The 144,179-nt window shown below is 35.3% G+C and overlaps 1 pseudogene; it reads right to left on the minus strand.

The window, feature by feature from the left end:
- Window positions 1–53,610: 53,610 nt before the first annotated feature.
- On the minus strand, window positions 53,611–116,971 carry LOC122747711 (annotated as a pseudogene).
- Window positions 116,972–144,179: the final 27,208 nt, after the last annotated feature.

A 144,179-nucleotide genomic window follows, 5' to 3' on the forward strand; every position in this document is an offset into this window, starting at 1 on the left:
ATCTAAAGTGTTAATGGTTGATCATGACTTAGCCCATTAACCATTCTAGGGAATACATTTTCATTTTAACAGGGCCTTGCCAATGATTTAATCAAAAGGAGAGACTCGTGATAAGAATTTCAGTGACTGATGGGCCAAAGTAAGTCTTTCAACACAACTCAATGAACCATATCAACAGATACCTATACTGTTTTTGTATTAGAGTGGCCCTCTCAGACAGTCTTATTTAATATATTTCTACAGATTACTTATGCAACACAGACCACTATGGAAACACCATAGGGAGTGGTTCTCTGTACCCAAATCCCAGTAAACCACTGAAAATCAAATTCATTTTTGCAAAGAAATACTTACTTCAAAAGGTATAATTACAAATATTCAAACTTACTTCCCAACATGTAGGGCACATAAACCTTCTCCCTAGTGCCACGTTGGCTTCTGGAGAGAAGGTGGATTATGTTCATAGTTTAGCTTGGTTTCCATAGAGCAAAATCTCAGTTCCAAGTCCCAAACCCCACTCTATCTTGAGAACCTAGAATCTTGTCTTCTCAGTTTCCATATTAGGCTAGGTGAGGGTACCACCCTGCAAACCTCCATTATCATGGCTTGAGGTCCCAGGTCCTCTAGGTACAGCACGTAAAATTGAGAAAGACAAACAACACAATAGGTCCATTTCCTCAAAGTGGGGTAAAAGAGGGTGAAGGGGAAAGGAAGTTATTTTCTTCTCATTGGTTCTGTTCATGGTACCTACACTGAGTGAATATGGCAAAAATGTGAAAGAAAAGAGAAATATCTGCTCAGGTTTTCCAATTTAATGGCATAAGAAGCTAATTAAAGAAAGCTCCTCCATCTTTGTGGTAGGGGACATAGAGGCCTCCAGCACTCAGCACAGTATCTTTCACATAGTAGGCACTTAAATGCTTATTTATTATTGATTGATTCATGTTAGACAATCTGGTTATTCTCCAAAGACCTCTCATAGCTGGCTTCATGTTAAATGAATTGGCCATGCCCAGATAAACTTAATACATACATTCCCCAGTGTTTATAATTTGCTATCCCCAGCAAATAGTCAGAGAAGCTTCTTTTTTTAATCCACTCCTCATCCCAAATTCACAACAGTTCCTTAGGGTCTCTGAGGAGGTATAAGCAATGTCATTTCACTTGGTTCCCCATTCCCATACAGTAAAGTGTCAAAACAGACAATGTTACATTATCATATGCAACACTACACGTACAGGTGAAAATCACATTTATCTCCAAATAAAGTTTCCAGATTCACAGAACAAGGTACATTTCTCAAAATTCCCTAAATAAGCCAACAAAATAAGAAGCATGTTACAAATTTTATCCAATATCTCTCCTTGCTTAGCTTTGTAGGGCATTTCTCAATCTACAAGCAAAAGAAAGAGCAAATACAAAACTAGTTTGCATCTTGAATGGAAACCTGGTCTACACTGGGCTGTCCAAGATACACGAAGTTCTACTTACAGGGATTTAGGACCTGGGGTCAATGTGATGTTGCAGTTTTCTCACATGAGAAAACTTCCCTGATTACACTCTTCCAATGTTCCCCTTAGTGAATTAAGGCCATATAGATGGGGTCTGTACAAAGCGTCCTTTTCTACATAGGCCAGAGAAAATTTTCTAGGGGTCTCTCTGACATAATTGATCCCATAAAAGTTCAGACAATTTCTTCTGGGTCCCTTATCCTAGAGGACATCCAAAATTCTCTCAAGGAGCAGCAAAAACTAAATGGAATTGCAAACTCACCCATTAGGACAAGATTCAATTAGAGAAGTAGCAAAGAATTCCAGCTACCTGTGGATTTCAGGTATAGGCATCTCATCCTATGAAGTTGTAGAATGACTAGAAAAGAAACAATCAAGAGATTGCAGATTTCTTTTTTTTTTTTTAATTTTTTTTGTTTTTGTTTTTGTTTTGTGGGGCAATGGGGGCTAAGTGACTTGCTCAGGGTCACACAGCCAGCAAGTGTCAAGTGTCCGAGGCCGGATCCGAACTCAGGCACTCCTGACTCCAGGGCCCGTGCTCTATCCACTGCGCCACCTAGCTGCCCCAGAGATTGCAGATTTCTTAAACTTAATATCAGTAGTTAGTGCTATAGAATGCATCATATATCAATAATTATAGGCAGAATCCAATAATATAAAAAGTATCAGCACTTAAATAGTCAAACAATCAACAGATGAAAAGTTTGGGAAATTATACCAACAGAAATGACTTTTGAGGGAACACACCAGATTAAAAAAAAAAAAATCACTGTCTACTTATATCCTGAAAGGAAAAGAAAAAACAAACAAACAAAACTGTATAATTTCTCTAGCATCTCACAGTCCAGGGTATAATAATAATAATAATAATAATAATAATAATAATAATAATAATAATAATAATAATAATAATAATAATAATAATAATGTAGTCATTTAAATGCAATTCATGACCCCTTGGGGTTTTCTCGGCAAAGATACTGCCCGAAGTAGTTCTCCATTTCCTTCTCCAGCCCATTTTACAGATGAGGAACTGAGGCAAACAGGGTTGAGTGATTTGCCCAGGGTCACACAGCTAAGTGTCTGAGAACCAGTTTGAACTCACAAAGATGAGTCTTCCTGATTCCTAACCCAGTTCTCTATCTACTGCACCAAATAGCTGCCCATGTATCTCCCCAGAAAAGAAGAGCTCAATTTTATCCCCACATGTAACAGACTACCATGGACCCCCAATGTCTGAAGGGAAGATGTGTTAGAATTTACCATTTTACCCCCAGCTCCAGGATATTCTAGTACTATTAAGGGGATGGAGGAGTGTCCATGCTTTTTGTAAATGGCTCTAGCATCCACCAATGTATTTCCCCCAAGGGTAGGGGGTAGTCTTCTGCACTCTAGTTCCATTTAGCTATTAATAGTAAGATTGGCTTTTACATAGAAATATTTATTTCTGAAGGTATAATCACAAATGTACAAATTAAACAATTAAAGTTATAACAATTAAGAAGAAGTAGAATACAGTAGATCTTCACACCCCATTTTGAAAGGGACCTTTGTGACAAAGAATGGAAAATGACAAATGTTTGAAGAGATATGGAAAAATAGGGATGCTAAGGCATTGTTGGTGGAACTATAAACTGATTAATCATTCTGGAGAGCAATTTAGAGCAATGCCAAAAGGACCATAAAACTTTGCATACCCTGTGATTTAGCAATAGTGGGTTTACTTACTAAAGAGGTCAAAGGAAAGGAAAAAGGACTCACATAAACAAAAATACCTGTAGTGGCTCTTTTTATGGTGTCAAAAAGAATTGGAAATTGAGAAGATGCCCAGAAATTGGTGAATGGCCAAACAACTTGTGGAATATTATTCTGATGGAATACTATTGTGGTATAAGAAATGCTTATCAGGATGCTTTTGGAAAAATCTGGGGAGACTTAGATGATAATACAAAGTGAAATGAGAACAGGAGAACATGTTACACTGTAATAATAATATTGTATGATAAAGTCTGAATGTGTATTGAAGGATACAATTTTCACCTTATTATTCTAGGGGTTTTTGTTTATTTTTGCTTTTGTTTGTTTTTGGTCTGTATTTTCTTTTGCAATATGGCTAATATTGAAATGTTTTGCATGACTACATATGCATACTCTATAAAATTGATGGCCTTCTCAAGGAGGGAGAGAATTTAGAGCTCAAGTTTTTTATGAACGAATGTTAAAAAATGTGCTCACATATAATTGAGAAAAATAAAAACATAATACCAAAAAAATTTTAAAGGGTTGCCTGAATCAATAAAACAATATATGCAGTGACTATAATAATGTAAATGGAAAGAACAACTACACACTAAAAAATCCAAAGTGTATCAAAATTATAAAGATCAAGCAAGACTTGAATAAGAGATGAGATAACACCACTTTGTGGATGTGCGTTAGGGGATCCACATGTGGTATACATTGCACATGTTTTCAGATTTTTCAATATATTGGTCAGTAGTATTGACTTCTTTTTCTCTCTAAAAATATTATTTGTCATTTGGCATGTTTCCCTGGAAGGGAGAAATATTTGGAATAACTTTGGCAATATAAAATATAGATAATAATTTTTAAAAACATTAAAAATTAAAAGCTTTTATAAAACAAAAGACGGGGGAGGGACCTTTGAACTTGTTTAATAGTTCTCTCCCTTATCACACACCCCAGCAAGAAAAAAAACAAAAACACACACAAGAAAACTGAGCTCCAAAAATGTTTAAATCACTTGGCCAAGATGAAATACATTAACATTGAAGGTGGGATTCAAATTCAGGTGTGATTCCAAATTCAATCCAACATTCTTCCCATTATACCATATCAGAATGGGATATTATTCCCAACTAAGAAAGCATCAAAGGACATAAAAGGAAGTAGAGACTAGGGAAGAAGGGATTACATTGAACATTATTCATTCCTCTTTGAAAAAAATCAACATCTTCTAATGATTTTAATGGAAACATTATTTTTAAATATATGCATATGCATACATACATACTATGCTATATAAAACGTGAAGTAAATTTAGATTTTTGTAGCTCCTTTTAATGTTTTTATTGATTTATTGTAAGCTTAATATAAAACATCAATAAATTAAAACAGCTTTTCAACTATTTACATTTAAACAAATTAATATCCTCGTTTAAAATATGGTAACTTTTCCATTACTACCTCTAAGTCTGCATTAGGATTCTTTTTTCACCTCTTCCCATTCATTTTCCCTTCTTTATGGTCAGAGTTAATATGTACCTTTGTCTCTGGTTCTACTTTTTTTTTTCACCTTGCATTATTTTATAAATATCTTTCTACATTTCTTTATTTTGTTCACATTTGCTAATCTTAATTTTTGGCACTCTTTTTTAATCATAAAGGTATTTTATTATTGTCTAGTTACATACAGAGATAGTTTTCAACATCTCCTTCCAAATTTTTCTCCCTCTCTCCCCTCCCTCTCCCACCACCAAGACAGCAAGAAATCCAATATTGGTTATATATGTACAATCACATTAAACATATTTCTTCACTAGTTGTGCCATGAAAGAGGAATCAGAACAAAAGGGAAAACCTCAAAAAAGAAAAACAAAAAAAAGTAGAAATAGTATGGTTCAATCTGCATCTAGATTCCACAGTTCTTTTTTCTGGATTGGAGAGCATTTTCCATCATGAGTCCTTTGGAACTATATTGGATCATTGTATTGCTGAGAAGAGTCAAGTCTGTCACAGTTGATCAACACACAATATTGTTGATACTGTGTACAATGTTCTCCTGGTTCTGCTTATCTCACTCAGCATCAGTTCATTTAAGTCTTTCCAGGTTTCTCTGAAATCTGCCTGCTCATCATTTCTCCGATTGTTAGAGATTAGTTTTATGGTTGTTTTCCTTTTTTAATCAAATAATACTGATTTTATGAAAATCTTTTAACATAGAACTGTTTTTTTTTTAAATAAAACTTTAAGGTTATATTCCTAATAATGGAATTGTGGCTCAGGTTATTTTTGGAAACTTTTACTACATACTCCCAAATTTCAAAGTAAAACACAGATTCTATAAATTTGCAATTATACTAGCAATGCATGAGTATATCATTGCTACCAGTGACAAATATTCTGCTTGTGTGTGTGTGCATGTGTAATACACATACACATACAAATATCTATCTATATAGGTATGTGTATATGTATCTGTATATATGCATGTGTATGTGTATGCCATGGCAGATACACATAAGCACACACAACCACATAAATGTGTGAGTGGTACCAAAAATGTTTTATTTGTTATCTTATTTTTCATGAGTTTGAGCCTATTTTAAAATTATTCTTCATGATTTGTTTTACTTTAAAAATGTTCATGTCTTTTGATCATTTATTGTGGAAGGTTAAAAAAATTCCTCATATTGGAAATAGTAAGTTTTCTTATGTTACATTTACTGTATTTTCCTAGTCTTTTCCTATTTTATTATTTTTGTTGTAAAATTTTATATATTCAAAACCATTCATCTTTATGAATAATTACTATTTGTTTAATAGATTTTTAAAAATCTAGGCACAGTCATAGTAAGTACATCATTCCATTTTATCCCTTATTTTTTTCTGTTTCATATTCTCCCATATTTTAAACATGTCTTCCAAAGTTTTAAATCCACCATCCAGCTGGAAAGGACTGATATGTGTGATGTAAGATAAAGACCTAAATGTATGTTGTACTATATTGATAAACAATTTTTCCAGGAAGGTTTGTTAAATACTATATTCATTCTTGAATTTTTATCTCCTATAAGGTTATTATATACTATTCTTTTATATGTGTTTTGATGGATGTCTGGTATTCATTCCATTATATGAGTGTGTATTTATGTATGTACTCATGTATATTATATATGGGCATATGTATGTATATATATATATGTATATATATATATATGTATGTATATATATATAATACCAAATTATTTTCATGTTAACTACTATCAAAGTTTTAAAGTTTAGAAAAACAAGAACTATTTTAACTATTTTTTCTTTCCTTTATTTTCTAGTTTGTCCCCCTAATATTCATGCATGTTCTTATAGTAGGACCTTTTGAGCAATCGCAGATCATCTAACATAGAGGCACCCCATGGGGGTTTCTCTAGGCTTTCCAAGATTTCTTAACATGGGGGTACTCTGCTTTCTCTACCATGTGGATAGGGGTAACTTCCTTTGATTGGCTGGGTAGCCTGAATAGGCAAATTTTCTGCCTGTGACTGAGATAATCAATCTTTTTCTAGCTCATACTCTTTTCTAAATGCCTTCCCCCCCCCCATAGCAAGGGGGCCAAGAACTGAATGAGAGAAGGACTTCTTTTTCCTAAACTCTCTCTATTTTATTCCAACTCTGGGAAATGGGGGACTGGAAGTATTTATTTCTAAACAGTTTCATTTGTCCTCCATTTTAGGTGGCAGTGGTGGTCTGTATTTTGGGGAGTTAAGCCACAGTAGCTTTGGAGTCAGTATTCCAGGAGAATGTTGTAGTTAACTAGTCTGGCAAGAAAGCCCAGAGAAGCCATGGTGCCTGGGACTCAGGAAAAAGTGTGTTTTGGACTTGGAACTAGGAACTTGGAACTATGTGCTGAATTGGAATGAGCTAAGCTGGGAACCTTACCTCTCTTCTCTTCCCAGAAACTAAAGCAGTGTGAGGGGGAGGAAAACAAAGCCCCATGTGTTAGGATATATGTATACTTATGATTATACTTTTTGAAGTAAATATTCCTCTGTAAAAGCTACTCAATTGATGATGAAAGAGATGAAGTATAGAGGATTTGTCCTCTACACTTGGGGAACACTATCAGTGGGAGCTGGATCTTTTAGCATAAAGCATAGACATTTCACCCCAAACCTCCTTAAGGGTACCAGAGAACCCTAGAGAAAGGGTGAAATATCATATATCTGGCCCCCGAGCAGTGGTAATCAGCATACTATATACTTTCCTATATAAATTTTACTGACTTTTTCAATTTCCCTGGAAAATCTTGCTATTATAACTGGTGTTGTAGTACATATGTATATTAATCTGGTGGCATAATCTTTTTTACTATATTAATCCTACCCATCTTTGAGCATGAAATATCTCTTTAATTATTTAAATCTTCCTTTTTCAGTGCTTAGAATAACACAGGTGTCATTATATAGGTCATGTGTATTTCTAGATAGATGAATTTTTGTTGTTATTTCATTTCCATGATATTTTCTTGATATTTATTGCTAGTAAATAAGAATACAAATGACTTTTATGGACTAACTTTGTATCCTGCCACTTTGCTGATCTCAATGTTTCCATTAATGTTTTAATTGAGACATGATATCATATCATTGAGATATGTTATCATATCATTTGCAAATAATAGTTTATCCTCTTCATATCCAATGCCAATCACCCCACTGCCCTTTCCCTGTCTTATTATAATTGCTAGACTTTTACCACTATTCCAAATAAAAGTGATGAAAGCAGGCATAAAATATCAAATTTTTCTGTGGTTTCGGTTTAAATGGATTTTTCATGTCACGTTTTTAGTCATTTATATCCTTAGCTATGTAGTGTATTTAGATTTAAAATGTTAATATGGGAATATGTCAATTGCCAAACACAAACTAATTCCTTTCACAAAGTTTTCTTAAGTAGCACCTGGGAGAGTATGAGTCTGCATAATGGGGCTGAATGTTTGGCAGGAGAATTCGTTATAGAGATGGTATAAATTCACTGTGCTTTTGATCAAATGTCAGTCAATCAAAAAGCATTTATTAAGAATGTACTATATGTCAGGTACTGTGCTAAATTCTGAGCATAGAAACAAAGCAAAGGCTCATTCATTCCTTGAAAAAAAGACATTCGAATAAAGGAAACAATATGTAGAGTATATGGAAGGTTCTTCCCCATTAAATCATTCAAATAAGCATTTTAAATCACTGACTATGTTCCAGAGATTGTGCCAAGTACTTACAACACAGAGACAAACATTAAAGAATCTCTGCCCTCTAGAAACTTCCATTTTAAGGGAAAGACAACTTGTACAGAAAAGTAGATAGAGAATATACTGTTTATGACTATAAGGTACTTTGAGGAGGAACATCCCTAACAGCTATGGGAGAAGGAAAAGCTTTATGCAGAAGGTTTTTTGCAGGGCAATGGGGGTTAAGTTTCTTGCCCAGGGTCACACAGCTAGTAAGTGTCAAGTGTCTGAGGCCAGATTTGAACTCAGGTCCTCCTGAAACCAGGGTTCTTTCTTTATCCACTGTACCACCTAGCTGCCCTAAAGTGCATTTCTGTGGCTATTCTGCTCTTTCAATTTACACTGTGATTGCCTACAAACACATATGTAGATATTGATTTGTGTATGATTGGGAGTTTATATTGTTTAATTCACTTTCCTTCAGTTCCTATAAGTCATTTAAGTCAGTGTGCTAAGAAAAGCAATGATGAAAAAGGACAAATATTTCTACCTGAATTGAGACTACCAGTCTGAAGGGCCAAGGTTCCTCATGGGATGTAGTTTTCATAGTGAGGTCCTGGAAAACCAAAAATTAAATCAATGTGATAGAATACCAAAGCAATAAACTCAAAATAGAAAGGATAGCTGGCTTTTCCATAGTGTGTCAAGATCGGTATACTACATAGGATGCCATTTACTTTGATTCTACAGCAAAAAAAAAAAAAAAATGCATTGTACTGGGGTAGAGGATACTTGGGCCAAGCAATTACTAGCTCTTCAACTGTGAGCAAGTATTCTCTCTCTCTCTCTCTCTCTCTCTCTCTTGGCAATGAGAGTTAAGTGACTAACCCAAGGTCACACAACTAGGAAGTGTCAAGTGTCTGAAGCCTGATTTTAACTCGGGTCCTCCTAAATCCAGGGCCCATGCTTTACCTACTATGCCACCTAGCTGCCCCCGAAGTGGTCTCTTTTTATTGGGCTTTTGTTTCCTCACCTAACAAGTGAAACAGTTGAATTATATATATATATATATATATATATATATATATATATTTTTTTTTTTTTTTTTTTTGCGGGGCACTGAGGGTTAAGTGACTTGCCCTGGGTCACACAGATAGTAAGTGTCAAGTGTCTGAGTCTGGATTTGAACTCAGGTCCTCCTGAATCCGGAGCCAAAGCTTATCCACTGTGCCACCTAACTGCCCCTGAATTACATTTTAAAAAAAGATCCCTTCCAGCTCTAGCAGTCAGTCAGCCAGTCAACTGTCAATCAACAAGCATTATTAAGTGCCTACTGTATGTCAGGAACTGTGTTAAATACTAGGTCTAGGGAGAGGGGCCGCTAGGTGGCACAGTGGTTAAAGCACTGGCCCTAGATTCAGTAAGACCTGAATTCAAATCTGGCCTCAGACACTTGACACTTACTAGCTGTGTGACCCTGGGCAAGTCACTTAACCCTCATTACCCCTACCAAAAAACAAAAACAGAAACAAAACAAAAACCTGGAAAAAAAATAGAGTCTATGGAGACAAATAAATGAACTTTGGGTGTAACAAAATAATAAAATTTTCCTTCTTGCTTTTATTTCTCCTGGAAAATCACCATTTGCCCTAATTTTAGGGTTTTTTTTCTTATGAAATGAAGACATAGCAAAGAATTGGTTTAGTTTCTATACTATTATTACTCATTGGATCTTTTCTTCTCTTAAACTTGAATAGATCAGATTCTTATAACACACTTAAAATAAACTGTGTGGTTAAAAACATTTATTAATTGCATCTGGAATCCCAGTTTTAGAATTGTTTTCATAACTAAAGCCTTACTGGAATTTCTACATGTGTAGAAAGCATAATAAAACAGCTTGGAATTTACTGATGATTTTACTTTATTTGGTTTGCAAAATGCAACCTTAAGTGAGCCTGGAGCCTCATTTAATGTGGTATCCTGTTCTAAGTGGATGGAAAATGCAAGGGAAAAATTAAATAAAAGAACAATATAATCAGCTGAAACCAAAATAGAAGGAAATTAGGATTGGGATTGGGAGGAGGAAGAAGAGCAAAAATTGAGGGCAAAGAATTCCCATGCATTGCCCAGCCATTCTGCCCCTGTAAGATCATTGTTAATAATGGTACTAAAATAAATCAAGTTAGTTAGCTTTTTCTTTTCCCCCAAATCTGCCTGAAAGTGATCAGTTTAATAAATAATGGGTACTTGTAATTAGTACAAAGCAATACAATGGAACAAGCGTAGGTATTTAGAGCTGGATGGAATCTTACCTAAATCCCTCATTTTACAGGTAATAAGACCACAGAATTGTAGAGCTCTGTCCAAAAGGCTGAACCAGGAGCAATGAATAGTAGTTACAGAAAGGCAAATTTAGATTTGACGTCAGGAAAAACATTTTTAACAATTAAAGCTGCCCAGATATGGAACAGGTGGCCTGGGAGATTGTATGAAGGCAAGGGCGGGGGAGGGGGGGTGGAGTCATGATTGTTTTAGATAGGAAGCACTAAAGGATCTCTTGCTGCAATACATTGTTAGGAATATGATTAGAAGTGGCCATTCACCCTGCCTATCACCTTCTTTCATGCATTCCCCCACTTCATCTCTTGCTTGGGGAACTGTAATTAAATTAGTATCAGGATTGCTTACATAAAGGCTATGGCAATTGATTTCCCTATGATTCCACTCACCAATCCCTCTGACTTTCCAGGCCAAAACATCCTTCTTTTGTCAACACTTCCTTTTATATGTTGTCTCTCCATATTAGAATGTATGCTGCACAAAGTCAGGAATTGGCTTTTTATTAATTAATTAATTAATTATTTGGGGGGGCAGGGCAGTGAGGGTTAAGCGACTTGCCCAGGGTCACACAGCTAGTAAGTGTCAAGTGTCTGAGGCCATATTTGAACTCAGGTCCTCCTGAATCCAGGGCTGGTACTTTATCCACTGCACCACCTAGATGCCCCCAATTAATTTCTTTTTTAAAATTAATAGCACTTTCTTTTTTCCCAAATTGCATGGAAAAATAGTTCTCAACATTCTTTTTTGTAAGATTTTGGGTTCAAATTTTCCTTCCTCCCTCCCTCTGTTTCCCCCCCCCTACTCCACAAGGCAGCAAGAAATCTGATATAGCATATGCAGTACAATCATATTAATCATGTTGGCAAGAATTGGCTTTTGCAATGTGTAGAATATTGGTCTTGGAGTTTAGAAGATCTGAGTTCAAATCCTGTGACAGGCACTGGCTATGTGACCCTGAGCGAATCACTTAAATTCTTGCCTTGGTTTTTTCACCTGTAAAATAAGGATAACAATAATCCTTATATTACAGGATCATAGTTACAATCAAGTGAGAGGACATATATAAAATGCTTTGCAAATCTGAAAGTGCTATATAAATGCTAGCTAGGATAATTTTCTTTTCATTCATTCCCTTTCATTGGTAATATTTGAGCAAAGCCTGGAATATCACTTGTCAGTTATATTATAGTGAACATTCCTTTTAAGCAGAGGTTGATCTTTTTTTAATAATGAAAGGTGGTTTTTTTATTTTCTAGTTACATGTAGAGATAGTTTTCAACATTTTTTTCAACATATGTTTTTATAAGATTTCCAGTTTCAAATTTTTCTCCCCTCTCCCTTCCCTCCCCATCCCCAAGACAGAAAGCAATCTTAAGTAGGATGTGTGTGTGTGTGTGTGTGTGTGTATATATATATATATATATATATATATGTGTGTGTGTGTGTGTGTGTATATATATACACAATCATTTTGAACATATTTCTTAATTAGTCATGCTGTGAAAGAAGAAACAGAACAAAAAGGAAAAACCTCAAAAAAGAAAAACAAAACAAAAACAAAAAAAGAGAAACAGCATGGTTCAACCTGCATCCAGATTCCACAGTTCTTTTTTTCTGGATGTGGAGAGCATTTTTCATTATGAGTCCTTTGGAATTATCTTGGATCATTGTATTGATGAGAAGAGTTAAGTCTATCACAATTGCTCATCACACAATGTTATTGATACTGTATACAATGTTTTCCTGGTTCTGCTCATTTCACTCAATTCATCAATTCATGTAAGTCTTTCCAGGTTCTTCTGACATCTGTGAAGCAGAAGTTGATCTGAATGGTTGTTGAGGCTACTTTCAACTCTATAATTCTATGATTTGGATTAGAAAGCCTCTTTAGGTGAAATGTCCCTTCTCCAGTTCCCTACTGTCCCCAAGCTACCTATAATGGTCCAGTAGAAAGAATTGTCAGGGTTAGTGCCCTTCTTCTTTAACTTCCTTTTGACCTTTTCCATACCAGGGCTGAGAAGACTGACATGGTTAGTCATGCCACTTGAACGAGCTAGGGTGATGGAGGACCAGCAGTCCTTAACAGTCCCTTTCTACCTTAGGACTTCTGGGTTTTGCCATCTGCTTTACTGCTGCATCATACATGCATACACACACATACACACATACTTGCATACATACATACTACACATATATACATGTGCATGTATGCATATGAATACACATATATAGAGATAGCGAGAAATAGACATAGACAAACATAGACATAAACATAGACAAAGACCTAGACCTAGACCTAGACCTAGAACTAGACCTAGACCTAGACCTAGACCTAGACCTAGACCTAGACATAGACCTAGACATAGACATAGACCTAGACCTAGACCTAGACATAGACCTAGACCTAGACCTAGACCTAGACCTAGACATAGACATAGACATAGACATAGACATAGACATAGACATAGACATAGACATAGACATAGACATAGACATAGACATAGACATAGACATAGACATAGACATATATTTTGGTTCCTTAGATAGGAATGTGAGCTCCTTTAGAAGAGGAACCCACATTTTTATTCTATTTATATTTCCAGACCTTAGCAGAGTGCTTGGCATATAACATACAATTAATGTATGCCCTTTCATCCTTTTGTTCTTTCATTTATTCCTCATTTGGAAAATTATGGAGTTGATTTAATTGAGGCTTCATGGTGTAGCAAAATGAATGCTCACCATAGTCATGGACCTGGGTTCAAATTATGACTGACTCTTATATTTGTTACCTGTCCCTCTTTGGGCAAGTCACTTAAATTACCTGGACTTCAGTTTCCTATTCTGTAAAATGGAGGGGTTGAACTGCATGACTCTTCATTCCTTTCAGCTCTGGATCTATGTTCCTATCTGTGAGGGAAAACAATCCTCTTCTCAATAATTTTCAGGAACTCAGCAGTGATGTGACATAGGCTCTTTAATTCCTTCTCGTGAGGAGGCACCATAGTGTACAGCTAGTGGGAGCAAAGAATGGGGGCTTGCAGCCTCTGTTTTCAACCCTAGTCCCTAATGCTAATGGACCATCCTCTTTTTCATCATTGGTCCAATTACTAAAGGGTTACACTCCATGTGCAAAAACTAGCTAATTGGAATGAAGTATTCATATCCCTAATCAGTTCTTCCTTACATGGGCATAACTCAGGAGCAGACCTTATTCTTCCTTATATGGACACAACTCAGGAGTGGACCTTATTGAGACCAGGGCTCCTTGAACCAAATGATTTTGTTAGCCAGAGGGGGAGAAGGGGATGTGAGACCTTTGTCCTAAAAACAGGTCAGGAGGAGTATGATTGACTGTTATATCCTCATTGAGAGGAAACAATTATCCATTTTCTCACACTATCCTTAAGGCTTCTTCCAGCCTTGATAGTCTATAATTCTATGTCCTTCTTACCTAACAACACTCTGGAACTGTTAGATCCTTTCTCTTTTTCTAGAGACATAATCCAGTTTATAGCCATGGGATTATAGACCAATGATAGTTAAGGCCATAATTTATTGCCTATCATTAATTTGGTTCAATTATACTTAAAACTGTTAAGCACCTACTATATTCAAGAAAATCCTAAATGGGTTCATGAAGAATAGGACATGACTAATCAATGAAAAAGCAACATTTCAGGCACTGTGCTTTGCCGTAATCTTGTCACTAAGCTTATTATTCTTCCTGCAAACTATTAAACTTAAAACACTTAAAACACACTTCCTTCCTTATTCCCCCATAGCTTCCTCACTTCCATTTCTGTAACTTTCCTTCTATTGTGTTTTTGCCTAGAATATTCTTTCCTCCTTCATTCTTCATTGGTATTATTCAGTTAAGTATGACTCTTTGTGAAACCATGGATTTGTCCATGGAGTTTTCTTGGCAAAGTTACTGAAGCAGTTTGTCATTACCTTCTCCATTGTGTCTCCATTTTACAGATAAGAACACTGAGACAAACAAGGTTAAGGACTTGCCAAGGGTAGCATATTTAGTGTCTGAAGCCAGATGAATTTTCCTGGATCTAGGCCTGGAATTCTATCCATTGCACTACCTAACTGCTTAAATTTATCCCAACTTAAAAAGCAAACTTTAAAACAAGAAACCTTTCTTTCATCACACTAGTAATGTTAGATTCATTCATAACAACAAAAACAAGATAAAAATAGCCCTCAACTATATGCTTTATAATTTACAAAGCTCTTTGCTTATAGTCAACTAAGTGATAGAGCTGAGATTCTGTTGATGTCTGAATTCTTCTCCTGCATTCCTAATCCATTTGTAACTGAACAAAAAAGTCTTAGGAAGTTGCCTGAGCCTCAAAGTAATTATATGACCTGCCCATGGCCCTAAGTTGATTAATATCCAAGCCAGTATTTGAACCTAACATGTTATCTATTATGCCACATCAACTTTGACTAAGATTCCCTACAAATTATTATCATCCTTGTTTTATTCTTGAAGCACCTGAGAGTCAAAGATGTATGTGATTTGTCACATGGTCAAACAGACAGCTAGTGAATGGGACTTGAACCCATATTTTCTGACAAGAAGAAAAGTGTACTTCCTGATATATCGGAATGTCTTTTACTCATAATAAAAAAAAATCATCCATTTACACAGTCTGATCCAACTAAACATTCTTATTCTTTCTGAGTCCTAAAGACTCCACTGCTTTTGTGTACCTTAGGATCATCTCCTAAAAATGCCATAAATGACATAAAGCTTTAGCTTTCATTATGGACTACTTAAATGATCTAATAATAAAGAGACCATGAAAGGAAAGTTATAATTCTTCAAGGAAGTTCATTTTACTTCTACAGACATGGTTCAGTTTATTTAAATTTACTTCAATTCAGCAAACATTTATTAAAAATCAAATATTGCCAGATACCTTTCATGGAACTAGTGATACAAGAATAACAACAAAAAATAATCCTCCCAAAAGCTCACTCTTTACTCAGGGGTGGGGATCATGTCCAAAGATAAGTAAATGCAAACTAAATACAAAGTAGTTTGTATAGGTTGATGAAACCCTAACAGTTGGGGAATCAGGAAAGGCTTCTTGTAGGAGGTAGGTAGCATTTGGCCTGACATCAATTTTGTAAGAAAATAGAAAATGTATCAGAGAGTTACATAATAGGCATACTGCTCTTTTGAAGATTAAACCCAGAAGACAGTCAAATTCCCTTTTACATTTGTTAACTGACCTCCAAATGGAGGTCTGAGGTAAAGTAGCATATTTCCTTAAAGAAAATGCCACTCTTCTATAATTTTCTTTCTTTACTTTTCACAGATTTAGGAAAAAGTGACATGAGGGTACTTCTTAGCAATAATTAGATTGGATTCATTACATGGAGAAATATTCTATCTCATCTTTTTCTTAATCCTGAATTTAATGGTGTACAGTTTCCATCTTATGAGCAAGGAAGGCTTCATGTGAAAGCACATCTAGAATTATAATAAGAAGACCAAGAATCCTTTCAGTGGGACCAACCTTCTATCCTCTTCAGACCTTTATTGAAACTAGAATGTCTGAGTCACATTTGAACTAATCTCTGCAAAATAACGGCAACAATCTATTATTTAAAAAAATAATTAACAAAATAAATAAAAACAATAAAAATAAATTCAGCCTCCTATAAAAAATCCTGGTTTGCCATCTTAGTGGATGATTTTTGTGCCATTCTATTTTTAGTAAATTCTTTCCCTCTTTCTTGGACCTAATCATGCATTTATTTTCATTGCTCCACAAACACTGGTCAGTAATAGCTCTGCAAAATTAGCCCCTGTGCATTGTATAAATGAAGGTATGGTTAAGATACTTATTTTAGTGAAAAGGAAGTTCTAATAATATCAGTACCATGCCCTCCACTGTCTTTCTAGCTCCTCAGCAACCAAGATCCATAAATCAATTCTTCACAGCAAGGCCATGATGAAGTAGAAAATGGAAGTGCATTCTTAAAAAGCCAAAGGTATAAAAGAATATCATTCCCTCATGTTCATATTATGGTTAGCTAAAAACAGATCCAAATTTATTGCTAAATTGTGTTGCTAAATCTTTTTTTTTAAGTGTGTATTCAGAGTTATTTATGATTCGTCCAATGTCTCAAGGCGATCTTACATAATAAATCTAACTGTCTCCTCAGAAGCTTAATAGAAGTAAGCATGCTGGTTGACCGCTCAGCTTCCCTTAAACCATCGCTGAATCACAGATCCCAGCAGGGATGACTCAACCCTTCACTTTTCAAGTGTTTAGTAGGGAAATTGACTCCAATATGGTTGCTTCTCTGACAGACTTTTGGATGAAACTTTAAAGCTCCACTGAGTTAAGGGAGAAATTCCATCCATTCACCCCCTGAGTGATTTTTATTAAAACATTTATTTAATTCAGAGGAATCTGACAAGTTAACCTTTTCCAGTGAGAGGGTAAGGAGTTGTATGTGGTGACAAAATAGCCATGAAACAGAACCTAATTCATTACTAAAAACTTAAGTTAAGGCATTAATGCAGTATCTTTCCTAATCTCAGATAGCTAGAAAGTATATCAGTTCTTTCATGATAATAGTATTGTCCTAAATGATGTCCAATAGGTTAAGAAACGACATGCCTTCTAGACTGGCACTTATTTAGGCCACTGGGAAAATTAAACTTCTACCTATTCTGTTTTTTTGAACAGGACACATACATGTTAATATTAGAATGGATTTGTATGATCTTATTGATATGGACATTTCCTTCAATGACATAGTTTTCAGCCCATCCATGGACTATTTTATGGGATTCATTCATATACGCTGGTCAGTACTCAATGCATTGGACTTTATCTGTATTCTATAAGTATTGAATAAGTACCACTAAGCATTGCTAATTGGTTATCCCTAAGCCTTGCTCAATGATCGCTCTAATTTTTATCCTGATCATAGGTTTTTCCAGGGAGGAAAAATATCATAGACAATAGAAAATCAGCCTCACATTCAGGTATAGTTGGGTTCACTGTGACACAAGTCGAATCACTTAAAGTCTCAATGCCCAAATCAACCCTTTAAGATTATAAATTGCTGACAGTTCTGCACCAGGAGTTACTTATAAAAATGACATCACAGGTCCAGACCCTAGCCCACCTCCCTACCCCTGAAGGAAAAAAAGCAAAGAGATTTTCTCAATATCATCCTTTTCATGTTTTCTCTTCTGCAATTTCTTCTTCACAGTATGTGATATCCCTACTCAAAGTGTGTGTCTCTTCATTGACCTTTAGATGATCATCAATATATTCCTTAGTGTATAGCACATTGTCTGTTAAACAGGAGGCATTTAATTAATGTTTGTGGAGTGATTATAGTGGTTAGTGATGTCCACACATATAATATAAACAGAATAATATTAATGTTAAACAGACGTCTCTTTTCAGCTAGTAGTTGGATTGTTCAGTCCATTTTATACCACAAATATAATTTCTTCTTGTGTGGATATTAATAAAAAACTCTTCTGAATGATTAGAAATCTGTAATGTTTCCATTTTTTTTCCTTTTTGCAGGGCAATGAGGGTTAAGTGACTTGCTCAGGGTCACACAGCATTTTTTCCATTTTAAAAAACATTTTTCTTTAAAGTTTTGAGTTCCCAATTCTATCACCCTCTTCCCCCTTCCCTGAGAAAGTAAGCAATCACCTATAGGTTATACATATGCAATTATTTAAAACACTTCTATATTAGTCATTATGTACAAAAATATTTAAATGAAAGAAAAAAATGAAATAAAGTGAAAATTAGCATCTCTCAGTCTGTGTTCAATCAATATCAGTTCTTTCTCTGGAGTTGAAGAGTATGTTTCATCATTTGCCCTTTGGGATTATCTTGGATCACAGTATTTCAAAGAATAGCTAAGACATTCACTGTTCTTTATCAAACAATATTATTACTGTATAGAATGTTCTGGTTTTATTCACTTCACTATGCATCAGTTCAAGTAAGTCTTTCCAGGTTTTTCTGAAATCATACTTATGTCATTTCTTATAGCACAATAATATTCCATGTAATGTTTCTTGATGCAGTTGGCACAATATTATCTATCAATAGAAGCATTTGAAGGACCTCATCTACTACAGTGAATCCCTTTTCAATTTGGACTCTGAATTGGCATCAGTTATGACATTAGCAAACTCATTTGGCAAGCATACATATTTCTGTCCTATACCCTGCTAGATATAAATGGTAGATCAGCAGGTCATTGTCAATCAAAGTTATCTTTACCATTAACATATGATTTTCCACATATGATTTTTCTATTTATGGCAATTAATAAAGTTTGTAGCATTTAAGGCAGGAATAAGTGATCTTACTGGCATTTATTAATTCCAGTGCTTAGCACAGTACCCACCACATAGTAGGCATAATAGTCAAAATGCTTTTGACTGATTTAATAAATATTTATTTCATTGAATATGCCACAATTCTGCCTAATTGTTCCTAGTGACATGTGAAAAAGGTCACTGGACATTTGTTACAAACATAATTTTACCTTTATTTCTCTAGAAGTCAGAAAAGGTAGTTTCTAGTTTCATTTCTGCTACTAATGAGCTGTACCATTATAGCCAACTCACTTCCCATATCTAGGTTTCATTTTTTCTTGATTGTAAACTGAAGAGTTGGAATTGAAGGAATTCACATTAAATAATGCCTTATGGTTTTAAATATTTTATAAATGACCTCATTAGATACTTTCTGGCTGGAACTTTTCACAATTTTAAGTTGTTATAACTCTAGGAGGCCGACATGTTGGAATAATGATGCTGAAATTGTGTCTTTATCGGATCATTTGTTTAACAAATACTCAGTGGAGAATGTGACTATGTATCATAACAACAAACAATAACAAAAACAAATAGCTAACATTTATAATGTGCTTACCATGTGCCAGGCTCTGTCCTAAACATATTATGATCATTATTTCAATTCATCCTTTCAACAGCCATGAGTAATGGTTGCTATTATTATGCTCATTTTACACATATGGAAACTAAGGAAAACAGAGTTGAAGTGACTTACTCAGGGTCACATAGCTAATAATTTTCTAAGGCCACATTTGACCTTAAGTCTTTCTGAATCCAAGCCTGGTACTTCATTCACTGAACCACCTAGTTGTCCCTATTAAGAACGATATATCTGTAAACTATAAGTAAAAATTGTCAAGATAGATATATGTGGGTTTTCTATGACTTTTGAAATTTACACCTTTCCAATTTCTTTTATCTATAAATTAGGGCCCTTTTGTGTAGCTATTTGCTAGATTCTTTCAGATTTCATTTCAGAAAACAATGTATCTAATATGTATCATAAAAAGATTTTTTATATTAAATACAGGTGTATTTATTTTTTAAGATGTATCTTTTTTCCCACTTAATATTACACCCTAGAAAGCTTCCTAACACTCACCCCTTCCCTGGCTCTGAGTGTCTAACACAAGGAATTATAGAAGGTTTAAGCTGATGACTGATTCTAATCAATAATAGTTGTGGCTGGTCTTTCAAATTTTATTTTTGTTTTAGCCCTTCAGGGTAAGGAAGCACTAGCACTTAACACTATGTTTCATCACAGATTATCAATAAATATTTTTTGTAATTGAATATATCAGCCCTTTAATACACAATAGTATCTTCTCATAAAACTTTGGATGATGTGAATGTACATAAAGGGTTATAGATTTTTAGGACAATATGATTACAGATTATAGAATGATAAATCTAGTATTTAAACCACCCTCAAAAGTCATTTAAGGTGGTATTTCTCCTTCATTTTACAGATGAGAAAACAGGTCCAGGGATGTTAAGAGAGTTACCAAGTTTGCCCAAGATGAAACAGGTTGTATATTTTAGAGATAGTATTTAAATATTCATCCTCTAATACTGGAGCCCCTGTTCCTTCCAGAGATTTAAAATTGTGCTATTGCTTTCCAGTAGATAAATTAAAGATAATAAATTTATCTTTCCAAAGAACTGAAGTTTCAATACCTCTGCAAAATAATTTAGAGTGGGTTGGGAATGAAAATGGTATTTACAACTAATCCCCAATTTTGTTAGTTCCGAAATACTATGAATTCCCTAGTGAAGCTTCCATCCAATCACATGCTATATTGCAAAGTTTTGAAGATATTTCTTTAATATTACAAGGACTTAAAAATCTTTGGGGCAACATTCTGATATATTTTGGCCACATGATGATTTACCTTGCCCAAACTTCTCTTAGAAATGATGTTAATCACTAATGCATTGTTGGTGGCACCATTCTGGAGAGCAGTTTGGAACTATGCCCAAAGGACTATGGGACTGTTCATACCCTTTGACCCAGTAGTACCTTTGCTAGGTCTATGTCCCAAAGAGATCTTAGAAGAGGGAAAAGGACCAACATGTACAAAAATATTTATAGCAGCTCTTTTTGTCATAGAAAAGAATTGGAAATTGAGGGAATGCCCATCAATTGGGGAATGGCTAAACAAATTGTGGTATATGAATGTAATGGAATGCTATTGTGCTGTAAGAAACAATGAACAGGAGAACATTGTACTCAGTAACAGCAACATTGTGTGATGAACAACTATGATAGACCTGGCTCTTTTCAGCAGTGCAATGATCCATAACAATGTCAAAGAACTTATGATAGAAAATGTTCTCAGTGACCTCAAGGGGGCACAGTGGATAAAGCACCGGCCCTGGATTCAGGAAGACCTGAGTTCAAATGCAGCCTCAGACACTTGACACTTACTAGCTGTTTGACCCTGGGCAAGTCACTTAACCCTCATTGTCCTGAAAAAAAAAAAAAAAAAAAAAAAGAAAAGAATAGAAAATGTTCTCAACATCCAGAAAAAAGAACTGTGGATTATGAATGCAAATTGAACCATACTGTCTCTACTTTTGGACTGTTTTTCCCCTTCTTTTTTGATGTTTTTCCCTTGTGCTCTGATTCTTCTTTCACAATATGAGTAATGCAGAAACATGTTTATGTGATTGTACGTATATAACCTATATCAGAATGCTTTTCATTGTGGGAAGGAGGGAGGGAAGGGGGGGGGGTTGGAGAAAAATTTGTAACTAGAAATCCTATGAAAACAAAGTTGAAAACTATCCTTGCATGCAACTGGAAAATAATAAAATACTTTTAGTAATAACTAACTACATAAATAAATATGAAGAATGAAAGAAAGAAAGAAAGAAAGAAAGAAAGAAAGAAAGAAAGAAAGAAAGAAAGAAAGAAAGGGTGTTAATCAGTGTCAATGTCTTACCTTTATCCCATAATTAAGAGGAAATTTCTTAAAATGGTTGGGCTAGAAGCAGCTATAATTTAATAGTCTCCTCATCTTTATCCTAATACCTTGATGCTAATTTTGAACTTTGATTAACCAGCTGCTGATTTGACTACACACAAACACCTGTCTGAAACTCTTGCTTTATCAGGTACCATTTTCACTTTTACTAAAATAATCAAAGATTTTTTTGTTATAATGTTTATTGTTTTCACTGACTATACCTCCAAACCAAAATAGAAATGGATTCTCTGTAGATGTAAGTTTCTTTAGAAGTTCCCTGTTGTGGATGACATTGTGCAAAGTCAGTTGAGTCCTGAAAAAGTACTGAACCTCTTCAGATTTATTGTTCTCCAAAAGAGTTCAGCCTAGTTATTTCAATCAAGTACATGAAAATGGTGTGACATTTAAAATCTGAGGTGTGTGTTTGCCTTTTTCTGCCCCCAGTGTGGGGAGGAAAGTAGCTAGAATTTACTTATGTTAGATGCTTCAGCAACTGTTTAGGCATTAAGCATTTAGTAAAGTATATTAGGGGTTAGTAAAGAGTGAAAAAATGGAGTTCAGAAAGATAGTAAAGTCTATCAACTCTAGGGTTCAGAATGGACTCCTTCTTCTTCTTCCCTCAACTCGAGGTTCCTAAATGAAAGAGGCCAGAGCCAGGGAGCCAGCCTCACTTCCTATTCCCTGTATCCCTCCCTTGGAAGGGGAGGTCCTTCCAGTTGATTGGTTGAGGGTGGTCTAGTGTTAATATCATAGTCCACAGCCTCTGAAAACACTACCTCTTGGGAGTCAGGTTGGTGTGGTTTTTTTGTTTGTTTGTGTGGTTTTTTTTGTTTTGTAGTGCAAGGAGGGTTAAGTGACTTGTCCAGGGCCACACAGCTAGGCAGGATTTGAACTCAGGACCTCTTGAATCCAAGGCCTGTACTTTATCCACTGTGCCACCTAGCTACCCCCAGGTATGGTTTTAATTTAATTAACTTTAAATAGGCTAATTAGCAAAGTCAATTGCTCTCAGTCAGTCTCATTTGATTCAATCAGTCTAGATTAATCTCCTCTGGTTGGGGCCTTTGGGTGTTGACAAAAAGCCCATTATATCTTACTTTGGAAAACACTGATTTATTTCATTACTGCTTTTATGTTGGAAGCTCATTGCAAATATAGGATTAGTTGGGTTTCTGCATTGATTATGAGAAGGTTGATGGGTTATATTCTCTTTAAGCAACTAGGAACTATGTCCAATTATCATAAGTTGTTCCTTTTCAAAATAACCTATTTTAGAATTCCAGTGCCAAAATGGCAGTTTGAAAAAATAACCCTCTGATGTCATTCCAAACTTCCCTCCAAACAATTACTAAACCACCTCAGAATTGATCCAGGAACAGGGAATCAGCTTACCAGTTAGCATGAAAGGACTGTCTCACTGGAGTGGGAGGAGATCAAAGTCCAAAAGCAGCAGCAGCAGCAGGGAACCTGCAGAAATGGTCCAAGACTGAAGCAATCCAACAGTGATGCCCTGGCTTCCTGTAAACCAGCAGCCCCTAGGCAAGTGAGCAATCTTAGACCTAAGACCCTACCCCCATAGCACAAATCACCAGCAAGTGCTTGAACACAGTGATGACCAGGAGTGGAGCCCCAGTCTGCCCAATAGCATGTTCCTGCTCCTGGGGCCAACCAGCAAAGAAGCCCTGTTTCTGTAGCAACTCAGAAGGAGGACCCCACCCTTGGGGCAGGTCAGCAAAAAGGTCTCTCCTCTAGGTCCAGCCAAAAGAAAGACTCTGTAACTAAAGCAACCCAAAAGCAAGGCCCCACACCAGGAGTAGGCCAGAAGCTAAACCCCACAACCAAGGGAAGACAAAAAGGAGATTCCAACCTGCAGCAATAAATAGGAGGGAAGCCTAATCATCAGAGAAAGCAAGCAGTTAAGCCCTGAAATCCAGTGAAAGGCAGCAGTAAGGGCCAGAGCCCCAAAACAAAAAGCCTGGGACAATGTAGGACCAGAGCTCAACTTACATAAAAATATCATACCACAAAAAATGAAGAAAAATGAGAAAAAACAATAAAAAAGAAGAGCTTGACTATACAAAATTACTATGGTGATAGGATCAAAGCATAATCTTAGAAGAAAACAAGTGTCAAAATGACTATATGCAAAGCTTCAAAGCAAAATATAATTTAGTGTCAAGCCAAAAAAGAATGCCAGAGACAGCTTTAAAAGTATTTTAAAAGCAAATTAGAGGGGCAGCTAGGTGGCACGATGGATAAAACACTGGCACTGAATTCAGGCAGAGTTGAGTTCAAATCCGGCCTTAGACACTTAACACTTACTAGCTGTGTGACCCTGGGCAAGTCACTTATCCCTCATTGCCCTGCAAAAAAAGCCAAAAAACAACAACAAAAAGCAAATTAGAGAAGTAGAAGAAAAATTGGGAAAAGAAATGAGGGTAATTCAAGGGAATCATGAAAAAGGAGTCAATAGCATGGGAAATTATATACAAAATTTTGAGAAGGAAAATAACTTCCTAAAAAACTGAATTGGCCAAATAGGAAAAGAAGTACAAAGGTCATTGATGAAAATATTCCTTAAAAATTAGAATTGAAAAAATGGAAACTAGTAGCTCTCTGAGACATGAAGAAATGATAAAACAAAATCAAATAAGTAAAAAAGAAAAATAGATATGAAATTTCTTATTGGAAAAACAATTGACTAGAAAATAAATCCAGAAGAGATAATATAATTATTGGACTAACTCAAAGCCAAGGTTAAAAAAAAAGAAGCCTAGAAAACATCTTTCAATAAATTATCAAAGAAAACTGCCCCAGTCTATTAGTAGAAGAGGGCAAAATAGAAATTAAAAGAATTCCCCAATCACTGTCTGAAAGAGATCCCAAATGAAAACTCCCAGGAACATCATAGCCAAATTCAAAATCTCACAGATCAAAGGGAAAGTATTACAAGTAGTCAAAAAGAAACAGTTCAAATAATGTGGAGCTACAGCCACGAATATACAGGATTTGGCAGCTTCCACATTAAATAACTGGAGGGCTTCAAATATGATATAACAAAAGGCAAGGGAGTTAGGATTGCAACCAAAAATCAGCTACTTAGCGAAAATGAATATAATCTTTTAGGGAAAAGTGGACATTTAACAAAATAGAGAACTTTCAAGCATTTCTAATAACAAAACCAGAGCTGAACACAAAATGTGACCTCCAAATCCAATACAAAGGGGAAACATAAGAAAGAAATAAGAAATAAAACATAAGAAATTCAATAAGGATAAACTGTTTATATTTCTACATAGCAGGATAATATTAGTAATTCTTTTTTTTTGTTTGTTTTTGTTTTTTTTTTTTAGTGAGGCAATTGGGGCTAAGTGACTTGCCCAGGGTCACACAGCTAGTAAGTGTTAAGTGTCTGAGGCCGGATTTGAACGCTCTATCCACTGCGCCACCTAGCTGCCCCAAATATTAGTAATTCTTAACAACTTTATTACTATTAGAGCAACTGAAAGGTATATATGTAGACAAAGAGTGCAGATATAAGCTGACTATGATGGAATTATGCCCCTCAAAAAACAAAATAAGAGCATGACAAAGAAAATTGCCCTGAAATAAGGAGGAAGGAGAGTGAATGGAATACAGAAGGGAAGAGGGGGGTGGTTCATGTGCAAAGCTTAAACCTTACTCTCATCAAAATTGGCTCAAAGAGGAGGGAATAATACATACTCAGTTGGATATAGAAATGTCTTACCCTGTAAGTAAGAAAAAGGAATGGGGATAATAAAGAGGAAAGGGGGACTGATAAAAGGGAATGTATATTGGGGAAGATGGTGATCAGCAGTAGAACAGTTGTATTTATTTATTTTTATTTTATTTTATAGTTCAGTATTTTATTATTGTCCAGTTACATATAAGGATAGTTTTCAACATTTGTTTTCATAGGATTTTTAATTCCAAATTTGTCTCCTACCCTCCCTTCCCTCCTTCCTCCCCACAACAGAAAGAAATTCAATAAAGGTTATGTATGTGCAATCACATTAAACATATTTCTGCATTAGTCATATCATGAAACAAGAGTCGGAGCACCAGGGAAAAACCTCCAAAAATAATGAAAAAAACCCCAGCCCCAAAGTAGAAACAATATGGTTCAATCTGCATTCATAAACCAAAGTTCTTTTTTCTGGATGTTGAGTACATTTCCTGTCATGAAGTTCTTTGAAATTGTTTTGGATGTTTGCGTTGCTAAAAAGGATTTTAAAGTCTACCACCATTGTTCATCACAGAATGGTGCTGTTACTGTGTACAATGTTCTCCTGGTTCTGCTCCTCTCAGTCAGCATCTGTTCATGTAAGTCCTTCCAGGTTTCTTTGAACTCCTACTGCTCCTCATTACTTTTCACATTGATTTTTTTAAAACCTTGTGTTCTAAATTTCCTTCCTCTCTGCCTCCTCATCCCTCCCTATGAAATCCATCAATTAAATATGTCATATATGTGCAGTTATGGAAAACATCTTCTCATTTGTCAGGTAGTGAAATAAAATAGACAACAAACCTTTAGAAAGAGGAGCTAACAAATAAATTTATACTTCAATCTGTATTGATACCTTCAGTTCTTTGTCTGTTGATGGTTTGCAATTTTCATACATCCTTCTGATATCATCCTGCTCATCATTTATTTCACAGTTACTATTGCTAACTGTATGACCCTCCATCTTATTCCCTTCCCATGATATTTACTCTATTTTCTATCTTCCTTTACCCTATCCCTCCTCAAAAGTCTTTTGCTTTTTACTGCCCCCTCCACCAATATGCCCTTCCTTCCTTTGCCTATCCCCCCTCTTTTTCCTTCCCCATTTCCCTCAGGGTACAATATATTACTATACCCACTTGAGTGTATATGTCATTCCCTTTTTGTGCCAATTTTGATAAGAGTAAGGTTCACTCACTCCCCTACTCCTTCCCCATCTTCTGCTCCACTCCATAAGCTTTTTCTTGTTTCCTTTATGTGAGCTACTTTTCCCCAGTCCATCTCTCCCTTTCCCTTTCTTCCAGTGCATTCCTCTGACCCATAAACTTTATTTTGAAAATATCATCATGGGTTAGCTAGGTGACACAGTGTATAAAGCACCAGTCCTTGATCCAGGAGGCCCCAAGCCCAAATTTGGCTCCAGACATAAGCCACACCATGCTGCCTGCCCCACAAAAACCAAGGATAAACAAAAAATAAATGCTTTACAGGTATCATCCCTATATATTCAATTTGCACCTGTGCCTCTGTCTAAGTATATTCTTTTCAACTGCCCTAATACTGAGAAAGATCTTATGAGTTAGAAGCATTATCATCCCATGTAGGAATGTAAATAGTTTAATATTTTAAGATCCCTCATGATTTCTTTTTTCCTGTTTACAATTTTATGCTTCTCCATGGTCTTGTATTTGAAAGTCAAATTTTCTATTCAGTTCAGGACTTTTCATCACAAATGCCTGGAAGTCCTCTTTTTCATCAAAGTTCCAATTTTCCCCCTGAAAGACTATACTCAGTTTTGCTGGGTAGGTGATTTTTGGCTGTAGTCTCAGTTCCTTTGCCCTCTGGAATATCATATTCCATGCCAACCAGTCCTTTAATGTAGATGCTGCTAGAACTTGTTTTATCCTTAATGTAGCTCCACAGTATTTGAATTCTTTTTTTCTAGCGGTTTGCAATGTTTTCTCCTTGACCTTGGATCTCTGGAATTTGGCTATAATATTTCTGGAAGTTTTCCTTTTGGGATCTCTTTCAGGAGATGGTCAGTGATTCTTTCAATTTCTATTTTACCTTCTGCTTCAAGAATATCAGGGCAATTTTTCCTGATAATGCCTTGGAACGTGATGTCTAGGCTGTTTTTTTTTTACCATGGCTTTCAGGTAGTCCAATGATTTTCAAATTGTCTCCCTGGATCTATTTTCCAGGTCAGTTGTTTTTCCCAGCATATATTTCATATTGCCCTCTACTTTTAAATTGTATTATTTTTTTGCAGGGCAATGGGGGTTAAGTGACTTGCCCAGGGTCACACAGATAGTAAGTGTCAAGTGTCTGAGGCTGGATTTGAACTCAGGTACTCCTGAATCCAGGGCCGGTGCTTTATCCATTCTGCCACCTAGCTGCCCCACCCTCTATTTTTTTTTTATTCATTTGGATTTTATTTACTGTGTCTTGGTTTCTCATGAAGTCACTAGCTTCCAGTTGTTTAATCCTAATTCTTAGGCAATTATTTTCTTCAGAGAGCTTTTGTATCTCCCTTACCATTTGGCTTTTCAAGCTGTTGACTTTTTTCTCATGACTCTCCTATATCACTCTCTTTTCTCTTTCCTTTCTTTCTTTCACATCTCTAAATCTTCCTTCTATGCCTTCTACTTTCTCTTCAATGTCCCGTTGAACATTTCCATGGCCTTAGACCAATTCATATTTTTCTTGGAAGCTTTGGATGTTGGAGCTTTGACTTTGTTATTGTCTTCCTCTGAGGGTGTATTGTGGTCTACTTCACCTCCCCAAAAACTTTCTATACTCTGTTGCTTCCTTTGCCTACTCATCTCAGTCTAGAAGCAGATGTCTGATTGAAATCTGATTCTCTATGGTCAGAAACTTGGTGTGCCTGTGCCCCTCCTCTACTGGGCTGCCACCACTCAATGCATCCCAATGGTTCAGAACCAGGATACTTTGCCTGAACTCCAGCAGAAACTATAGTCACTTCACCCTGGCCACCCCCCCCCCCCCGCCCCCAGCCATCCACGAGCTGAGTATCAGAAGATGCTTCTGGGTCCAAAGACTCACTCTGAGGCTTTGGAAGCATGGTTTTTTCTTGGCTGGTTTGTGCTGAGCTCCTCTCTCAGCCTGATGATCAGGTGATACCAGTTGCCATCTTTGGTTGGAAAATAGTCTCACTCTGTTCTTATCTGAGTTAGAATGCTCTCTCTTTTTTTATGGCATTATTTTGGAGTGAATAGATGAGTTTATTGAGAGCTTGTGGGAGTCACAGCCTCTCCTGCACCATCTTGGATCTACCCCCTCAAAGTAAAACACTTGTGAGAAGGTAAAGGATGGCTATAAGGGTTTTTTTTTATATAAATAGGTCCTTTTCCCTTTTGTTGGATGTCTTTAGGATATAGAGCTAGCAGAGGTATTGCTAGATCAAAGGGTATGGAAAGTTTTATAGCCCTTTGAGCATAATTCCAAATTGCTCTCCAGAATAATTGGATGAATTCAAAACTCTACCAATAGTGCATTAATGTCCCAATTTTTCCATATCCTCTCCAAATCCAACATATTCCTTTTTCATCATGTAAGCCCATCTGATAAGTGTGAGGTTGCACCTCAGAGGTGTTTTAATCTGCATTATTCTAATCAATAGTGATTTAGAGTATTCTTTACATGACTATGGATAACTTTGTTTTCTTTGTCTGAAAACTGGTCATTTATCAATTGAGGAATGACTTGTATTTTTAAAAATTTGATTTGATTCTCTAAATATTTGAGATTTGAAGCTTCTATAAGAGATACTTATTGAAAAAATTTTCACCAGTTTTCTGCTTTCCTATTAATTTTGTTTGCATTGGTTTTGTATGTGTAAAACTTTTTCATTTTATTTAATTCAAATGATATATTATTTTATTTTGTAATGCAGTTTGCATCTTCTTTGGTCCTAAATTCTTCTCCTGCCCATAAATCTGACAGATAAAATATGCTATGCTCTCTTAATTCACTTTATGTGTAAATCATATATTCATTTTGAATTTATTTTGGTATACAGTGTGAAATGTTGGTCTATACATAGTTTATGCCATACTATTTTCCAGTTTTCCCTAAAGTTTTTGTTAAATACTGAGTTTTTTGTCCCAAAAAGTTTAGATCTTTGAGTTTACCAAACACTAGATTGCTATGGTCATCCACTATAGTGTAATTCATACATATTCACCTACCACTTTATTTCTTAGCAAATATAAGAATGTTTTGATACTGCATTATAATGCAATTTGAGATCTGGTGTGTCTAAACCACCTTCTTTTGCATTTCTTTTCATTGATCACCTTGATATGCTTCATCCATCCTTCTTTCAGATGAATTATGTTATTTTTAATATAGCTATTAAATATTTTTGTTGGTTTAATTAGTTTGGCACTGAATAAATAGATTAATTTAGGTGAGGTTGTAATTTTTATTATATTGGCTTAGCCTCTCCCTGAGCGATTTTTTTTTTCAAATTGTTTAGGTCTCAATTTATTTGTGTGAATATTTAAAAGTTGTTTTCTTATAATTCCTGGGTTTGTCTGGGTAGAGAGATTCCCAACTATTTTATATTGTCTTTAGTTATTTTTAATGGAATTTTTCTTACTATCTCTTTGTTGAAAATATATAGAAATGCTGATGATCTACTTTATATCATGCGACTTTGCTGAAGTTGTTAATAATGTGAAGTACTTTTTAGTTGATTTTCTAGAACTTTATAAGTATAACCATATCATCTGCAAAGAGTGATAGGTTTGTTTCCTCAATGTTTAGTATAATTAATTTATAATTCTTCTCTTATTGCTATAGGTAACATTTCTAGCACAATATTTAAGAATATGGGTGATAATGGACATTTTTGCTTCACCCCTGATTGCATTGGGTACGTTTCTTGATTATCTTCATTACAGGTAGTGCTTACTGATGGTTTTAAATAAATATTACTTATCATTTTAAGGTAAGCTCCAATTATTCCTATTCTCTCTAGTGTTTTTTTTTAACTAGAATGGGTCCTGTATTTTGACAAAGTATTTTTCTGAATCTATTGAGATAATCATATAATTTTTTTGGTTTTATTATTGATATTGTCAATTATGCTGATAGCTTTCCTAATGTTGAACCAACCCTTCATTTCTGGCATAAATCCTACCTGGTCATAATGTAGGATCCTTGTGATATATTGCTATAATCTCTTTACTAGTATTTTATTCAAAATATTTCAATAAATATCATTAGAAAAATTGGTCTATAATTTTCTTTCTCTGTGTAGGCTCTTCCTGGTTTGAGTATAAGCACCATATTTATATTATAAAAGTAATATGGGAGGACTCTATAACCTCTTTTCCCAAATGCTTTATATAATATTGGGAGTCATAGTTCTTTAAATGGTTGGTAGAATTCACGTGTTAACCCATCAGGTTCTTTTTCTTAGGAAGTTCATTGATGATTTGTTCAATTTCATTTTCTAATATTGGGTTATTTAATTATTTTATTTCTTCTTCTGTTAATCTGGCTGATTTATATTTTTGTAAATATTAATGGATTTCATTTAGATAGTTAAATTTATTGGCATATTGTTGGGCAAAATAGCTCTGAATTATTACTTTAATTTCCTCTTCATTGGTGGTGAGTTCACCCTTTAATTTTTAATACTATTAATTCAAATTTCTTCTTTCATTTTTAAAAAAATTCAGATTAAGCAATAGTTTTTCTATTTTATTATGTTTTTGCATAAAGCAAGCTTCTAGTTTTAATTATTCAATGTTTTTTTTTTTTACTTTCAATTTTATTAATCTCACCTTTGATTTTTAGGATTGACATGTGTTTTTTTTGTTTGTTTGTTTTTGGTTTTTTTGTTTGTTTGTTTTTGAGGGGCAATGGGGGTTAAGTGACTTGCCCAGGGTCACACAGCTAGTAAGTATAAAGTGTCTGAGGCCGGATTTGAACTCAGGTACTCCTGAATCCAGGGCCGGTGCTTTATCCACTGCGCCACGTAGCCGCTCCTTACAATGTGGTTTTTAATTGGGGATTTAACATTTGTTCTTTTCAGTTGTATGCCCAATTCATTGTTCTGCTTTTTCTTTATTTTATTGATATAAGCAAGTAGAGATGAACATTTTTAAATCCCACCTTGCCTGTATCCTATACATTTTGATATGTTGTCACATTGTTGTCACTTTCTTTAATAAAATTGTTAATTTTTTCTATGATTTTTATGTGACCCACTTTTTTTCTTAGGATAAGATTATTTAATTTCCAATTATTTTTAATCTCCTTCCATTTTGCATTATTGAATGTAATTTTTATTTCATTATGATCTGAAAAGCATGTTTATGATTTTTTTCTTTTCAGCATTTGGTTGTGAAGTTTTTATGTATGAATACTAATTTTTGAATAGGTGCCATGTACCACTGAAAAATATATTCCTTTTTATTCCCATTCCATTTTCTCCATAGAGCTATAATACCTAACTTTTCCAGAATGTTATTCACCTCTTGAACATCTTTCTTGTATATTTCTTATTAGATTTATCCAGTCCTGAGAGGGGAAATTTGAGGCCCCCCACTTATATACCTTTATGTTCTATTTCCTGCTGTAACTCATTCAACTTCTTCAAAAACTTTATGCTATACTATTTGGTGTATATGAGTGAAGTATTGTTACAGCTTCATTGCCTATGTTACCAAATTCAGATGCACTTTATTACCTTCTTCCATTTTAGGAAAAAGTTTACCCCATTAGTTTCATTGATATGATTTAAAGTTTGCCTTCAAGGTCATAAAATAGAAAGAGAAGAAACAGCAAATTAAATAAGTCATCAAATCTGCTATTTGTGTTGTTTAGATCAAGGTGATCTTGGTCTTTTCCCTTCCTTTCTTTTTCTTTTATTTTTCACCTTCCTTTCTTTCTGGAATCCAGAACCAAATCATTTGATGTGCTTTTTTTCTTTACATCCTACACTTCTTTACTTTCATTATTGTCCCTCTAGATCCAGACTTTATTTTGCTTGAGGTTATGCCTTGAATGATTCTACTCTACCTCTTGAAAATCCCTCCTTTTATTACCTGAGCTAGTTCAGTCCCTTGTTTAATTCACTGTATTTCTATTTGTTTGTTTTAATGCTTTCTTTCCCTAATCCAAAAAAAGAGTGATGTTCATCAGTTTTCCCACTTGCCCAACTCTCTCCCCCATCTATGCCTCATTTCCTTAAAAAAATAAATGTTTTTATTCAAAGTTCCAAGTTCCAAATTCTATGCCTCCTTCTCTCCTTTCCTCTCCTCTCCATGAAGTAATAAGCAACCAGATGTAGGTTATACATGTGCAATTATATAAAACATTACCCCATCAGTCATTTTGTATAAGAAAACTTGAGTAAAATTATTTAAATGTAAGTAAAAAATAGGATTTTTCATTCTGTGTCCAATCAATATTGTTTCTTTCTTTGGAGGTGTATAGTATGCTTCAGCATTAGTCCTTTGTGGGTGTCTTGAATCATTGTATTGCTGAGAATAGTTAAGTTATTCACAGTTCTTCATCAAACAATATTGCTGTTGCTGTGCACAATGTTCCCTTGGTTCTGCTCACTTCTATACATCAGTTCATATAAGTCTTGCCAAACTTTTCTGAAATCATTCTGTTTGTCATTTCTTATAGCACAATAATATTTCATAGCTATCATATGCCAAAGTTTCTTTAGCCATTCCCCAATTGATGGGCATTCCTTTGATTTCCAATTTTTAGCGACTAAAAAAGGAGCTGTTGTGAATATTTTTGTACAAATAGGTCTTTTTCTCTTTTGGAGGGATGTCTTTGGGATATAATCCTAGGAGGAGTATTGCTGGATCAAAGGGCATGCAGAGTTTGATAGCACTTTGGGAATAGCTCCAAATTGTGCTCCGGAATGGTTGGACATTTTTATAGCTCTGTCAACAATGGATTACATGACTCATTTCTATGTTCAAATAATCTTATATACTAATGCCTTAATTTTGTGAAGTAAAATTCTTCCCTATTCTTTACCTCTTTTTCTATAAAGTACTTCTATATTTATTTTGTTTTATGAGCAATTAAGCCTGAATCTTGTGTTTTCTAGTTTACAGTTATTCAGAAATAGTAGGACTTAGCTTGCCCCATGATATTTCCCTCCATAATATGTAAGTATTATGGGGCAGCTAGGTGGTGCAGTGGATAAAGCACGGGCCCTGGATTCAGGAGGACCTGAGTTCAAATCTGGCCTCAGAAATGTGACACTTACTAGCTGTGTGACCCTGGGCAAGTCACTTAACCCCCATTGCCCTGCAAAAAACCCAAAAACCAACCAAACAAACAAAAATATGTAACTATTCAATTATCACTTAGCCCCTTTGTATTTAATCTGTTTTATTTTTCTTAAGATTATTTTATATACTATTTGTCAATTGAAGCTCCTACTCATCTCCTCAACAAATGAATCCTTAGAAATAATCAATTCTGTTAAAGTTCATTACCTCCTTCCTCCCCCCCACACCCTGCCCCCAACAAGATGATGCTCACCTGTTCAGGATGTTGTTCTCTGGGATGCCTTTGTTCTTTGACTTTTCCTGTCACATCTTCAAATGTTTTCTTTCCTTAAGTTTATATATAATATGGCATGATTGTGACATGGTTATTTTTAATTTAATATGTTGTTTACTAACTGTTTATAATTTTAAAAATTATTTGAATAGGGAACTCTGCATCCTTGGCAAGAACATTTATGGATATATTTTCTTTCAACTATGTTGTGATGATCTGAGAATTCCATCAATTTAGCTTTTACTCTCTGCTTCTTATACTTCTAGAAAATTTTCTTTGATGATAGTTTGAAATCAATTATTCAGCTTGGTTTTTTTCTGTACTTTTAAGGTATCTTATTACATTCCTTAGTCCTACATTCAGGTGTTTTTTTTTTGGGGGGGGTGGGCCAACCTCTCTAAGAATCCTGAAAGAAATTTAGTTCTGCCACCACCTTTTGGAATTTTAATCATGTTATCACATGATGTTTCACTTTTGCAGTTTTATGTTAAAATGTTCTTATCCTTGAGTTTTTCTTCACTATATAAGGGCATTTAATTGATTTCTAATTATTTCATTCCTTTTGCTAATCTCCTTCTCCTATCCTTAACTCTAGATATTTCCCCTGTTGAAAAGTTGAACACTAATTTGTTGTGAAGAAGGACTCAGCTATAGGAGGGCAATGTGATGAAGACTGTTGATGATTGTTGTCTAGCCTATAGTTATAGTTAACTACTTCCTTTGACTTAATAGCATCTAGAGCCATACCAAGAAAAACTTACAACTCAGGCTTTTGCTTTTGGCTAGTGGTGGGGCAGAGCACTTAGCTTATACCATGGCCTTTTGCGATTTCTTCCAATTTTCTGTGAAAATTGTTCGTTGGATGTTTCTTTTCTTTCTTCTGTTTTGCTTGTTGTTATCTCAATTAACTTGCTGCATTTCATATTGCTTCTGAGATGGTCAAGGAGAGAGCAATATTTCATGGGAATGTCCACTCTCTTATTTTGCCAGAAATAGGTAATAACTTGTTCCAAGTGAAGCACATTGCATGTATTTAAAGATAATTTATACATGTATGAGTGTATGTGTAGATATTATGTACACATACATAATACATGTATTTGTCTATATTGTGAATGTGTACTCCATTCAAGAAAGGAAAAAGGCCATTTTTGTGTAGAAGATGAGGTTTGGAACTTAGTGATTATGGTTATCTATTACTTTTTTTTAAAAAATGGATGTATTTAAACAACTTGACATAGGGAAAAACAGCCAACAGTTTTAACATAGAATCTTTTTTTTTTCAGGGCAATGAGGGTTAAGTGACTTCCCCAGGGTGACACAGCTAGTAAGTGTCAAGCTTCTGAGGCCAGATTTGAACTCAGGTCCTCCTGAATCCAGGGCCAGTGCTTTATCCACTGTGCCACCTAGCTGCCCCTTCAACATTGAATCTTAAAGGACTAAACCATAAAATAGTAAAGTTCCAAAGCATTTATAGAAGACAGAATTCAGTCATTATTGCTTTTTAAAAGGTTGTTAATTGGTTAAAGCAGTTTTTTTAGTTGATTCTTTAGAATTCTCTAAGTATACTACCATATCATCTGCAAAGAGTGATAGTTTTGTTTCCTCCTTGCCTATCCAAATTCCTTCAATTTATTTTTCTTCTCTTATTGCTAAGTATAACATTTCTTTTTTTTTTCAGGGCAATGAGGGTTAAGGGACTTGCCAAGGGTCACACAGCTAATAAGTGTCAAGTGTCTGAGGCTGATTTGAACTCAGGTCCTACTGAATCCAGGGCTGTTGCTTTATCCACTGTGCCACCTAGCTGCCCCTAATGCTAACATTTCTAGCACAATACTGAATAATAGTGATGATAATGGGCATCCTTGTTTCACACTTGATCGCATTGGGAACACTTTTAATATCCCCATTACATATAAACCTTGCTGATGGTTTTAGATAGATTCTGATTCTGATCTTAAGGAAAGGCCCATTTAATGCTACATTTTCTAGTGTTTTTAATAGGAATGGGTGCTGTATTTTGTCAAAATCATTTTCTGCATTTATTGGGATAATCATATGATTTGGGGTAATTTTGCTATTGAGGTGGTCAATTATGTTGATAGTTTTGCTAATATTGAACCCACCCTGCATTACTGGCATAAATCCCACCTTGTCATAGTGTATTCTCCTGGTCATAAATTGCTGTAATCTCTTTGCTAATACTTTATTAAAAATTTTTACATTAATATTCGTTAGGGAAATTGCTCTATAATTTTCTTTCTGTTTTTGTTCTTACTACCTTAGGTTTCAGCACAATATTTTGCTCATAAAAGGAAATTGGAAGCATTCCTTCATCACCCATTTTTCCAAATAGTTTGTACAGTATTGGAAATAATTGTTCCTTAAACATTTGGTAGAATTCACTTTCAAAACCATCTAGCTTTGGAAATTTTTTTCTTAGAGAGGTGATTATGGAAAAAGGAAAAGTTGCAGGATATAAAATAAACCCATATACATCATTAGCAATTCTATTTATGACCAACAAAACACAGTAGCAAGAGAACACAATTACAAAACACTTTTCACACAAGTAAAATCAGATTAAACAAATGGAAAAATATCAGTTGCTCACAGGTCAGCTGAGCTAATATAATAGAAATGACAATTCTATCTTAATTAATTTACTTATTCAGTGCCATAACAATAAAACTACCAAAAATAGTTCATAGAGATAGATAAAATAATAAAAAAAATTCAATTCAAGAAAAAACATCAAGAATGTCAAGGGAATTAATGAAAAAAATGCAAAGGAAGGTGGCCCAGCTATACCAGATCTAAAACTATATTTTAAAGAAGAAACAATTGAAACTATTTGGCACTGGCTAAGAAATAGTGTGGTGGATCAGTGGAATAAGTTACACACAAAACACAGTAAAATGAACATAGCAATCTCCTGTTTGATGAACCGAAGGACTCTAGCCTCCAGGATAAGAACTTATTGTTTGACAAAAACTGCTTGGAAAACTAGAAAATAATTATGGCAGAAACTAGGCGGAGACCAATGTCTTACACTGTATACCAAAGATCTGGACATAAAGTGTGATACCATAGGCAAATTAGAAAAGGAATGAATAGTATACTTGTCAGAACTTTGGAGAGGGGAAGAATGTATGATCAAAGATGAGATAGACAACATTATGAAATGCAAAGTGAATAATTTTGATTAAATTTTAAAAGTTTTTGCAAAACAAAACCAATGCAAATAAGATTAGAAAGAAAGTAGAATACTGGGAAATAATTTTTACAGCCCGTGTTTCTGATAAAAGCCTTATTTCTAAAACATATAGAGAACTAAAGCAAATATATATAAATAGACATTGTTCTCCAATTTAAAAATGGTCAAAAGCTATGAACAGCCAATTTTCAGATGAAATTAAAGCTATCTACAACCATATTAAAAAAAAGTTCTCAATAACTACTGATTAGAAAAATGCAAATTATTACTATTCTGAAGTACTACCTATCCAATTGGCTAATATGAACAAAAAAAAAAGGGAAATGATAAATGTTGGAGAAGATGTGGGAAAATTGGAACACTAGTGTATTGTTGGTGGAGTTGTGAACTGAGCCAAGCATTCTAGAAAGCCTTTAGGACATGCTATAAAACTGTGCAAACTCTGATCCAACAATACCCCTACTAGGTCTATATCCCAAAGAAATCATCAAAAAGGGAAAAGGAGCTACCTACAAAAATATTTATAGCTTTTTTTTGTGGTGGCAAAGATTTAGAAATTGAGGGGAGACTCCTAAGTTTGGGAATGGCTAAACAAGTTGTGGTATATTAATGTTATGGAATACTATTTTGCTTTAAGAAATAATGAGAAGGCAGATTTCAGAAAACCCTAGAAAGATGTACACGAATTGATCCTGAGTGAAATGAGCAGAACCAAGAGAACATTGTACACAATCTCAACAAAGTTGTATGATGATCAACTGTGATAGACAACTTTTCTCATCAATGCAATGATCCCAGAAAATGCCAAAATATTCATAATGGAAAATGTTCTCCACATCCAGAAAAAAAAAAAACAACTATGGAGCCTGAAGACAGATAGAAGTATACTATTTTCACTTTTGTTTTTGTTTTGTTGTTGTTTCTTCTTCCTTGTGTCTTTTTACCTTTTGGTCTGATTCTTTTCTTCTGTTTAATATGATTATAATGTATAACATCAGATTGCTTGTTGCTTCAGGAGGGGGAGGGAAGGGAGAATGTGTGGTAGAAAAATTTGGAACTCAAAATCTTACAAAAATGAATGTTGAAAACTATCTTTACATGTAATTGGAAAAAATAAAATACTATTAAAATAAATTTTGTAAATGCCCTTACTAATATTCTAAAACTCTTTTTGCTTCTTGACTTTATACCTGCTTCCATTTTGGGCAAGTTCTGTTATGTACTCTTGATGCATATGCTCCTTGGATACTGACTGATGCTGAGAAATGTCATAAAACTTTCATTTTGGGGTACATTCCTATATAAAGGCTATATAAATTCAACAGAGTCCTTACTACTGATAAGTTTTGCATTTTTCTTTTGTTTTCCTTAGGCATTCAACTCTATTCTACTCCAGTCACTTTCAACTTCCAATTGATCATGCTGGAATAGATTCAATCTGTTGCTGTTTAGCCATTTCAGTGATGTCTGACTTTTTGTGATCCTATTTGGAATTTTCTTGACAAAGATACTGTAGTGGTTTGCCATTTCTTTCTCCAGCACATTTTACAGATGACAAAACTGAGGCAAACAGGGTAAAATATTTGCCTTGGGGCACACAGCTTGTAAATGTCTGAGGCCAGATTTGAAGTCATGAATTTGAATTTTCCTAGTTTCAAGGCTGGTGCTCTCTCCCCTGTGCCACCTACCTACCCTGATTGAATATAATTACCCTCAAATTCTCTCATAACTTCTGAGTCATCTTTGTTTCTCATTTCCAATATCCATTTAGTTTTCATCTTGTTAATTCTTTCCACTCACACAGTTACCATAGCTCACCAAGGCTACTTACTTAATCTTCTAATTGCACTCCCTGATTCTAGCCTCTCCCTTTTCTAAACTGTTCTCTACACAACTTCCAAATTTGGTATTGCTAAGACCCCTCTTATCATATCAGCTCCCTTCTTGAATACCTTTAAAGACCAATAGTATAAAATACAAACTCTATATGATGAAAGTGAAGATCTTCCACAATAAGACTCCCATCTATATTTCCAGGGATTTTTAATTCATAGTACCACCCTTCAGTATCTCCAGATTTTACTCAGACTGGTTTATTAGCTGTTGACTAAAATTGACTTTCTATTTCTTGTCCCCATGAATCCAAACAGACCATGTCATGTCTTCAAAATATTCTATATTCTTCTTAGTCTCTCAGAATCTTCCTCATACTCTGTGACTGATCTCAGGTAGCACCATTTCCTTGAAGTCTTCTTTGATCTTCCTGGTTGTTGGTGCTTTTGCATCAGTTTACCTGGCATTTTTTTTATTTGTGAACATATTATATCTTCTCTTGTGTGGAAATTTATTTTGATTTGGGGACCCTACCTTTGGGTTGAGATTAAAAAGCCTTAGGCCCGCAGTGTCTCTTCTGTGTGGGAGGTGCTGGTGCCCCTCACCCTCTGCTTCAGCTGAGCCAAAAAGCCCCGTGGGCTGTATGAGACACCAGGTCAGACAGCTGGGGGGAAAAAATCCCCAGCTCCCTCTGACCTGAACAGATCTATCCCAGAGATCCTGGGCTTTTCCAGGACGGGCTCTGGCGTAGCCTGTGCTGAGGCACATGATGCTCGAGTATCCCCCCAACCACTGCTCTGGCTAGAGGATTAGCTTGGTCTGTGGGGGTGCAAAAAAAGCCCCAAGATTTGAGTGGAGAAAAGGAAAATATAGAGAGACCTGGGAGTTAGACTCAGGGGAGGTGGAGGAGATTAAGGGAGCAGAAAGCCTGGAGCACTAAGAGACAGGGGAAGGAGAAAAAGCTAAGAACAAGAAGGGACAGAGGCCAAAGGACAAGATTAGAGGGGGCTGGTGGACAAGATTAAAGGAGGTTGACAGGATTAGAGGGGCAGCAAAGGCGGCAGAGGGCAGACTGATGGAGCTGACAGACATAGAGAACAGGAGGCAGTGGAGAGCACAGAAGCGGTCAGCACAGGGTACAGGTTGGAGAAAGTGAAGATTAAAAGAACAGAAGGACACTGGAGCACTAGAAGAACAGAAGGCAAGGTCGGTGAGAGAGAAACATGGGTTCAGTGGTGGCAGCAAGGAGAGGAAAATTAGAAGCAGGGGGATTTACAAAGTGAAAGGGGCAGGGAGTTAGAAAGTAGCTGAGCAGGGAAAATGGAACATACCCTAAGGCAAGAGGTGGCTACGGCCCTTATTGTATTAAAAAAGTTCCAGGCCAAGCAGGGGGAAAGAGACACTTGCAACAGTCAGGTTGTACATTTTATTTCCCTGTATTCTTAATTCAAAATTGTATCTCATAAATAAACTCTGCTTTGATTATTTAGTTTAGAGGCTTCTTAATCTTTTGCTTATCAGTTTGGGAGTGGAGCAGTATGGTGGAACTTTATAAACGGCCCACATTAAATTAATAGCAGTCAGATAGACAGTCAGTCAAAAGTCCCCAGATTAGTACCCCAATCAGATTAGTCCCCCCAAATTAGTCAAGTCAGTCAAAATATTTTTACACTTGCATATAGTAGATACATTATAAATCTTTTTTGAATTGAATCCACTGTCACAGTTCTATCAAATTCTTTTCTAGCACTGTGATCCCAAGATCTATTTAGTCTCTAGCCCATAATCTTCACAGAGATAATGAATTCATTTGTCTTTTGTAGTATTTGTCATTAGCTTCAGTTCCTGCTGAGTACTTCTCAGAAGAATATTATTATTATCATGTCTCTATTGTCTAACTTTGCTTCTATCTCAGAGAGGTTCTTGATGTGGGGTTACAGAACCAAGGAGTCTGTGAACTTGGTTGTGAAAGATTATGTCTTTTCACTAACCTCCAATTGGAATCTAGCACTTCCTTCAATTATAATTTTGAAAATAATTCTGATATAGTGTGTATAAGTTTCATTAGATTGTAAAAGGAGTCCATGATATTAAAAAATAAGAACCGCTTTGTGTCTTCTATAAATACCTTTCAAACAAATCCATTGGTGTGAGTTCCCTGAGTATACACATGGATTTTTTTAGACATCTCTCTTTCTTCTACTTCATTAAAATTGTCATTAAAATTTCATCCTTGTGAGCTTCCCATTGTTATTTAACTGTCTTCTAAAATTTTAACCCATAAATACTTATCAATCCTTTCCCTGAACTCTGAGATATAATAGTGTATGATATTATACCTGATTTATTCCTCTACATTACTAATTCAAACATGAAGTGATCACTTCCTCCCAGGGTTCACATAATTTCTATTTCATTAGCATATCTTCCTCCTTGATCAGTATTAGGTCCTGAAGAGCAGTTTGCCTTGCTTCTAATTCCATCTTTTGAAGGAATTATTATATCTATGTAAAAAAAGTGCTGCTCTGCTCTTAGCAGAAAGAGGAAGGTAGAGAGGGAGAAATAAATAGAGACAGAGACCAAAAAACAGAGACAGATACTTGGTTCCAGTTGAGTATTATCTATTATCAAATAAGACAACATATAAAAATACTTTGGAAAACTTAAAGCACTATATATGTTAATTATTAAACTAGTAGATACTCATTGGACTGACTTGGATATAGTTTATCTAGATTTTATCAAAGATTTGGATAAAATCTCATACTATTCTTGTACACAAAATACAAAATACTGATTAGATGATAATTCAGTCAATTGTTTCAACTGGTAATGTAACTAGATTCAAAGTGTAATAATTCTCATGGTTCAGTGTTAATGTGATTGACCCTATGCCATTTGACATTTTGTACTGAATAACTTTTATAAGGACATAGATAGTATGCTCACCAAATTTGCATATGACACAAAGATGAGAAGGCTAGCTAACAGAAAAGATTTTAATTTTAGGATCCAAAAGGATCTCAACCATCTAGAGCATTGGGCTGGATTCAATGAGGTGAAATTCAACAGAAGAAAATGTAAATTTTTACCTTTGGGTATAAAATTTCTACGTCACAAGTATATGATTGAAGATTCATGGTTAGAATATAGATGTTCTGTTGAAAAGACTGGAAAGTCCATCGGAAAGTGGACCATAAACTCAATTTATTTCTTTAGAATTTCCCCCACCTTACATGTAAAAACAAATTGTAAAATCAATTTTTAAAACTTTGTGTTCCAAATTCTCCTCCTTCTCTATTCCCCCCTTAAGAATTCAAGCAATTCAATATCAGTTATATATGTATATTTACAGATATCATCCCTTCATAATCAATTCCCACCAGTGCCTTCTGTCTAAATTTATTCCTATCATCTGTCCTACTACTGACAAAGTTTTTATGACTTAGACATATCATCTTCCTTTGTAGGAATGTAAACAGTTTTTAACATCCCTCTTAATTTCTTTTTCCTCTTTAGCTTTTAATTTCTTTTTCCTATTTAGCTTTTTATGCATCTCTAGAGTCTTTTACTTGAAAATCAAATTTTCTATTCAGTTCAGGTCTTTTCATCATGAATACATGAAAGTCTTCTTTTTCATTGAAGTCCCATATTTTCCCCTAAAAGATTATACGAAGTTTTGCTGGGTAGGTGATTCTTGGTGATAATCCCAGTTCCTTTGACCTCTGTAATATCATATCCCATGCCTTCCAATCCTTTAAGGTAGAAGCTGTTAGGTCTTCTATCCTGAATATGGCTCCACAGGACTTGAATTGTTTCTTTCTGGCTGCTTGTAATATTTTCTCTTTGACCTGGGAGCTCTGGAATTTGGCTATAATATTCCTGCATATTTTCATTTTGGGATTTCATTCAGGAGGTGATTGGTGGATTATTTCATTTTCTATCATACTTCCTGTTTCTAGAATATCAGGGCAATATTCCTTGACAATCTCAAAAGATGCTGTCTAAGCTTTTGTTTTGATCATGATTTTCAGGTAGTAATTTTCAAATTATCTCCTGGATCTATTTTCCATGTCAGCTATTTTTCCAAGGAGATATTTCACATTGCCCTATTTTTTATTCATTTGGATTTGCTTTATTGTGTCTTGGTTTCTCATAAAGTTGCTAGCTTCCATTTCTTCAATTCTAATTCTTAGACAATGACTTTCTTCAGAGAGCTTTTCCATTTGGCTATTCAAGCTATTGCCCTGGGCAAGTCACTTAACCCCAATTGCCCAGCAAAAAAAAGAAAGAAAGAAAGAAAGAAAGAAAGAAAGAAAGAAAGAAAGAAAGAAAGAAAGAAAGAAAGAAAGAAAGAAAGAAAGAAAGATTCTATGGTCATTATCTTTCTCTGTCTGCCCATCTTGCCCATCCTTTACTTGACAATTAACTCCTTCTTAAAGTGGGGCATTGCTTCCAGACTGCATTGTCCCAAGCTTTAGTTGGTCCCAGGTGGTACAATTTATGGAGAGGTACACATTTGGCACTTGGCAGGCCTAACTCTGATCTGAAAATAATCCCAGGACCACTTGCTTTTCAACCGGAAAACAAAATTGTTTTGCTGGATTGATAGCTCTGATGAGCCTGCACACCTCTCACACCTGGGCTGCTGCCACTCAAGGCTGCTTCCTGGTTCCCAGCAGGGGTGAAACACCCAAGTTCTGCTTCAGTGCTGGAAGAGACCTCTGTACTATCCCCCCTGGCAAGCCACTCAGCCCTCTCACCAGACAGTGAGCTTAGTTCCAGACAACACTGGTGCTACAGCTGATTCAGAGCCTCTTGGCATCTCTTTCTCTGACAAGGGCTGTCTGAGACTAGATCTGTGTCAATGTGACCACTGAGTTGAACTCCACTCCCACCCTGGGACAGCAACCCCCTTCTGCTGACCTTCTAAGCCATCTTCGACTGGAAAAAATCTCAACCTATTCTTTTGTGGGTTCTGCTGCTCCAAGAATTGTCCTATGGCATTATTTTTGGAGCAATCATGTTATGAGTTCCAAGAGCTTACTGCCTTTCCTCCACCATCTTCAAAATATGTTTCCATCTGTATTTAGGTATTTAGTTCTTTCTGTGTAGATGGATTGCATTTTCCATAAGTCTTTCAGAGTTTCCTTGGATCATTGCATTGCTGAAAATATGTAAGTCACTCACAGCCAATTATCTTACAATATTGCTTTTATTTTGTATGCAGTACATTTCACTTTGCATCAGCTCATGTAAGTCTTTCCAGGTTTTTCTGATAGCATCTTGGTCGTCTTTATTTTTTTTTAATAGTTAACTGTGGACTTTCAGGGGGCATATCCAAGATGGTGGAGGAAAGAAATTAAACGCACAGAGCTCCTGACACAATTCCACCAAAACCAGCAATAAAACAACCGCTGGAGTAGTAAAGCCCACAAAAAGACAGACTGAGATTATTTTCCAGCCAAAGACAGATTAGAGTGGGTTGTGCAGAGCTGTGAACAGAGTCCAACCCCAAGATCATGCTGACACAGACCCCAGGCATGCAGCACCAGAGGAATTTACCCCTGAGTCTCTGAATCAGCTACAACAATGGCAACTTCTGGAACTAAGCTTACAATTGGGTGAGAGGGCTGGCTCAGGGGGTGGGGGTGATACAGGTGTGTCTGCTGTACCTAAGGAAGAATTTGGCTATCCCATCCTGGCAGGAAACCAGGAACAAATCTTGAGTGGCTAGAGGCCCAGTTGGGGGAGGGGTGTAGGCTTGTTGGAGCTAAGAACCACCACAGCACATAAAGTTCTTCTGGCTGGTTAATTAGCAAGTTGGCTTGAGGTTATCTTCAGGCCAGATAACAGGCCGGGTGAGAGAAAAACCTTCCCTCTGTTAAGGGCTAAAATTCTAGCTAAACTGTCTAAAATATTTAATGAGTGGTCGCCAATAAATTATAAGCTTTAGCAAGAGTTAGACTTTTAAGAGTTTATTAAAGGAGAATAAGAATTTGGTAAAGAGAGAGAGAAAGGCCTAGATTCCTATCTATTAAAGGGAGAGCACATTTCTAGCTCCGCTCTCCACCAGAGTCCAAAGGAAAGAGCCTCAGAGTGAGCGCCAGTCTCTTCCTTCCTCCTCCCACTAGTCCGCGTCACTTCCTGACGCCAAAGAGAAGACTCCTGGTCTTGCCCTCAAAGACCTTCGTTTCATGGGCGGAACTCTTCTACAGTAAGTCTCCAGCAGGTGGCGTCATTCCAATCGTTACACCTCCCTCAAACCGAAAAAACCTAGGATCCTCTGAAGCTTGGAACAGTGTAGCTTGGAAGAAGGGCCTCACTGTAAGAAGGAGTTAAAAGTCAAATAAAAGGCAGTAAGTTGAGCAAGCAAAGAAAGTTAACTATAGAAAATTTATTTAGCAACAAGAAAGATTAAGGTGCACCCTCAGAAGGGGACAACAACCTCAGCGACCCTACATCCAAAGTTTCCAAGAATGAGATCCCAAAAGAAAAACATTCTGGAGGTGATTGGTGTATTCTTTCAATTTCTATTTTACCTTCTACTTCTAGAATGTCAGAGCAATTTTCCCTGACAATTTCTTGGAAAATGCTGTCTAAATTCTTATTTTGGTCATGGTTTTCAGGTAGTCCAATCATTTCCAAATTATCTCTCCTGGATCTATTTTCCAGGTCAGCTGTTTTTCCAAGAGATATTTCATATTTCCCCCTTTTTTTCCATTTAGATTTGCTCTACTCTGTTTTGGTTTCTCATAAAGTCACTAGCTTCCATTTGTTCAAACATAATTCTTAAGCAATTATTTTCTTCTGAGAGCTTTTGTATCTCTTTTTCCATTTGGCTTTTCAAGTTGCTGACTTTTTTCTCATCACTCTCCCGCATTGCTCTCAATTTTCTTTCCATTCTTTCCTCTATCTCTCTAAATATTCCTTCTTTCTCTCCTACTTTCTCTTCAAAGTCCATTTTGAGTGTTTCCATGGCCTGAGGGAAGGGTGAAAGAAGGGTTGGCAGAGTGTGGTAGGGAACAGTCATAAGCAATACACTTTTGAGAAGGAATAGGCTAAAGAAGATAGAAAATAGAGTAAATACCACGGGAAGGAAATAAGTTGGATGGAAATAGTTATGATAATTGACTATAATGGCAAAATGTATGGTACTTACTTTGCTGGGCTATTGTAAAGAAAATTCTTTGTCAAGTTTAAGGTCCTATATAAAAGTTATGATGAACAGGATGTTATCAGAAAAACCTGGAAAGACCTACATGAACTGAAGCAGAGTGAAATGTACTGTATATAAAATAACAGCAATAGTGTAAGATGATCTGCTGGGAGGCGCGTGGTTATTTTCAGCAATACAATAACTCTGAAGAACTTATGGAAATTGCAATCCATCTACAGAGAAAGAACTGATGGAATCTGAAAAAAGATTGAAGCATATTTTTTGACAGTTCCTTAATCTGAAGTGTTGTTTTTATTTGTTTTCTCTCACAACCTAGCTAATTTGGAGATGTTTTCCATGACTACTCATGTATAACATATTGAATTGCTTGAGTTCTTGGGGGCAGGGGTGGGAAGGGAGGGAGGAAGAGAAGTTGGAACACAAAGTTTTTTTAAAAATTGATGTCAAAATTTGTTTTTACATGTAATTTGGAAAATAAAATTCTAAATAGAAAAAATAGTTAACTGCATTTATATCGTACTTTAAAGGGAGATTTTCTTGCAAAGCATTCATGAGGTTGATTATTGCAACAACAATAATAGCTAACATTTATATAGTACCTTATAAATGACAAAGAATTTTCCTCACAATAGCTCAGAAAAGTTCCACCATCACCACCACTCTTGCCTCTGCTTCAAATTTTTCTTGTTACTATTGCTAACTGTGTTTCCCTCTTTCCTATTCACTCCCCCATGATATTTACTATATTTTCTATCTTCTTTTGACTCTATCCCTCCTCAAAAGTGTTTTGTTTCTGACTGCCCCTACCCCAATCTGCCCTCTCTTCCTTCACCCTTCTCCCATTATCCCCTTCCCCTTTTATTTCCCCTCATGGCAAGACATATTACTATACTGACTTGAGTGTATATGTTATTCCGTCTTTGAGTCAATTTTGATGAGAGTAAGGCTCATTCACTCCCCCACTCCTCCCCAACTTCCCCTCCACTCCATAAGCTGTTTCTTGCTTTTTTATGTGAGATACTTTCCCCCATTCCACCTCTTCCTTTCCCTTTCTCCCAGTTTAATCCTCTCACCCCTTAATTTTATTTTTTAAATGTCATCATGGGGCAGCTGGGTGACACAGTAGACAAAGCACCCTCCCTGGACTCAGGAAGACCCAAGCCCAAATCTTGCCTCAGACATAAAACAGTCCCCAACTGCAAGACCTTGGGCATGCCCTCGACCCTGACTGTGACACAAAAAAGATAAACAAACAATAAATGATTTACAGATATCATCCCTTCATAATCAATTCCCACCTGTGCCATCTGTCCAAATTTATTCTTTTAAGTTGCCCTAATACTGAGAAAGTTCTTATGAGTTAGAAGTATCATCTTCCCATGTAGGAATATAAACACTTTAACCTTTTAATATCCCTCATAATTCATTTTTCCTGTTTACATTTTTATGCTTTTCTAAGGTCTTTTATTTGAAAGTCAATTTTTCTATTCATTTCAGGTCTTTTCAACACCAATGCCTGAAAGTCCTCTGTTTCATTGAAGTCCCATGATTTCCCTTGAAATATTGGACAATAAACTCAATTTGAGTGCATTAGCAATGTGGTAATCAAATAAGCTTATACACTAGTGGGCTCCTTTAAGAGAGTACTAATTTCCAGAAATAGTAAGGTGATAGTCACATTAGACCCAGCTTTAATTAGACCTCATCTACAGTATTGTGTTCTATCCTGTACACTGCAGTTTACAAAGACCATTGACAAACTGGAGAGTTTCCAGAGTACATAAACCAGGATGGTGAAGATACTTGAGTCCTCGACATGATGACTGGTAATAGGAACATATTTACACTAGAGCAAAAAAGATTCAAGAGATACATTACAGCTATCTTCAAGTAATTTAAGAGCTGTCATGTAGAAGAGGAATCAAACTTGTTTTTTTTTTTTGTACCCAAAGAACTGTGCCAGGAGGAATGGGTAGAAATTGCAAAGAGCCAAATTTAGGTTTAATGTCAGGGAAAAACAAAGCAAAATCAACCTCCTGTGGGAGTCAAAATTGGATATATGGAGCATTAATCACCCCCTTTTATACATTCCCATCTATCTATCTATCTATCTATCTATCTATCTATCTATCTATCTATCTATCTATCTATCTATCTATCTATCTATCTATCTATCTCTATCTCTATCTCTATCTCTATCTCTATCTCTATCTCTATATCTATATCTATATATCCCAGGCCAATAAGAAAAGGAGCCTCTGAGCTTTAGTTCATAAAGGATCAGGTTTTATTGCTTGGGAATTAATTAGAACAAAAAGGTGAAACCAATTAAGGAAATAAGGAAGTAGAAATGCAGTTAGTCTTAACACTAAACTTAGGGATTTCCATCACTAACTCACCAACCCAGAACTCAGCAGTCTGCAGTAACTCAGCAGTCGCCCAAAATAGAGTATGAAACATGTGCTCTGCCAGGTCCCCGGACAACACCAGCCTGAATGCCCCGTGCACCATGGCTAAGTCAACAGCCAGAAAGAGCGAACTTCTGTTCCCACCATAACTTAAGAGCTGGCATCCCAGAAGTGCCTCGAGTTTTTCTCCCCAAAAGGGGAGGTTCTTCAAAAGCCGCTTCAGCAGCATGTGCAATCTCAGGGTGGCCCCTCTGAAATAATTAAGCTAAAACTTTTGATATTAATCTTTGCAACAAATAATTTTTACCATACTTCCTAATAATTAGACCTGTACAAAATTGGAATGAAAAGGGTTGGGATGGAAACCCCCTTGGAGGTCTTCAAGGAGAGATTTAGCAATAACTTTTGGTGTATGTTATAGTAGGCATGAGTTGAGTAGATGTCAGCCTAGTCCCTTTTTGTCTCTGAAATTGTCTAATGGTGTTCATGAAGATGATGATGTTGATGATGTTTTCTTTGTTTTTGTTGTTGTTGTTGTTGATGACAATGATAACAATAATGTCCAGGTAGTTGAAATTCCTGTCACAACTATAGCATGTTTCCATGTCAGGTTTGGGAGTTCTTTCCTGAGGTTTTTATCTTTCTTTCTTTTTAAAATAATAAACATTGTTATTTAGAGTTTTGAATTCCAAATTTTATCCCTACTTCCCACCCAACCTTCCTCCCTCCCTGAATTGGTAAGCATTTAGATATAGGTTATATATGTGCAGTTATGTAAAACATTACCGTATTAGTAATTTTGTATAAGAAAATTTGAGTAAAATACAAAATGAAAGTGAAAAATAGCATGCTTCAGTCTGTGTTCAAGCAATATCAGTTCTTTCTTTGAAGGTGGATAGTATGTTTCACCATTTGTCCTTTGGTAATATCTTGGATCATTGTATTGCTGAGAATACTTAAGTCCTTCACAATTCTTCGTCAAACAATATTATAGTCACTATGGATACTGTTCTGGAATTATTCACTTCACCATACATCAGTTCATAAAAGTCTTCCCAGGGCTTTCTGAAATCATTCTGTCATTTCTTATAGCATAATAATATTTCAAAACCACAACTTGTTTAGCTGTTCCCCAATTGATGGACATTCCTTTGATTTCCAATTCTATCCACCACAAAAAGAGCTGCTATAAGTATTTTTGTACAAATAGGTCTTTTTCTCTTTTATGGAATGTCTTTGGTATATAAACCTATCAGGGGTACTCCTGGATCAAAGGATATGAACAGTTCGATAGCCCTTTGGACATAGCTCAGAACTGCTTTCAAAAATGGTTAATCAGTTCACAACACCAACAGTGGATTAGTGTTCCAGTTTTCCCACATGCTCTGCAAAATCCAATATTTTCCCTTTTTTGTTGTATTTGCCTCCTTGATAAGAGTGAGATATGTCAAAGTTGTGTTAATTTGAATTTCTCTGATCAGTAGTGAGCTAGAGCATTTTTTTTATATGACAATAGCTAGCTTTTGATTTCTTTGTCTGACTGATCATTTATCAATTGGGTAATGACTTGTACTTTTATAAATTTTATTCAGTGCTCTATATATATGAAAAATGAATCCTTTATCAGAAATACTTGTTTCAAAATTTCTTTCCTAGTTTTCTGCTTCCCTTATAATCTTGGTTACATTAGTTTTGTTTGTGCAAATCATTTAAATTTTATATATTCATAATTATCTATTTTACATTTTCTATTGCTCTCTATATTTTCTTTGGTCCTAAAATTTTCCTTTGTTCATAAATCTGACACATAAACTATTCCATGGTAACTTAATTTGCTTATCATATCACCCTTTATGTGTAAAGCATGTACCCATTTTGACCTTATTTTAGAATATGGTGTGAAGTGTTGATCTATACCTAGTTACTGCATTACTATTTCCCAGTTTTCCCAGCAGTTTTTGTCAAATGATGAATTTTTGTTCCAAAAGCTTGGAACTCTGGGCTTATCATATACTGGATTATTATAGTCATTGACTATAATGTAATTTGTACCTATTCTTTTTTTTTTTTTAATTTGTACCTATTCTATTGCACTGATCCACCTCTCTATTTCTTAGCTAGTACTGTCTTCTTTTGATAATTACCACTTTATAATATAGTGTGAGATCTGGTACTAATAGACCATCTTTTGCAATTTTTATTGATTCTTTTGATATCCTTGACATTTTCTTAATCCAGATCAAATTTTTATTATTTATTTCTAGATCTATAATATATTTTTTATAGTTTTGTTGGTATAGCACTAAATATATAAATTAACTTTGGTAGTATTGTCATTTTTATTCTATTTGCTCATCCTACTCATGAGCAATTAATATTTTTCCAATTGTTTAGATCTGACTTTATTTGTTTAAGATTTTACAGTTCCGGTCCATCCTTCTTTCTATGTGTTCACACAATAATATATCCTTTTCTTTTCCTTTTCCTTTATTTATTTCCCCCACAAATTCTGCCACATATCTGCATTATGGTATATATAAATATATACACACATAATACATTTTATGCATGTGTGTATGTATGTATACACATGCCACTTACAGGCATATGCATTATGTGTGTATATGTTTGCATATGGTATGTATATACATGTATGTACATGTATATGCACATGTGAATGTATACATATATTGTTATAATACAATGATATTTTGTTAAGTATATTACCTAGTCTCTTCATTTTTAAGAGGTATCCTCATCCATAGTATATTCTAGTTCATTTTATTGTTTTTTTTTAATTTTATTATTTATATTGTGAATTTGTGCATCAATTTCTAAGTCAGGAATTTATTTTTTAGCTCTCTTCTTAGTTATCTCTTTTTTCAAAATCCATTATTTCTACTGATATTCTTAATTATTTCTATATTGTGCTTGCTATTCCTTATGTTCCCTGATTTGGTAGATGCATTTGATCATTCCCACCCCTGCCCCCTTCATTCTATTTTTATCTTAATTCCTCTTTGATCTAATTTCTTTTTTTTTGGTGAGGCAATTGGAATTAAGTAACTTGCTCAGGGCCACACAGCTAGTAAGTGTTAGGTGTCTGAGGCTGGATTTGAACTCAGGTCCTCCTGACTCCAGGGCCAGTGCTTTATCCACTGTGCCACCTAGCTGCCCCTGACATGATTTTTAAGAAATGATATAAGCATCCCTTCAGTTCCTAAATGGGTGTATTCACCAAGGGTCTTCCCCAGATCATTTTTCTTCTTCCTGTAAATTTTGTCCTTTGTGGAATCTTATATGGTCTTAGGAGTTGAATTATAACCTATTTCGATCACTCTGCCAAATACACACACATGCAGAGCCCTAATCTCCTCCCTAAATTACATTCTTGCAATTCGCATTCTATCATTGGTACCTCAAGCTCAATATGTTCATTATTGAACTCTCTTCATCTTTCCTTCCAAATTGTCCATTCTTTCCCAAATCCTTCTTTCTGTTGATAATACAGCTCTACCCTTTCAGTCACTCACGCTTGAAATTGCAATCATCCTTGAGTCTTCTCTCTCCCTCTTTTCACAGTCCGTATCTGATAAGTTGACAAGTTCAGGTAGTACTACCTCTATAACCTTTCTTGAATCCATCTTCATCTCTTTATTCACACTATCTCTCATTCATGCTATTATAATAACCTCCTAAGTGGTCTCTATAATCCTATTTTTTTCTTATTTTTTTTTTAGTCAAACTACACACTCCTGTCAAAATTATCTTACTAAACGACAAAAATACTTGTTTCACTCCCGACTTCCAGACTCCAGAGTGCGGACAACAGCAGCAGCAGCAGCAACAGCAGCAACAACAACAACAACAACAACAACTCCATATCCTTCACAATCTGGCTTCAGCCCATTTCTCCAATGCAATTTCACATTACCCTCTACAAAGAACTAGGGATGCTCACCCTTGAGAGAAGAAGATTTGATGAGAGCATAACTATTTTATTTAATTTTTGAAAGTTTTTTGTTTTTCAAATTTGGAAAAGAGATTATTTTCTTTAGCTCCAGAAGGCAGAACTGGGCCCAATGAGTAAAAGTTTCTTCCAGGCAGATTTCAGCTTTATATAAAGAAAATATCCCAGTAAATGATTGTGCAGACATGGAATAGGCTCCCTTAGCAGATAATGATATCTTAAATGGATATTAGATGACACATATATCAGAGGTGTTTTAAAGGAGATTTCTGCACACAAATGAGTTTTCCTATGGTTCCTTCCAAATTCTAAGTGTCTTTGAATATAGTTTATCGTGAATTGCTTCGCTAGAACTCTAGGAAAATATATTATTTTCTTTTTTAAGGGTTAACATGGATTTTAATCATTAAAACAATTTCATTTCTTATGTACATAGACACAAATATTTCAGTTTCTCTAAGGAAAGTGCAAGGGGAGAGAAAGGAAGCTGAGAAATGTCCAAAGGAGTAATCTTCCAGAAATCAGAGTGCTAGATTAATATTTTTGTCTTTCGACTTCAACCCAATCAATCTCCATTTTCTTTCTTTTCTCAATAATTGTGCCAATCTTTTCCCACTGTGGATCAAGCTCTGCCTTTTCATTTGTTTCTTTAAAGTTTCTATTTTTCCAACCTTATAACATCTTGATGCCATACTGGAATGCAGTTTTAGGCAAAGCCTCCTTGTTATTCATATACTTGTTATATTCTTGGTGGGTATCAAAGTCCCATAGACCCAACAGTCCCTTTTTATTACTTTGGTCCATTTTGCTATAATTCAACTCCTTATCAATGTCCATGTTATCCATGGTGGCTGGATAACTCACTGCATAACTGTTGGACATGCCAAAGAAATCTCCCAGCTGCTTCTTATCTTCTGGTTTTTTTCAGTGATTCACCACCTTCCCAACCAGAAGAACCAGCAAACTTTTCATTGATGGACTTTATCAATTCCTTGCCAGATCCAGGACCTTTGCCAATATCAATTGACTTGTCATCCACTTTAGGTTTTTCAAAATAACTGTGCCCCTTCTTCTCCTTTTCTCTTTCCTGATCCTAATCTTTATTGATACTGCTCCCAGTTCTATTCTCTTTCTCCTTTTCTTGGTCCTGGTCTTGATCTCAGTCCAAGTCACAATATTTCTCCTATTATTTTTACATTGGAACCTTAATTGTTGAAGGTACACAATCTCCCATATCTTCAAAAATGTTCACATGGGCCTCTAGAGTTTTCTTCTTATTCAGATTTCCTTTTTCCTTTTTCTTCAGCCTCTTATTCATGGGGTCCTGACAGAAGTAGGAAAGGTTCTGTGTCAGCTTGCTCATGAAGATATCATTCATGGTCAGTGTAGTCTGGGCTTCCGTGGTAAAATAACCAGCTTTGCTCTGGATATGTGTACTGGGAATATCTGTGTCTGTATACTCATCATCCAGATCTACCACATGTTTTTCTTGCTATGTTAAAGGTACATGTGTAGTGTTTTTGCTGTTAATAAGATAGATCGATAGAAATATAATGTTTGCATATATATACACATATAATTATATGTATGTACATAATATACACATGCACAACATGCATGCACATATACCAACAAAATGGGGATTATAGAGAAAAGAAATCAATATAATTTTTTTTTTAGTAAGGCAATTGGGGTTAAGTGACTTGCCCAGGGTCACACAGTTAGTAAGTGTTAAGTGTCTGAGGCTGGATTTGAACTCAGGTACTCCTGACTCCAGAGCCGGTGCTCTATCCACTGTGCCACCTAGCTGCCCCAAATCAATATAAATTTAATCCAATAATGAATACCAATGTAGTAAAATGAATTCTTCCATTTTAGTTTTACTAGGTGAGCTCCTAAATCTATGTCTCATTGACTTAGCACATGATGCAAGGTTTAAAGGAGTCATTTTACCAAAGATCAACTTTTGATAATATATTTAAATTGCTTTGCACTTCACATGTTTTCAATTTTCCCTATCCATTTGCAATTGTCATAGTTTAAGTAGCCTTCAACTCTTCACATTTGTATATCACATCATCTCTAAGAATGACATCTTAATATGTTGCTATAGAAACAAATTTGACATCAAAATATATTTATTACTAGGTCAGTCATTGTACATCTGTGAGAGAGTTTGAAAGAAAAAAGGTCAATATATTAAACTATCCTTGATGTAGTGAATAGTGAATCACATTTCTTTAGAGGCATAGAAATAAAGATATCATTGTGAACAAGCACACTCAGACTGGGTGCAAGCTTTTGAAATATGCGTACACAAATACAACATTCTCAAATACTCATATATATTTAAAAATATGCATGATAGGCATTAAATAAATATGAAAGTTATTTTCTATCTTTAATTTCTTTATCATACCTAGAAACATTAACACAATTATACACACACACACACACACACACACACACACACACACACATATATATATATATATATATATATATATATATATAAATCCATATTTGGACAGGATACCATGAAATTCCACCTTCGTTTTAGGACACACAATCTCTGAACTGTGGTATCAGAGTCTGGACACAAGGGCTAAGAGGGAAGGAAGACAATCTCTACAACCTTACACACAATTCCTACACTTTTGGGGAAGGTGTTCCATTAAAAATCTGATTACATCACAACTTTGGTTTGGCTGAATGTTTATACTACAATGTTGGTTTGGATAAAAGGAAGTCTGAATAAAGGATGATTTTTTTTAAAAAAGAATTTAAATTGATCATTAAAAATCAGGTAGCTTTTCAAATTCTGAAAATAAAAATGTCAATTTTTTTGGAAAACATACTATGTCTGGAATCTGTTTAAAATAAAATATAGGCTAAGTACTATAATATAGGGAGAAAACAGGAAGGGAAAAAAACCAAACTAAAAATCTTTCCTTTATATATGCAGTGTAGAGGTTTTGACTTATAAGAGTTACACAGTCTAAAGGTATCCGAGGTAAGGTTTGAACCTAGAAGGTTTTGGCTTTAAGGTTAGCTATCAACTATTACTTACTGCCTCCTTCAAAAAAGTACCTATATACCTCTATGTCTTTTAATCCCTCTGATTTGGTTCCTTGCTTTGCTCTGGATTTCTCTGGTTGTTTTCTCTAACTCTTCAGGTGAAACCAAATAAGATGCTAGCAGATTTCTGTCTCTAAGAGCATACTGGGAAGAGGTGAGAGAAGAAATGTGGATTGGGTTTACTAAGCCTGGATTTCAGTTGTTCACTTGCATTGTAAGGCTGCTACCTGAATGTTCAGAACCTTCTACTTTCAACATGGAGCAGCTTTTGAGATACTACAGAGATGAAAGATATAAAAATAATAGAAATTTTCATCAGGATATAGAGTTATTATTATGTTTTCTAAGATTCATGGAAGCCATTTAATTCATCCTTTACAGTCCACTTCCTAGCTATTTTACAGGTAAGAATCTGCCCAACAGAATGTATAAGCAACTTGCCCCAAATTCATGTTATTGAAATAGCCAGGATGTCCTATGGACTTAGAAATCTATCTTTGTTATAGGATATGGCTTAGAAATGTTGCAATATATAATTTGGAACTGTATAAAATTATATTATTGATAAAATTTATATATTTATATAATTAAAGCATTAATATATTATGTAAGTAATCTAAATTCGAGGTTTGTTGGTAAGGACAGTGGGTTAGGAAAGCAATTTTAACAGTTGGAACTCAAATAAAAGGTTATTTGATCATTTTCCTCTTATATTTGAATTTTAGTAAATCTTTGCTTAATTTTTGTGTAAACATCACTACTTACAGAAAGAATTGAAACCATATTCAGAACAGGGAGAGACATTATACAAATTTAAAGAGTCCAAGGGATGATAAACCTAGATGAGGGTTGAGCCATTATTGAATAAATACTAAAAGGCCACAGAGAACAAACCCAGACCCTATGAGCTCAGAGATGAGATCATGAATCATGATTTAACAACTGTAATTATTCTCTTTATTTATCTTTGATACTGGGCCAGAAATGGAGGTGAAAGGAAAATAATCCTTTTTATCCAAAAGGCAGAATACTATTATAAAAAGAATGGTAGGCAAACATGGATTCTGAAAGATCTGGGTACAAATGATCTGGCATCTGATACTAGCTGAGTGACAATGGACAAGGCACAATTTTCTGAACCTGAATTTCCTTATCTATAACAAAAGAATGATAATATATATAGTAACTACCTCACAGGAATGTGGTGAGGAATAAATAAGATATCACATATGACCATGCATTTGGTTAATAAACATATCAGTTATTAGTCTTACCTCCTCTTTTCCCTATTCATTTTTCTTTACACTAACTCCCATTAGAGATGAAAAGGGAACAGTTGGGAAAATTTTAAGGGGGGGGGGAAGATGGGAAAACAATGGTTACCTAATAGTTAAAGACAAAGAGAAGGAAAAGAAGTATATCAAAAACAGAGCTGGAGCTACTCTCTAGCATTTGTCTCCTGTTTTGGCCACAAATTTTATACGAATTAAATCTTATAGTTGTTCCTGAAGAAAAATGTCTCAACAATATTACATTTACTACTGTGACTTTTGCTCTTACTCTTCCTATGTACCTAGTTCTCTAAATCTGTACCATTTGCAAAGGCCAATTGCAAAAGGCAGTGTGAAATTACTGCATTAGGAAAGAAGATTTATTTCAGAATATTAACAAAAATACAAATAGTAATGCTATTTATAATTTTGTAATATTTACAACACTATTTAAAATATATTATACTATGTGGAGATTGTATATTGTAGCAGTTGTACACAATTCTTTTAATATCATTAGGTTTTTCTTTTAATGGTTGTTTATATCCTTAATTTTCCACATACTGTACAAATCTCATTTTTATAAGGTTAATTACAATTAGTCAGACTAGGAGACCAGCATAGTTACTGTTGCAGAATTTTAACTGAATTATGATGAGCACTTCACATTATGTCTTTGAAACAACAGACAATTGAGTATATCTCCCATTGTCAAATCTGAAGCCTCAAGCTTGCAAGTAATAAATTAAGAAATAATTTGATTATAAGGTACCACACTCCAATTTTATCCAGCAGCTACAACATGACTCAATTGTTTTGGTCAATTATTTACTATGTTGTACCAAAAACCTCCAAACCAATACAAAAACAGTTGTTAAATAGATTGGTGTTTTTATTCATTTGTTTTTGTTGTTATTTTGCTAATTCATTAAACCTTAGAGAAGGTTGTGAGCTCTATTTGATAGCTATGTTTTGATGCTGAATTTTAAAGAATTCTCATCAAAAAACAAATGTAAAGCTGTATTTATGTGTAACTATACATGTGTATACATACACTCATATATGTATATATAGATATATAGACAAAATTTGTTTCCCAGAAATGATATTAAGTCTCAATGACATATTCACTATGAATAATTTTTGTATGTATTCCCTTCTCCACTTATGGGGACAGCTTTGTTGATGCACAGTTTGGGGTAATGGATTTTTCTCTGCAACACAGTTGAATATTCTTTAATCATCCATTCAGGAAGAATTTATTAAATTCTTTCTATGTTAATCAACCCAAATCTCCCTTTGGGGGAGAACTTTTCTCTTTGAAAAATTACTGTAAGCATGAGTGTAGAGAATGAAAATGCAAATAACATAGCTAAAATATTAAGGTGGCAATTGTATTTAACCCCCTCCTTATAATTTAATATTTAAAAATGTGATTTTAGGGATACCAGACTCTGTTCTAACAATCAATATACCCACCACAACAAAAATAAGTCCTCACAACTTCCAGTTTAGTTCCTTTTTTTAATGACCTAGTACAAAGACATCCATTAGGAAAGCGAATCATAATCTTGTTATTGTTGTTGTTATTAAACTCTGGTTTTACTAATATCTAGAGCCAACTCATAAAATACTAGGTTTACTTATATTTCATTCCTTTGCTCTTAGTCATTCTCAACCATGAATTATCCTTGCCCTCTCACTCCCTCAACAGTGTCTGTTTTCATTCATCCACAGCTCTTGAAGCCAAATGATACTGGATAAAATCTGATTGCCAAAAGGCCTGACATATTACATCAGCATTACCATCCTCATCTAATCATTCAAAGTTCTTCAAAGTATGTACCCAACCCACCTTTCCATACTCTCTTCTCTAAATTCTAATTAATTTAAAAATTCTTTCTTTCACAAACACATTCCAGATTTTTTTACATTCCCCTTCTTTTGTTCTCCCTATACCCTAACTTGTGTGAGGATTGTAAGATGCATATGGAACTGAAATTTTTTTTTTTTTTTTAGTGAGGCAATTGGGGTTAAGTGACTTGCCCAGGGTCACACAGCTAGTGAGTGTTATGTGTCTGAGGCCGGATTTGAACTCAGGTACTCCTGACTCCAGGGCCGGTGCTCTATCCACTGCGCCACCAAGCTGCCCCAGGGACTGAACTTTTAATCAGGAAAATCTGAGTTCAACTCATGCCTAGCTTTCTAACATTTATTAGCAGTATGACCCTGGGGAAGTCACTGAATCTCTTTTGGCCTCTGTTTCCTCATCTATAAAATGAGGAGGCAAAACCTGGAAAAAACTTAAATGGACTGATGCTGTTTGAAGTGAGCAGAACCAGGAGAACAATGTAAACAGTAACAGCAACATTGTGCAATGATCAACTGTGGTAGACTTAGATCTTCTCAGCAAATGATCCAAGACAATTCCAAAGGATTCATGATGGAAAATGCTCTCCACATCCAGAAAAAAAGAACTGTGTAATCTGAATGCAGATGGAATCATACTATTTCTACTTTTTTTCTTTTTGAGGTTTTCCCCTTTTGTTCTGATTCTTCTTTCACAAACAACATGCAGAAATATGTTTAATGTGATAGGGTGTGTGTGTGTGTATATATACATATATATGTATGTGTGTGTATATATATACATATATATATATATACATATATATATATATATATATATATATATAACCTATATCAAATTCCTTTCCTACTTGGAGAGGAGGGAGGAAAAGGAGAAAGAAAGAAAAATCTGGAACTCAGAATGCTATACCTATAAATGTTGAAAACGATCTTACATGTAACCTGAAAAAATAAAATTATATTAAGATTGAAAAAAATAAAATGAGGGGGCTCAACTCAAGTGTTTCTTAGGTACCTTCTAGAGTTAAAAATTTGAGATCCAAAAGAATGCTCTCTCTGTGACCTTTGACTCTTTGAAAGATGGCCATCTCCATGATGATATCTTGGATGTTTCTGACAAAAAAAAATAGTACCATACCTTATGGAGCTAGAAGGAACTTTAATGATTATTGAATTCATGCTTTTTTCCCCCTCAATTCTATTTTATAGATGAGGAAACAGATGCTAAGAGAGGTCAAGTGACTTGTTCAGGGTCACACAATTAGTAAGACAATTATTAGCATATGGAACTGGGTTCTATGTTTACAAATTCAGTGCCTTTGTTACTATATCACAGCTGCTTTCATGATGAATTCCATCTACCTTTATCCATTAACCATAATGAATTAAAAAGGGATGACAGGAGAGAAAAAAAACTACTTATGATGAAAATCTGCAAATGTATAATTAACTCTAGATAGTTGACATTGTCAATAAGAAAAAACATAATGAAATTTTCTTATCTTTAGATTGATTACATTTTTATGTTTCTTGGCAATGATTGAGATTAGTACCCAAAGTCCTGATAAAATTCATCTTTCCTGAATTTTTGTATCTTATTTAATTATGACAAATTATTAGATATTCATCTAAAGTTGTTGCAATATAAAACTATATTTGGTATAATTATTGTAGTAGGCATAAATAAGCTGACAGTAGTCAGTCCAATCCTTCCTTTTGGGTTTATTGGTGAATAAAATAATTGTAAGCATAAAGCCAACAGTGGAGGTGCTAGTGGTTTCTAGAAAAGCCCCCATCAGTTTCTGGGCTGTCAGAAACTGTGAATCCTTGTATTGTTATGGGGCTGCACAGATAGATGGTGGGAGTGGCTGTGAACCACAACATAGGCAGTGAGCTTCCTAGCAGGACTGAGCTTATTCTGTAGGGATGCAGATAAGCAGTGATAGTACATACCCAAGAGTAGAGTGTTTAATCTTTCCTGTGTCATGGACTCCTTTGTTAATCTGATGAAAGGTATAGACCTCTTCTCAGAACAACATTTTAAAAAGAATCAAATAAAATACTCAAAATTACAAAGGAAACCAGTGATGCTGAAATATGTTTATTAAAATATCAGTGAAAAAATGTCTCACCATATCCTTTTCAGTTTAAGAACCCCTCCCTCAGCAAGAAAGAGGAAGGGAGCTGAGAAAGGTCTGGCTTTGGCATTTAGGGATAGCTTTGCATAAGGCAGGAATGTCACTAGTTGGTTTCATGAGTGTGGTGACTAATTGGTCAATGAGATAAGCTCTCTTTTATGTTCTTTATTTTTTTTAGACAACTAGATGACACAGTAGAAGGAGCAGCATCCAGGAGTCAGGAAGAAATGAGTTCAATTCAGGCCTCAGATTATTTTTAGGTATATGAGCTTGGGCCAGTCATTTAACCTCTGTTTGCCTCTATTTCTTCACCTGTAACATGGGAATAATACTATCACCTTCCTCTCAGGTGCAGTTTTAAGGATCAAATGAGATAATATTTACAAAGCACTCAGGAATATGCTTGACACAGTGTAGGAACTTAACAAATATTTATTCCCTTACTGCTATCACCTTTACAGGGAAATCATGAGAACCATCCCCTGTCTGAAATCCTCATTTCAAAGGTCTAGTGTCTATGAATTATAATTATTATAATTATTATTATTATTATTATTATCATTAAAATAATTCAATAATTATATGACTAACCTTGCTTCTACCAAGGGATACCTTGGAAACATTTGAATTTGCTTTTTGTCTTTCTCCTCAATATTGAACCCAGTCCACAAGAGCTCAAAACGCTGACTCTGGGCCTCAAGTTTTATTGTTTACCCAAAAGCTAACTATACTTAATTTTAAGTATCTGGATAGCACAAAGGAAAATATTTTAAATTTAGAATCATAAGACATGAATTAGAATCACAACTAAGTTGCTAGCTGTAATGTTGCAGGAAAATTTATTTAGCACTTACAGCCTCAGTTTCCTCATCTATAAAATGAGGATAATAATATCTATACCACTCATATAACAGCGCTGGTGTGAGGAAGACACTACAAATGTTAAAAATGTTCTATAATTGTAAATGGCAATTACTACTACTGCTGATTATTTTAAGATCTGCCCATGTCTCCATTGTCTGTTTTGTGAATAGGTTTTATATTTTATCTATAGTATATAAAAACATAAGAAATCTCTCTTTTCTTAGATATTGGCATTTATTTGTATTTTTTGTTCTCTTATATAATGTAGAACTCTTCAAAGTATTAGATGAAAGGACATGTACACACTTGAACATCCTAAGGGAATGAGATTATATTTTTGCTATTACATATAGTATAATGGCTTTACACTGGTAACATTAGAGTATTTTGAAAACATTAAATTATTAACTAGGATAAGGAATTAAGTCCCCCATGAGGCAGAAATGAAGCTTGATAAGTATACTTAAAAAAATAAATACCATATTACTTTTGATTAGATTGGTGAATTAATTCCAAATTCTATTCCCTCAATCTCATCTTTTGCTGTCCCCATTTACTTAAAGTCATTTTAAACATTGAGAGCCTCAATGAAGATTTTATTCTTTTTTTAAAAAAATAAATTTTTACAAGGGGAAATTTGCTTCAAAGTTATAGCAAGGACAAGTATAGAAATGTTAAATATGTAACGTCCATACATATTCTCCCCTAAACTACACTGGTATCTGGGGGAATAATTGGTCACAGTAAGATCATATCCAGATACCGCCTGACTACTGGATGAGTCCTTCTATTTTAGCTACCACTGGGCTGGGGGCCCAAAACTAACTCCCCAAGGTTAATCATGATCCTCAAGACTTTAATGTTGCCATGGACATGGAAGGAAGCCTTTGGGATGCTAGGATGGTAGAGCATGGTACTGACCTTTTGAACTCACAAGTTTTCATCCCTTCATCTAAAATGAAAAAGGACAAAAGCAGAGGCCAAGGTCCGAAGCCTGTTGATCTAGGCCACATGGCTTATGTGGAGAGAAGTTGCCAAGGCTTCTCCTCTTTTTCTGCCTTACACTCATCTCTCACTAGACTTTTCTTTATGAAGGCATCACTGAATGAACTGAATGGAGAGAATGTCTGACTTTCTTATTTACAATACTCATTTACCAAAACAAAAATAAAAGGCATCATCTCTATTTTCATTTCTTCTTTCTTCACTCCATAAATTATTGACTCTAAAGTTCCTCCTGGAATATATGTACCCATTAGATGGACACATTAGCAGTGTGGTCTTGTAAGGGGCTAAAATTCTAGCTATACCATCTAAAATCTAATGAGTGGTTGCCAATAAATTATAAGCTTTAGCAAGAGTATTTAAGTGTTTAAGTATTTATTAAAGAGCATTAGGATCAGAGAGAAAGGTAAAAATCTAACTATTTCTAAGAGACCCTATCATCTGACCCACCATGGCAAGGTCAGGAACCAAAAGAGACAGAACCCCTCTGCCAGTGTCTTCTTCCTACTTCGTGTTCTCCTCCCAGAAAATGGAAGGCTCCCCAAGTTGATTGGCTGGTAGCCTTGATAGACAGTACCCATGAGCAAACGCCACTTCCTGACTCTAAGGACCTTGACTGTGTGGCTTGCCCTCAGAGGCCTTCTTGTCATGGTGGAGCTTTTCTACAATAAGTCTCCAGCAGGTGGCGTCATTCCAATTGTTACAGTCTCCATATGTTACAAGGTGTTATCATACCTCTAAGTAACATATTTAGCATCGTTATTTGCCATTTGTATATATAAAGGGCTTGAAAGGAGAGTGGACAATATAACATCATTATAGCCATTTGGCAATCTGTAATAAGTATGATTTTTCTTTTACTTGATTCTTTGCTTTAAGCACTGGGGGCCTCACTTCTGAGGGAGAGGATTTTGCCCACCTCTTATTTCCTACTCTACCTCTAGTAGCCACTTTAAAAGTAATTAGACTAGCCATCAGGCTGGGGTAAAACAATTTCAAGACAATGGAGATGCGGCCCGTGAGCACTGCCAACCCCATCCTGGACTTTGCCATACTGAAGCTTTTCAGTAGGAGTTGTACTTTAGTACAGTGTTGCTATTCAGGGATATTGAGGGAATTGGGGAGCTAGGTGGGGAGAAGGAGAACTAGTGACATTTTCCCATTCTGTCTTCTATAAGTCCAAGAAAGATTTACATCTGTCCACTATCTTCTATAAGTGGGGAATCAGATTAGCTTGGTTTATTTTATTATTTCTAATATTCAGGGATGAATATGGGATCATATTCATGAAAGTTCTTTGAAAAGTGGAAAGACTTACTATACAAATATGACATAATTATATTAGCATGCTTATTTTTTAAGTATGAATATTCTATTTTTTTAAAAGGCATGTGTGTTACATGGCCAGCAGAAAGAAGTAGATTTTCTTTTTTTCTATTCTAGGACTGCTCCCTAAAACCTAGAAAAAAATAATTCAATCATTTCTTCATTTGCACTCTTTGTTCACATTAGAACAACTGAAACTCACCTCTCTATGGTGCATCAGCTAATATTCTAATTTATATTCTGGGAGAAAATGTTAAAGCATTCTCCCCCAATTTAATTTTTTGACAGTGAATATTTATACTAAATTTAAATTAAGTGTAAAAGAGCAGATTGATAAGAACACCAAAAACCTTGTAGATCAACCAATAACACCAGCTGTCCAAATTATTCTACAGCATTGCAAAGGTTCCACTAAGCTGCATATTTATTGCTGGATATATTCCATCCATATGACGTACAAATTTGAGATTATACTTTTAAACATAATAAGATGGAGTTCTGCCATGCCTACTGGGTGATAAGTAAATGCATACACTACCAATTTGGTTAAAATCTTAGGCCATGGTTTTTAAGGACTTTGAAAAAAAAAATCAATTACCTATAATTACCAGGAAGCACCATATAGTCCTTACATAATTCTTTAACCTTAAAGCTGCCAGAGAACAACTTCCCTTCATACCCACAAAAAGCCTCAGTTCTATGGGAAGAGTAATGATAATCTCTAAGAGTTTGATTAATCAAAAGGCTAATTAGAATATTCATATTTTAAAAATAATATCCCAGCTAATACTTAATTAGAAATCATTGAGGTAGTTATCAATATGTTTTCACAGTTTTGCCTTCTTTGCTTATATGACACCCAGGTGTTTTGATCACAAAATATCTGAATCATTCTGATTCACATAGCACTTACTGCAAAGACAGTGTTCTTGGCATATATGATAGAAAGAACCTCTCTCATTCAACTTAATTGTAAGTAAGGCTAATCTGATTTAATGGAAAGATCACATTTGAAAAGAAACCCAGTTTTGTTATTTTAAAACACATACAACTCAAACTGGGTGAATAAAATGTTGCATAGCAAACCTCTTTTTAAAGATAGATCAGAGTTACTTACATCTAACATTACTTTTATTGTATAGACAACTGTTCTGGGTCAGAAAGTATTTTATTCTAACAGTTTAAATGCAAATTTTGATTAGTATTATCTCTTCATTTTATTTAATTCAATATGCATTCAGTGCAAGACTGTGCAAGACTCTGCTATGTATTGATATAATAAAGAAGGAAAAAACAAACACTTCTTAACCTCAATGCTTACATCCCACAAAAGTGATATCATGGGGGGTTGGAGTGGGGAGGGAGGTTTGCTAAGCAAATACAGAGATTTTTAGCTCAGCTTTTTTTCTGAATAATTATATTTCCAAATGAAAGGAAACTAAATTAATGAGGTTTTATTGTATTTATCATCAGATAGCTCTTGGTAAATGAACTAAATTTCTTAGTCTGTCAGCTATATGTCAACTTTTGAAGAGACACCTGCTGTTTGTCCCCAGTGCATTGTAGCCTGATGCCAATCTCCCTTTATCCAGCATTGCTGGGGAGTGAGCTATACATAGATTCTTGGTTTTATCCTTGCATTTCTTCAACTTTCCAGCTCAAGATTTTGTCTACTCCAAAAGGTTCTCAAGTTCACTGTAACTCCTTGATTATCCATGTCTGCCTGTATAATTTGGGTTTCATTGTCAAATCTGTTAAACGAATTTATTTGGACTGCATTTTTCTCCATTCAGTATGTGTTGCTGGTACTTTATAGGTTGTTTTATTTTTCTTTTTCTAGATGTCCCTTCCAAATGGCTACCTGTCTTTGCTTTGTAATACTGCCCTCCCCCCTTTTGTTTACTTTCCCCACATAAGCAACAGAACTTTCTTGATAAGTCATAATAAAGGCTTTGCCTCTGTTGTCTTCATTTTATGGCCTATTATGGTACCTCATATAGCAAATAGAGAATACAGGTTTGTTTCCCCACTGACCCACCTAGCAGCAAAGGTATCATTGTTCAGGTGCAGTCACAATTGTTCTTTTGTCTTTTCTCAGTTATTTCAGTTGCTTACAGTATATCATTTGGAGATTTTTCAAGTTAGTAAAACAGGATTTTTAATTCTGTTCTCAGTACCTTGTGACCTTATTCACTAGAATAAGTTGACAAGCTGAGATGATTTTCTCCTTATTGGCCTTTGATTGAGTTGGCTATTCCCCGAGTTTCTCACCCTCTGTACTCAAATAAATACACATTTAATGTATCAGTAGACAGTGTTTGGCACGTATTATGATTATTGCTGTTCCCGTTTGTGTCATTTTTATTGCTATAGATTTTTGACTTATAATAATAATCACAAAATGAACGGAAGCAAGAGCCGTGACTAGGTGTGTGTGTATGTGTATGTGTGTGTCTGTGTCTGTGTTTGTGTCCCTGTGCACAGCTGTTGCCAAGTCTGGGGTGTGATGCTTAGAGTTTTCTCCTTTCCCCAAAATGGGATGATGAAGTCTTTACCAAAGGCACCAAGTGTCCACAAAAGCATCTTTGCTCCTTTTGTACAAAGCAGTTTTCAATTTGTTAAAAGGAAATAGGAAGAGAGATGGTGAAGCTGCTATGGAAATTGAGCAAACTAAACTCCAACTGCCTGTTTTAGTCAGTAAGGAATAAACATCATCTCAATAAGTTTGAAAGCATCTTGAATTAGTCATGATACTTTTAAAAAAAGCACCTTTAATGAAAGAACTTATGACTTGGCTCAGTCTTAGATATTGTAGGTATTTATTAAATATTTTTGACTTGACTTCTGTTGAATTCTAAGAGTTATGCACTGCATACAAAAATGGGTTGAGTTGAAAATGGAAAGCTATTTAAAGGTGCAGAACTTTTTAAAAATAGATTTGATTGATATATTTTGTGTTTATATTACTTTGTTATTTTCCCCTGTAGCCCACTTACTAGTCCTTTGCAGAATCATCCTTTATAATAGTGATTTTTTTAAAGAGAGGAAGAAAAAAAATTCAATGTACATCTGATCAACACACTGAGAAGTATTATGTTATATGGAAAGTTCCATACCTGTGGACCCCCAAACTCTAAAAAGGATCTGGGGGAGAGGGAAGGTATCTTCTCAAATCTCTTTTTTGGGACAAAACATGGTCTTTAAAATTTTACAATGTTCAGTTTCTATTAATTTCTGGTTTTCCTGCCTCTATTTACTTCACTTTATAACAGTTCATGTTTTGCCATAGATGGTGTTTCCATTTTTCTTCTTACTTATTCTGCTTTTTGTTTCTTAAAGCACAATGATATTCCATTCCATTCATGAATCCCAATTTGTTTTACCATTTCCTAATTAATGGACATCTGCTATGTTTCTAGGTTTTTATTTTGTTTTGTTTTGGTCACCAGTAAAATTGTTATTTTTAAAATGTTGGTACACACAAAATAAATATAGATATAAAGATAAAGTCAATGACTTCCTTAGGGTACATTACTAGCACTGGGATTTCTGGGTTGATGGGTTTGAACATTTTACTCACTTTATTTATATAATTCAAAATTGCTTCCCAGAATGATTGTAGCAATACACAGTTAAAGTAACAATGCATTAGGTTACTGGTCTTTCCACATCTCCAAGATTGACTATTTCCATCTTTTACCTTCCTTGCCAGTTTGTTGGGTGTGAAAGAGAACTTCATACTTGACTTAATTTGCATTACTCTATTAATGATTTAACATATTATTTCATATCATTATAAATAATTTATTATTATTCTTTAGAGAAAAATGTGTTCCTATTCCTTGCTTATACTTCCATTGAGAGATAGATTTTGGTTTTATATATTTCTATTAGTTGTATATCTATCTGGGATATTAAACCCTTATTGGAAATATTTGATACAAAGATTTCTGCTCCCATCACCCACTTGCCTTTTGCTATATTAAATTAATTTTGTTTATGCCAAGGCTCTTTAATGTTACATAATTGTGGGGCAGCTAGATGGCGCAGTGGATAGAGCACCGGCCCTGGATTCAGGAGTACCTGAGTTCAAACCCGGCCTCAGACACTTAACAGTTACTAGCTGTGTGACCCTGGGCAAGTCACTTAACCCCAATTGCCTCACTAAAAAAAAAAAAAAAAAACAAAAAAAAAAAAAAAAACAAAACAAAAAAAAAAAAATGTTACATAATTGAAATGACCTATTTTATCATATGAAATGACTTATCCCTTGTTTGGTTAAGAATTTACCTCTTCCCCAGTGCTCAAAAGTATAGGAGCAGTGCAAATTATTTTTTGTACCCTGAAAAAAAATAGACAATTAATTTAAGGCTATGTTTGTATTAGAGAAGTGATGTTGGAATTGATGTGTGTTAAAGTAAATTTCTTCTCATCCTAAAAACCTGGGTAGATTAACAATTTAGTAGCATATTGTCTCCAATGAAAAATGACGAATGCACTTATTTTAAACAAACACAAAACTTTTATTATAATCACCCCTTTTAGTTCTATAGATTGATATCAAGTCTGAAAATGAGTTATCAGTTTAGCATAAAGTTAACTTTAGTTGGTATACTATATTTTAAAGATAGACATTGATTAAGTGAAAATTATCTAGAAAAGAACAACCAAGTAGATAAAAAATCATATGAAAATTAGAAGAAGGAATTTGAGATATTTAGCCCAATCAACAATTTTTAAGCACTTGTTACGTTCCAGTAGTAGCTTCTGGAGATAAAAATGCAATAACTATAACAATCCCCATATCGAAAAACTTACATCCTATTAGGAGAGACAACATGTACATGTATATTTACATGTACATATACACAAACATGCACACATATAAATATAAATATGCATATATGAATGTATGTGTATATAGAGTTCATATAGAATATGCACAAATGAAAAATAAATATAAGGTGATTAAATATAGATTTAGGGAGAGAGGTCACTAAGCATTTGAGGGATCCATATAGTCTGCATGTAAAAGGTAATGCTTGAGATGCATCTTTTTTTTTCCCTTTTTTTTGGTGAGGCAATGACAGTTAAGTGATTTGCCCAGGGTCAGACAGCTAGTAAGTGTCAAGTGTTGGAGGCTGGATTTGAACTCAGGTCCTCCTGAATCCAGGGTCAGTGCTTTATCCACTGCACCACCTAGCTTCCCTGTGCTATGTAGCTGCCCCTTGAGATTCATCCTGAAGTAAGAAAGGAGTTCTATTTTTTTTAAAGTGAGATGTAAGTGCATTTCAAGAATAGGAGCATCCAGTTCAAAGGCAAAAGACATAGGCTGTAGTAATATGTTCAAGGAGCAGAGAGTTGACCTGTCTGGCTGGACCTTAGAGTTCGAGAAAAGAGGTCATGTATAATGAGGCTAGAAAGATGAGTTGGAGGCAGATTGTGAAGGACTTAAGAGTGTATAGTGTTGAGGACTAATGTGATCAGATCTGCTTTTAAAAATAAACTTTATCAGCTTTCTGTAGAATGGGAAAAGATTTCTCACTCGTAGGCCAATTAGAAGGTCATTATGGTAGTCTAAGTTATTATATGAAGAGGGTCTGAACTAAAGTGGTGTCAGTGCTACTAAAGAGAAGAAGAAATGAAGAAGCAAGAAATGTTGTGGAGTTAGAAACAATAAAGTTTAGCAATTGACTGGATCTTTGAAATGAGAGAGTATGAGACAGAAGGGAAGGGAAGGGAATAATGATTTAGAGGGGACATGATAACTGTATTCAGGTATTTTAAGGGCTGGCATGTGGAAAAGAGATATTATAGACTTTTGCTTTGTGCCAAGGGACAGGACAAGGAACAGTCAGTATAAGTTGCAACAACATTAATTTAGGCTTGGTGTGAAAGATAGGTCCCTCATGATTAAAAGTATCCAAAAATCAGAATAGCCTATCTTGGGATGTAATGGTTTTCCTCTCCTTTGAAAGCTTTAAAGCAAAGCCTAGATAACCATTTTTTGTATATGTTTAGTTTAGACTGAACAGAGTATTTTCAAAGCAAAAGCATGAAATAAGGCAGATATAAGAATGTTTATTTAAAGGTTCAAACCATGTGTTTTGTTATTTGATTTTATTAGACATCAGGTGCATTTAGAAATTACTTTATCATAGGGGAATTTAGAAAAATTATGAAGAAAACATTTACTTCTTCCTGATTTAGTATGACTACAGATATTTACCCACAGTTTAGTTTTTCCAATACAGCTTCAAGTCCCCATAATGTAGAAGCAATGGAACCAGAATTCAATGGGGAAAAAAAAAAAGATGTGAACATCAGGACCCCTTGAAATTTGGGACTGGATGCAAGATTTTTTGAAGAGATGTTACTTTTCTTGGAAGAGGCACATTGAAATAACCAGATGGGAAAGCCACAAGAAAAGGTGACTAAGTACAGGGTTCAAAATATCCTGTGATATTCCTGACATACTGTGAGTATAAAGCTGAACTACATGTGGAATATAGTTAATATATCACAATGTGGGTTAATGTTTACTGAGCAGGAGGTGGAAGTGCTAAAGCCTAGCCTGTGTTAAGGCTCTGGAGATTATGGAGAATAGAAACCCAGGAGATTAACTCCATATGGTAGAAGCACAGAACTGAAACAACAAAAAAAAAAAATCCATCTACAAGGGACTGCAGAAATCTATGTAGTGAGACTAAATTACATTTTTTTCCACTACTAATTACATACATTTTCATGGTGAGGTAGTTAGAATCTATTGTCTTTTTATTTTCTTGTACAATTTACCTTAATATACTGTCTCAACTAAGTACTTTGCTATTTTATTAATTACATCTAAGTGGCACAATGGATAGAATGCTGGGCCTGGAGTCAGGAAGATCTGAGTTCAAATCTGCCCTCAGGCACTTACCCTGGGGAAGTCACTTAATCCTATTTGGTTCAGTTTCCTAATCTAATAAAATGAACTGGAAAGGCAATGGAAATCCATTCTAGTATTTTTGTAAAGAAAACCCCAAATAAGGTCATGAAGAGTTGCATACAACCAAAATAACAATGAAAACAACAAATTTGATGAGTGGTTCTTTCACAGTCTATGAAAAGAATGTGTTGTACTAGTAGGGACTTAAGACATATTTATATAATTAATGATACCCCATAGTAAAATATGGGGAAGGTAAGAAATTCTAGGGCCAAAGTTTTCAGGAGAACCTTCATTATATTAATAATGTATCTTGAGGCACAGAGATGCATCTAGTCAAATATAGAGTGGTTACATCATGGCATCAGATATTTATTGGTACGTTTTCTCAGATGGCATTTCCACCACCAACTTGCTTTGTTCTTTTTCTCAAGCTCCCATCTTTTGGCTATGGCTACCAGAAATGCCTTCCATTAGACACATGCCTTATGAAAAGCAATGAAAAGCTTAATTAAATCATCTAGAGTCAGAACGTTAGAAGTGGAAGTGACCTTAGAGATATTTTAATATGAAGAAACTGACTGAGGAGGAAACTTTCCCACAGTCACAAAACTGATTAGTGGGAAATGGAGGGAGGCATGAGATGCAGTTCATTTTCTACCATATTATGCTGTAGCTATCTGTAAAATTAACAGGGATTTTTTCCCAGACCTAATGGGTACAGCTTGCAACCCAGCTTTATCTTTTTATCCTATTTCATTTTTTTTTTCTATATCTTCCTATAAATCAACTGCAGAGGACTAATCTGCCATATTGGAGGGCTTTTGCTAGGCCTCATTTGGTTAGATGTAGAACATTCTGGTTCCTTTCCTGTGATATTTGTTTTCACTTCATGGCCACCCTGTCTCCTTCCCTGTCATACATTTTCTCATTGATAGCCCTTACAAAACTTCTTACATGAAAACAACTATGTTCAAACTAGAATTTAAATGTTGAAAGGATCAGAAAGATGAGTTAACTTGACCCAGTACATAAACGTTGTCTACTATTTCAAACATGTTTATTTCAGGCTCTGTTGAAACAGTTTTTGTATTAAGCAGTTAACATGTCCTTCACTTTGATAAACTCAATACCTCCCTGTCACCTGCAATATCAAATATAAAATCTTCTCGTGTTCAAAGCCTTTCATAATCTCCCCACATACATCTTTTCAGGCTTCTTACACATTCCCTACCCCCATATCCTCTGCCATCCAGTGACACTGACTTCCTTGCTATTCTTCAAACAAGACATATCACCTTCCAAATATGAGCATTTTTACTGACTGCCCCCACCTGGAATTCTCTCCCTACTCATTTCCATCTCATGGATTCCCTGGTTTTCTCCAAGTCCCAGTTATAATCCCACTAATGATAAAACTCTTTCAATCCCCTTTAATTCTTATGTCTTGCCTCTGTTGGTTATCTCAAATATATTCTGAATATAGCTAGTTTGAACATAGTTGTTTTCATGTTGTCTCTCCCAATAGGCAGGGCTCTTTGAGAGCTGAAATTGTTGTCTTTTGCCTTCCTTGGTATCTTCCTGGTGAGTAGCACAGTGCCTGGTACAGATTGGGTATTTGCTAAGTATTTATTGACTTCTTGAAATAAGACATCTGATTTTAGAATAGCTCTTATTGTAGGGAAATGTTCCTTTATATTGAAAGCAATGTCTGTATTACTATTAATTTAACAGATTAGTTTTAGTTCTCTCCTCTAGTGCTACTCATATAAAACATAACCTATAATTCTGTGACAGCATTTCAAATGCTTCAAATAACTAGATAAAATTCCCTAGTCTTCTCTTCAGAAACTGCTAAATTTCCATCCTCATTTATTTATGTCCCCAAAGGACATATTTTTTATCCACCATGCCATCCTTCTTATCCTCCTTTTCATACATTTTAACATGTAGATGGTCTTATTAAAATAAGGTGATGAAATTTAAACTCAATACTTTAAGTAGAATCTAACTGACTTTCACAAATCTCTTTAATAATCCATTGTATAATTTTCCCATGGATTAATCAGTCTACAGTTTCTGAAATTTAATCCCCCCCCAAAAAATCATCTTGAGTCTTCTGGCATCTTACCAGTTCACCATTTTGAAAATTTACAATAATTCTGCTATCTTCTTTACAAGTTTTTGCTTCCTCTGCTCCTCTCATTTATATTTTCTATGGGTCTGGAACTTTAAACTCTTTTAAAGTAGTTTTTGCATTCTTATCATCTCTATCAATATTGGTCTTTTTAATGTTTTTTATTCAAAATAAAATTATTTGTCACATACATGCACACAGAGTGTTTGTGTATGTATATGTATGTATATATGTATATATATACACACACATACATATTTACACACATATAAAATGTGTATATACACACATATGCATATGCATGTGTGTATATGGGTGTGAGTGGGCATGAGTGTGGGTGTGTGCAGAAAGAGAGAGAGTGACACAAAGAGACAGAAGCAGCTAGGTTGCCTAGTGGATAGAGATTCAGGGGCCGGGAGATAGGTTGATGAGTTCTAATTTGGCCTTAGATATAGTAAAAAAGTAAGTAAGCAAATAAGTAAGTAAGTAGTAAGCTAATAAGCTGTGTGACTCTGGGAAAGTCACTTAACACTGTTTACTTTAGTTTCCTCATCTGTAAAATGAGCTAGAGAAGGAAATGGCAAATCATTCGAGTATCTTTGCCAAGTATCTTTTGTGATCGCCCCAGATGGGGTCACAATGAGTCAGACATGACTGAAATGACTGAAAAAATAAACATATTTGTTGATTCATATATATATATATGTGTGTGTGTGTATACATATGTGGATATATGTTGATATATATGTATATGTATATATACATATGTAAATATATATATATAGACAGAATAACAACTTGTCTCAAGACAATTTCTATTTAATATTCATCAAGAAAGATGAAAATGAGCTGCTAACAGTAACAACAATGATAATGCTGCTTATTAGACTGCATAAGAAAGGTCTTACATACTGTTTTCCAATTGTTATTTAATGAGTCACATACTTGTTGAATTTTTGTGTGGTAAGTGGTCCCAATCAGAACACAATTAGACCACTTAGTCTCTGCTGCTCCCTTCTCAAATTCTCTTTTAAACCTTTTAAAATTTTATGTGACATAAAAAGATGACAAAATCCCTCAGACAACCCTTCTCTCTTTTACAGAGCATCAGCCGCAAGTATTTGGAGTGAATAAAGCTCCTCAACCAATATGCATTAAAACCTGATTTGGGTGGGGTTTTTATGGTCTTCAAAATAACTTATAAAACCTGAAAGTGGCAGATGTTTTGAAAGGAAAGGAGATTGTATTTTGTTTTGAAAAACTACTTGTAATATTGTTGTTGAGTATGAATTTTTGAAATAATGTTGGTGTCAGTGCTGGTCTAAAGGGAAATGGGCATGCCTGTCCTTTAGAAGATGCCCACTGGATGGTTTTTGTACTAGATTCACCCAATCTCAAAGTTAGCACAATTGTCTCTTCCAACATGGCATTTGGAAATCAAATGGTACTTTAATTATGGGAAAAGTGGGGAGGAGGAAAGAGAGGCTAGGTGGATCTCAGGGTGGGTGCATGCCTAGGATTATTTAAACTGACCTAAATATGCCTTATTTTGCAACAAGAAACACAGGGGGAGAAAAAATTTTGGCTGTCTGCATTTTTATTTTCTTTTGCAAATGGAGCTGGCTCTGCCAATGGTACCATTCAACCCCTTTATTAGATGTACATGGTGAGTTGCTCTTTTCCATGACATGGTTTTTTCCCTCTTCTTTTCTTTTCTGATGACAGTATTTGTATTCTAAAGCTACACAGTGACATATGGTACTGCTTAACAGCAAACCTAAATGATCTTTAAAAGAAATTTTGAAATTTTCTTATCCTGGATTTTTTAAGTTTATAATTTTCAAGAACCATCAAAACCAAAAAAGTTTATCTTCAGCCCCCAAATATTTGAATATGCATGGACTTTGCCCAATTCTACTACATGTGCTCTAATCTTCTTGTAAGAATTCTTTTTATAACTCATTAGGCTAAGAAATCACAGAAATTCACTTACAAAATAATACCCTTGGCCCATAGACAGTATCACAAAACCAAACCTGTCTAAAATTGTTCATCTATACATTCTGCTGCATTTCATTTAGAACACTGGATTAATTGTTATGCAGGTGTCAGATGGAAGTACTTCCATGTTACCTTATGTTTATGGAGCTAGGCTGATGGACTATAAAGTATCAGACACATTGACCCAAAATATTATAGGACTAAGAAAATGTAAGAGATGTCAGACATAGCCATGCTGTGGGGTGAATAGAATCCTGGACTCGGAGACAGGAAGATCTGACTTTGAATACAGCCTCAATCACTGACCAGCTGCATGATCCAGGGGAGGTAATTTAACTTTTCTCAGCCTCAGTTTGCTCATCTTTAAAATGAGAAAGGCAAATGTTCAGCACTAAATTTATGATCCTATATCACTGATTCTGCTTTATTCCACTCCACTCAGGCCCATTCCAGATACATACAGATTTTCATGCAAACCGCAACATAAAATAGGGAGGAGAAGGAGAACAGATTAAATTTCTAATTGAACTGATTATGTGATTCTTATTAGGGACAGACAACTGCCTAATTTTTCTTGATCCCAAGCCAGTGCTTACTTTAACTGTAAAGTAAAATAATCTTTGTGGTTCTGAATTCATCTGACTTTTTTCGGGGGGGAGAGGGAGCAATGAGGATTAAATGACTTGCCCAGGGTCACACAGCTAGTACATGTCAAGTGTCTGAGGCCAGATTTGAACTTAGGTCCTCCTGAATCCATGGCCAGTGCTTTATCTACTGAGCTACTTAGCTGCCCCTGTCTCTGGGGTTCTGAAAATAGAACTGGAGGTTTCATAACATCATTTTCATTGTAAATTTTTTTATCACATTTTGAATATAGATTCAAATGGATGCTTTGCAAAACCAAGGTTGCATTTCTTTCGGGATATTGTTTTTTTTTTCTATTTCTCTTGCATTCATACTGAACTTTAATTTAAAAAATTAAATGATATTTGCTGCAATTATTATATACTACCAGCTTTTCTCCAAGTATTTGTACTTAGTTTTTCAATTCTTCCTTTCTAATTTTGTATTTCATAAAGACATTTCTTTAGTAGCATTCCTAAAATGATTATCATCAGTATTCAGTTTGGAATGAATAATAAAGTTTTTTGTATAAATTTTTAAAAATAAATAATATTAAAATGACGCTGAAAATAATTTTCCACAAACAACATTTTTTACATTGTTGCAAAAATGATCATAATTAAGTCTTTCCAACATATCAAAAAAATCCCAACTCAGGGATAAGGACCTTTAATTGTCCTCTTACACTTGACCTAGTAATGTGGTATGGTCAGTTCCAAGTTGAGATCAGCTTTACTGGGGGGGGCTCAGCAGGGAAGCTTTGCATAGTACCTAAAGAGAGGAAATCAAAGACTTGCCAATCAATATCTGAGTGGAAGAATAAAAGGTTAAAAACTGTCAGAGATAAATCAATGCCCTTAGGAGAAAGAGTAGTTTGTCCATTCAGTGTGTTAAGATTCAATTCACATGGTTAAAAAGGAAAACAAGTGAGTTTATTGGGGCATAAAAAGAAAAAAAAGAAAAGTATATATTTTTCAACCTCAGGCTTCAGCCTAGTGGGAAAAAGGGCAGTTGTCTTTCTTCTCTCTTTCCCTTCTCTTCCTACTCCTTCCTTGTCCCACCAACACCAAGGTTGAAGAGTTAGGTCATAGGATGACAGCAACTTATTAGATCCTAATGGTAGCCCTTTAAAGTAGACAGGGTAGAGATTGTAATGGGGTTCTTGGGAATGAAGAAACTGAGGATTGGGAGGTTAAATTTTTTTTTCAAGAAATAGCTTAGGGGATCTTAACCTGGGTTTCATGAACTTGAATGGAAAAAAATACATCTTTATTTTTACTAACAACTAAATGAAATTTAACATTACCTGAATTACTTAAAACATGAATTTGAGAGGGGTCCATTGGGACTATTATACCTCCTAAGGTGTCCATCACACAAACATACATATCACATTCATTAACAGATTAAGAATGTTTCAGGAAATAAACTTGGCATTAGGAATTTTACTCCTTTGACACTGGGTCCAAGCAATGGATAAAACATAACCTCCAGGAGCTAATACTGCACATATGAAAGACAAAGCTGAAAAGCCGTAAAAATTAATGTTCTATCTATATTCTCTGGAATTTTCCAGAAGCAAATGTCCTTAGCCAGCATTTAGAATCTACTACTTTTTAAAACCAAGTTTACACTCAAATCCCTTATTCTCTATGGAATATAGCAGCAGCATTGCAGCATTGCCCAGCTGGCACTGGCCTAGTGGGGCAGCTACAACTCTTCAGAGATTGTTGCTAATTCTTCATTCTCCAAGAGGACCAGGACATCTGGGAGGTGATATCATGACTTGTGAGTGAATTAGATTTAAGTAAGGCAGGGGTGGCAAAGTCAGCAGCATCAACCTCTCCTCCAGAGTCACTCAGAGTCTAGTGGGAATAGGTCGGGATGACTAGTGATGGCCCCTCTATTGAATATAGGATCAAATAAATTCCACTATTTAATATTTAAAGTTCTTTATAAGCCATCTTTTTCCTAACTATCCAGGCTTCTTATATATTACTTCCCTCCATGTACTCTACAATCCAATAATACTGACCTTTTGCTGTTCTTCACACGCAAAGCTCTATTTCCCATGTTTGTGCCTTTGCACTAGCTATCTTCCATGCACAGAATGCTTTCTCTACTCACCTCAGCCTTTTGGAATCCTTGGTTACATTCAAACCTTGGCTCCAACACCACCTTATCTTGGCAGTTAACCTTTCTTGGTTGCCCTATTAACTAGTGTCTTTCACTTTAAGTTTACCTTGTATCTATTTTATATGTTCTCTCTCTCTCTCTCTCTCTCTCTCTCTCTCTCTCTCTCTCTCTCTCTCTCTCTCTCTCTCTCTCTCTCTCACTTTCACTCTGGGGATAGACAATGAGGAATTGGAGGGATTCTTTTCTAGGACCATACATTAAAAAATGCTAGTGGTGTTCCCTCCCTCTTATTGGTCACTAAAAATTAGTCAGTCATACTTAGTTAGCTTTTGGAAACAGGTATTAATTATGGTTCTATATATAAAATACAAATACCCCCCTAAGTTTATCTTTTACTTCTCCATAGGTGCATACAGATTCCAAAGGTATGGGAAATTCAGGCTTAGAGCACATGTAGTGAAGAGGTAACTCAGCTCCTAGGAATCTTTTTGCTGGAATGTTCAAGATATTCCCCCTAAATACTGTCTAGTTTTACTACTGATCTTCTTGTCTTGAATCTTCCTTTCCCCATTGTTATGAGGTAAGCATTTTAAAAATGGGAGAACAAAATCATTATTTACCTAAGTGATAAAATAAGCAAAAAATAAAAGCATTTAAGCTCCCCTCCAATATGATTCCAGTCTACCTGTTTAGCTTAATTGTATAATTTTCCCCCTTTTGGATTCTACTTTCCAGGTAAATTATATAACCAAGCTTGCCCAAGCTTGACATATCATCTTTCAAAGTGTACTTGCTTAAGTGTCCCTCATGCCTGGAATGCATTCCTTCCTCTGTTTCTCAGAATTCTTATCTTCCTTCTTTTCCCATGAGCATTTCAGGCCAAGGGGACAATTACAGTCTATAGACAATGAACTTCTTGCTCTTCTTCCCATAGAACAAATCATCTCTAGTTTACCTCTTCCTTCTTACCTTTGCCCCCTGGCTTCCCTGGCTTCTTTTAAAACCCAATTCAAGTCCTGCAGTCTGAAAGAGACACTCTCCCACTTCCCTCTACTTCTAGTAACTATTCCCTCTCATATCACGACCTATTATAGATATCTATATCGATATAGATATAGATATATAGAATGTACATAGTTACTTGCTTATTTCTTCCCAATTAGACAGTGGACTCTTGGAGAACAGAGTGTAATTTTTGCTTTACTTCATGTCCCCAGAGCCTAAGACAGTTCCTAGAACATTGTAAGTGCTTAAAAAAACTTGTTGGTGTTGACAAGGGTCAGGGAAATTGAAGGCAATATTTAGTGAATGGTTATTAATCAATTTTGTGTGGAGAACATTGCACAATGTTGGAAGTAATGAGACATAAGTCTAGAAGTCTGTATTAGAATCAAATTGAGGAAAGCTTTGCTTATCAGATAAATGAATATGGGAATATTTTAAAAGTAATAAACAGGATACTTCCTAGGAACACTAGTTATTATAATTTAAAATATTTTGGACAATCCTAAGTAGTGGGGATGTTTTTATGAAGTAAAAAGAAAGAATAATTTTGTTCTAATTTATTTATACTTTTTAATATACCAACCTCCATGTACCCTAAAAGTCCTTTAAAAATGCCACTGATCCCCAAGTAAGTTGAAGATGTGAAAGAAAAATAAAATAGAATGAATGACCTGGTGCTATCCAGATCATGCTGGTAATTGTTTCTATTTTAACTCAATGAATCTTTAGGTTGCTTCTTGTCTGGTAGGACCGTAGAGAGGGAGGGCTGTTTTTGAAGCTCCACCAATCTATTATACATTAGACAGAAGGTTTTAGGTAACAGGCCATGTGTATTGTGACGTACAGTCCTGGAAAGAAAAATGATCAATCTGTGTATTTGCCTTTTAACTAGTTGTAGACAAGTTGGCCACATCCTTGGCACATTAATGAATTCTGTCATATCTCATCTCCACTGCTCTCTTATTATATGAATGCAGATCTTAGTTTGGCATTAAAAATAAAACCATTGATTTAGCATTTTGGTTTTATGCTATAAAGATTCAGAGATCATGGTCCTTACTAATTGAGAGGCTGACTGCTTTGAAGAAGAGCAAAATATATCCATAATTTGAAATGTATCATATAACTTGAACCAGATTTTTAAAAGACAACTTAATGTAAGTCTATTCTCAGTATTTTTCTTTTTTGCAAATGCCTTGTTTTAGCCAAAAATTGATCCTACAGCTTCAGTGAGCAGTTTATGAGATCCAAAAAAGTCCTAACAGTGTGGAACATAACTATTCAGAATATAATAGAAAAAAATGAGATTTTTTTTCTCATTATGTAGTGAAGTCTTTGTCAGACTAGGCTAAAGAACAAGGACACATGTGCTTGCTCTCTATAGCAAGTATAAGATAGGCCCCTTTTATGTGGTCATATATTTAGTCTCCCTTTTTGTCTAGGTCAACTTATTTATAACCTTTGTATACCTTTCAAATATCCAATTAGAATTTTCCATTGGTGAAGAGTCTAATTTGTCATTACTACTATTTACTCAACTTAACATTTTAATCTTTTTTGCCATTTGCTTTCAGTTCTCCCTTGAGATGAATGCAAAGACCTTTCTCTCTCTCATTGGAAAATGGACAAAATGAAGAAAAAATGAAATGATTTCTTAAAGGATAAAGGGCTACATAGTATGGACTGATCTTGCTAATAGTGAAGCTTGTATGTATATTGAATTATACATGTTATTATATAATCAATATATCGTTTCTTATACTACAGAACTATAAAGGCATCTTGCCATAGTGGTTCGAGGGCTGGTACTGGTGTCAGGACAATTTGGGTTCAAATACCACATAGCTAACCCTATAAGTCTAGAACAAGTTATTTCATCTCTTTGATCCTTTTCTTTTGCCCTAGACTTTTCTTCTAAATCAGACACTCTCAGCTTGAAGTCTACAGAACAAAAAAAGGATAGATTTCAGGATATCTGTGGACTTGAATGGGGAAAAATACCCATTAGGGTCATGGGTAAAACTGAGGTAATGGAACTTCCACTTTGTACACCATCATACTAAACTACATTTAGGTTGTGATCTGTGTTGTTGGATACAGTTAACATGCTGGAAGATCATCATCTTCTATTAACATGACCAGGATACAAATGCCATCTTATATTTTTTCTATCACTATGAATAAATGTAAAACAGAGATTTCTGATAACCCATTTGGTTATGACTTCAGATTCTTTGCCTTCTTTGTAGACTTAGTCTATAAGTCTAAGTTCTCAGGATTTTCATTCCCCTGTCCTTTACCTTTACTTTATGCTGAAAATGCCAGGCAACAGTCAATCTCTTAATTATTATTATTCAAACACTTGGACAAGATACTTAGAGGATTCTGGCAGCCTTCTACCAACATTAATTACTCTGGAATCCTAGAGTGATCCTCAAAGAACATGGTATATAAAAAATAAATTTGCTTTACCAACCCTGATTAGCTAGTTCAATAGCTTAAAGATTAGCAACAAAATTTGCTAATTAAATAGCCAAGATCAATGTCCAGCACCAACTTGCCTTCCCTCCTAAGAGCTATTACCTTCATATCTGGGACAACTAGGTTTGGGGGTGGGGTGGGGTGGGAATTGAGAACATATCACTACCACATTTCCATTTAAGTAATTCTCTACTGGAATGGTGACTCAATTATCTTTCTAGATATTTTTAATAAGTTATTAACAGACATTCAGAAAGCAACTAGTTGGTGCCACATACTCTGCTAGGCACTGTGGATACAATGACAAATAGAAATGATCCCTGCCCTCAAGGAACTTACATTCTATTGAAGGAAATAACACATATCTAAAAAAGTATATAGAAAATATATACAAAATCAAAGTGCTTTTGTGAGGAAAGGCACTAGTAGCTCTAGAAATCAGGGGAGACAATGTAGAAGGTGCTACACTTTGAAAGAATTGGGATTTCTGAGCCTACAAGGAGGCATTGCATTTTTTTATTCCTTTTTTTCTTTTTTACAAAAGCTTGTGTCAAGGGCTGACTTTCAATAGATCACAGCGAGGGAGCTGCTCTGCTACACACGAAACCCAGACCCAGAAGCAGGTCGTCTATGAATGATTTAGCATTGCATTTTGAATAGGAGAAAGGTCCCTATGGTTGGCCCATAATCTATAGGAAGAGAAATAAGACACGATGAAGGTGAAAAGATAGATTAGGAACAATTTATAAAAATTTTAAATGCCAAAGAGAGTTTATATTTTTACACTTAGAAGTCGTTAAGAGCTTCTGAAGTTTACTGAGTAGAGAGACACAATATTCAAATTTGTACATAAGGAAAACCACTATGGTCTTATCTGAGGGAAATCTTGCAGAACAAAAAACAAGTCTATAATAAACCATTTAAAAAAAAAACTTTACATTATTGGTTTTTGATAGATTATGGTGGCAGCAAAAAACTCCCTCCCCAGAGACTAGAGATATTTGTCATGAATAACTTATTTTCGCTCTTGTTTGGTTGTGTTTACACTTAAATAACTCTGAATGTATGGCTTTCAAATCTTCATTGTATATAACAAATTCAAGGGTATTTTATCCTTGACATTGTTACTGACTTGATAAAGGGAACTCAAGATTTATTTTTATGAAAAAAAATAGCAAAACTCTGCTTTCATTAAATTCTGCAAACTGACTCAATGAAGCCATAGCATTATCAGCTGTCAAACCCTAGAATGTTCTAGAAAACAGAGCTTACAGTGGTATAGGATAAAACCAGGTTAACCAATTTGTGATTACTATAAAAAATAAAATGGAGGACCAAAAGTATGTACGAGTGAACTATTTACAGTCCTTCTACCCTTCCTTATACAGTTTTTAACAATAAAAAGGTAATGAAGAATCAATTAGCAAAACATAAAGAATATGTTCAATAAGGATAAAAAACAATTTTTATCTATGCTATGAATGACATTGGGGCTGCTCAGATCCTGAAGTTTATCTCTCATCATCACTGACTGAATTCCTAGTTTCCCTTGAATCACAGTTCAGCTGTCAATATAAATGAGATAACATGTAAATTGTCTGGCAAACCTTAAAAGGGAAATATAACTGCTAGCCTTCAAATATTAGCCCTCTATTCCTCTCACAATTGCTATTGCTCTTTTCTTCTTGAAATTACTCTGCATATGCTTTTTATTTCCTTTATAGTGTGTCTACAGTGTATTTTTCACAACATTTATGCTAAAGTAGAATATAAGCTTTGTGAGGGCTGGAATTATTTAGCTATTGTCCTTGTAATCCCAACATCTATGTTAATGTCTTAAGTAAAACTAGGCTTTTAAAAATTTAATTAAATAATTTTTAATGGACTAGGAGACATTAAAATCACTTAAAGTTCACAATCCACGTGTTCCTACTTGACTGCCAAAGATATTCTTCTATTTTTGGTCAGCTAATATAGACTGTACACAGCTCTTATTCTGCTGAATAAGAAATTAAAGTCAATATCAGGTTTGGAATTTGAAAATAATGTTAAATGATAAAATAGACTGCAATACAATAGTTATAATTTAAAAAGAAAACACTGTCACAGAACAAATAGATGTAGGCTTGCACCCTTTCTGCTATCCTCACAACCTCTCAACCTGCTGCAAAATAGGAATGATAAAGTGATAAAGTAATGCCAGCTATTTCTACTCTCTAAGACACTAATATCCCATATAAAATAAAAACCCAATGAAATTATCAACAGAGAAGGGAAATCCGAAACCCCTACAGTGAGTACTCAGCTCCACCTTCCCCACTAGCCATTACACTATGCTACACAAGTCAAACCACAGGCTTGCAATAGAACTCAATTTTGCCTCTCCTTTACCCCTCCAGTGCTACAAAACAAATTAAAAGGTCAGAGAAGAAGGGGCATTTTAGTTGACTACTTAAATGACAGGAAATTAAAGAAGGGAAGTATTAGATAACTAGATGATTGGAACAAAATAAAAAGAATTAGTAAGTTAAGAAAAACTCTAAAAATTAAGTAAAGAGGTAGCAAATGGAGGGTCAGAAGGCTTGAGTATTAGAGGGAGAGAATTAATGGTAAGAGGGTTGTTTTAAAGTGAATTAAGGCAAAATAATCAAAGAAACAAAGTACTGTCCTTACAGGAGTGAAGAGGGAAAACCCTAATTTTAAAAAATTAAAAGAAACAAATGGAGGACAGGGAAAATCCTATTTTTTAAAAAAGAAAAGAAACAAATAAAGGAAAATATAAATCTAATAACTTTAAATGGGGATGGATTAAACAATCCAACAAAATGAAAAAGAGTGGCAGATTGGATAAAAAAAAACCCCATAATCCATTGCTTACAAGAAACACACAGACACACCAAAAATTCCCACAAAACTCGACATAAATATAATAAAATGATGGCCTAGAATGAAGTTTGCTAAACATTAGATGAATAAAAAAAATCCTATCAGGCAAAGTAAAAATGAAAATTCAAAACATAAAAGGAGATAAATAAGCAAATTATACTATACTAAAATCACATAGAACAAATTCATTCCTATTAAATTGATATGCTGCAAGTACCTTACTATCTAGAGGGAGAATTGCCCAAATTATTAGTAGTTATAAATAATAATAAAATAGTAGCAGGAGATTTCAATGTTCCTCTTTTAGTTTTGGACAATCCAAATAGAAGGGTGAATCAAATCAAATACAAAATAAAAATTGACCAAATTGCTTAAGAAATTCAAGGTGAAAGACTTGTCATAGAGTATTTACAAATGAGAGTTATAAGGAATATATGTATTTCTCATTATGGAATATTTTTTAATTGACCATGTATTAGGGAACAAATTATTACTAAAACATGTAAAAAGGCAGACATAGTAAACACATCCTTTACAGGCCATGATGCATAAACTACAAAGACTTTGGAGAACAAAAACAAAAGACCCAGGCACATATATCAAATCAAAGGGTAAAGCATAGAATCAGTTATAAATAACATGAAATAATATTATTATTATGAAACTGCATGTCAAACTTTATGGGATGCAACTAAAGCAGCCCTTAGGAGAAAAATATATATGCCTAAAATATATATATATATATATATATATATATATATATATATATATATATATATATATATATATATATATATTCATTTGTTCCATTTGTTCAATCCTAATGCTTAGGTGATTATTTTCTTCTAAGAGCTTTTGTATCTCCTTTTACCTTTGGCTTTTCAAGCTGTTGACTTTTTTTCTCATAACTTTTCTTCACTGCTCTCATTTCTCTTTCCATTCTTTTGTCCACCTTTCTAAATCTTCCTTCTATCTCTCCTACTTTCTCTTCCAAGTCCCTTTTCAGCACTCCCATGGCCGGAGACCAATTATATTTTTCTTGGAAGCTTTAGATGTAGGGGCCCTCAGGTTATTATCATCTTCTGAGGGTGCACCTTGATCTTCCTTGTTGCTAAAGAAACTTTCTATAGTTCTCAACTTTCTTTGCTTGTGTAATTTAAGATTCTAAATGTGGGTTCTAATCTCTTCCCCCAGTTTTGGCGGAAACTGACTAAAATCACTGATAAAATGAGTTTAGATTTTTAAGGGTTTATTGAAAGATTGAGAACAGAATTCCAACAGCATGGCAATCCTATCTTTCCTCAATTTTTCCTGTGAAGTCCTCTGCCACCACCACCATAAAGTCAGGAACCAAAAAGAGACCAACCTCTCTGTGCAGGCCCTCCTTCCTCCTTCCTGTCCCCTCCCAGAAAATGGGAGGCTCCTCAAGTTGATTGGCTGGTAGCCTTGGTGGACAGTACCCATGCGCAAACATTACTTCCTGATGCCAAGGAAAAGCCACATGGCCTTGCCCTCTGAGGCATTCTCCTCATGGTGGAGCTTTCCTATAGTAAGTCTCCAATAAGTGGCATCATTCCAATCATTACACTTGTTTATCTTGTCATCTTTTACTTGACTTTTAAATCTGTCTTACAGTGGGGTCCTACTTCCAAGTTACACTATCCCAAGCTTCAGAAGGTCCCAGGTGTTTCAGTTTGAAGAAGGGCAGGGTTGTTTTTTTCTGTTCTCTAGTCTGAAGATAACCTCAAGCCAACTTGCTAATTAACCAGCCAGAAAAACTTTGTGTGCTGTGGATCTTAGCTTCAATGAGCCTTGGTCCCTCCCCAACCTGGGCCTCCCCATGTTCAAGATTTCTTCTTGGTTCCCTACTGGGATGGGATAGCCAAATTCTTCCTTAGGTCCTGCAGACACTCCTGTATTTACCATCACAACCCCTGGCCAGCCAATCAGCCTTCTCACCCAACTGTAAACTTAATTCCAGAAGACTCTGGTGCTGCAGCTGATTCAGAGGCTTGGGGGTAAGTTTTTCTGGCTCGGCCTGTCTGGGGACTGTGCCAGCACATGGGGTTGGATTCTACTCACAGCCCAGCATGACCCCCTCTAAACTGTCCTTGGCTGGAAAATAATCTCAGCCTGTCTTTTGTGGGTTTTGCTGCTCCAGGGATTGTTTTATGGCTGTTTTGGGTGTAATTGTGCCAGGAGCTCTGTGTGTTAAATTTCTTTCCTCCTCCATCCCCTAAAATTAAAAATGAACAAGATTTTGTTAAAAGAAAGTAGTAATTAACTGTATAAGAATTTTTGAAATATAAAAATAAGAATCAAAGAAAAATTTAATATTAGGAAAATTATATAAACTGGAAACCCAAAACATAGAAATGATAATACTAAAAATAGATTCTTTGCAAAGTATAATAAAATAAATAAATATTTAGCCAATTTGAATCAAAAGAGTACAGAAAATCATATTAATAAAATAGCAAACATATGATGCAAAATCACGTTAAAACCAGAATAAATATAATTACCATAATCTACTATACATGGTTACATGCTACCAAAACTGAGAACACAAGAAAAACAGAATAATACCTTCTATATGTAAAATACCCAACAAAAGACCAAACAGAAATCTTGAATAACCCAATTTGAAGGGGAAACAAAAGCAAAAACATTTGTAAAGAAACTACCATTGGGAGTAGAGGTCACAGTTCTTTACAGATTCAAAAAATAATTCTATCAAACTTTAAAAGAAAAAACTACCAATATTACACAAATTATTCACAGATTTTTTTGAAAATTAATGTATCCTGCCACATTTCTTTGTATGAGGTAAATAAAGCCCTATCACCTAAACCAGGTAAAGATAAAGCACACAAAGAGAATTATATACCAATGTATAGAAAGAAATCTATTTTAAAATCCTAAGTAAAATCTTTTCAGATTTAAGTGATTAATCCAAGAAATCATTCATCATGACCAAGTTGAATTTATACCAGTGATACAGTGATGGTTTAACATTAGAAAAACAATCAACATAATTTATTTAAGAAAAGTATTTTATTATTTTCCAGTTACATGTAAGGATAATTTTCAACATTTGTTTTCACAGAATTTTTAGTGCTAAATTTTTCTCCCACTCTCCCTTCCCTCCCCCTTCCCCAATATGGAAAGCAATATGATATAGTTTATATATGTGCATTCACTTTAAAAATATTTCTGCATTAGTCATATTGTGAAAGAAGAATTGGAGCTCAAGGGAAAAATCTCAAAAAAGAAGGGAAAAAAGAACAGCCAAAAAGTAGAAACACTATGGTTCAATCTACATTCAGAATCCACAGTTTTTGTTTCTGGATGTGGAGAACATTTTCTATCATGAGTTCTTTGGAATTGTCTTGGATCTTTGCACTGCTGAGAAGAGCCAAGTCTGTCACAGTTGATCATCACACAGTGTTGCTGTTACTGTGTACAGTGTTCTCCTGGTTCTGCTCTTCTCATTCAGCATCAGTTCATGTAAGTCCTTCCAGGTTTCTCTGAAATCTGCTTGCTCATCATTACTTACAGCACAATAGTATTCCATTACATTCATATTCTACAACTTGTTTAGCCATTTCCCAATTGATGGGCATTCCCTTGATTTCTGATTCTGTGCCACAACAAAGAGAGCTGCTATAAATATTTTTGTACATGTGGGTCCTTTTCCCTTATCTATGATATCTTTGGGATACAGACCTAGTAGTGGTATTACTGGTTAAAAGGGTATGCACCATCACATAGCCCTTTGGGCATCATTCCAAACTGCTCTCCAGAATTGTTGGATCACTTCACAGCACCACCAACAATGCATTAGTGTTCCAATTTTTCCACAGCTTTTCCAACATTTATTATTTTCCTTTTTTTTGGTCATTTAGCCAATTTGATAAGTGTGAGGTGGTGCCTCAGTGTAGTTTTAATTTGCATTTCTCTAATCAATCATGCTTTAGAGTTTTTATTCATATGACAATCAACAAAATAATTTTTAAAATGTATTAAGATATGCTGAGTTACATGATTATCTTAATAGATGCAGTGGGAAACACACCCTTTTGTCAAAGTAAAGCACTCATTTTTGCTAACCTAAAAAAATATCTTTAGAAAGTATAGACATGGGGGCAGCTAGGTGGCACAGTGGATAGAGCACCGGCCCTGGAGTCAGGAGTACCTGAGTTCAAATCCAGTCTCAAACACTTAACAATTACTAGCTGTGTGACCCTGGGCAAGTCGCTTAACCCCAGTTGCCTCACTAAAAAACAAACAAACAAACAAAGTGTAGACATGGAGGAACCTTTCTTAGTATGCTAAAAGTATTAAAAAATCAAAGTTCATATCATACGCAATAGGGATACATTAGAATCTTTACCAATAAATACAGGAGCAAAGCAAAGATAACTTCTCTCTACAAGTATGTGCTGTAGTTTGAGGTATGCAACTAATAGCAATAAAACAAGAGCAAAAAAAAAGTTATAAAGACAGCTAAATAGAAGATAAAATTATTCCTAGTGGTTGATGATATGAGGATTTACTTAGACAATCCTGGAGAATCATCAAAGATGATAACAGGAAATAATTTCAAAAAGTTGCAGGCTACAAAATAAAACTACAAATTTGGAACATTTTTATTATAATAATAATAAAGTCCAAGATATATTTAAATGATCAATAAATGTTTATTAAATTGAATCATCATTTGTATAATTAGAAAAATGATGACATCTTACTCAGTGTGTGTAACAGTACAAGTGGCAAAATGTAGTCATTCCATTGCAAAAATATCCTGTTTTCTTAACTAAGCTGATTGACAAGAAATACATGTAAACTTGTAAAGCCAGAGGCATTAGTGAAAAAGTGAACATGAAGAGCAGATCTTCCAAATAATCTAAAACTGTTTAGTATTATGTTTATTATTATCTTGCTCTTTTTGTTTGATAGGTGGCTCTGAGTATGTTGAAAGCCTCTGCTCGAAATTGGGTATCAATAGAATTTTACATATAATAAAAAACCACCTAGTGAAGAGATGATAAAAGAAAAGGAACTTCCACTCAAAATAGCTATAAAATGCACAAAATATTTGGAAAGGAATTTACCAATATAAAGAAAATGTTTTAAAAGAGTTAATAAAAAAGTTCTACTTAAAGAAATAAAAAAATAACTACTAAATAGCTTAGGGAATATTCAGTTCTCATGGTTGCACTATGCCAATGTAATTTTAAAAGATAATGTCACCAAAATTAACTCATAATTTTAATGATAACCCAATCAAATTATCAAAGAGATATTATATTAAAATTGAAAAAATATTAAAATTAATTTGAAAAATTTGATGTGACCAACTATGATGATATTTCCTTTTTTGTAAATCTTAAAATATCTCTCTCTTAAAGGGGAAGAGGAAAAGATAATCCTCCAATTTGTGGTGTTATTAAAAAACAACAATAAAAACTTTTTAAAAATCATATTATGCATTTGGTATCATTATTCAAATGTTCATTTGATGTTTTTTTAGAAGTGAAGAGTATGTGGAGGCATGATTTCATAGGCTTATGGGAGCATAACTAGATGTAAAAAGAACCTTTAGGGAAATCAGGTAGAGAACAATCTAATGAGTTATCCAGGATCATACATTTAGTGTCTGAGGAACTAATTGAAATCAGATGATTCAACTGACTCCAAGTTTAGAGTTCTTGACACTCCACTACCTATTTGATATAGGAAACATCCAGCATGAGAACTAACTCTAATGGTACATAATTGTCAGACTATTGCTTGGGGCACTATGAAGTTACATTACTTATTCAGAATCACAAAGAAAATTCTACTTTTATGCATGATAAAGTACATGCAATATCTTCTAGGACCACTGATAACACAGTAGCAAATTTGGAAAACCCATTCTTTTTTACTTAATAAATGATATAGGGGACAGAGCCAAGATGATGGAGTAGAGACAGCAGTACACTCTAGTTCTTCCAACATTACTTTCCAAACAAATTTAAAATAAGGCATCAAATCACATTCAAGGTTGGCATAACAAACAGAAGGTTGAGGGGAGACATTTTTCCAGTAGATGACAGCTCAGGAGGTTAGAAGGAGAGGTTTGTGCCACCAGAATAGGGGCTCACTAAAAGTTCATGCAGTGGCAACACCAGCATTTGGCCTTGGAGGTGACTGTGATAGTGATGGCAGCAACTTGGGAAATCTTAGAACAGAAATGTACCAGGGCAGATAGGAACACTAGCACTATGAAGGATCAGAGCTCATTCCTTCGTAAAGACTAGAGAGCAGACCAGAAGAGCAGTGGCAACACCTCTCTCAGGATAACACCAAGTTGGAAGTCAGAACTATTACTCAAAAAAGACCCTCAGACCTAGCTCTAGAAAAAAAATAGCACAAAATATTTGAAACTTGAGACATTGAGCTACTTTCCCAACCAAGTGAGCAGAGCCCAACTTTAACATAAAGTTCAAAATCAAGATATAGGCTGGAACATTTACCAAAGAAAAAAATGGACCATGAAAAGCTACAATGCTGACAGGAAAGAACAAGAGACACCCTAGAAGACAACAAGATGAAAACAGCAACAAGCAAAGCCTCAAAGAAAAAAAAAAACTTATAAATTGAACAAAAGTCCAACAAGGATATCTTAGAAGAACTAAAGAAAGTGATGAGTGGCAGAGAAAAAATTGGGGAAAAGAATAAGAATGATGCATGAAAATTATGAAAAGAGCATTAATAGCTTCATAAAAGAGGAACAAAAAATGCTGAAGAAAATAACGTCTTAAGAAACAGAATTGACTTAAAGGTAAAAACAAAAAACAAAAAAATACACTGAAGAAAAGTACTCCTTAAAATGTAGAATTGGCCAAATGGTAAAGGAGGTGCAAAAGTTCACAGAAGATAATAAACCCTTATAAACTAGAATTGGGCCAATGGATGTTAATTCCATGGGACACCAAGAATCACTAAAACAAAGTAAATGTGAAAAAATCTCATCAGAAAAAAAAAAAAAACTAAACTAGTAAATAGATTGAAAGATCATTCAAGAATTATTGACCTGAACATTTAAGAATCGTGACCTGAATGTCATGATTTTAAAAAAGGTTACATAGCATATTTCATGAAATTATGAAGGAAAACAGCCCTGATATCTTAGAAGCAGAAGGCAAAATAGGAATTGAAAGAATCTACCAGCCGAGCCAAGATGGCTGAGAGAAGCCAGCAAGTTGCCTGAACTCTCCTTCAGTTCTCTCAAAAAGAACATTAACTCAAGCCTCTAAACAGATTCTGAAACTACAGAACCTAAAAAAAGATAGAGAGACACAATCTTCCAACCTAAGTTAATTGAGAAGACTTCAGGAAAGGTTGGTTTCACTGGGGCAAAAAGGGAGCGCAGCCCACCTCAGCGCAGCTGGTGTGGATGGGGTTGGGGCAAGTCAGCAGGAATCTCTAGGCTACATCCAACCAACTGAGGCCCCTTGATCCTGGATCAGTAAGCTGGTGGTGGGGGCAGCTACGTGGCACAGTGGATAAAGCATCGGCCCTGGATTCAGGAAGACCTGAGTTCAAATCTGGCCTCAGACACTTGACACTTACTAGCTGTGTGGCCCTGGGCAAGTCACTTAACACCTGTTGTCCCACAAAAAGGAAAAAAAAAGAAAGCGGGTGGTGCAGTAGGCCAGTGGTGAGATCCACCAGCACTAGCTGAGAGGGCAGGATGCCAGATGGAAGGCCACCCACAGCACAGGCACGACCAGGCCTGGACATCCCAGTGTGCCAGGAGCAAGCAGAGGGAGCAAACCCATGGAGTAATCCCAGGACAGTGAGAAATCCACAAGCCATAGAGGTCTCCGCATAGAAAAACGGTGACACAGCCCCTATCCCCCAGCACAAAAAGCTTGAAACAGTGACTGTGGGGCCACAGGAACAGACCCTCAACTTAAAAAAAAAAATAAGCTGCAATATGAGTAAGAAACAAAAAAGAACTCTTACCATTGAGAGCTTCTGTGTCAACAGAGAAGAGGCAGACACAAACTCAGATGAGGACAATACTTTCAAAATGCCAACATGTGAATCCTCAAGAGGGAAGATGAATTGGTCTCAAGATCAAAAAGCCTTCTTGGAAGATCTTAAAAAGCATTTTAAAAATCATTTGAGAGAGGTAGATGAAAAAATGAGGAGAGAAATGAAAGCAACACACTAAAATTTGAAAAAAGAATCAATAGCTTAGAAAAGGAAGCACAAAGAATCAGCAGCTTAGAAAAGGAAGCATAAAGATTAACTGAAGAAAACAATTCCTTCAAAAATTAATTTGGCAAAATGGAAAAGGAGGTGCATAATCTGACTGAAGAAAACAATGCCTTAAAAATTTGAAATGGACAGTTGGAAGCTAATGACTCCATGAGACATCAGCAATGAGTCAAACCAGATCAAAAGAATGAAAAAAATAGAAGAAAATGTGAAATATTTCCCTGAAAGACAACTGACCTGGAAAATAGATCCAGGAGAGAAAATTTGAGAATCATTGCACTGCCTGAAAGCCATGATCAGAAAAAGAAGTCTAGACACTATATTCCAGGAAATTATCAAGGAGAATTGCCCTGATATTATAGAATCAGAGGACAAAATCATCATTGAAAGAATCCACCAATCACCTCTTGAAAGTGACCCCAAAATGAAAATTCCAAGAAATATTGTAGCCAAAATCCAGAATTATCAGGTGAAGGAGAAAATACTCCAAGCATCCAGAAAGAATCAGTTTAAATATCATGGAGCCACTGTCAGGATTGCACAGGACCTGGCAGCTTCAACATTAGAAGACTGCAAGACCTGAAATACAATATTCTGCAAGGCAAAGGAGGTTGAATTGCAGCCAAGAATCTATTACCCAGCAAAACTGGTCATTCTCTATCAGGGGAAAAGATGGAAATTCAATGAAATAGGGGACTTTCAAGGTTTCCTGATGAGAAGACCAGAACTGAATAGAAAATTTGATCTTAATATACAAGACTCAAGAGAAGTTTAAAAAGGTAAACAGGATAAAAAAAAGTTATTCAATAATATTAAACTGTTCATGTCCCTACATGGGAAAATAATATGTATAACTCTTGAGGATTGTATATCTATTTGGGTAGACAGAAGGATTACACAGAGGGTATAAATATAAATTATATTTGATGTGATGATAATTAAAATTATCATTAAAATTAATTAATCAAAATTAAGGGGTAAAAAAGGAGCATATTGCAAGAAGAGGAAAGGGGAGGTAGAATGGGGTGAATTACATCATATGAAGAGGTACAAAAACCTATTACAATAGAGGGAAAGAAGGGGGGGTGAGCATTGTTTCAACCTTTCATTAGATTCTATTCAAAGAGGGAATAACATGTACATTCATTTGAATGAAGAAATGTAGCTTATTCTTTAGGGAAGTAAAAGGGTAAGGGGAAAGGGGGGGTTGATAGAAGGGAGGGCAGAAGCAGGGGAGAAAAGGGTAAATAAAAGGGAGGATGACTGGTAAAATGGCAGATTGGGGGAGGCAGGGGTAAGAAGCAAAATGTTGGTGAGGAGGAATAGGGTGAAAAGAAGGGGAAAAAAGTACAAAGGGGGTAAATAGAATGGAGGGAAATAGACAGTAATAATAACTGTGAATGTGAATGGGATGAACTCTGCCATAAAATGGAAGCAAATAGCAGAGTGAATTAAAAATCAGAATACTACACTATATTTACAAGAAACACATTTGAAGCAGAGAGATACACACAGAGTAAAGGTAAAAGGTTAGAGCAGAATATATTTTGCTTCAGCTGAAGTAAAAAAAAAGCAGGGCTAGCAATCCTTATCTCAGAGAAAGCAAAGGCAAAAATAGATCTAATTAAAAGAGATAGGGAAGGAAACTACATTTTGCTAAAAGGTGCTATAGATAATGAAGTAATTATCAATACTAAACATGTATGTGCCAAGCGGTATAGCATCCAAATTCTGAGAGAAGTTAAATGAGCTACAAGAGGAAATAGACAGCACAAATATACTAGTGGGGGGACTGAATCTTCCCCTCTCAGAATTAGATAAATCAAGCCACAAAATAAATAAGAAGTTAAAGAGGTGAATAGAATGTGAGAATAGTTAGACATGATAGATACCTGAAGAAAAGTGAAGGTGGATAGAAAGGAGTATACCTTTTTCTCAGTGATACAAGACACATATCCAAAAATTCACCATGTATTACGGCACAAAAACATCATAATCAAATGTATAAAGGCAGAAATATTAAATGCATCCTTATCAGATGATGATGCAATAAAAATTACATGTAATAAAGAGCCATGGAAAGGTAGACAGAAAATCAATTGGAAACTAATCTCATCATAAAGAATGTATTGGTCAAACAACAAATCATAGAAACAAGCAATAACCTCATCTAAGAGAATGACAATAATGAGACAACACAGCAAAACTTATGGGATGCAGCCAGAGCAGTGCTTAGGAGAAATTTTATATCTCTAAATGATTACATGAAAACAAAAGAGAAAGAGGAGATCAATGAATTGGGCATACAACTTAAAAAGCTAGAAAAAGAACAAATTAAAAATCCCCAACTAAATACTAAGTTGGAAATCCTAAAAATCAAAGGAGAAATTAATACAATTGAAAGCAAGAAAGCTATAGAATTAATCAACAAAACTAAGATCTGATTTAATGAAAAAAAACAATGAAATAGATAAACCTTTGGTTAGTTTGAATAAAAGAAAGAAAGAAGAAAACCAAATTACCAGTAACAAAAATGAAAGGGGTGATTTCACTACTATTGAAGTGGAAATTAAAGCAATAATTAGGAACTATTTTGCCCAACTGTATGCCAATAAATTTGACAATATAAATGAAATGGATGAATATTTACAAAAATAAAAATTTCCCAAGTTAACTGAAGAGGAATTAAAATCCTTAAATAAGCCCATATTAGAAAAAGAAATTGAACAAGCCATTAATGAATTCCCCCCAAAATTCTCCAGGACCAGATGGATTTACAAGTGACTTCTACCAAACATTTAAAGAACAATTAATTCCCATACATACATTATTTGGAAAAATAGGTGAAGAAGGAGTTCTACCAAATTTATTTTATGACACAATTTTGGTGTTGATAACAAAACTAGGCAAAGCCAAAACAGAGAAAGAAAATTACACACCAATTTCCCTAATGAATGTTCGTGTAAAATTTAAATAAGTTATTTGAAAGGATATTGCAGCAAGTGATCCTCAGGATAGTACACTATAACCAGGTGGTATTTATACTAGGAATGCATGGCTGGTTCAACATTAGGAAAACTATCAACATTATCAAGTACATCAATAAGAAAACCAATCCAAATAATATGATTAGCTCAATAGATGCAGAGAAAGCTTTTGACAAAATACAGCACATATTCCTAATAAAAACACTAGATAGCATAGGAATAGGTGGAGCTTTACTTAAAATAATAGGCAGTATCTACCTAAAACCATCAGCAAACATTATATATATAATGGAGATAATTAAAAGCCATTCCAAATAAGATCAGGGGTGAAACAGGGATGTCCATTATCACCTCTGTTATTTAATATTGTACTAGAAATTTTAGCTTTAGCAATCAGAGAAGAAAAAGGAATTAAAGGAATTAGAATAGGCAAGGAGGAAACAAAACTGTCACTCTTTGCAGATGATATGATGGTATACTAAGAGAATCCTAGGGAATCAACTAAAAAATAACTTGAAACAATTAACAGCTTTAGCAAAGTAGCAGGATATAAAATAAATCCACATAAATCATCTGCATTTCTATACATCACCAACAAAGTCCAGCAGCAAGAGATAGAAAGAGAAATTTCATTTAAAGTAATGGTAGAGGGGCAGCAAGGTGGTGCAGTGGATCAAGCACTGGCCCTGAATTCAGGAGGACCTGAGTTCAAATCCGGCCTCAGACACTTAACAGTTACTAGCTGTGTAACCCTGGGCAAGTCACTTAACCCCCATTGCCCTGCAAAAATAAAATAAAATAAAAATAAAGTAATGATAGACAATATAAAATACTTGGGAGTCTTCTTGCCAAGACAAACCCAGGAACTCTATGAACACAATTACAAAACACTTTTCACAGAAATAAAATAAGATCTAAGTAATTTGAAAAATCTCAATTGCTCATGGATTGGCTGAGCTAATATAATAAAAATGACAATTCTACCTAAATTAATTTACTTATTCAGTGCCATAGCAATCTAACAAAATTCATCTGGAAAAAGAAAAGGTCAAGAATATCAATGTAACTAATGAAAAAAAATGCACAGGAAGGTGAGCTAGCTGTACCAAATCTGAAGCTCTACTATAAAGTGGCAATCATCAAAACTATTTGGTACTGGCTAAGAAATATAGTGGGGGATCAATGGAATAGGTTAGGCACAGAAGACCAGAAGTAAATGACTTTAGTAATGTACTGTTTGATAAACCCAGACTCCAGCTTCTGTGACAGGAACTCAGTATTTGACAAAAAACTGCTGGGAGAACTGGAATCTAGTATGGCAGAAACTAGGCATAGAACAATATCTTACACCTTGTACTAAAATAAGATCAAAATGGGTACATGATTTAGACATAAAAGGTGATACCATAGGTACATTAGGAAAGGAATAATTTACCTCTCAGGTCTTTGGAAAGGAGAACAGTTTATGACCAAACAAGACATAGAGAATATTGTGAAATGCAAAATGGATGATTTTGACTACATTAAATTAAAAAGGTTTTGCACAAACAGAAGCAATGCATCCAAAATTAGAAGGGAGACAGAAAACTGGGAAAGAATATGTACAGCAAGGGTTTCTGATAAATGTCTAATTTCTAAACTATATCAGGAACTAAATAAAATTTATAGCAATCCAAGTTATTCCCCAATTGAGAAATGGTCAAAGGAGATGAACAGGTAGTTTTCTGATGAAGAAATTAAAATTATATATTGCCAGATGAAAAAATGCTCTAAATCACTATTAATTAGAGAAATGCAAATTAAAACAACTCTGAGGTACCAAATGACACTTATCATATTGGCTAATATGACAAAAAAGAAAAATAAATGTTGGAGAAGTTGTGGAAAAATTGAAACACTAATGCATTGTTGGTGGAGCTGTGAATTGATCTAACCATTCTGGAGAGCAGTTTGGAGCTATGCCCAAAGGGCTATAAAGCTGTGCATACCATTTCATCCAGCAATACTACAATTAGGCCTTTTTCCCAAAGAGATCATGGAAAAAGGAAAAGGACCCACATGTACAAAAATATTTATAGCTTCTCTTTTTGTGGTGGCAAGGAATTGGAAAATGAGGGGTTGTCCATCAATTGGGGAATGGCTGAATAAGTTGAGGTATGTGAATGTAATGGAATACTACTGTGCTGTCAGAAAAGATGAGCAGGCAGATATCAGGAAACCTGGAAGGACTCACATGAACTGATGCTGAGTGAGATGAGCAGAACCAGTACATTGAACAGCATCAACAACATTATGTGTTGATCAACTGTGATATAATTGATTCTTCTCAGCAATACAATGGTCCAAAATAGTTCCAAAGGACTCATGATGGAAAATGTTCTCCAAATCCAGAAAAAAAAAAAAAGAACAGTGGAATCTAGGTGCAGATCGAACCATACTATATTCCTATTGTTTTTTTATTGCTGTTGTTTTTCTTTGAGGTTTTTCCTTTTTTGCTCTTTTTCTTCTATCATAACATGACTGATGCAGAGGCATGTTTGGTGTGATTTTATACACACACACACACACACACAAAAAAAAAAAACCTATATCAGACTGCTTGCTGTCTTGGGGAAGGGGAAGGGAAGGGAGGGAGGGAGAAAAATTTGAAACTAGAAATCTTATAAAAACAAATGCTGAGAACTATCTCTAGCTGTAAATGGAAAATAATAAGATATTTAGATGGAAATAATCTACCTATCACCTCCTAAAATAAATCCCAAAATAAAAATTTCCAGGATATTATAGCCAAATTCTAGAGTTCCCAGGTCAAGGAGAAAATATTGCAAACTTCCAGAAAGAAACTATTCAAATATTATGGAGCCACAAAATTTACCAGCTTCTATATTAAAGGATCAGAGGACCTAGAATATGATACTCCAGAAAGTAAAGGAACTATGATTACAAGAATAATCTACTCAGCAAAACTGACTATAATTTTTCAAAGAAAAGATAGATATTCAATGAAACAAAAGAATTTTGAGTATTCCTGGTGAAAATACCAAAGCTGAATAGAAATTTTGAAATTCAAATACAAGATTCAAGAGAAACACAAAAAGTAAACATAAAAGAGAAATTAAAGGGGCATTTACATGGTTAAACTGTTTATTTTCCAACATAGGAATATGATAAATGTAACTCTTAAGAACGTTATCATTCTTAGGGTAGGTAGGAGTCTACACTGACAAAGCCCATTGGTATGAGTCAATGACATTTGGATGATGTTAAAAAAAAGACTAGGTGACAAGTCACTGGGAGAAGGGAAAAGAATGGGGAAATTATTTTTTATATTTGTTTTATGAAAAAATCTTATACATATATGTAGTAGGAGGTTAAGGATATAAGATAAAGAAAGGAGGTGATAAAAGGGAAGACATACAAAAAGAGACAAGGGCCAGAAAAAAATAATTTCTTGAAGGGACAGGGTAAAAAGAGAGGCAAAGAGAAACAGAAGAAACAAGAATGGAGAGAAATTCACAGTAGTAATCTTAATTGTAAATATGAATGGGATGAACTCACCCATAAAATGAAAAAGGTTAGCAGGATAGATAAGAAAACAGTATCCAACATTATTCTGTTTACAAGAAACATACTTGAAATAGAAAGACAAATATGGAGTTACAGTAAAGGACTAGAACAGAATCTATTACTCTTCAGCTTAGGTAAAAATGTCAAGAGTAACAATCATGATCTCAAAACAAAAACAAAATTAAACCTAATTAAAAGAGATAATCAAGTAAATGATATTTTTTAAAATAAAAGGTACCATGTACAATTAAATATTATCAATATTAAGAATATGTGCATCAAATGGAAGAGCAAGAAAAAATAATGCAACCAAAATTAGAAGGAAAGCAGGAAGCTGGGGGAGAGAAGAGAAATTACAGCAAATTTCTCTGATAAAGGCTTCCCTTTTTTTGTGGGGCAATGAGGGTTAAGTGACTTGCCTAGGGTCACACAGCTAGCAAGTGTCAAGTATCTAAGGCCAGTTTTGAACTCAGGTACTCCTGAATTCAGGGCCAGTGCTTGATCCACTGCACCACCTCGCTGCCCCTCTACCATTATTTTAAATGAAATTTCTCTTTCTATCTCTTGCTGCTGGACTTTCTTGGTGCTTTATCCACTGTGCCACCTAGCTGCCCCCTTCACTTCTAAAATATATAGGGAACTGAGTCAAATTTATAAAACTAAGAGCCATTCCCCAACTAATAAATGGTCAGATATAAACAGGTAGTTTTCAGAAGAAGAAATCAAAAGTATCATTAGTCACATAAAATGTTCTAAATCACTATTGATCTGATAAACACAAATTAAAACCACTCTGAGGTACTACATCATATCTATAAGATTGTCTAACATGATAGAAAAGGACAAATGCTGGAAAGCATGTGGAAAAATCAGTGTGCTTATGCACTGAGGGTGGAGTTGTGAATTTGTTCAATCATTCTAAAGAATAATTTTAGGGGACAGCTAGGTGCCACAGTGGATGGAGCACCAGAATTGGATTCAGAAGAACCTGATTTCAAATCCTGCCTCTGGCACTTGACACTTACTAGCTGTGTGACCCTGGGCAAGTCACTTAACCCCCACAGCACCCCCCAAAAAAGAATAATTTAGAACTAGGACAAAAGGGCTACAAAATTGTGTATAACATTTGATCCAGTAATACCACTACTAGGTGTGTATGCCAAATAGAGCAAAGAATAAAGGAAAAGGAAATAAAATGTACAAAAAATATTTATAACAACTCTTTTTGTGGTCATAAATAATTGAAAATTGAGGGGATGCTCATCAATTGGGTAATGGTGGCAAGAGCAAAGATGGTAGGGGAAAGGCAGTGACTCCTTGGAACTCTCTCCCAAATCTCTTCAAATAATGCCATAAGACAATACTGGAGCAGCAGAATGCACAAAAGGATAGGGTGAGATTATTTTCCAGCCAAAGATAGCTTAGAAGGTCAGCAGGAGAGGTCTGCTGTTCTGGGGTGGGAGTGGAACCCAACCCCAAGGTTGATCCAGCCCCAGGGAGTCTGCAACAAAGAAACAGACCTCTGGACCCTCTGAATTGGCTGCAACAACAGCTTCTTCTAGAACTAAGCTCACTGTCTGGTGATAGGGTTGAGTGGTTTGGCAGAGGGAGATTACAGGGGTCTTTGCTGGCACTGAGGTGGAACATGGGTGTTTTACCCATGCTGGGAAACAGGAAGCAGACTTGAGTGACAGCGGCCCAGGTGGTAAAGGGGTGCAGGGTCCCCAGAGCTATCAAGCCAGCAAAACAGAAATTTTGTTTTCTAGTTGAAAATCAATTAGGCCTAGGATGATTTTGAGACAAGAGACAGGCCAGCCAAGTGCAGAATGTTCCTCTCTATAAACTGTACCACTTGGGACCAACTGAAGCTTGAGACAATGCAGTCTGGAAGCAGTGCCCCACGTTAAGAAGGAGTTAAAAGACAAATAAAAGACAGGCAAGGTGAGCAGACAGAGAATGATGAGGACCATAGAAAGTTTCTTAAATGACAAGGAAGATTGAGGTGCACCCTCAGAAGAGGATAGCAATGTTAGGGCTCTTATATCCAAAGCTTCCAAGAAAAATATGAATTTGTCTCAGGCCATAGAGTCACTCAAAAGGGACTTGGAAGAGAAAATTAGAGAGGTAGAGGAACAAGTGAGAGTGATACAGGAAAGTCATGAGACAAAAAAGGCAACAGCTTGAAAAATCAAATAGAAAAGCTCTCTAAAGAAAATAATTCTCTATGAATTAGGATTCAAGAAATGGAAGCTAGTGACTTTATGAGAAATCAAGACACAATAAAGGAAATCCAAATGAATAAAAAATAGAGGGCAATGTGAAATATTTCCTTGGAAAAACAGCTAACCTTGAAAATAGAACTAGGAGAGATAATTTGAAAATTATTGGACTACCTGAAAATCATGATCAAAACAAGAGCTTAGACATCATCTTCCAAGAGACTGTCAAGGAAAATTGCCCTGATATTCTAGAAAAAGAAAGTAAAATAGAAATGGAAAGAATCCACTGATCACCTCCTGAAAGAGATCCCAAAATGAAAATGTCCAGGAATATTATAGCCAAATTCCAGAGCTCCCAGGTCAAGGAGAAAATATTATAAGCAGGCAGAAAGAAAAAAAATTCAAGTCCCGTGGAGCTACATTCAGCATAGCATGAGATCTAGCAGGTTCTACGGCATAGAAAATGATATTCCAGAGAGCAAAGGAACTGGGATTACAACCAAGAATCACCTACCCAGCAAAACTATGTATAATCTTTCAGAGGCAAAAATGGGACTTCAATGAAAAAGAGGACTTTCAGGTATTAGTGATGAAAAGACCTGAACTGAATAGAAAATTTGACTTTCAAATACAATATCATAGAGAAGCATAAAAGGTAAATAAGAAAAAGAAATTAACAGGGATATTAAAAACCTAAACTCTTTATATTCTTTTTTTTTTACATATAAGGTATTTTATTTTTTCTGTTACATGTAAAGATAGTTCTCAGCTTTTGTTTATACAAGCTTTACAATTTCAGATTTTTCTCCCTCCCTCCCCTCCCTTCCCCCTTCCCTAGACAGCAGGTAATTTGATACAGACATATATATATCCATAATAACATTAATCCTATTTCTGCTTTAATCCTGTTATAAGAGAAAAAAATCAGGGCAGTAATGCAAAACCTCAAAATAGAAAAAAACAACAACAGCACCCAAAACAAAAGAAATAGTATGGTTCAATCAGCATCTATACTCCACAGTTCTTTTTTTTTTTTCTTGGATTTGGAGATCCTCTTCTATCATGAGTTCCCTGGAACTCTTCTGTACCTTTGCATTGGTGAGAAGAATATAGTCCATAACAGTATGTCAACACTCAATGTTAATGATACCGTGTACAATATTCTTCTGTTCTGCTCATCTCACTCATCATCAACTCACGTAAGACCCTCCAGGTTTCTCTGAACTCCTCCTGCTCATCATTTCTTACAGCACAATAGTATTCCATTGTATTCATATACCACAACTTGTCCAGCCATTCCCCAATTGATGGGCACCCCCTCAAATTCCAGTTCCTTGCTACCACGTAAAGAGCAGCTATAAATATTTTTGTACATGTGGGTCCCTTTCCCCTTTCCATGATTTCTTTGGGAAAAAGACCTAAAAGTGGAATTGCTGGGTCAAAGGGTATGCACAGCTTTATCGCCCTTTGGGCATAATTCCAAATTGCTCTCCAGAATGGTTGGATCAGTTCACAGCTCCACCAACAATAAATTAGTGTTCCAATTTTCCCACAGCTTTTCCAACATTTATTATCTTCTTTTTTTGTCATTTTAGCCAATCTGATAGGTGTCAGGTGGTACCTCAGAGTTGTTTTAACTTGCATCTCTCTAATCATTAGAGATTTAGAGCATTTTTTCATATGGGAATAGATAGCTTTGGTTTCTTCATCAGAAAACTGCCTGTTCATATGCTTTGACCATTTCTCAATTGGGGAATGACTTGGATTCTTATAAATTTGATTTAGTTCCCTATATATTTTAGAGATGAGGCCTTTATCAGAAGTACTGGCCTCATAAATTGTTTCCCAGCTTTCTGTCTCCCTTCTAATTTTGGATGCATTGCTTCTGTTTGTACAGAAAATTTTTAATTTAATATAATCAAAATCATCCATTTTGCATTTTATAATATACTCTATCTCTTGTTTGGTCAAAAACTATTTTCCTTTCCAAAGGTCTGATAGGTAGACTATTCCTTTCTCTCCTAATTTACCTATGGTATCACCTCTTATGTCTAAATCGTGTATCCATTTTGACCTTATTTTAGTATAAGGTGTAAGATGTTGGTCTATGCCTAATTTCTGCCATACTATCTTCCAATTTTCCCAGCAGTTTTTGTCAAATACTGAGTTCCTATCCCAGAAGCTGGAGTCTTTGGGTTTATCAAACACTACATTGCTAGTGTCATTTACTACTGCATTTCCTGAGCCTAGCCTATTCCATTGATCTACCACTCTATTTTTTAGCCAGTACCAGTTAGTTTTGATGACTGCTGCTTTATAGTAAAGCTCCACGTTTGGTACCGCTAACCCACCTTCCTGTGAATTTTTTTTTCATTATTTCCCTGGATATTCTTGATTTTTTGTTTTTCCAGATGAATTTTGTTATTATTTTTTCTAGCTGTATAAAATAATTTTTAGGTAGTCTGATTGGTAGGGCACTCAGTAAGTAAATTAATTTAGGCAGTATTGTCATTTTTACTATATTAGCTCTGCCTATCCATGAGCAATTGATATCTTTCCAATTATTTAGATCTGATTTGATTTGTGTGAAGAGTGTTTGGTAGTTGTGTTCATAGAGTTTCTGGGTTTATCTTGGCAAGTAGACTCCCAAGTATTTTATATTATCTACCGTTACTTTAAATGGAATTTCTCTTTCTATCTCTTGCTGCTGGACTTTGTTGGTCATGTATAGAAATGCTGATGATTTATGTGGATTTATTTTATATCCTGCTACTTTGCTAAAGTTGTTGTTTCAAGTAATTTTTGAGTTGATTCTCGAGGATTCTTTAAGTATACCATCATATCATCAGCAAAGAGTGATAGTTTTGTTTCCTCCTTGCCTATTCTAATTCCTTTAATTCCTTTCTCTTCTCTAATTGCTAAAGCTAACATTTCTATGACAATATAAAATAATAGGGGTGATAATGGTCATCCCTGTTTCACTCCTTATCTTATTGGGAAGGCCTCTAATTTATCTCCATTGCATATAATACTTGCTGATGGCTTTAGGTAGATACTGTTTATTATTCTAAGGAAAGCTCCACCTATTCCTAAACTCTCTAGTGTTTTTATTAGGAATAGGTGTTGTACTCTGTCAAAAGCTTTCTCTGCATCTATTGAGATAATCATATGATTTTGGTTGGTTTTCTTATTGAAGTGGTTGATTATGTTAATAGTTTTTCTAATGTTGAACCAGCCCTGCATTCCTGGTATAAATCCCACCTGGTCATAGTGTATTATCCTGGTGGTCACTTGCTATATTCTCCTTGCTAATATCTTATTTAAGATTTTAGCATCAATATTCATTAGGGAAATTGGTCTATAATTTTCTTTCTCTGTTTTTGCTTTGCCTGGTTTTGGTATCACAACCATATTTGTGTCATAAAATGAATTTGGTAGAACTCCTTCTTCACCTATTTTTCTAAATAATTTATATAATATTGGAATTAATTGTTCTTTAAAAGTTTGGTAAAATTCACCCATAAACCCATCTGGCCCTGGGGATTTTTTCTTAGGGAGTTCATTAATGGCTTGTTCAATTTGTTTTTCTAATATGGGTTTATTTAAGGATTTTATTTCTTCTTCAGTTAACCTGGGCAGTTTGTATTTTTGTAAATATTCATCCATTTCATTTAGATTGTCAAATTTATTGGCATAGAGTTGGGCAAAATAATTCCTAATTAATGATTTAATTTCCACTTCATTGGTGGTAACATCACCCTTTTCATTTTTGATACTGGTAATTTGGTTTTCTTCTTTCTTTTTTTTAATCAAATTAACCAATATTTTATCTATTTTATTGGTTTTTTTCATAAAATCAGCTCTTAGTTTTATTGATTAATTCTATAGTTTTTTTTGCTTTCAATCTTATTAATTTCTCCTTTAATTTTCAGGATCTCTAATTTAGTGTCTAATTGGGGATTTCTAATTTGTTCTTTTTCTAGCTTTTTAAGTTGCATGCCCAATTCATTAATCTCCTCTTTCTCTTTTTTATTCATGTAAGCATTTAGAGCTATAAATTTTCCCCTAAGCACTGCTTTGGCTGCATCCCATAGATTTTGGTATGTTGTCTCATTATTGTCATTCTCTTGGATAAAGTTATTGATTGTTTCTATGATTTCTTATTTGGCCCATTCATTCTTTAGAATGAAATCATTTAGTTTCCAAATGATTTTCATTCTACTTTTCCCTGGCTCTTTCTTACATGTAATTTTTATTGCATCATGATCTGAGAAGGATGCATTTACTATTTCTGCCTTTCTACATTTGACTATGATGTTTTTGTGCCCTAATACATGGTCAGTTTTTGAAAATGTGCCATGTACTGCTGAGAAAAAGGTATATTCCTTTCTATCCCCATTCAATTTTCTCCAGACATCTATCATGTCTAACTTTTCTAGTAATCTATTCACCTCTTTCACTTCTTTCTTATTTATTTTTTGGCTAGATTTATCTAATTCTGAGAGGGGGAGATTCAGATCCCCACTAGTATAGTATTACTGTCTAATTCCTTTTGTAACTCATTTAACTTCTCCTCTAAGAACTTCAATGCTATACCACTTGGCGCATACATATTCAATATTGATATTACTTCATTATCTATAGTACCTTTAAGTAAGATGTAATTTCCTTCCTTATCTCTTTTAATGAGATCTATTTTTGCCTGCACTTTGTCTGAGATAAGGATTGCTACCCCTGCCTTTTTTACGTTAGCTGAGGCATAACATATTCTGCTCCAGCCTTTTACCTTTACTCTGTGTGTATCTCTCTGCTTCAAATGTGTTTCTTGTAAACAGCATATTGTAGGGTTCTGGTTTTTAATCCACTCTGCAATTCGCTTCCGTTTTATAGCAGAGTTCATCCCATTCACATTCACAGTTATTATTACTGACTGTCTATTCCCCTCCATTCTATTTACCCCCTTTGTACTTTTCCCCCCTTCTTTCACCCTATTCCTCCTCACCGACATTTTACTTCTTACCCCTGCCTCCCCCGATCTGCCCTCCCTTTTTATCACCCCCCTCTCTTTTCTTTACCCTTTTCTCCCTTGCTTTTGTCCTCCCTTCTATCAGTCCCCCCTTTCCCTTCCCCTTGTGATTCCCTAAAGAATGAGTTAAGTTTCTTTATCCCAATGAACATATATATTATTCCCTCTTTGAGTCAAATCTAATGAGAATAGGGTTGAAACAATGTTCCCCCTTCCTTTCTTTCCCTCTATTGTAATAGGTTTTTTTTTTCACCTCTTCATATGATATAATTCATCCCATTCCACCTCCCCTTTCCTCTCCTCCCCATAGACTCCCTTTTTAATCCCTTAATTCTTTTTGTATCATCACATCAAAGATAATTTATATTTATACCCTCTATATAAAGTCCTTCTCTCTGCCCAAATACATTTACAGTTCTTAAGAGTTATGAGTATTATCTTCCTGTGTAGGGATATAAACAGTTTAACCTAATAGGGTAACCTTTTTTTTTCCCCCCTCTGTTTATCTTTTTAAACTTCTCTTGAGTCTTGTATGTTGAGATCAAATTTTCTATTCAGTTCTGGTCTTTTCACCAGGAAAGATTGAAAGTCCCCAATGTCATTAAATGTCCATCTTTTCCCCTGAAAGAAAATGCACATTTTTGCTAGGTAATAGATTCTTGGCTGAAATCCAAGCTCCTTTGCCTTCCAGAATATCATATTCCAAGCCTTGAGGTCCTTTAATCTTGAAGCTGCCAGGTCCTGAGCAATCCTGACTGTGGCTCCATGATATTTAAATTGCTTCTTTCTGGCTACTTGGAGTATTTTCTCCTTCACCTGTTAATTCTGGAATTTGGCTACAATATTCCTTGGAGTTTTCCTTTTGGGGTCTCTCTCAGGAGGTGATCAGTGGATACTTTCAGTGATTATTTTATCCTCTAATTCTATGATATCAGGGCAGTTCTCCTTAATAATTTCCTGGAATATGGTGTTTGATTCTTTTTCTGGTCATGGCTTTCAGGCAGTCCAATGATTCTCAAATTGTCTCTCCTCGATCTGTTTTCCAGATCAGTTGTCTTTCCAATGAAGTATTTCACATTTTCTTCTATTTTTTCATTTTTTTTATTCTGCTTGACTGATTCCTGGTGTCTCATGGATTCCTTATCTTCCAACTGTCCCACTTTAATTTTTAAGGCATTGTTTTCTTCAGTGAGATTATGCACCTTTTTTTCCATTTGGCCAAGTGAATTTTTTAAGGTATTGTTTTCTTCAGTGAGATTATGTACCTTTTTTTCCATTTGGCCAAATCAATTTTTTAAGGCTTTGTTTTTTTCAGTGAAATTATGTGCTTCCTTTTCCAAGCTGCTGATTCTTTTTTCATAGTTTTCTTGTTTTGCTTTCATTTCTCTCCCCATTTTTTCTTCTACCTCTTGCAATTGATTTTTAAAATCCTTTTTGAGCTTTTCCAGGAAGGCTTTTTGTTCTTGCGACCAATTCACCTTCCCTAGTGAGGCTTCAGATGTGGGCAATTTGAGGCTATTGTCCTCATCTGAGTTTGTGTTGGCTTCTTCCCTATTGATACAGAAGCTCTCAATGGAGAGGGCTCTTTTTTGCTTCTTACTCATTATTGCAGCTTATTTATTTATTCTTTAAGTTGAGGTCTGCTCTGGGGGCACCAGGGTCCCTGTTTTGGGCTTCTTGTGCAGGGGTATAGGTGCTGTGTGACCAGGTTTTTACTCTGAGGCCTTTATGGTGTGTAGAGATCCCCCGCCCTGCACTTCATGTCTGATTGTGCTCAGCCAGCCAGGCGCCGGCGTCTGATCCTGCCTGACCTGTTCGTGGCCCTCTCGGCTGGTGCAGGTAGGTTTTTCCACTGTCCTTCTTGGCCACCAGATTTTTGAACCAGGTTCCAGGGGCCTCAGTTGTTCGGCTGTGGCCCGCAGCTCCTGCTGACTTGCCCCGACCCCCTCGGCGCTGGGTTGCTGCCCTGCGTTGGGCCTCCCTTTTGCCCGAGTCAGACCGACCTTTTCCTGCAGTCTTCTAAATTATCTCTGGTTGGAGGACTGTGTCTCTCTGTCTCTTCGCAGCTTCTGTAGTTTCAGAATCCGTCCAGAGGCTTGATTTAATGTTCGTCTTGAGGGAACAGAAGGAGAGCTCCGGCAGCTTGCTGCTTCCTCTCTGCCATCTTGGCTCTGCCTCAACTGTTTATATTCTTACATGGGAAGATGATACATCTAACTCTTAAGAACTTTCTCAGTATTAGGACAGATGATAGGAATACCTTTAGACAGAGGGCACAGGTGGGAATTGATTATGAAGCAATGGTATATTTAAATCATTTTTTATCATTTTTTGTGGGGTCATTGGGGTTGGGTGGCATGCCATGAGTCAAGCAGTGGGTGAGTGTCTTCCATCTGAGATTAGAATTGGGCTTAGGTCCTCTTGAGTCCATGGTGGGTACTTTTTCCAGTTTGTCACCTTGCTGCCCCATGATGACACCATTAGTGTAAAATAGTTAATAGTAACTATGAAAAAAATTTTGAAGCAGAGGCAAGAGTAATATAAGTTAACAATGATGATTGATGGATGGATTGATGATGATTGGATGGAGAAGAGAATTGATTAAGGAAAACTGATTGATGATGAGGTCTGATTGATGAAGATAATGATTAATCTTGAAAATATGGTTTGATTAATGATAATAAGGATTGTTTGATGAAGATTGATTATGATGATGATAAAACATATGATAAATACTTTGCTGTGCTACTGTGAAGAAAATCCTTTGTCAGGTATAAGGTACTATATAAGTGTTACCTATTACTGTTGTTGCAAGAATCAACCTCGTGTATTTATTTTAAGGAAATCTCTCTTTAAAGTACTATACAAATGTAGTTTACTATAGAAGGAAATGATGTGCAGGATGATATCAGAAAAACCCAGAAAGACCTGAATGAACTTATGGAATGTGAAATGTACTATATAAAAAATAACAGCAATACTGCAAGATTATATTCTGTGAATGACTTGTTTTTTTTCAGAAATGCAATGATCCAAGATAATTCTGAAGGTATTATGAAAAATGTTGTTCATCTACAGAGAGAAAACTAATGGTATCTGAACACAGATTGAAATAGAAATTTTTTGTGTTACTTTATCTGAAGTTTTATTTTTGTCTGTTTTCTTTCACAACCTAACTAATGTGGAAATGCTGCCTCCAGTTAAAAATTTTAAAGAATTATTACATGTCATTATACCATGTTTATATCCCTAGCAGGTTGCTAACTATTGAGGCTTAATGCTGTAATTTCTTCATTCTGACTCCCCCCAAACTCAATATAATTCTGTTGCACTTTTCACCAGTTTTTGGTCAATCATATTACCTTGAAACTTGAAAATAAAGCTATTAAATAATGTAATTCAGTTTTCCTTGAAAGATGTTTCAGGAGGAGTTAGCAAAAGCATTTTCAAAAAGAAATATAGGGCAGCTAGGTGGTGCAGTGGATAAAGCATCAGCCCTGGATTAAAGGGAACCTGAGTTCAAACCCGGCCTCAGACACTTGACACTTACTAGCTGTGTGACCCTGGGCAAGTCACTTAACCCTCATTGCCCAGCAAATATATATATGTGTGTGTGTGTGTGTGTGTTCCTGATAAACAGAATAATAGAGTACTTTTAACTCTTTAGCCCTATCTTAGGGGGAAAAAAAAAACAAACTTTGAACAAGTCATGAAAGAATTCCCAAAGGGAAAAAAAATAATCCCGGGACTAAGTGGATTTATAAGGAAATCATACCAAACTTTTTTTTCAAAAATTCTAGTGTTACATAAATTGGTTCTAAACTTGGTAAAGTTCCTCTGCCAAATTCATTTTCTGACTCATGAATAATAAAACAGAGTAAGCAAACAATAGACCAATGTTCCTAATAAATATTAATTTTAAAAATTTTAAACAAAATATTGTCAAGCAAACTATAGCAATATTTAACAAAAATTATACACTATGATAAAACTGGGTTTATACCAGAAAAGCATAACTGGATAAATTTTTAAAAACTATAAACATAAATGACCATGTGAATAACAAAAGAATAAAAATCATGTAATTATTTCAATAGATGCAGAAAACAACATTTTAAACAAAATATTGTCAAGCAAACTATAGCAATATTTAACAAAAATTATACACTATGATAAAACTGGGTTTATACCAGAAAAGCATAACTGGATAAATTTTTAAAAAACTATAAACATAAATGACCATGTGAATAACAAAAGAATAAAAATCATGTAATTATTTCAATAGATGCAGAAATACAACTTCCATTCCTATTAAAAAGCAACAAAAAATCCCACTGTTAAAAACATAGAAATAGGGTGCAGCTAGGTGACACAGTGGATAAAGCCCTGGCTCTGGTTTCAGGAGCACATGAGTTCAAATCTGGCCTCAGACACTTTACACTTACTAGCTGTATGACCCTGGGCAAGTCACTTAACTCTCATTGCCATGCAAAAAAGGAGAAAAAAGACAGGAATAAATGAAATGTACCTTAAAATTGTAAATACTATCTATCTGAAACCAAGAGCCAGCATTAGCTGTAATGGGAATAAACTAGAAGGTCTTCCAATAATAAAAGGGGTAAAAGCAAGAATGTCTATTATTACATTTGGTAATCATAATGCTAGCAACAGAAATAACAAAGGAAAAGAAATTAAAGAAATAGGCATAGGAAATGAAGGAGCAAAATTAACTTTTTGCAGATGATGTAATGGTTTACTTAAAGAGTCAAAAAGAAAAAAAAACTACTTGAAACAACTTTGATAGGGATGCAGGATATAGACTAAACCCACAAAATAATAACCAGAATTTCTTATGTTATCAACAAAATTCATCAGGAAAAGTTTGAAAGAGAAAAGTTTTGGACATGGTTAGTATAAGGATTTATTTTGCTTGAATATACAGGTTTATAAAACTTTTTTTTTTTATTCTTGCCTTCACAACTGGAGGAAGGTGAGAGGGAGATGTATAAAACAATTTGGAACTGCAAAGAAATAAAATTGAGTTTAAAAAACAAACTATATACTGAATAGTAAAGAGTTAAGAAAGCAAATGTTCATTTCCCTCTAGGTAGAATATAAGCTATGTTATATGTCTGCAGGAATGTATGACATGTTCAGGGAGGACTAGCACTACCGGTATCAGGGCTTGCTAAGCCCTTTTTTAGGGTTGCTCATATAACTTTGATGTTCACCTTTCACCCAACTCTCACCTGTGTCTCTAAGAAGCTGTAGCATGTGTAGCAGCCACACCCTGTTAAAACCACTTCAGCAGAAGGTCTAAATCAGTTTAAAGTAATCAACAGTCCTGAAACGTATCCATGAATAAGAAAGATGTCTATCCAACGTATGTGAAGACTTCCCCGATGGAAAGAGTAGATGAGAAGATTTTTTTTTCCAATGACCATGAAGGCAGCTGAAACAGGTGCTGTGGATAACTTAGAGCTTGGTTAGACAACAAGGATGCCAAAGTCATCCACTGCATCCCAGCCATCACCAGTCACCTTTACCTTTACCTTGGAAATGGACTTTGATGACTCCAGAAGAGAGAGTAGGGCTCATGACTTTGTAAAACTCTACCTCACTTAAAGAAAATTCATGCACACATCAAGATATCACCTCATAATGTTATTGTTCCTCTTTGAAACAAAGGACAAACAACAATATATGTCTGCAAGATGTTAAACAAATAGTATCCAAATAGCTGAAAATGTGCATCCCACAGAAAACATTAAAGATGCTGAGATTAGGCAAGGGCTAGATACAATTCATTCACAAAAAAAACCAAAACAAAACAAAACAAAAAAACCCATGAAGGATATATACAATAAAATACACCCCAAATAAACGCATGAGGGGAAAAGAAGATAGGCTTTTCACTTGATAAAACCCAAAGTTAATTATTTTGTGTGTAGTACTGGATCACTATGATGTGAAGAGAACATGAGCAATCTTAAGTACATTGGGAAGACCCAAGTGGGGAACTCATGGAAGCATATGAGCAAAAAATAAGTTAGCATGGCAAAAGTAAAATGATCTGTAAACTGTATAATTGAGAAAATATCCATAACTATGACACTACATATTTATTGTTATAATTTCAGAATTAATTAAATAAAAACTGACACAAAGAAAATGTGAGGAATTGAAGAGGATATATATGTGTGTGTATATATATATATATACACACATATATATGTGTGTGTGTGTTTGTGTATATATACATATACATATATATATATGTGTGTGTATGTGAAATGGAGAGATATGGGAGAGTTTTCCAAAGTATTATTAACTAAATTTCAACACTAAAAGAAGAAACATTATGGGTTGGGGTAAGTAGAATACAGAGGGATCTGTAGTAGAAAGAGGGTTATCACTTGCACAGTTCCTAAGGGTAAGGGGGCAGGGTGGGGAAGAGGAGGGAAGGAGACAGTAGACTGTACACCTTCATTAAGTGGCCAATAGGTGGTGACACTGGAACAATATGGCCAGAGTATTATCAATTACAAGGAGTGGGATGGAAGCTCTGTACAACTCAATATTTGTATGTCTTTGGAAGAAATGGTGTCCCCTCCCTGGATGTCTTCAAAAGCCATATGGCCCATTTTGTTCTATGTTGTTGAAGGGATTTTTAAGGTAAATATTTGAGTAGTTGGCTTCTAATGTTTCTTTCAACTCAGAGATTCTATAATTGTGTGGTAAATATAGATATCTGCACATAATAAATGAATGTCTCTCATATAGATTATAATATTGAACTCTGAAAAAAACTACCTACAGTTCAAGACATTCACCCCCAGGAAACTAATTTTGATTCAGCCTTGCTTTTAGGAAGGCTTGTTCCAAAAAACAATGTTTAAGTTATAACATGTATATACTCAATCAAAAAGCATTTATTAAGTATCTATTATATGCTAAGCATTGATTTTGCATCTGGAAACGCAAATTAAATATATTTTAAAAAACCTTATTCTCAAGGGGGTTATAATCTTTCAAAGGAGACAAAGAGGACATATGTAATATTATATATGTGTATATGTACGTACATATACAAATTGATAGGTGAAAGAGAGAGAAGGTAGTTAATTACAAAGTAGTGACAGAAGGAGTAGTTGGGGGGATCAGAAGAATCTTCATGTTCATTCGATGCTTGAATTGCCTTTTTCTCAGCAATGTGTGGGTTGCAATCCTCATCATTAAATAAAAGTCATTAATTAATGAGATCAAAGAAAGACCAATTTTAGCATTAACTAAAGTTTTTGCACAAATATGAAAAGAAATGATCCTAACAAATTGCTTCTGTGATTTAAATATGTTTTTGATACCTAAAGCAGTGAGTGACAAATCAGAGAATGAAAGCTGTAATGTTACTCATATAATATTATCAAAAAGTTTACAACACCATATTTAAAAGATTATATACTGTGAAGTTCAAATTTATAACATTAGTGCAGGATAGAGTTTTGTTTTATGAAAACTATAAATATAAAGGACATAAGAACATAATCATTAAAAATAACCTGATTATATTATTAGATTTCAAAAAGGCTTTTGAGAAAATCCAATGCCCATTTCTTCTATTAAAAAAGAGAAAATCTTAAAAAAAAAACAGCACCTTTAAAGTGTCTATCAAAATCAAGGTCCAACATTTTATTCAATGGAGGAATACAAGAGGACTTTCCTATAACTGAGAATAGATGCCTATTCTCAGCACTCTTATTTGATGTGATGCTAGAAGTGTTTGCCGTGGCAATAAGATAAGAAAAAGAAAATGAAAGAACAAGCATAGACAAAAAGGGAAAAAATAGAACTTTTCTTCAAATGATATAGAAGTCTATGTAGAGCAGGGATTCTTAAACATTTTCCATTCATGACCCTTTTTAGCCTGAGAAATTTTTATGCGATCCCAGGTATATAAGTATATAAAATAGGTATGCAAATCAAATATTTACTGACAAATTTTTCATGACCCCCACGTGCAGTTATGTGTCTCCATATGGTATAGCAATCCACAGTTTAAGAAGCTTTGATGGGGTCTATAGGTGGCACAGTGGAGAGAGCACTGGCCCTGAAATCAGGAGAACCTGAGTTCAAATCTGGTCTCAAGTAAATTGACTCTTACTAGCTGTGTGACCCTGGGCAAGTCACTTAGCCATGATTGCCTCAAATATCCATGGCCATCTCCAGGCATCCTGAAACACATACACATACACACACATATACATATACATATGTGTATATATATATGTATATATATATATATATATATAGTGTTTATGTACATACACACACACACACATATATATATATATATATATATATATACATACATATCTATATCTCTATAGCTAGCTAGCTAGCTAGCTAGCTATCTCAGGGTGCCTGGAGGAGAGAGTGAGGTTGGTGTCTGCACAGTCCTCCCTCACTTAAATCCAATTCAGTGCAAGTCTTGTCATCACCCTGATGTTGTGGTTCTGTTTGACCATGAAGGACAAATAACAAGAAGAAGCTTTGACATAGAGAACACTAGAGATGCAATTAAGCAATTAATTGAAACAAATCTTGAATTCAAAGTAAAATATAAAAAAATTAAGTATATATAAAATTTAGTATCTATTTATGTATTTTCAGAGGAGATATAAAGCATATACACATAAACCATTAACTTTTCTATATATCACCAAAAAACTCAGTTGGAAGAGATAGAAATAATTCAAAATAATTATACAACATTTAAAATCTTTGAAAGACCACCAGAAACTTTAAAAAGAAAATAAAGTTTACAAAAATAACTGTAGATCTAAATAAATAGTGATGGAGGTCTAGTAACAATTATACCTCCAAAAATGAAGAAAAGGAGGAAAGTAGGGCCATTAAAGCATATAAAATATATAGATTATAGAATGAAAGTTAGAAAGAGACATAGAAAACCTGTCAGCTTTGAAACTAGCTTATTGAATTAAATTCAATAAATACTTATTAAGTACCTACTGTGTGCCAAACACTCCACTAAGTTCTGGGGATAAAAATAAGAAAAATGCTGATAGTTCCTATCCTTAAGAAGTTTATAATCTAATGATGAAAGATAAATACACAAAAGGAACCTAGGGGGCATTGATTATAGAGTCCATTCCAAGTATTAAAGCCATTGGAAAATGTTTCCCCTGTGAGCCCTCTGAGCCCCCTTTAAAAGGAAGCATTGAGAAAAGTTTCTTGCACTGCGTGTTCACATATAATCCTTTTATTCTATTCTACTTTGTATATGATATTCATGATTGTTGGGATTTGTAAAGATTAAAACAACAAAAAATTAAATAAAAACAACAAACAACAACAACAAAAACTTGGAAAAAAAGTTATATAATCCTTAACTAATCAGGAAAAAACAAACTAACAAAAACAGATGCTAATGGTCCTCTACATATTTAACCTCATTGGTTTTCTAAGAAGTTACTATTTTTAGTAGCTTTTTTTTTCTCTTTAAGAGAATTATATATCTAAGACAGGAGACCTACATCTTTATCTGAGAGGACTATCATAGCAAGCTAACTTTTCACAGCTTTATTGATAAAAGTTATAGCAACTTCCGCTCCCTGTCACTCCCCCAATACCAGCCAAGGGCACATTTGCCAGTTCCTTCCCATCTGTCTGGCTTTAAGTGCAATTCTGTGTGATGGCAGATGGGTTGCCTATATGACTTCTCAAGGTCTCTTCTAGGCCCATATGTTTATGATTCCTTGACATCCTCCCTTCCCCCCCCATGAAATTCCCTCTCACAAAATCCCACCTAAATTAACCCGAGAGCTCTTTCATTTTTAAAAGGTTTTCAATAAGGGTTAAAATGTCCTGTAATGTAACTGGATATTTTCTATTAATAAACTGAGATGTACTTGCAAACACAAATCATTTATGGAGAGGTTTTTTTTTTTCCTTTTTTTTTTTTGGCAGGGATAGAAGGAGGGTGCAGGAGGTGAAGAATGGTAAAATACTTTCAAAGTTATTTCATCTCCAATCTTCAAATACATCGCTCAAGCATGTGTTTGCTTAACACAAACTTAACCTGATCTAACATGCGTAGTTTGACCTAGTGATCTCTACGTCTACTATAGTTATGTCAATCTTATGACATATTAAGAGAAAGAACTTCAAGATTTCCCTGCTGGGAAACTGACAGAATCAGTTTGCATGAGAACCCTTCCCTGTGTAAGAAAATTCTTATTAATTAAATTAACAGAAAGCAAGAAAAAGATTTGCATTTTGAGTCCAAGGTAAAAGTTAGCCAAGTCAATGGCTCTGAACAACACTGCTGATGTACTACAACATACTGATTTCAGACAACAGAAAGCCAACAGTGTAAGACACACTTTCTTGTCAGCTCTTACCACACTGGTGAGAGTAAAGCCTAGCCTTGTGATTCATTGGAAACAGACTAAATATGTTAGGATCATTAAGACTAAATGTTTGGACTTTCTTTTCTTGTTTTCCTAGAATTCCAGCTATGAAAATATTTTCAGATAAAGGTTTTAAATACTATTGATTTGTGGCATTTATTTGAAGAATCTTATTACTGTTCACCAATTCCAAAAATGTTAACATTTCAGGATATAACTATGTGTGTTTGAATTTAGGTTTCTGGATGTGAAGATCTCTGAGCAGATTGAGTCATATCTATTGAAAACCATGGTTCCTGCTGCAAACATTTGAGAAAGAAGCTCACTTTCATTAAAAAAAATAATATTCAGCTATATTTCCTATAAGGAAGCTGAATTGTCTCAAGTAAACATTGCATAGAATGTTAATATATAGATGCTGTCCCATTTCTTCTCTCACTTTTCCTTCCATCACTCTGGCCTGAAAAAAATCAATTTAATTATAGACTTGACTATGGAAGATTAAGTTGAAATTCCAGTCATTTCCATTTTCTGAAATCCACCTGCTCATCATTTAATGTGGTACTGTAGAATTAGGCAAAGGAAACTTAGACAGATGATGATGGGTGAATTTAGAAACCTCTTCAGGGGGCAGAGAGGTACAGAGGGACAGAACCAAAAAACTTATAGATCCTTTCAGAGAGAAACAGAGGACTGATGGTGTCGGGGAGAGGAAAGGATGGAGGAATCTGAAGACTTTACCTTCCAGACCCCAAGATCTTTAATCCTCTTGTGCCAGGCATTCACCTCCCTAGAATAACGAACCCCATGAAACCCTTAAGTTTGGGCACACTTACCATGATTGTGTATTAGATACAGGAGCCTCAATATCAGTCCTAGTGAGCAAACCTGGCCCTAAATGTACATCTATTGGATTTCTAAAACTCAAACTGTTGCAAAATTAAGTCCTCGCATGGTATCTATGGGCCCATTAACAGTAGAACATTCATTTCTACTTATGCCCAACTCTCCTGCAAATCTATTAGGTTGTGACCTCATTTGTAAACTTAAAGCAACCATATCTTGTTCTCCTGATGGTGGCATCTCCCTGGAATTGCAAGAGAACACTGTCCACTTGCTACCAATTTTAATCTCAGACACTCAGGAAACAGTGAGGGATACATTTGAAATCCTTTCTGATATTCCTGAGTCCCTGTGGGCTTCTTCCTCTTCTGATGTAGGTCTCCTTAAATCTGCTGTACCTGTTACCATGAAGACCAAAGACAGCCCACCACCATCCATTGCACAATATCCCTTTTCTAAAGAAGCCATTGAAGGAATTACACCTATAATTGAGGCTTAGACAAACCAAGGTAGCATTCCCCTTGTAATATTCCCATTTTGCCAGTTAAGAAGCTCCAGCCTGGGCCTGATGGCAAACCTGTTTATCTTTTTGTGCAAGATCTGTGAGCAATTAACTCTTATGTTATACCTATACATCCAATAGTGTCCAACCCTGGTACTATTATTTCCTCAATTCCATGTGAGGCAACATGCTTCACAGTGGTAGATCTCTGTTCTGCTTTTTTTTTTGATACCAGTACATCAAGATTACCAATACTTGTTTGCCCTCACCTGGAAAAATACACAATGGACTTGGACCAGACTCCCACAGGAGTTTGTTGACAGTCCCACGCTATTGTCTCAAATTTTGCAACAGGATTTAGCATCCATTATCTTTAAAGTTTCTACCTTAGTCCCATATGTAGATGACTTACCCCTGGCTGCACCTAATGCTGAGATTTACCAGGAAGACAGCCACCACTTGTTACTAGAGCTGAACCAAAGAGGCCACAAGGTCTCTAAGTCAGAGGTACAATGGTGCCTACCTCAGGTGGAATATTTGGGTTTTGTTTTGGCTGCTGGTATGTGATCCATTTCCCCTTAAGCCAGTTCAGACTATTCAACAACTTTCTGCTCCCTCTACTAAGAAGCAGCTATGGGCTATTCTGGGAGCAGCTGGGTATTGCACACAATGGATACCCTATTTTGGTTAAATTACTAAGCCTCTTATATCTCTAATCAAAAATTCTGTCCCAAAACCTTTACAGATGGATTCCCAGCATCGTTTGCCTATATCAGGATTAAAACAGGCCTTGTTATCAGCACCTGCACTAGGACCCCCAGATTACAGTAAGTCTTTTATTCTTTTTGTACATGAACAGAGCTGAGTAACTTCTAGGGTCCTGACTCAAAAATTAGGAACTGGGGCAGCTAGGTGGTGTGGTGGATAGAGCACCAGCCCTGGATTCAGGAGGACCTGAGCTCAAATCTGGCCTCAGACACTTGACATTTACTAGCTGTGTGACCCTGGAAAGGTCACTTAACCCCAGTTGCCTCAAAAAAATTAGGGCCTGTCCAGAACCCAATAGCTTATTATTCTATTCAATTTGACTCTGTAGCTGCTGGAGCACCATTGTGCCTTTGGGCCATGGCTGCTACTGCACTTTTTGGAGAAAAAGCCTCTCATCTGTTCTTAGGTAACCCTCTTATCACACAGCCCCCTCATGAAGTTGAGTCTCTCTTACTGCATCATAGGACACATGAAATAACCATGCTAGAAAAAGAGAGAATCACTTTAAAGCACTGTACTGTCCTTAACCCAGAAACACTGCTCCCTGACCTGCCATTCTTAGGAAAGCCTTCGCATGACTGCACCTCCCTAGGTGACATAGCTGAGAAACTCATGATGATCTTTTTGACACCCCCTTACAGAACCCTGATTTTATTTTCTATACTGACAGATCCTCTTTTATGTGTGATGGAATCTATTATACAGGTGCTGCTATAGTTTCTAATTATGATACTATATGAGCAGCCTCTCTACCCTCCCATCCTACTGTGTAGGCTGCTGGACTTGTGGCTCTCACACAAGCCTGTAACCTAGTCAGAGGAAAAAGTGCTACTATTTACACTTATTCCAGATACACATTTAGTGTCTGCTATGCTGTAGGATTTTTAACTTCTGCTGGCAAAGTCATTGCTAATGGAGAATTCATTAAAGATTTTCTATCTGCTTTGAAGTTTCCATCTGCTCTAGCTATTGTTCATTGTCCTGCTCACATGGGAAAAAGTGACCCTGTCTCAACAGGGAATGTATGAGCTGCTGCTGCTCCTAAACTTGCTGCTTTGGAAGCCCCTGAAAATGTATTTAACCTATCAGCTTCTGATGATGTTTCCATTTCTCCTACTTATAATAAGTCTGAAGTAGTGAAGTAGAAAAAGAAATTCAAGGCTAAAGAGGTCTATAGGATCTGGGTGACTTCGAAGGGAAAGCTGTTTCTCCCCCAGAGTTTCTACCAGCAGGTATGTCTATCTATTCACAGAAAAGACCATTTTGTCACACAAGGAATTGTGTACTCAGTAAAAAGAGCTTGGATTGCCTCTGGAGTTACTAATGTATCTTCTAGGGTTTGTGCCTCTTGCCCTGCCTGTCAGACTTATGATAAACATGCCTTCTGGGCTAAAGCTTATGGAGGGCATCCATTAGCATATACACCTTTTGAACATTTACAAATTGATTATATCACAATTCCTAAGGCAGGACATAATAAGTTTTGTCTTGTTATAGATGATCAACTCACTCCTTGGATGGAGGCATCTCCCAGCCTTTGTTGCCAATATCCTCCTTAAAGAGATTGTTCCTCATTTTGGTCCACCTACAAGCATTGATTCTGACAAAGGCACCCGGTTTACTGATTCTGTTCTATTCCAAATTTACTCTTTCCTGGAAGTACACCCTATCACCCACAAAGCTCAAGCCAGGTGGAATGTATGAATAAAGATCTTAAGAGCATGATTAGCAAATTGTGCATTGAAACTCATTTGAAGTGACCTAATGTTCTACCCTTAGCACTGTTCTATCTGTGCTGCAGGCCAAGAGGAGAACTACATATATCACATTTTGAGATGCTTTTTGGCCATCCTCCTAAAGCAAAACCTTTTACCCCAGTATATACATCATTAGTAGGGGGAGATACCTCTGTTGCTTCCTATATACAGGAGTTACAAGCCAGGCTACGTGAATTCCATGAGGCAGGGGCAACAGTAGAGGCTGGCCCCTTGGAGTTCTCCTTATATGATCTGAGACCAGGAGATGGTGTATATATCAAAAATTCTCAGCAGACTAGTGGAACTCAGCCATCTTGGGAAAGTCCTTTCCAGGTATTGCAAACCACTCCAACTGCCATCAAAATCAGAGAGAAGGGCTCTTGGATCCATTGCTCCCATGTAAAACCAGTACCAGCACATACAGACCATTGAATTTCATTGTCTCTTATTCTTCCATGTGTATTTTGTTCTATTCATCTATCTCTCTATTTCTGAACCAATGCAAGATGGTTTTGATTTCATAATACAATATTAATTCTGGAAGTATTGTTCTCTCTATTCTAAATTGTTTTTCCAACTGATTATATGATCAAATTCTATAAAAGTATTTTCTTGGTAAATTGGTTGTCATGACAAGTGTAAATTAATTCTAGAAATATTTTTTGCTAAGCTTAAAAAGTTATTATTTGAAATTATTGCATATTGTACATTATATTCTGAGTCAAAGCAAATTCACAGGTTTTTTTTTTTTTTGCTGTCATCATTATCCTCAGTTGTTAAATTCATGAGACTTGGATTATGGGAATTTACCATTTGAGACATTAATTGCCTTTATTCTGAGTTATCAGAGCAGCCAAGATGCCAGCCATCCATGATAGGAATACATACAAGAACAGGCATTGAACTGTCACAGAAGGTGAGACACATATGAAGTCTAGGTACTGCACTGCCTTGGGAAAGTCTGAGAGAATGGCTATTGGTAAGAGTTGAGGTTGGATTCTCTTGGTTTAATTTTCCCCCCACATAGCAAGAGATAGCCAGGCTATGCTATCTCATTATACTCCTGACTTTGATTCCCCCTCCTATGTGCCTAATGCCATGGACATCTCAATCCTATGCATCTGATTAAGCCTGACTCAGTTTCCCCTCAACATATGAAGGTTGGCATTGCTCATTTCTCTTCCTCCTCTGTCCTTTTATGGTAACCCCATAATTATCTCAGATGTAATGATGGATACAATGTTGAATTTGGCCTTGGCATCTGTTAACAGTTATATTAGATTCTTTACCTTCTCATAATGGCATGAAGATAATTAGGTAGATGATGCAAAAAGTAATGAAACAAAGATAAAAACATTTTTTCTTAATTAATACCATAATTGTCTTCTCAATTTATTCCCCACAGGGGTGTTTACAGTAAAATTAAGTTTAAAAAGTTTTGTTTTTATTATATCTTCAAAAGATTCTGAATTTCCTTAGACATGTTTTTGAGAACCCTCATTGTTTGATTTGGTTATTGGCAAAGTTATTTAAAGTTGTGTTAAGATCAATTTTGTGGGAAATTTTCCAGCTGAGACTTTCTAGCTGATCATCAGTATCTGAAACACCTGAGAGGCTTTTTTACAACCACACCTGGGACCATGCCTAGGATACAGAGACAGAATCCAGAGCTATACCCAGAGGAAATCCCAAGAGTCATCTGAGAAAAGACTTCTAAAGACTTAAATGGACATTTTCCTGTTTTTCTTTTCCCATTGCATACATTATTTGTAATATCCACCTACTAAAGGGGAGTGCCCACTTTAGTTTTTGTCAATGCATCACTCAATTTCTTTTTTTTTAATTCCCTTTACATTGTTAGTTATACATATCTGTAAAGTGCTTGCTTCATGTAAGGAAATTACTATTTCTTAATGAAGCCCGGGGGTGGGGGGGGTGAGAATATTTTTTCAGGGGCCCCTTGCTGAGTGAGCATGAGACCACACTCAACCAATCAGCTTGAAGCACTGTCAGTTGGTTTTGTGAGTTGGTTTTGTGAGTGGGTAGTTGGAATCTCATGGGGTTGGCAGCTTAACCAAGAGAGGTTAAGCTCTGATCACTCCTGCAGGGTAGGTTAGGTTTTCTTATTCTTTCAGAGACACTTGTCCTCTCTTTGTTAACCTCTAATATATTTTAATAAATGTGCAATACCTAAACTGTTAAACTATTGTCCTAGTTAGCTTTCCACACACAGGGGACAGGTAGGGTGACCATACACATTTAGTTTTACCCATCACATTATAGTACAATAGTATTCCATCATATTCATATGCCACAATTTGTTCAGTCATTCCCCAATCTGCACTACAAAAAGAACTGCTATAAACATTTTTGGACGTGTAGGTCCTTTTACCTTTTTTAGGATCTCTTTGGGATATAGAACCAGTAATATTACTGGGTCAAAGGGTAAGCATAGTTTTATAGATCTTTGGGAATAGTTTCAAATCGCTCTGAAGAATGGTTGGATCTTTTCACAACTCCACCAAAAATATATTTGTTTTCCAATTTTCCCAGATCTCCATTTATCATTTTCCATTTTTGTCATATTAACTAATCTGATAGGTGTGAGATGGTAACTCAGACATGTTTTAGTTTGCATTTCTCTGATCAATAGTGATTTAGAGCATTTTTTCATATGACTATAGATAACTTTAATTTCTTCATTTGAAAACTGCCTATTCATATGCTTTGACCATTTCTCTGTTGGGGAATGACATGCATTCTTGTAAATTTGATTCAGTTCCGTGTATATTTTAGAAAGGAGACCTTCATGAAATATACTAGCCTTTATCAGAAATAGAAAACTTGTTTCCCACCTTTATGCTTTCCTTCTAGTCTTGGTTGCATTGGTTTTGTTTGTGGAAAAATTTAAATTTAATGTGACCAAATTGATTCATTTTGCATTTCATAATGTTCTCTATATCTTGTTTGGTCATAACTTCTTCCCCTCTCCATCAATCTGGGAGGTAAACTCTTTTTTACTCCACTAATTTCCCTATGATATCACCCTTTGTATCTAAATCATGTACCCTTTTTGACCTTATTTTTATATATAGCCTTTTACCTTTACTCTGTGTTGTAACGATTGGAATGACGCCACCTGCTGGATACTTACTGTAGAAGAGTTCTGCCCATGAAGCGAAGGTCTTTGAGGGCAAGACCAGGAGTCTTTTCTTTGGCGGGGAGGAAGTGACGCAGACTAGTGGGAGGAGGAAGGAAGAGACTGGCGCTGACTCTGGGTCTCTTTCCTGAGGACGCTGGCGGAGAAGGGAGCTAGAAATGTGCTCTCCCTTTAATAGATAGGAATCTAGGCCTTTCTCTCTCTCTTTACCAAATTCTTATTCTCCTTAATAAATGCTTAAAAGTCTAACTCTTGCTAAAGCTTGTAATTGATTGGCGACCACTCATTAGATATTTTAGACAGACTAGCAAGAATTTTAGCCCTTAACAGATGGCTGACCACGAAGAGGAAAGCTAACCCTCAGTCTTCTTCTGATCTACTGGTTGGGTAAGAAATTTTCCCTCCCTCTCCCTTTAACTGCTAAGTACTGGTGTACTGGCTGTGTTTTCCTTTAAATTTTTTCGAATGGACCTTTTAAACTCCCTAATTACCCTATTTTTTATTTTAGTCTGTTTAACCAGACAAATGGGAGATAAGATCATGTTAATGCTTTGTTTTTGTGGATTTTCTATTTTTCTTTTTATTTTTGTTAAAAGAGCCAGCAACTTACTCACACAAGGAAATATCTCTCCCTCTCCCAACCATGCTTTTTCAGAGAAACCTGAAGAGATTCCTGCAGCTTTTCCCAGTTCTAACACTAATTGTTGCTCTAATTTTGCATGCCTGGAGGCAATGACCCACCCTCTAGAAGCTTTTAATCCCCTAGCACCTGGAGGCAAAGTGGGGGAAGAGGAATCCAGGCCTGAGTTCAAAATCAGGTCTGATTCAAATTGCTCTGGTCCCTCCCCTCCTCTCCAGACCCCACCCTCTACTCCTCCTATGGCCAAGCCCATAGCTTCCCCTGCCTGGGAAGTCCAGAGATCTGGTACGCATGCTCAACTTTTTCTACCTGCATTTGCAGCTTCAGGCTCAGCCCTTCCCCGGCCTGGCTGTGCTTCTGAGACAACCTTAGAAAACCCTTTAAATTCCAGATATGCTCGATTTGTTCATAATTTTGCTAACCTGCTTTTGTCTTTAATTAGTAATCTTATAAAGCATTTGTATGGTGAAAAGACTGATAGACAATATAGAGGGGTTAAAGAAGAAAAACTTAAGCCGAATAAGAATGACAATCATCAACATAGTTCAAGACTCTGCTTCTTTTGCCATGGAAGGGTATATATTTTACAGAAATGTAGAAGTAAGCAGCAAGGTATTGATATGAGTATTGGGGATTTTAGATATTGGAATCAAAAGTGTTCTAAATTCACTCAGATTATTAATAGTATCAGTTCAGAGGTTACATAGGATTTCTATACTATTACATATACATTTTGAAATTAATGGTATGGGTTTATTTTCATAGAGATTTTAATGCTTTTGAGATTGTGTCTTATACTTAGTTTCTAAAACAAGGAGAATATTTGTAAAAGCTTTTTATAGTCATGTGATCAAGTTTATATTTTATAATACTCTTATTGATATTAAGTTCATATTCATTTAGATTTCCTTAGTTTGAATTTCACTGTATTTTATTGTTCCATGTGTATTTTCTTCTATTCATTTGTCTATCTAATTTTGAAACATTGCAAGATGGTTTTGATTTTATTATACAATGTTAATTCTAGGAGTATTGTGCTCCCATATTCTGAGTTATTTGTTTTTGTTATTTTTTCTCAACTGATTATTTGATCAAACTCTTTAAAGCATTTCCCTAGCAAATTGTTTGCCATGGCAAGTGTAAATTGATTCTAGAAGTATTATTTTTGATAAGCATATTCCAAAAAAAAAAAAAAGAGGGGAACATTTGTAAAAGTTTTCTTTGAGATTGTGTTGTGCTTTAACTTGTATTTAAATATGTTCAGATTTTTCAAAAAAGTAATTGTATACTAAGTTAAAAAAAAGGGGTATTATTTGAAATTGTTGCATAATTATATATTGTGTTCTGAGTCAAGATGTATTCACATTTTTTGCAATCATTTATTATCCTCAATTTTTAAATCCATATGAGACTTGGATTATGGGAACTTATCATTTAAGACACTAATTACCTTTATTCTGAGTTATCAGATGCCAGTTGGCCAAGGTGCCATCCAATCACAAGAGGAATACATGCAAGAGCAGACACTGAACTGTCACATGAGGGGAGACATGCATGAAGTCAAGGTATGGCAAAGAGAACGGCTTTTGACAAATGTTGAGGTTGGATTCTCTTGGTTTAATATTTTATTTTATTTTTCCCCACAATATTGTACAGATGGCTGGAAGTATTCATCCCACCCATCTCACTTCTACACCTGGCTTCTATGCTCCCTCCTATATGCCTGATGCCATGGACATCTTAATCCCATGGATCTGATTAAGTCTGACTCAGTTTCCTCCAATATGTTCGGTGGCATGGACGTATATTCCATCCACCTATTTTAAGCCTGGCATACTGCATGGGCAGTATATATTGCTCAAGTGTGGGAATGCTCATATCCCATCATTTCTCTGTTCTTTTATGGTAACCCCCATAATTATCTCAGGTGTCATGATAAATACAGTGTTGAATTTGGCCTTGATACCTGTTACCAATTATATTAGATTTTCTAATTTCTCATAATGGCATGAGGATAATTAGGCAGATGATGCAAAAAGTGATGAAACAAAGATAAAAATTATTTTTAAAAATTAATATCGCAGCAATTGTCTTCTCAATTACCCTCCATAAAGGGGGACTATAATAATAATATAATTTTAAAGGATGGTTCAATTTTTGTTTTATTATATGTTTCATGTGTAACAACTAAGACTATGAATTCCCTTAGACATGTTTTTGAGAACTTTCATTGTTTGATTTGATTATTGACAAAGCTATTTTAAAGTTGTGTTAAGCTCGATTTTGTAGGAAATTTTCCTGGCTGATTACCAGCATCCACACATCAACCCCTGAAAAGACTTCCATTCCACGACTACACCTAGAGGACATCTGAGAAAAGACTTTCAGAGACTTTAAATGAACAGTTTTGATTTGTTGTTTTTGTTGTTTTTTTTTTCTCTTTCTGTTATAATATACACCATCTGTAACATGTATTCTCTGCAGAGGCCCTCCCTTTGCAAGACCAATGTCAAAGCGTCGGTTCATGAGGACAAAAAAAAAATCACCCCTCTGGACAAAACTTTCCTCTCTTCCTTTTCTATATTGTTGTTCACATATTATTAGTTAGCAATAGTTATTATATTGTTTTTACTGTTCCGTCAAGGAAACATTTTGTTTCTTGAGGAACAACAGGGGGGACTGTAACGATTGGAATGACGCCACCTGCTGGATACTTACTGTAGAAGAGTTCTGCCCATGAAGCGAAGGTCTTTGAGGGCAAGACCAGGAGTCTTTTCTTTGGCGGGGAGGAAGTGACGCAGACTAGTGGGAGGAGGAAGGAAGAGACTGGCGCTGACTCTGGGTCTCTTTCCTGAGGACGCTGGCGGAGAAGGGAGCTAGAAATGTGCTCTCCCTTTAATAGATAGGAATCTAGGCCTTTCTCTCTCTCTTTACCAAATTCTTATTCTCCTTAATAAATGCTTAAAAGTCTAACTCTTGCTAAAGCTTGTAATTGATTGGCGACCACTCATTAGATATTTTAGACAGACTAGCAAGAATTTTAGCCCTTAACAGTGTGCATCTCTCTACTTCAAATATGTTTCTTGTAAACAACATATTCTGGTAGGATTCTGGTTTTAATCCACTCTGCTATCCACTTCCATTTTATAGGAGTATTCATCCCATTCACATTCACAGTTGTGATTACTAACTCTGTATTTCCCTACATCCTACTTTCCCCCTTCTTTATGCTTTTCTCTATCCTTTCACCTTTTCCCTTCTCACCAGTGTTTTCCTTCTGACCACAACCTCCCTCAGTCTGATCTCCTTTTTATCAGCCATTCCTCCTTTTTCTTTCCCCTTTCTCCGCTTTCTTCTGTCCTCCTATTAGTGACCCCCTTTTTCTTTCCTATTCCCCCCTACTTCCCTATAGGGTAAGATATATTTCTCTACCCAAGTGAGTGTGTATGTTATTTCTTCTTTGAGCCAAATCTGACGAGAGTAATGTTCAAATAATGTTTGCCCCCTCCCTTCTTTCCCTCTACTGTAATAGGTATTTTGTCCCTCTTCCTGTGATGTAATTTACCCCATTCTGCCTCCCCTTTCCTTTCATATCACTACATTTTTTTACCCCTTAAACTTTTTTATGTCATCAGATCAAAATCAACTTATACCCACATCTTCTCTCTATGTATACTCTTTCTATCTGCCTTGGTAGAGATACAGTTCTCAAGAGTTACAAGTATCTTTTTCCCATAAAGGTATGTAACAATTTAACCTTCTTGACTAACATGTTTTCCCCTGTTTTACCATTTTATCCTTCTCTTGAGTCTTTTATTTGGAGTTCAAATGTTCTGTTCAACTCTGGTCTTTTCATCAGGAAAGTTTGAAAGTTCTCTATTGCATTGAATGTCCATCTTCGCCCCTGAAATATTATGTGCAGTTTTGCTGGGTAGTTGATTCTTGGTTGTAATTCAAGCTCCTTTGCTTTCCAGAATATCATATTCCAAGTTCTACAATCCTTTAAGGTTGAAGCCGCTAGGTCCTGTGTAATCTTGAGTGTGGCTACTTGATATTTAAATTGTTTCTTTCTGACTGCTTTAAATATTTTTTCCTTCACCTGATAATTATGAAATCTGGCTATAATATTCCTTGGAGTTTTCATTTTAAGGTCTTTTTCAGGAGGTAATGGCTGAATTCTTTCAATCACAATTTTAACCTCTGGTTGTAGGATATCAGGGCAGTTCTCCATAATAATTTCCTGAAATATGTTGTCCAGGCTTTTTGTTTTTTTTTTCATCATAACTTTCAGTTAGTCCAATAATTCTTTAATTATCTTTCCTGTATCTATTTTCATGTCATTTGTTTGTTTGTTTTTTCTGATGAGATATTTTACATTTTCTTCTATTTTTACATTCTTTTGATTCTGTTTGACTGATTTCTGATGTCTCATAGAGTCATTGGTTTCCATCTGCCCAAGTTTAATTTTTAAGTAATTATTTTCTTCAGTCAGCTTTTTCACCTCATTTTCAATTTGGTCAATTATAATTTTTAAGCTTCAGTGGACTTTTTCTCATTTGGCTAATTGTATTTTTTGATTGTTTTCATCAGTAGATTTTTTTGTTCTTCTTTTTCCAAGCTATTTACTCTCCTTCATATAATTTTCATTTCTTTCCCCATTTTTTATACTCCTATTTCATTTTTAAAATCCTTTTTGAGCTCTCCCAAAAATATTTTTTGATCTTCAGACCAATTCATTTTCCCTTTTGAGGCTTCACATGTAGGTATTTTGCCAGTGTTGTTCTCTTGTTCATTTATGTTTTGGTCTTCCCTGTCACAATAGTAGTTTTTTATGGTAAGAGTTCCTTTTTGTTTCTTACTCATATTTTAGCCTACTTTTTTTTTTTTTTTTTACTTTTACAGTTGAGCTCTGTTCCTGGTGCACCAGGGACACTGTCCCAAGTTTCTTGTGCTGGGAGTCAGGGTTCTTTTTTTTTAAAGCTTCATGGAACTTAATGAGGATAATATGAAGTCACTGAATAATACTGAGTTATGTAAAAAGGGATGAATGAAAAATAACCAGTACACATTAAAGTTGTTAGTTATCATACTATCAATTATTGCTTCTGGTAACTGATGGTTTCTTGTCCCCCCCATCCCCCCCCAAAAAAACCCATTCAAACATACATTTAATATAGTCTGACATTGCTATAACTATCATATGTAAAAAAGTGCTCTATTTTTCTTCCAAAAAGCAAATTGGTATTCTAACAGCTACTAAACATTTTTCCCCTTTATCATTTTAAATAGATTGAGCCTGAGACTTGAGGGTAGAGGAAAGGAGGTGGAAGTAAAGGACTGAAATTAAGGCATTCAAATGCAGGCCAGGGTTCTGATCCATGGCTTTCTGCTCTGAGGTTTCAGTGGCTTGTGGTTGCTTACCCACTGCACTGGGGAAGCCCAGCCTAATAATGTCTATTGTGTGGTAGATAACCCCACTAGCAAATTTCCTTCTCAGTTGTGTTAAGGGCTAAAATTCTAGCTAGTCTGTCTAAAATATCCAATGAGTGGTCACCAATACATTATAAGCTTTAGCAAGAGTTAGACTTTAAGCATTTATTAAGGAGAATAAGAATTTGGTAAAGAGAGAGAGAAAGGCCTAGATTCCTATCTATTAAAGGGAGAGCGCATTTCTAGTTCTGCTCACCACCAGAGTCCAAAGGAAAGAGCGTGAGACCAGTCTCTTCCTTCCTCCTCCCACTAGCCCACGCCACTTCCTGATGCCAAAGAAAAGACTCCTGGTCTTGCCCTCAAAGACCTTCGCTTCATGGGCGGAACTTTTCTACAGTAAGTCTCCAGCAGGTGGCGTTATTCCAATCATTACAGTTGGGGCTGTGGGGTCCTCACAATTGGCCTGCTGTGCCACTAGCCTACTGAGCCAAGATGGAGGGTCCTCAGCTGCCAATCTCTGCTGTGGCTAATATCACTTTACTGGCTTGCCCAGAAACCCTCTGTGCTGTGCTGTGCTTCCCTTTTACCCAGGTGAGACAGCCCTTTTATGAAGGCCTTCTAAGTTAACTTATTCCAGAAGATTGTTTCATTACATCTATTTTGCAGTTTCTATAGCTCCAGAATCTGTTTAGAGGCTTGATTTAATGCTTTTTTCTGAGGGAAATTTAGGAGAACTTAGGGAAGATGCTGGCTTCTCTATGTCATCTTGGCTCTGCCCTGGCCTTTTTTTTAAAGAAATAGTTAGGAATGTAATGTTGGTAATGTAGACTAAACTTACAAGTATGCCCTTCACACATTTCCCCCAAAGATCTAGTTATCAACCATTTACCAGTATATATATATCCACTAGATGTATTAAAAATACAGTGTCTAAGATGCTGTTATATGCTATTTCTGAGGAGATTAGGTGGGGTAACATTGGAGTTCCAAGTCTAAACTTGGAACTTCCAGTTCCAAGACTAAAATGTTCATCTGCTCTTCCTCCATTGACTTTAAAGGAGATAGTGGAAAGTTCAAGACAGAATTAAGAATACCATTTGGGCATATCTTACTTCTTTTGTGGCCATCAATTTAGATTTAATACAGAGTATGGAGAATAAAGCCATTACTTATTAATGGTCATTGTCTTGATCCAGATTTTGTGGGATAAAAGGTACATAATAAAGTCATTCTTGGAGGTATTTCCCATAGTATTTTGATAGTTAATTTAGGCCCTCCAGGTCCTATGTAGTTAAACTATATGTTCAATATAAAGAAAACACTTTTCAAGCCCAGATAGATTGGGAATCATTGTGGTGAGGGGAGGGGATTTGTATTTAACAATAGTAAAGTACTAGGAGAAATCTTAGTAGAAAGGTCACCTGACTAAAATACCAGTGACAAGTAGAGGCTTCAGCAAGAATTTCTGAATTTTCTGGGTAACTTCTCTAGACTACAGTTCATTCAGATTGTTCTAGCCCTCTGATGTGGTCAGCAAGGTTATTTTATTTGCTAAGCTCATATGGTATCTTGAAATATCTGTTTTTATTACTGTCATTTTTTTTTTATTTTGGAAGACTGTTAGAATTGATGCACTATATATCTTTGCAGTCCTTACAACAGGGGAATTAACGTTAAGGTTAAGAGTTCTGAGCTACATTAGCATCAAAGCCAATCAGATATAAGCACTGTCTGACACCAATATGGTAAGCCCTTGGGAGGGGAGACCACCAGAAAGCCTAAAGAGAAGTGAACAGGCACCATTAGGGAAAAAATCAAGTGGGTTAAATCTTCTATACTAATCACCAGTGGGGTAGGGCCAATTTGTGGCAATTGCTTTTCCAGCATGGGTGAAAGCAGGAAATATATTCTAAAAATGGAAAGAAAGGAAGAAAAAGAAAGAAAGAAAGAAAGAAAGAAAGAAAGAAAGAAAGAAAGAAAGAAAGAAAGAAAGAAAGAAAGAAAGAAAGAAAGAAAGAAAGGAAGGAAGGAAGGAAGGAAGGAAGGAAGGAAGGAAGGAAGGAAGGAAGGAAGGAAGGAGGGAGAGAGGGAAGGAGGGAGGAAGAAAAAGGAAGGAAAGAAAGAAAGAAGGAAGGAAGGAAAGAAAGAGAATGAAAGAAATGGAGGAAGGGAAAAAGAGAAGAAAGAAGGAAGAGAAGAAAGAAAGAAAAAAGTGAAAACAAAATTCAAGTCACTAAAATTAAATGAAAAAAATAATATGGGGGGGTCCTTCAATGGCTGTCCTTTTCAGACAGAAAATTCTGCTACTGCTGCTGGATAAATATGAGCATCATTACTGCCACAGATTATCACAGGCGTGGCATTGCTTTATTGTGAACAGGGTAATGAAAAGTATGTTTGTAATTTAATCATGCTTTATAACCTATTAAATTTAATGTCCCATGCCTCATAAACTTGTTGGGCTTTTTGTTGTTGTTGTTGTTTTGTTGTTCTTATAGAAGTTGCCTTTATTGGCCATACTAGTTGTCCTTATTTTCCTTACAATCATCTGACCAATCCATGCCTAAGGGATACATGTTAAGGTCACATTTCAACTAGTTGATATAAGCCTTTTCTGGTTCCTATCTATTGAAATGAATTGATTATCATTGAGTACTATACCAAATATTGCAGACTTAGTTGATGTAAGATACACATCTTCCCTCTCATGCTTAAAGCACACTAAAATGAAAGCTATTTCTATGAATATTTCAGAAATGGTCAATTTTCAGGAAAACTTGGATTTAACATTCTTCTGTTTGTCTCCACCGAAGATTGGGGAAGAGGTAGTTCAAGATACCCAGAAAATGGTCCTTACCTTTGAACATAAGAAAGAAATCTAGTAACACAAGAAAACTTTAGTTTTTTTTTTCCTTTGCCTCTCCTGGAAAGGTACCAGGGGAAGTGCCAACTAGTTGCAAAGGTTACAGAGGGTTGTCTAACATCTCCAAGAAATTTATTGAAGACAATATTGTTCTCACACAACTCCAGTTATTAAGTAGTGGTGAATTTTGGCCAACATAAGTCTATCTTGTTTTTAACTTAAATAACCCAGTTCTTTCAATAGAAAGAGAGCGTATTTTGTATTATTATTTTTACAACATTATTCATTTTTAGAATTTTGTAACATATGACTTGGATCCAGAGGGTAAAAAAAACCCATGAAAAATTCTGAAGGACAATGGATTGGAAATTCAATAGTAAGATTGTTATCCAGTTCCATTTCCCCCATATGCGATCCTAAGGAAATTGTTATTATGATATTTTCAGGTGATTTTCTATTTTTTTAAATCATAAAAGTATTTTATTATTTTCCAGTTACATGTAAAGAGTTTTCTACATTGGTAAGGACAATTTTTAAATGTAATAAACATTTTTATTTATCATTTCGAGTTCTAATTTTTATCCCTCCATCTCCTACCCCCTCTCTGAGGCATCAAGCAATCAGATATGGGTTATACATGTATGATTATGTAAAACATTACCATATTTGTCATTTTGTACAAGAAAATTGAGTAAAATAAAAAATGAAAGTGAAAAATAGAATACTTCAGTCTGTTCCAACATTGTCAGTTCTTTTTTTTGGAGAGGAATGGAATGTTTCGTCAATAGTCCTTTGGGATTGTCTTGCATCATTGTATTGTTGAGAAAAATCTAGTCATCCATAGTATTTCATCAAACTATTTCTGTCTCTGTGCACAATGTTCTCTTGGTTCTGCTCACTTCACTATAAATCATTTCATAGAAGTCTTTCTAAGCCTTTCTGAAGCCACAAAGCACAATAATATTCCTTTATGTGTAAATCATGTACATATTTTGACCTTATTTTGGTATACAGTGTGTGATGTTCATCTATACTTTGTTTCTGCCAAACTGTTTTCCAGTGATCCCAGTACTTTTTGTCAAATTAATGAGTTTTTGTTCCAAAAGCTTGGATCTTTGAGATGATCATATACTAGATTACTATAGTCATTTACTATAGTGTAATTTCTATCTATTCTATTCCTCAGATCTACCTCTCTATTCCTTAGTCATTTCCAGATTGCTTTGATAATTATCACTTAATAATACAGTTTGAGATCTGGTACTGCTGGGCCACCTTCTTTCATATTTTTTCATTGATACTCATGATATCCTTGAACTTTTGCTTTTCCAGATGAATTTTTAAATTTTTTTCTAGCTCTATAAAATATTTTTGATATTTTGATTGATATAACACTAAACAAATTAATTAACTTAGGTAGAATTGTCAGTTTTATTATATTGGTTATGCCTAACCATGAGCAATTAATGTTTTTCCAATTGTTTAGATTTGACTTTATTTCTGTGAAAAGGGTTTTGTAGTTCTGGTAATATAGTTGCTGTGTTTGTCTTAGCAGGTAGACTCCCAAGTATTTTATATTGGCCAATTATTTTAAATGGAATTTCTCTTTCTATCTGTTGTTGCTGGACTTTATTGGTAATATATAGAAATGCTGATGATTTATGTGGATTTATTTTGTATCCTACAACTTTGATAAAGTTGTTAATAATTTAAAGTAGCTTTTTAGATGATTCTCAAGGATTTTGTAAGTATAAAATCATATCATCTGCAAGGAGAGTTAGTTTTGCTTCCTCATTACCTATTTTAAATCTGTTAATTTATTTTTCTTCTCTTATTGCTATAGCTAATATTTCCAATACAATATTAAATAATAGAGGTGGTTTGTTTCTATGATTTTATCTTTGACACACTTGTTTTTTAGGATCAGATTATTTAATCTCCAATTTATTTTTAATCTCTCTTTCAACTGTCCATTATTGAATGGAATTTTTGTTGCATTGTGATCTGAAAAGGATGTGTTTACTATTTCTGCTTTTCTCCATGTGGTTGTAAGGTTTTAATGCCCTAATACACTGTCAATTTTTGTGTAGGTCTCTTGTACTGCTGTGGATAAGGTATATTCCTATCTATCCCCATTCAAACTTTTCCTGAATTTTATTGATTTCCTTAACTCCTTTCTTGTTTATTTTTTGGTTAGATTTATCCAGTTCTAAGGGGCTAAGATTAACCAGGCTCTGTGCTAATTGCTGATAATACAAAGAAAGGCAAAAGATAGGCTCTTCTCTCAAGGAGCTCACAGTCTAAAGGGGTAAACAGCATGCTATTAATGATGAAGAAATAAGCTATATACAAGATAAACCATAAATTATCAACAGAGAGAAGGCATTACAATTAAGGGGACATCAGGAAAGACTTCAAATAGCATGTGGATTTTTATCTGGGATTTGAAGGAAGCCAGGGAAATTAGGAGGTGGAGCTGAAGAAAGCATTGTATGTTTGTGGAACAACCATGGGAAAGGCCCTGAGCCTGGAAATGGAGTCTTTTGTTTAAGTAATAACTTGTGAGCCAGTGTAACTGGAGCATAGAATGTGAAATGATGTGTAAACCATAAGACAAAAGGAAAGGGGACAATTTATGAAGGCCTTTAAAAGTCAGACAGAAGGTTTTATATTTCATTGTGGTGATAGGTGAAAGAGAGGTACTGTGCTAAGTGCTGAGCATACAGAAAGTAGAAAAAGATAACCTTGCCCACAGAGAGCTTATAATCTTTTTGGTTTTTTAATCATTATTTTTGGGACAGCTAGGTGGCTCAGTTGATAAAGCACTGGCCTTGGATTCAGGAGGACCTGAGTTCAAATCTGGCCTCAACACTTGAGAGTTACTAGTTGTGTGACTCTGGGCAAATCAATTAACTGTCATTGCCCTGCACCCCCCAAAAAATCATTATTTTCTTTTTTTTAATTTAAATTTAAAATTTACATTTTTAAAAAAATTATGGAATAAAATGAGCATTTCCATATCAGAATAATAAAGAAGATATTTGCACAAGAAATTGCAAATATATTATGTACAAGTTGCTATTACTTTTAAATATATAATATAGTTATATGAATTCCTTTTTTCTTCCCTTCCCCCTTCTTCTCCCACCTTAGAGATGGCTACTATTAGACACAAATAGGCATATGTGTGTATATATTTACGTATATTCATATATACATGTATATATGTATATACATATATACATACGTCTATGTCTATGTTTGTGTATAGATTTAAAATCATTCTATACATACTTCTATTTATCAATTTTTTCCACTGGATGCAGATAGCATCTTCCTTCATATGTACTTTGTACTTAATTTGGGTATTTATAATAGACAAAATTACATATTTGCTCAAAGTTGTTCTTAAAACAACACTTCTGTTATGGTTTACAATGTTCTCTTGGTTCTACTCATTTTGCTCTTATTTATTTCATGCAAGTCTTTCCATGTTTTTCGAATTTCACTGAGTTCATAATTTCTTATAACAGTAGAATTCCATCACAATCATACATAAAAACTACTTTAGTCATTCCCCAATTGACAGGCACCCTCACAATTTCCCATTCTTTGCCCCCACAAATAGAATTGCTTTAAATATTTTAAAAACATTTAGGTTCTGGTTTTCCCCCTTAATCTTCTTTGGAAATAGACCTAATTGTTGTAGTGCTGGATAAAAGGGTATAGACAGTTTAATACCTCTTGGAGCATAATTCCAGATTATTTCCAAAATGGTTGAATTAGATCACAATCCCATTAACAAGGAATTAGTGTCCCAATTGTTCCACGTCTCCAACATTTGATGATTTCCCCTTCAATAAATATTTTTTTTAAATGAATAGAGCAATACTCACAGAAGAATGTGCTGAAATCATCTTCTAACCAAGAACAGCTTGGAAGGTCAGAAGGAGGGAGCTGATGTGCTGATACAGGAGTTGAGCCCAACCCTACAATCACCCTGACAGATTAAGCCCCAGGAAGGCCTCACCAGAGAAGGAGACCCCAAGAGCCTCTGAATCATCTGGAGCACCAGTGTCATCTGGAACTAAGCTCAAAGTCTGGTGAGAGGGCTGAGACCTGGGCAGGGGGTCTATGCTGGTGCTGAGGCAGAACTTGGATTGTTCACCCCTGATGAGAACCAAGAGGTAGCTTGAGTAGCATTGGCCAAGGTGGGAGAGGGGCACAGGCTCATCAGAGCTAACAACCACAACAGACAAAGCTGGTTGATTAGCAAATTGGTCTGGGGTCATCTAGGACCAGGGAGCAGGTCAGGTGAGTGAAGAAACTGATCCTCCTTAAATCATACCACCTGAGACTTCTTAAGCTTGGGCTACTGCAGCCTGGAAACAGTGCCCCACATTAAGGAGCTCAAAGTCAAGTAAAAGAAAGGCAAAATTAGCAGACAGAGAAAGGTGAGGACCATAGAAGGTTTCTTCAGTAACAAGGAAGACCGAGGTGTACCCTCAGAGGAAGATGTCCACATCAGGGCCCTTTTATCTAAAGCTTCCAAGAAAAATATGAATTGGTCTCAGGCCATAGAGGTGCTCAAAAAGACTTTGAAGATAAAGTTAGAGAGGTAGAGGAAAAAATGGAAAGAGAAATGAGGGTGATGTAGGAAAGACATGAGAAAAAAGTCAACAGCTTGAAAAGTCAAATTGGCCAAATGGAAAAAGAAGTACAAAAAGGTCTCTGATGAAAATAATTGCCTAAGAATGAGGATTGAACAAATGGAAACCAGTGACTTTATGAGAAACCAAGACACAATAAAGCAAATCCAAATGAATAAAAAAATAGAGGGCAATGTGAAATATCTTCTGGGAAAAAACTGTTGACCTGGAAAATAGGTGCAGGAGAGATAATTTGAAAACTATTGGTCTACCTGAAAACCATGATCAAGGAAAGAGTTTAGACATCATCTTCTAAGATATTCTCAGGGAAAATTGCCCTGAAATTCTAGAAGAAGAAGCTAAAATAGAAATTGAAAGAATCCACTGATCATCTCCAAAAAGAGATCCCAAAAGGAAAACTCCTAGGAATATTATAGCCAAATTCCAGAGCTCTCAGGTCAAGGAGAAAATATTGCAAGCTGCCAAAAAGAAAGAATTCAAGTACTGTGGAGCCCCAGTCAGGATAACAGAAGATCTAGCAGCTTCTACATTAAAGGACTGGAGGGCATGGAATATGATATTCCAGAGGGCAAAGGAATTGAGATTACAACCAAGAATCACCTACCCAGTAAAACTCATCATAATCTTTCAGAGGAAAAAATTGGACTTTAATGAAAAAGAGGACTTTCAGATATTTGTGATGAAGAGACCTGAACTGAATGGAAAATTTAACTTTCAAATACAAGATCCTAGAAAACCATAAAAAGTTGGAGCTGGGGGACATACCTAAGGTCATACAGTAGGTGACTGTCTTGTGTCTGAGGCCAGGCTTTGTTTGGGATCCTCCTGGGTCCAGGGGTGATGCTTTGTCCACTGTCTCACCTAGCTAGGTGATGAAATCTTTAGGATTAAATTGAGGGGTGAAAGGAATGCACTGGGGGAGGGGGAAGGGTAGAGGTGAAATCCTACATGAAAGAAACAGGAAAAGGCTTATGGAGTGGGGGAAGAGATGGGAGAGGAGCAGGGCAGTAAATAAATTTTACACTCATCAGAAAAGTCTCAAAGACCTTAAACTCATCAGGGCTGCCTCAAGGAGGGACTAACACACACACACAACTGGGTGTAGTAATCTATTTAATCTGGTCAGTAAATGAGCCTAACACTCATCAGAATTGGCTCAAAGACATCAATATCATTAGTATTGCCACAAGGAGGGAATAATGTACACACTCATTTGGGTGGTGGAATCTCTCTAACCCTACAGGAAAATAGGAGGGGAAGGGGATAAAGAGAGAGGGGCAAAAGAAGGAAGGGCAGAGTGGGGGAGGGGACAGACAGAAGCAAATCCCTTTTGAAGAGTGATAGGATGAAAGAAGAAGGATAATAGAATAAATATCATGGGGAAGGGAATAGGATGGAAGGGAAACAGTTAACAATGGTAATCATGAAAAAGAGAAAGGGGGGAAAATTGTACAAAAAATATTTATAGCAACTTTTGGTGGAGGCAAAGAATTGAGAATCAAGGGAATGTCCATCAATTGAGGAATGATGGAAAAAGCTGTGCTATACGATTGTAGTGGAATGGTCTTGTGCTACAGGAAATGACAAAGAGGATGATCCCTGAAAAACCTGAAAAGACTAATGAACATTGATGTATAGTGAGGTAAGCAGAGCTTGGAGGACATTATACATAGTGACAGCAGTATTGTTCAATGAGCAATTGTGAATGATTTAACTACTCTCAGCAATGCAATGATCCAAGACAATTCTGAGGAACTAATGAGGAAGCTTACTATGCACCCCCATAGAAAGAACTGATAAGGAGAAGACTTGTTGATTGTACATTTATAACCTGGTTGCGATCTTGTGGAGGGGGAAGGAAAGGGAGGGAGGGAGGGAGAAAAATTTGGAACTCTAAATCTTATGAAAATGATTGTTGAAAACTACCCTTACATGTAACTGGAAAAAATAAAATAAATGTTGCCAAAAAATTAATAAACATTTTTATTTAAAGATTTTACTTCCAAATTTTATCTCTTCTCCCCTCCCCAATCCCACTCCCTGAGGCAATAAACAATCAGAGATAGATTATACATGTACAATCATGTAAAACACTACCATACCAGTCATTTTGAACAAGAAAACTCAAATAAAAGAAAAAAATGAAAGAAATAAAGTGAAAAATAGCATGCTTCAGTCTGTATTCAATGAATATCAGTTCTTTCTTTGGAGTTGGATAGTATGCTTCATCATATTACCATACACACACACACACTATCATTTAGTCTTTTGGGATTATCTTGGATCATTGTGTTGTTGAGAATAGTAGTCATTCACAGTTCTTCATCAAACAACATTGCTGTCACTATGTATAATGCTCTTCTGGTTCTGCTAACTTCACTATATATCAGTTCATAAAAGTCTTTCTGAAATTATACTGTTTTTCATTTCTTATAGCACAATAATATTCCAATACCATCAAATACCACCGCTTTTATTAGCCATTCCTCAACTGACAATAATCCTTTGATTTCCAATTCTTAGCTACCACAAAAAAAAGCTGCTATAAATATTTTTGTACAAATAGGTCTTTTTTCCCTTTTGGGAGATGTCTTTGGGATATTAACCTAGCAGTGGAATTGCTGGGTCAAAGGGCATGCATAGTTCTATAGACCTTTTGGCATAGTTCTGTGTTGTTTAAAATCTAAATGTGTGGTCACCTTAAATTAGAAGCTTTAGCACCAGTCTTTGGGCATTAAACGGTTATTAAAGCATACCAGGTGTTCATGTGGAGTCCAGAAAGTTAAGAAAAGGCCTATCTAACCTAGAGTTCCAGCCTGGTTTGGTTCTTCCTCAAGTCCTCCACTACAGGCTTGCTTCAATCATCAACTCCCAGCAAACTGAGTGTGGAAACTTTTTATAGGTCCAGAGCAGAGGCGTTCTTTATACACTGCTTTAAGATGATTGGTAGGCATCATCCAAATCCATTTGTTCACTGGACTTGAAGGTGGTTTCAAGTTGAGTGTGCTTACAATCTAATTAACTTGAAGTAAGCTAATGAGCAGTCAATCACTCTCACTTAATTCAATCAGTTTAGATTAATCTCCAGGTGGGCCTTTGAGTATCTGCTAAATCACATTATTTTATCACAGTTCCAAATTGTTCTTCAGAATGGTTGGATCAATTAACAACTCTACCAACAGTGGATTAGATTCCCAGTTTTCCAACATCCAATATTTTTCTTTTCTTTTTTTTTTTTTGGTTATATTTGCCACTCTGATAGATCTGAGGTTGTACCTCAAAGTTGTTTTAATTTACATTTCTCTGATCTCTCCCTCAATTGTTTTAGCCTATTTGATAGTTATAAAATTATATCTCAAGTTTGTTTTAATTTGCATTTATGCAAATTATTTATGACATTTTTAGGTAAGTGTAATTTATTATTTTTTTTAATTTTTTGCAGGACAATGAGGGTTAAGTGATTTGTCCAAGGTTACATAGCTAGTAAGTGTCAAGTGTCTGAGGCCAGATTTAAACTTAGATCCTCCTTAATCCAGAGCTGGTGCTTTTATTCACTGTACCACCTAGCAGCCCCCTAATATTTATTTATCTAAAAACTGCCTGTTCACATCTTCTGAACATTTATCAATTGGGGAATGACTTGTATTCTTATAGATTTTGCAAAGTTTTTTGTAGATTTAATACATGAATCTTTTATCTGAGAAGCTTTCTCTACAACCCTCCTCCCCCTTCCACCCAATTTTCTGCTTTCTTTCTGATCTTGGCTACATTTGTTTTATTTGTACAAACCCTTTTAAATTTAATGTGATTAAAATGATCCATTTTATACTTTACTCTGCTCCCTATATCCTATTTATTCACAAATTGTTCACCTATCCATAAGTCTGATAAGTCATATTGTTAAGGGCTAAAATTCTAGCTAGTCTGTCTAAAATATCTAATGAGTGGTCGCCAATAAATTATAAGCTTTAGCAAGAGTTAGACTTTAAGCATTTATTAAGGAGAATAAGAATTTGGTAAAGAGAGAGAGAAAGGTCTAGATTCCTATCTATTAAAGGGAGAGCACATTTCTAGCTCCCTTCTCCGCCAGCGTCCTCAGGAAAGAGAGCCAGACTGAGCGCCAGTCTCTTCCTTCCTCCTCCCACTAGTCCGCGTCACTTCCTGATACCAAAGACAAGACTCCTGGTCTTGCCCTCAAAGACCTTCGCTTCATGGGCAGAACTCTTCTACAGTTAGTATCCAGCAGGTGGCATTATTCCAATCGTTACAATATGATCTATGTTCTTCAAATTTTCTTGTAATATCTCTTTTATATTTTGGTCATGTATACGTTTTGACCTTTACCTTGTAAATCTTGTAAGATATTGGTCTATACCTATTTTTGCCATACTGTTTTCCAGTTTCACATATATATATATATATATATATATATATATATATATATATATATATATATAAAATATGCATATTTACCAAATAATGAATTCTTTTCCCCAAATCTTTTTTCACTTGTGAAATACAATGTTACTATATGTATTTACTGCTGTAAACTGTATGTATATCTACTCATTAATCTGCCCTTCTATTTCTTAGCCTGTAGAGTTTACAGTCTAAGGGGGAAGACATTATAAAAACAAAGATATACAAAGCAAGCTACATACAGGATGATATTATGAAGGTAAAAGTAATAGGCCTTGACAACAGATTGAATATGAATGGGGGGAAGACACTGAAGAATTAAACATGACACATAGGTTTTGAGCCTTGGTGACTGGGAGGATTGTGGTGCTTTTAACAGTAATAAAGGCATTAGAAAAAGAGAGGTTTGGGGGAGAGTGATAATGAATTTAGTTTTGGACATGCTGAGTTTAAGATGTTTCTGGGACATCCAGGTCATGATGACCAATATACAACAGGAGGTCTGCAGAGAGGTTATGAATGGATGAGTAAATTTGAGAATCATATGAGAGTCGATGAGATCAATTAAAACAACATAGGAGAAGAGAAGAGGGCATTGGAAAAGAGAAGAGGTCCTTGTGGATTACAGAAAGTTAGTGGGTATTACTTGGATGAAGTTGCAACAAAAGAAACTGAGAAGGAGAAGGAGAAGGATAATCAAGAGAGAGTAATGTCGGGGCAGCTAGGTGGCGAAGTAGATGGAGCACTGGCCCTGGAGTCAGGAGTACCCGAGTTCAAATCCGTCCTCAAACACTTAACACTTGCTGGCTGTGTGAGCCTGGGCAAGTCACCTAACCCCCAATTGCCTCACTAAAAAAAAAAAGAGAGAGAGAGAGTAATGTCAAAAAATTTTAAAGAGAAAAGAGCATTAAGAAGAAAAGGATGATTGATAGTGTCAAAGATTTCAAAGAGGTTGAGAAGGAGGAAGACTGAGAAAAGGTCACTAGATTTTGACAATGAAGAGATTATTAGTAACTTAGAAGACAGCAATTTTGGTTGAATTATGACTTCAGAAGCCAAATTGTAAAGAGGGTAAGTGAGAAAAAAGGAGGCACTTATTGTGGATGGCTTAAAGTCTAATTCCATACCAAAATGATATAATCTATAAACCTTTTTGAAATTATGAATAGGAAAGAAAACTTCACAGAATCCCTAACCCATGCTGAACTCTAGTGGCACTGTTGGGCACCACAGTACCTAGAGATAAACAGAAGAGATCCTGGAAGGTAGCCAGGGGCAAGGTATAACACTGGCAAGTTTTTTTTTTTTTAAATGCCACGTGTATTGGAAAATTGGTAATAAAAGTATATAAAATTGTTTTTATCTTCAATTTATATTTATAATAATATGACTCAGAGTAAACAGGGAAGTGATGAGAAAAAATATATTTTGAGTTCTTTCATGGTAGACAGTCCCTTTAGAGGGCTTTTCTTGGAAAGAACATGAAATAACTGAAAAAAAAATTACAGTGCATCCATTTGTTTCTTATCTTCCATAGATATACTTGTACTAGGTGATTTTATATGAAGATATGTAAAAATTTTTTTTTAACTTTTTTTGTATATTCTTGATGTATATATTCATCTGACTCCCTGAGTTTTCAGTGCTTGATGAATTTAACTATTCCTTTACCTGCTACTCAGTTGGGGATAAAGATGAACTAATGGTCAGAGGATCATATAATCTTATTAACTTTGATAAGGCAGCTAATTTGATGGAAAGACTACAATAAGATAAGAATAAGCTAGAGG

This window comes from Dromiciops gliroides, chromosome 3 (assembly GCF_019393635.1).
Source record: "Dromiciops gliroides isolate mDroGli1 chromosome 3, mDroGli1.pri, whole genome shotgun sequence".
Lineage (NCBI taxonomy): Eukaryota > Metazoa > Chordata > Mammalia > Microbiotheria > Microbiotheriidae > Dromiciops > Dromiciops gliroides.